The 144179-nt window shown below is 41.0% G+C and overlaps 2 protein-coding genes and 1 long non-coding RNA gene across 7 annotated transcripts; 2 read left to right on the top strand and 1 right to left on the bottom strand.

Annotated features, from left to right (window-relative positions):
• Positions 1 to 42704: 42704 nt before the first annotated feature.
• Positions 42705 to 77199, bottom strand: LOC105474210 (thymocyte expressed, positive selection associated 1). Of its 4 annotated transcripts, XM_011728692.3 has the most exons (12): positions 77021 to 77194; positions 74136 to 74307; positions 67057 to 67264; positions 66133 to 66175; positions 60545 to 60594; positions 59884 to 59937; positions 59092 to 59128; positions 58750 to 58848; positions 56440 to 56648; positions 55122 to 55933; positions 53858 to 53957; positions 42705 to 43024 (listed from the first exon to the last, which is right to left on the bottom strand). In XM_011728692.3, the coding sequence occupies exons 3-11, from the start codon at positions 67217 to 67219 to the stop codon at positions 53859 to 53861; spliced, it is 1566 nt and encodes a 521-aa protein (XP_011726994.1). In that variant the 5' UTR covers positions 67220 to 67264; positions 74136 to 74307; positions 77021 to 77194; the 3' UTR covers positions 42705 to 43024; position 53858. The 4 variants fall into 4 exon arrangements, with proteins under 4 accessions (XP_011726994.1, XP_011726996.1, XP_024646280.1 ...); XM_011728694.2 differs by lacking the exon at positions 74136 to 74307 and having other exon boundaries at positions 77021 to 77199; XM_024790512.2 differs by lacking the exons at positions 74136 to 74307; positions 77021 to 77194 and adding an exon at positions 69469 to 69840.
• Positions 77200 to 82945: 5746 nt separating this feature from the next.
• Positions 82946 to 91204, top strand: LOC105474209 (uncharacterized). Its single transcript, XR_982705.3, has 3 exons — positions 82946 to 83341; positions 83541 to 83692; positions 91117 to 91204. It is a non-coding gene; the product is annotated as an uncharacterized lncRNA (long non-coding RNA).
• A 20666-nt stretch (positions 91205 to 111870) lies between these two features.
• On the top strand, positions 111871 to 123802 carry LOC105474208 (neuronal differentiation 4). 2 transcript variants are annotated; one of them, XM_011728691.3, is made up of 2 exons: positions 111871 to 112116; positions 118393 to 123802. In XM_011728691.3, exon 2 carries the CDS (start codon positions 118402 to 118404, stop codon positions 119395 to 119397), a length of 996 nt encoding a protein of 331 aa, XP_011726993.1. In that variant the 5' UTR covers positions 111871 to 112116; positions 118393 to 118401; the 3' UTR covers positions 119398 to 123802. The 2 variants fall into 2 exon arrangements, with proteins under 2 accessions (XP_011726993.1, XP_011726992.1); XM_011728690.3 differs by having other exon boundaries at positions 111872 to 112255; positions 118393 to 123801.
• The last annotated feature ends 20377 nt before the right edge of the window (positions 123803 to 144179 follow it).

The raw sequence follows: 144179 nt of genomic DNA, 5'->3' as shown, positions 1-144179 counted from the left end.
TTACTATCAAAAAGACAAAAAAAAAAAAAAATAACAAGTTTTAGCAAGGAGTGGAGAAAAGGAAAACATTACACACTACTGTTGGGAGTGTTAATTAGTGCCACCATTATGGAAAACAGTAGAAGAGTCTTAAAAAAATTAAAAATAGGAATACCATCTGATCTAGTAATCCCACTACTGGGTGTACAGTCAAAGGAAATGAAATAATATCTCAAAGGGATACATGCACTCACCTGTTTATTACTAGTCACAACAGCCAAAATATGAAATCAACCTGTGTCCACCAATGGGTGAATGAATAAAGAAAGTGTGATGTATATGATATATACTGTACATAAATATATACACACATATATTCACACATACAATGGAATACTATTCATCCATAGAAAATGTAAAATCCTGTCATTTGCAACGACATGGGTGAACCTGGAGAACATTATGTTAAGTGAATTAAACCAGGCACAGAAACACAAATATTGCATAATCTCACTCATATGTGAATTTAAAACTGTTGATCTCATAGAAGTATACAGTATAAGGATGGTTATCAGAGGCTGAAGTGGTTGGGCAGAGCGGGCATGGTGAGATAGTCATCAAATAATACAGAATTATAGTTAGGAGGATACATTTCAAGAGATCAATTGTAGAGCAAGGTGACAATAGTTAATGATGATACATGGTATTCTTGAAAAATGTAGAGAATGGAGGTTGTTTGCTCTCACCACAAAAATGATAGCTATGTAAGATAACGCATCTGTTAATTAGCTAGATTTAACCATTGCACAATGAATATGTACATCAAAACATCATGTACATGATAAACTACATGTTATTTATCAACTGGAATACAAATAAATAAAAAAATTCAGTTCTACAAAGAAAAAAATAGTTTGATAGAATTCATCAGTAGAAAAAAGAAAGCTAGTTGCCCCAAACCACAAATAATTTGCACTCTGCCTCTAACACAATTTTTTGGATATATTCTAGTTTCACATCTGCCCCATAAACCCTTCTTTTTGGAGAGCAAAACTCTGGAGGCTCAGCATATGTTTTAAATTGGTGCTTAGTATTCAAAGCCACAGTCAAAATGAAAGAAGCTGCCTCTGCTCAGATCACTTGTCCATCTATCTTTCTGTTCTCTTCCCATTAACATTTCTACAATCTCTCCTAAACCTGCCATATCATTAACATGAAACATTCAAGTGGAAAGAAGCCAAGCAGTAACTTCCTACAATCAAAGGGAGTCTGGGCAGCTTAGGTGACTCAAATAGACATAAATCTTCAATGCTACTCACTTTCAGTGACAATGTGAGGGGCTCTGGCTGAAGTGACAGCAGTGGGTTGCTGTCCTGGCTAAAAGGAAAGATAAAGGTGTTGAGATGAGACAGCTGCCATCTTAAATCTATTGAGAACTGAAATGCCAAGCTTTATCTATTAGGTTAGTGCAAAAGTTGGCATTAGTTTTAATGGCAAAACCACATTAACTTTTGCACTAACCTAGTATATCCCTGTGATCCCCAAACTGGAAGCATCCTAGTAAAAAGAGAGGTCCAGAAAAGTTCCAAAACTAAGTCCTGGTTATTCTGGCTATTTATTTTGGGTATTTCTTTGAGTAGTTAGTACATTCTTTCTATGTGACAGTACTGTGTTGGTACTGAATAAGATGATAGGTTCTTTCTCTTCCAAATGCTGAACAGTATTCTTTTGGAATCATACACATTGAATAAATAACTACATATATGAATGTAACAAAATAAAATGAAAGGCCATAAGAAGGATTAAAAATGAGCATAAACTCTTTCCTAGCAACCCCCATTGTGGAGAAATGGATTCAAACAAGAGAAATTATGGGAGTGAACAGGTTGGCTTGGTTTCTTATTCTTACCTCACCTATCTGCACAATATGGTAAACAAGCTCAATTCTCTTTTCTCCTGTGCAATGAAGGGAAATTTTTTTTCTTTTATGAGACATAGAATAAAAGCAAGAATGAAGAGAAATTGGTTATCACTGTTATTTTGACACTGGCAAACATGATAACTAATTAATGGTTTATATTTTCTCAGTTCCAAATGAAGCATGACTTCTTCCATATTCTCAAACCAGATAGCAGTCCCCAATATCTGTGGATCAATCTCCTATACACCAGAAATGATTTTTGTCATTCTTCTCTTAAACTTAATCTATCCTTTTCTTCTCATTTATAACTAAGACCCTCAAAGAAGCGAATGGTTATGACGTCTTCTGGCATTCCCCAATGAATATTTTCTTCACTAAGAATTAGGGAGGAGATCATTAAGTTCATTGAAAGCAATACACAATTTACTTTTTAGTACAAATGCAGCAGTCCTCTGGGCCTGGGCATGATATGTGGTACTTCAGTTTGTTGGTTTATTTGTGTCAAAACCATGATACAGACATTTTCAACTTTATCTACTGATACTTTCCTTAATCTGATACCTGAGCTAAAAATAACAACTTTGTTCTTTATAGCCAAATAACCAAGGAATCATTAATCTTGCAATGCTACAAAATGTCCTTCCAGATTTCTAAATAAAATGCCTCACTTAAGTAACCTATATTTTTGTCTGTATTTTAATACTCTACCATTGAACAGTATTGAAATAGAATGAATTTGTGGTCATTTAAAAGTTTTTTTTTTTTTAGACGGAGTCTTGTTCTGTCGCCCAGGCTGGAGTGCAGTGGCCGGATCTCGGCTCACTGCAAGCTCTGCCTCCGGGGTTCACGCCATTCTCCTGCCTCAGCCTCCCGAGTAGCTGGGACTACAGGCGCCCGCCACCTCGCCCGGCTAGTTTTTTGTATTTTTTAGTAGAGACGTGGTTTCACCGTGTTAGCCAGGATGGTCTCGATCTCCTGACCTTGTGATCCGCCCGTCTCGGCCTCCCAAAGTACTGGGATTACAGGCGTGAGCTACCGCGCCTGGCAAAAGTATTCTTATCATATATCCCTGTCAGTCTCTTTAAACTCCCCTGTGTCTCCATGACAACTCATAGGCCTCAGGAATATACTGACACTATGAAAAGAATATTACTACAATGATACCTCCTCTGAAAGTGTGATTACAAAGCATAAGCTCAGAAACTTACTAATTGTAGTTGTGTCTTCAGAAGAAATGATGGTCGTGTCCTCTGGAAAATAAATAAGATAAATTAGGAAATTACTGATACTCCTACTAAATAGTTGACCAGCTAATTTCCTACCAACTCGGTTAGATTCAAATTACATAAACTAATGATAGATAAAAGGAACAGGAGTAATATGAGTATTCCTAAAAAACATAATTAATAATAATAATTTCTAATTGTTTTTAAGATAAAACTTTAATTCTACTAAAAAATAATTTTTTACTGATGTGGCAGTCTTCTTTCCATGGACATATAGTGATTAAGAAAGAATAAAATTTCTCAGTATCAAAACTTGAAGTATCTTTAGATCCAGGGTGAAGCTGCTTTTAACTAGCTTCTAAAGAGTTCCTCAATCTTTATTCCCATAGACTTACAACTGGAACTATGAGGCTGGACACACCTGCCATCACAAGAAGAACAAGGAAGGTAAATGGAACAAATCTGTGAAATACAGAAGGCTCAAGTAGGTAATACACTAAGTGCTTGGATATTAGTCGATGGTCCTTTTACATCAGGCATGATCTAATAGGACCTGCTTTTCATATTAAGGTGTAGTGATTTGATACAAGGATGATAAAACTAAAACACACAACACAGCTTGAGGCTCAATGACAAGGACATTGACTTCAAAGCACCTTAGGCATTTAAATGGAATTGAGGCCAAGATGTCTAAACCAAAGAATTATCTTAAGAAGTCTCATTTCTTAGCTAATCTTCAGATATATTTCTAAGATTTTCTATCAAAAATTATTTGAATTCAAACTTTTAGCTTCTTATAACCTGTTCCATATAAGTTAGAATATTCCCCTTTTACAAGATGAAGTTATCTTATCCTCCAGATTCCCTTCTCTTCAATATCTTCTAAATTATCCCCTTCCATTTCTCTTTCTTAAAGTCTATATTTCTTGTTATTCCTGACTTTTAACACATTATGTAATTCATTGTAAATCTTCTTTTATTAATCATTAAAATAAACAAAATAAAAGAAAAATGGGATCTAGAAGTTAAATCTTTGAAAAGAAATTATCCAGTCTTTTACCCATCACTGTTCTTTTTCTTTTTCAACCTTTCTTTATTCCAGAACACTCTACATTTGCTATCTTCTCTTCTTCCATTTTCCATTCGTTTCTTACCTTGTGCTAATGTAGTTTTCAACCCTGTGACACTATCTTACTTGACTTATCTGCTTTATGTAATACTATTGACTATTTCTTGAAAGTCCTTGATCAATTATTTTCTTCCGACTTCTTTGACTACACCTTTGCAGTTTTCTATTTTAGATTATTTTTATAACCCAGTCCTCTGATTTTGTTCTGTTCTTCCTCTTCTCTTATTAATTTACTTTTTTTCCCTGTGTCAAATAATTCATACCAATATATCATTCCTGTATTCATTTTTAATTTTTTAACATTTATGTTTAACCAAGACTACCCTCCATAGTTCCATAGACAGATAAGTAGCAAGGTAGGTGATAGAAAGTTAAAAAGATAGATAGAAATGGTTAGAAAAACTTCAGCCAAAATGTCAAGGAGTTTAATGAAGTCATGAATGATTCACGAATCAGGCAGCCCCCAGAATCACAGCAGATTCAGAGAGACTCCAGGGGTGCCTCATGGTCAGAACAAATTTATACACAAAAAAAGTAAAGTGACATACAGAAATCGGAAGTGAGGCACAAAAACAGCTGGATTAGTTACAGCTTGGCATTTGCCTTATTTGAACACAGTTTGAAAACTCAGCAGTGTATATAACTAGTTGAGGTATGGCTGCTGAGATTGGCCAAGATGCAGTGATTGTTACAGGTGCATGCTCCTGAGTTAGGTTTTCAATCTTGTCTACCTGTTAAATTAAGTTGCAGTTTATGCATAAGGACTCAAATATAGAAGTATGGAGTCTTTCTCCGGCCATATTTAGTTTGTTTTAACAATATTCACCTACTAAGCTGTCTTCTGTTGTCATGAAGACTAGTTTAAGATTTACACACACACACAGACGGGTGTGCATGCGCACACACACACATACACACACACACATACACACACACACGCACACACACCTCTTTTGCTTATGAGTGATTAGGCCCCTTAACCAGAGAAATGTAGCTATGTAAGAGAGCAATAGCTGCATTTTGTAGTTCGTTTTCTCAGGGCACACTTTTCATATCTGAAGTAAAGTAAATCATCCAAGATTGGCTGGTAATTATGTCTTATATTTTCTATTTAATAATTTTTCAATTTTTGACTATTATAGTTGTCCCTCAGTATCCATCAAGGATTGGTTCCAGGACCCCCACAGATACTGAAATCCATGGATGCTCAAGTCCCACAGTAGCCCTGCAGCACCCGTGAATAGAAAAAGACAGCCCTATGTATTTATGGGTTTCACATCTCATAAATGGTGTGTTTTCCATCCATGTTTGGTTGAATCTATGAATATGGTACCTGTAGATCAGGATGGCTGACTGTATTTGCATATAACCTATGCACAACCTCCCATATACTTTAACTCATTTCTAGATTGTTTATGTACCTAATACAATGTAAATTCTATGTAAATTGTTGTTATACCTCATTGTCTTAAAAAGTCTGTACATGTTCAGTATGAATCATCCATTTTTTATCGATCAAATACTCTCAATCCACGTTAGTTGAATATGCAGATGCAGAACTCATGAATATGGGGGGCTGACTGTATTATAAATAATTCTGTGCCATAACAATAAGGCTTCAACTTCAATGTGGGGATTTCTGGTTAACATTAGTAGGAATATCTAAACAAATGGGCTTGGAATCATGGACATAAACAATGTAGGCAACTTTGTAGCAGAATTTGAAAAAGTGACACACACACATGCACACACTTGTTATACATATATTAGTGGTGTTTCTTTCAATGACTGGTAGTGATGCTGTGGGAGTTGGATGGGCATGAGATCGCAGAATCTCCAGTTCAGTGACTTAGAGAAGTGTCAAATTCAGCTTTCCCCAAATCATACTTTTTATATTATGAACCCAAAATATCTGAGACATGTCTCAGTCAATTTAGAAAGTTTATTTTGACAAGGTTACGGCATGCCCGTGACACAGCCTCAGGAGGTCTTGATGACATGTGCCCAAGGTGGTTGCGAAACAGCTTGATTTTATACATTTAGGGAGGCATGAGACATCTATCAATATGTATAAGATGTACATTGGTTCAGTCTGGAAGGGTGAGACAACTTGAAGTGGTGGGGGGGTGGTTCTAGTTCAGAAGTAGATAAGAGACAAAAGGTTGCATTCATTTGAGTCCTTGATCAGCCTTCCACTGAATACGCAATTTAGTCTGACTCAGTGAATCTGCATTTTTACATAAACTGTAGGGCAGAGGAAGCAATCAGATGTGCATTTGTATCAGGCAAGCCTCAGAAGGATGACTTTGAGTTTTTCCTGTCCTTTGTCCACAAGGAATTATCTTGCCGGCAAATTGTGAGGGAGGTATGTAGCATTTTATCTTTGTAGCTATGTTATTTAGAAATAAAATGGGAGGCAAGTTTGCCTGATGTAGTTACCAACTTGACTTTTCCCTCGGCTTAGTGATTTGGGGGTCCTGAGATTTATTTCCCTTTCAAAATATATTGTTCTTTCTCTATTCTGTAAGCTTAATTTAGGTACTTATATGGTTTGGCTGTGTCCCCACACAAGTCTCATCTTGAATTGTAGCTCCCACAATTCCCATATGTTGTGGGAGGGACCTGGTGGGAGGTAATTGAATCCTGGGGGCAGGTCTTTCCCATCCTATTCTTGTGACAGTGAATAAGCCTCATGAGATCTCATGGTTTTATAAAGGGGAGTTTCCCTGTACAAGTTCTCTTCTCTTGTCTGCCACCACATGAGACATGCCTTTCACCTTCTGCCATGAATGCGAGGCCTCCCTAGCCATGTGGACCTGCGAGTTTATTAAACCTCTTTATTTTGTAAATTGCCCAGTCTCATTATGTCTTTATCAGCAGCATGAAAATGGACTAATACAATAAATTGGTACCAGTAGAGTGGGGCACTGCTGAAAAGATACCCAAACATGTGGAAGTGATGATGGAACTGGGTAACAGGCAGAGGTTGAAACAGTTTGGAGGGCTCAGAAGACTACAGGAAAATGTGAGAGGTTGGAACTCCTTAGAGACTTGTTGAATGACTTTGACCAAAATGCTGATAATGATATGAACAATGAAATCCATGCTGAGGTGGTCTCGGATGGAAATGAGGAACTTGTTGGGAATTGGAGCAAAAGTGACTCTTGTTATGTTTTAGCAAAGAGACTGGCAGCCTTTTGCCCCTCTCCTAGAGATTTGTGGAACTTTGAACTTGAGAGAGATGATTTAGGGTATCTGGCAGAAGAAATTTCTAAGCAGCAAAGCATTCAAGATGTGACTTGGGTGCTGTTAAAGGCAAGCAGTTTTAAAAGACAAGCAGAGCATGAAGGTTTGGAAAATTTGCAGCCTGACAATGCAATAGAAAAGAAAATCTCATTTTCAGAGGAGAAATTCAAGCCAACTGCAGAAATTTGCATAAGTAACAAGGAGCTGAATGTTAATCACTAAGACAATGGGGAAAATGTCTCCAAAGCATGTTAGAGACCTTTGCATCAGTCTCTCCCAGCACAGGCTGGAGGCCTAGGAAGTAAAATTGGTTTTGTGAGCCAGGTCCAGGGTCCCTCTGCTGTGTGCAGCCTAGGGGCTTGGTGCCCTGGGTCCCAGCCACTCCAGCCATGACTAAAAGGGGCCAACGTACAGCTTGGGCCATGGCTTCAGAAGGTGCAAGCCCCAAGCCTTGTCAGCTTCCATGTGGTATTGAGCCTGTGGGCGCACAGAAGTTAAGAATGGAAGTCTGGGAACCTCCACCTGGATTTCAGAGGAAGTATGGGAATCCCTGGATGTCCAGGCAGAAGTTTGCTGCAGGGGCAGGGTGCTCATGGAGAACCTCTGCTAAGGCAGTGCAAAATGAAAATGTGGGGTTGGCACCCCCACATAGAGGTCCCACTGGGGTGCTACCTAGTGGAGCTGTAAGAAGATGGCCACCATCCTCCAGACCCCAGAATAGTAGATCCACTGACAGCTTGCACTGTGTGCCTGGAAAGGCTGCAGATCCTCAATGCCAGTCCATGAAAGCAGCTGGAAGGGAGATTGTGTGCTGCAAAGCCACAGGGGTGGAGTTTCCCAAGACCATGGGAACTCACCCATTGCATCAGCGTGACCTGGATGTAAGACATGGAGTCAAAGGAGTTCATTTTGGAGCTTTAAGATTTGACTGCCCTGCTGGATTTTGGACTTGCATGGGGCCTTTAGCCCTTTCATTTTGGCCAATTTATCCCCATTTGGAATAGGTGTATTTATCCAATGCCTGTACCCCCATTTTATCTAGGAGGTAACTAACTTGCTTTTGATTTTACTGGCTCATAGGTGGAAGGGACTTGCCTTGACTCAGGTGAGACTTTGGACTCTGGACTTTTGAGTTAATGTTGAAATGAGTTAAGACTTTGGGGGACTGTTGGGAAGGCATAATTGGTTTTGAAATGTGAGGACGTGAGATTTGTGAGAGGCCAAAGGTGAAATGATATGGTTTGACTTTGTCCCCACACAAATCTCATCTTGAAGTATAGCTCCAATAATTTCCACGTGTTGTGGGAGGGACCTTATTACTTATTAATACTTCCAAGTGGGAGGTACTTGAATCATGGGGGCGGGTCTTTCCTGTGCTATTCTTGTGATAGTGTATAAGTCTCATGAGATCCGATGATTTTATAAAGGGGAGATTCCCTGCATAAACTCTCTTATTTTGTCTGCTGCCATGTGAGATGTGCCTTTCACCTTCCACTATGATTGTGAGGCGTCCCAAGCCAAGCGCAGCTGTGGGACCATTAAAACTCTTTCTTTTGTAAATTGCCCAGTCTGGGTATGTCTTTATCAGCAACATGAAAATGGACTAATACAGGTACCATAACACCAAGTATGACTCTTGCATGCTATCTGTATCATTGCAACATGTAAAATGCTTAAATGTCCTTGGGCATGTTAGCAAGGTCATACAGAAACATGGACTAGGAATTTTTATTCATAAAAATAAAGAATATATTAGGTGTGTTAATGTTAGTCTATGACTTTGTAAAAAATACATAAATGTTAGTCAACTTCATTTATATCCTTTGCCTAGTTTGTCCATGTAGGTTGTTGCCCTTTTTTCTCACCAATTTGTAGGCATAGTTTTACCTTACTATGTGTTTGATATAATGAAAGCTTTACCCGACACATAAATAAAAATATGCAATTTGAGCAAAAGCTTCCTTATGGGAAATGAAGCTCCTTTCTAAGGTTGAGGATCTGGCCTCCATCAATATCCTTTCAAATGTGCAAAGTGGGAAGGGGCAGGGATGTGATTCATACCAATTTTACATCACTAACCTGTTCTTACTTGTTATTCTCAGTGTATTAGCATTGGCCTAAGAAGGCATAAAATCTAACCAAATTTGCAGCTCCAATATAATTCAGAGACATAATTATTGTCATGCGCATCCATGTGAAGAGCCCACCAAACAGATTTTGTGTGAGCAATAAGGCTTTTTAATCACTTGGGTACAGGTGGGCTGAGTCCAAAAAGAGTCAGTGAAGGGAGATAAGGGTGGGGCTGTTTTACAGGATTTGGGTAGGTAAAGGAAAACTACAGTCAGAGGGGGGTTGGGGGGTTGTTCTCTGGTAGGCAGGAGTGGGCATCACAAGGTGCTCAGTGGGGGAGCTTTTTGAGTCAGGATGAGCCAGGAAAGGGAATTTCACAAGGTAATGTCATCACTTAAATTAAGGACCAGCCATTTTCACTTCTTTTGTGGCGGAATGTCATCAGTTAAGGCAGGGGCAGGGCATTTTCACTTCTTTTGTGATTCTTCAGTTACTTCAGGCTATCTGGGTGTATATGTACAAGTCACAGGGGATGTGATGGCTTGGCTTGGGCTCAGAGGCCTGACATTCCTGCCTTCTTATATTAATAAGAAAAATAAAACAAAATAGTGTTGAAGTGTTGGGGCAGCAAACATTTTTGCAAGGTGGTATGGAGAGAGAATGGGCGATGTTTCTTGGGGCTGCTTCAAGTGGGATTAGGGGCAGTGTGAGAACCTAGAGTGGGAGAGATCAAGCTGAAGAAAGATTTTGTGGTAAGGGGTGATATGGTGGGGTCGTTAGAAGAAACATTTGTCATATAGAATGATTGGTGATGGCCTGGATGCAGTTTTGTATGAATCAAAAAGCTAAACGGAAGACACAAGGTCTGAATAAGAGAAGGAGAAAAAGCAGGTATTGAAGGACTAAGAATTGGGAAGACCTAGGACATCTAATTAGAGAAAGCCTAAGGGGTTCAGCGTAATTACTTGCTTGGTTGGTGAGTTTTTAGGCTTTATCTAAGTTTTTGGGGTGCAGTTCAAGTTGGTCTGGTGTCTGGAATGAGACTGGGACCTAATAAAAAGGGATGTCCACACAGGAGCTCAAATGAGCTGTAACCTGTACCTTTCCAAGGACAGGCCTGAATTCTGAGAAGGGAAAGTGGTAAAAGTATTGTCTAGTCCTTTTTAAGTTGGTGACTGAACTTGGTGTGTTTTTAAAAGACCAATAGTCCCTTCTACCTTTCCTGAAGATTGAGGACAGTAAAGGATATAAAGATTTCACTGAATACCAATAGCCTAAAAAACTGCTTGGATGATTTGACTAATAAAGGCTGGTCCGATATCAGACTGTATAGAGGCAGGAAGGACAAACTGAGCAATCATGTCTGACAGAAGGGAAGGAATGACTGCAGTGGCCTTCTCAGACCCTGTGGGAAAGACGTCTACCCATCCAGTGAAAGTGTCTACCCAGACCAAGAGGTATTTATTTTTCTGACTCGGGGCATATGAGTAAAGTCAATGTGCCCATCCTGGGAGGGGAAATCCCCAAGCTTGATGTGCAGGGAAGGGAGGGGGCCTGAGAAATTCCTGAGGAGTAGTAGATTAGCAGACAGAACACTGAGAAGTGATTTCTCTGAGGATAGATTTCTAGGATGGAAAGAAAATGAGAGGTTCTAAGAGATAGGCTAGTGGCTTATAACCTAGATGGAAGAGGTTATGAAATGACAAAGGAATAGAATGGGCTTGTGAGGTTGGAAGGAGATATTTTCCTTGGTCTAAGAACCATTTGCCTTGTGTGGGAAGAGATTGATAGGTGGAAATTTCAGTGGGGGAGAAGGTGGGAGTGACCGATGTGAAGGAGGAAAACTGCCATGAGGGATAGAAGTTGGAACACTAGCTGCTTTTTTAGCTAACTTATCAGCATAAGCATTGTCTTGAGTGATGGGATCTGATGCCTTTTGATGGCTGCTTTTTTAGCTAACTTATCACCATAAGCATTGTCTTGAGTGATGATGGGGGAAGCAAATAGATTTTGGAAGTTATAAGAGCTGTAGAGAGTGAGTTGAGCATACTTTGTGATTTTTAGGGCCTCTAACAGTATTAAAGCAGTGGCAGCTGCTGCACGCAGACATGAGGGCTAGGCTAAAACAGTAAGGTCGAGTTGTTTGGACAGAAAGTCTACAGGACGTGGTCCTGGCTCTTGTGTAAGAATTCTGACTGCACTAACCATGCCTAGGAAGGAAAGGAGTTGTTGTTTTGTAGAAGGAATTGGGATTTGGGAGATTAGCCAGACATGATCAGCAGGGAGAGCATGTGTGTTTTTATGAAAATTATGCTGAGACAGGTAACAGATGAGGAAGAAATTTGGGCTTGACTGAAGTAATGGGGGCTGTCTGTGAAGCCTTGTGGCAGTACAGCCTAGGTAATTTCCTGAGCCTAATGGGTATCAGGGTCAGTCCAAGTGAAAGCAAAGAGGCTAGGATGAAGAGTGTAAAAGAATAGTAAAGAAAGTATGTTTGAGATCCAGAACAGAATAATGGGTTGTAGAGGGAGGTATTGAGGATAGGAGAGTATATGGGTTTGGCACTACGGGATGGACAGGCAAAACAATTTGGATGATAAGGTGCAGATCTTGAACTAACCTGTAAGCCTTGTCTGGTTTTAGGATAGGTAAAATTGGGGAATTGTAAGGGGAGAAAAGGAAAAATAGAAAGACTTAGTGACGCTTGGGGTTGGGACTGAAGGTGAAAGGAGCTGGGCACATTCCTCAGCCCCGGGCTAAAAAAACTCCCTGAGCCCAGTACAAACACATCCCATCCTCCCATCCCACCACATATCGCCATATATCTCTCAAACTCCCTGAGCCCAGTACAAACACATCCCATCCTCCCATCCCACCACCTGGAAAGTCTCCGATAAGGAGACAGCCGTTCAAAGTTTTACTGAAAGCGCGGGAATCAAAAGAATTCCTTTGTTCCCCTGTAACTCTCGGGCTATAAAAAGCAAAAGCTCGCATTGTTTGGGGCCCTCTTGTATACTGTGGAATGGAGAGACCAGGTTCGAACTTGTAGTAAAGATCCTTGCCGCTTGGCTTTGACACTGGACTCTCGTGGTTTTCTTTGGGGAACGAACAGTCTGAGCATAACATCTGGGGGCTCGTCCGGGATTCCCCAAGCCCACCAGACCCCTGGTCAACGGATCTGCTAGGATCGATCTACTGATAGGTGAGCTGGCTGGTCTCCATTTGTCTGTCTGTGTCTGTGTGTCTGTTCTGAATCTGAATCTGTGACTCGCGAGGTCCGAAACTGGAGCTGGCACAGTCCTGGCGGACGCGCTATAGGATGGCCAGTGGAGACCGGTGGGAGACGTCCCCTGGCTCTCCTCTGATCTAAATTGCGATCTGAGCTGCCAGAGCGCGTTTGCGATCCAGGCAGCAGCTGTCTCTGACCTGGACTACCGGTGCGCGCTCATGATCAGAGCTGCCGGAGCACGTTTTCGATGGAGCAGCAGCTGTCTCTGACCCGGACTACTGGTGTGCGCTCGCGATCTGAGCTGCTGGAGCGCGTTCGCGATAGGGTAGCAGCTGTCTCTGACCCAGACTACCTGTGCGCCTCGCGATCTGAGCTGCTGGAGCGCATTTGCGATCGGGCAGCAGCTGTCTCTGACCCGGACTACCGGTGCGCGCTCGCGATCTGAGCTGCCGGAGCGCGTTTGCGATTGGGCAGCAGCTGTCTCTGACCCAGACTGCCAGTGTGCGCTCGCGATCTGAGCTGCCCGAGCGCGTTTGGGATCGGGCAGCAGCTAACTCTGACCTGGTCTTCTGGTGCGCCCTTGCGGCCCTGGTTCCCGGGCTTCCGGCTTCCAGTGTGTGCTTGCGGCCCTGGTTCCTGGGCTTCCGGCTTCCAGTGTGCGCTTGCGGCCCGGTTCCCGGGCTTCCGGCTTCCGGTACGTGCTTGCGGCCCCGTTCCCGGGCTTCCGGCTTCCCATGCGTGCTTGCGCCCCGGTTCCCGGGCTGCCGAAGCGTGCCTGCGACTAGATATCATTAATAAGTCAGATCAGATTTCCTTTACAGGGATTCTAACTCACATTCCTTTACAAGAAGAGACTACAAATCATTACAGGATGGGTAATACCCAGAGCACTCCTCTATCTCTCCTTACAAGTAATTTCAAAGAAGTTAGAGCAAGGGGCCATGATCTTGGTATAGAAATCAGGAAAGGAAAGCTAATTACTCTGTGTCGCTCTGAATGGCCTGCCTTTGATGTGGGGTGGCCACCTGAAGGGACCTTCCAGCTTGCTGTCATTACTAGGGTAAAATCCAAGATTTTCCTACATGGGCGTGCGGGCCACTTAGATCAAATCCCATATATCCTTATATGGCAGGACCTTGTTGAAAACCTGCCTCCTTGGCTGTCCCCTTTCCAATTAGCCTCTGAACCCTGTAAGGCACTGGTTGCCCAACCACTAAAATCCAAGCAACCAACTGCCCCCCCCAGTCCTGTTCTACCTGACAGCGGGGACCCACTGTTCGCAGAACCCCCTCTGTACCCCTCCGGGCCCCAGGCCCCAACCCCCCGGGCTGAGCCACGGGAGGGAGCAGGTGGATGGGAGGTGGCCGACACACACGGGCCTGCTGAAAGGGAAAGTAACTTTGAAGGGCCGGCGGGGCGGATGCGAGGGCGCACTTTGTGGACTAGCCCCCCCAGCCGCCTGACTCCACGGTGGCTTTACCCCTTCGGGAAATAGGACGCCCAGATGACACAGGAATCCCCAGGCTCCAGTACTGGCCATTCTCCACCAGTGATCTGTATAACTGGAAGACTCAGAGTGCTCGGTTTTCAGACAACCCCAAAGATTTACTGGCTTTACTGGATAGTGTCATGTTCACCCACCAGCCCACTTGGGATGATTGTCAGCAGCTCCTCCGAATCTTGTTCACCAAGGAAGAGCGAGAGAGAGTACAGGTAGAAGCTAGAAAGCTGGTCCCAGGGGACGACGGTCAACCAACTGCCAACCCCGACCTCATAAACGCGACCTTTCCTCTGACCAGGCTGGCGTGGGACTACAACACGGCAGAAGTTAGGGGACGGCTACACCTTTATCGCCAGACTCTAATGGCAGGTCTCCGGGCAGCTGCTCGCAAGCCCACTAATTTGGCTAAAGTATATTCTATTCTACAGGGAAAGACAGAGAGCCCAGCTACCTACTTAGAAAGATTAATGGAAGCTTTTAGACAATACACCCCCATAGATCCAGAGGCTCCAGGAAGTCAGGCAGCTGTTGTAATGTCTTTCGTAAATCAGGCAGCCCCAGATATTAAAAGAAAACTCCAGAAATTAGAAGACTTGGAAGGAAAGCGGATTCAGGACCTCCTTCAGATAGCCCAGCGGGTTTATAATAACAGAGATACTCCAGAAGAAAGGCAATTTAAGGCCACTGAAAAAATGACCAAGGTCCTGGCAGCAGTAGTACAGAAAGAACATCTACAGCCAGAGTACACCCAACCTAGGCGGCCCCCCAGGCATGATAAACTGAGAAAAGACCAATGTGCCTACTGCAAGGAGGCTGGCCACTGGGTAAGAGACTGCCCCAAAAAGAAGCAACGAGGACAGGGACCCCCTAGGTCTACACCCGTACTAGTCACTCAAGATGAAGACTAGGGAAGACAGGGTTCGGATCCCCTCCCCGAACCTAGGGTAACTTTGCAAGTGGAGGGGTCCCTGGTCCAGTTCTTGGTCGATACGGGAGCACAGCACTCAGTCTTAGTTGAAAATAATGGGAAATTATCCTCCAAGTCCTCGTGGGTACAAGGGGCCACAGGAGTTAAGAAATACCCATGGACAACACAAAGAACAGTAAACCTCGGAGCCAAGAATGTAACCCATTCTTTCCTGTTCATCCCTGAGAGCCCCTGTCCCCTACTGGGGAGAGACCTGCTAACTAAAATGGGAGCACAGATCCATTTCCTCCCTGAGGGGCCCGTCGTGACCAACTCCCACAATCGACCCGTGTCCGTCCTGACTATAACCCTAGAAGATGAGTACCAGCTCCACCAGGAGCAAACGGCCCCTGACCAGGACATAGCAACCTGGCTCCAGCAATATCCAGAAGCTTGGGCGGAAACGGGAGGCTTAGGTCTAGCAAAACACCGTCCTGCCTTATTTGTTGAACTTAAGCCTGGGGCAGACCCCGTGTGGGTACGCCAATACCCGATGCCCCTAGAGGCCAAGAAAGGAATTGCCCCGCATATCCGCCGGCTCCTTGAGCAAGGGGTCCTTCGCTCATGTCACTCACCCTGGAATACTCCATTGTTGCCGGTACGAAAACCTAATAGTGGAGAATACAGACCTGTACAAGACTTAAGAAAAATCAATAAGAGGGTTGTGGACATACATCCAACTGTGCCTAACCCGTATACCCTCCTGAGTACCCCAAACCCTAAACATCAATGGTACACTGTTTTAGATTTGAAAGATGCTTTCTTCAGTTTGCCTTTAGCCCCTCAGAGCCAAAAGCTCTTCGCCTTCGAGTGGATAACCTTACTACAGTATGTTGATGACCTTCTGATTGCTGCTGAGACCCAAGAAGCTTGCATCCAAGGGACCAAGGGTCTCTTACAAGCTCTGGGAAATCTAGGCTACCGAGCCTCGGCAAAGAAAGCTCAAATCTGCAAGCCAGAGGTAACATATCTAGGGTACCTGCTTAAAGAAGGGCAGCGCTGGTTAACAGACGCCCGGAAACAAACTGTTCTGCAGATCCCCAGGCCGCAATCCACCCGACAAGTGAGGGAATTCCTGGGGTCGGCGGGGTTTTGCAGACTATGGATACTTGGGTTCGCAGAACTGGCTAAACCCTTATATCAGGCAACACGGGGGCAGCAGCCATTTAAGTGGACAGACGAAGCCGAGTCGGCTTTCCAACAGATTAAAACCGCCCTACTCTCTGCGCCTGCACTGGGACTACCTGATGTTACCAAGCCCTTCCACTTATACGTAGATGAGAATAAAGGTGTCGCCAAGGCAGTAATAACTCAGAACTTAGGCCCCTGGCGGAGGCCAGTTGCCTACCGGTCAAAGAAGTTAGACCCAGTGGCTGCTGGGTGGCCCCCTTGTCTCCGAATGATTGCAGCCATGGCTCTGATGGTGCAGGATGCTGACAAACTGGTCATGGGGCAAGAATTGCGGGTCGTTACTCCACATGCCATTGAAGGTGTACTCAAACAGCCACCTAATCGATGGATGAGTAACGCCCGGCTTACCCACTACCAAGGGCTACTACTAAATCCTCTCAGGATAACTTTCCTGCCCCCAACGACCTTAAACCCTGCCTTGCTGCTGCCCAACCCGGACCTAGACGCCCCACTCCACGACTGCACCGAGATACTAGCTCAGGTGCACGGAGTTCGAGAAGACCTGCAGGACCATCCACTTCCTGACGCCGACCTCATCTGGTTCACTGATGGGAGCAGCTTCATGCATCAGGGCCAGAGGTATGCTGGAGCGGCAGTGACTTCAGAGACTGAGGTAATCTGGGTGGAACCCCTGCCCCCGGGGACATCGGCCCAGAAGGCTGAACTGATAGCACTCACCCAAGCTCTTACCTTAGGGTCAGGGAAAAAGCTGACGGTATATTCAGACAGCCGATATGCTTTTGCAACGGCACATATACATGGGGCCATTTACAGGGAGCGGGGGTTACTGACGGCTGAAGGAAAAGAGATAAAAAACAAGCAAGAAATCCTAGCCCTGCTAACAGCCCTATGGAGGCCAGAAAAGTTAGCCATTGTGCATTGCCCAGGGCATCAGAAACTAACTACTCCAACTGCTCAAGGCAACTTTCTGGCAGACCAAACTGCAAGAAAGGTGGCGAAGGCTCCCAGCCAACTCCTTGCACTCCAGCTCCCTGACCTGGGCCCCCGGGACTTGCCATATTTCCCTGATTATTCAGAACAAGACCTCCAGTGGATTGACAAGCTTCCCCTGAAACAGATCCAGAATGGGTGGTGGACTGATACCAATGACCAAACCATCCTACCAGAAAAATTAGGACAACAAGTGTTAGAACACATCCACCGAACCACCCACCTGGGTGCTCGGTGGATGATAGACCTGATCAGATGCTCTAAGCTCAAATTCAGACATACAGCCGAGATGGCCAGCAGCATCGTGGCAAGTTGCAAAGTCTGCCAGCTTAACAACGCCTACCCCCAATCCCAGGCTGCAGCGGGAACAAGACTTAGAGGAACCAGGCCCGGTATCTACTGGGAAGTAGATTTTACTGAAATAAAGCCAGGAAAGTACGGGTATCAGTACTTACTTGTCTTTGTAGATACTTTTTCAGGGTGGACTGAAGCATTCCCAACCAAAAGAGAAACTGCTCAGGTTGTAGTAAAGAAAATCCTGGAAGATATCCTCCCCAGGTATGGCTTCCCCATCCAGATAGGGTCAGATAATGGGCCAGCCTTCGTCGCTAAGGTAAGTCAGGATTTGGCTTCCATCCTTGGGGCAAATTGGAAACTACATTGCGCTTACAGGCCCCAGAGTTCAGGACAGGTAGAGAGGATGAATCGGACCTTAAAGGAGACCTTAACCAAATTAACTATAGAGACTGGCGCTAATTGGGTGGTCCTTCTCCCCTACGCTCTGTTCCGGGCCCGTAATACCCCTTACAGACTAGGCCTTACCCCTTATGAAATTATGTATGGCAGACCCCCACCCTTAGTTCCCAGCCTAAAAGATGATCTGCTCAAGTATGAAACAGAAAATGTCTCTGAACTCTTATTTTCCCTACAAGCCTTGCAGAAAATTCATCAAGAAATCTGGCCCAAGCTGAAAGAACTATATGAGACCGGTCCCCCGCCGACACCCCATCCATACCAGCCGGGAGACTGGGTCCTGGTCAAGCGACACCGACCAAGAGACCCTAGAACCCAGGTGGAAAGGACCACTCCAGGTACTCCTAACCACACCCACTGCCCTAAAGGTAGAAGGCATTGCGTTGTGGATCCACTACACCCACGTCAAGCTGGTGGACCCAACCTCCGACCTCCTGGGACCAATCATGGTGGCAACTGAAGCACCGGACACGTGGACTGTGGACAGAGCTAGGAACAACCCCTTAAAACTCACCCTGTGCCGGCAGCATAGCTCACTACAAACATGCAGTTAGGTAGTCTAACCCTAACGTTAGTCTCCCTAGTGGCCGCTGGAGAAATCACAAAACCAGCTCTTAATCCCTTTGTCTGGAGATTCTGGCTTTATGAAAATCGAACCCACCCTGGGCAACCTCATAAGCCCGGGAAATTATTGGCCAGTGCTGATTGCCCCTCCTCAGGGTGCAACAGCCCAATTCTACTAAATTTTACTGGTTTTCAAATAGCCAAACCTATGACACCAATAATATGCTTTGAGTTTGATCAGACTAAATACAATTGTAAACACTATTGGTGGCACCAAAATGCCAGCTGTCCTTATAACTATTGTAACATCCATAGACCCCGTTATTGGGGAGAAAAAAAACAGTTAGACCCTAAGGGGCCCTTCCATCATAGACGGGATAGAGACTTTTCATATACATGGATAGTTAGAGACCCCTGGAACTCCCGCTGGACCATGCCTCAACATGGGGCTGTATACTACTCCCCCTCCTCCACATGGCCTAGCAGTCACCTGTATCTGTGGCGAGGCCTAGTGCAAGTACTGCCCCTGGTCCACGGGAATATTCAACGACAGGAAAACAGACTAACACAAGACTTATGTCCTATCTCCTGGTTAAAATTATTACAAGAAGGACTAGAACTTGCTAACCTTACAGGACTTCACAGCCTGTGTGGCTGCTTTCTGTGTGCCACTCTAGGGCATCCACCGCTAACCGCTGTCCCTCTGCCATGGGGATCCTCTATCTCTGCCCAAGCTAACAACCTCCGAAACCTCTCATATGCTCCTATCCTAAACGTGCCCTTATACCTAAACCCCATTCAGGAGAAGTTTCCCTACTGTTTCTCAGGAACCAATTCCAGCCTCTGCAGCATCACTGCAATGCCCCCTAATATCACCCTAAAGGCTCCGCCGGGCATATTCTTCTGGTGTAATGGAACATTATCTAAGGACCTACCTAGTCCCTCTGTTACCAACCTACTGTGTCTTCCTGTCCCATTAGTTCCCCGGTTGACTCTACTAACTGCTGGCGAGTTCCTAGGGTACACCAGTAACTGGACTAGTACTGCTATTCACCCAGTCCCTAAACCGAGACCTGCACGAGCCATATTTCTCCCCCTCATTGAAGGAATCTCCCTCACCGCATCCCTCATGGCAGCCGGACTGGCGGGGGGAGCCCTAGGTCACACCCTCATAGAAAGCAACAAGTTGTACCAACAATTTGCTGTTGCTATGGAGGAGTCGGCTGAGTCCCTTGCCTCCCTTCAGCGGCAGCTCACGTCCCTAGCTCAGGTAACCTTGCAGAACCGGAGGGCCCTAGACCTACTCACTGCAGAAAAAGGTGGTACATGTATATTTCTGAAAGAAGACTGTTGTCTCTACATAAATAAATCAGGGCTTGTAGAGGACCGGGTCCAACAGTTACGCAAGTTAAGCACTGAAGTAAAAACACGGCAGTTTGCTTCAGCTGCAGACCAATGGTGGAATTCCTCTATGTTTTTCTCTGTTAGCCCCCTTCCTTGGACCCCTGCTAAGTCTACTATTTCTGCTTACCGTAGGACCTTGTGTTGTTAACATAATTTTACAATTTGTTAGGGAGAGATTTGACACCGTACAACTCATGGTCCTCAGAGCCCAATACCAACCTGTAAATGCTGAAATAGAATTGGACTTATAAGACCCAAGATTGGCTCTAGAGATGCCTGAAAAGAAGGGGGGAATGAAAGGAGCTGGGCACATTCCTCAGCCCCGGGCTAAAAAAACTCCCTGAGCCCAGTACAAACACATCCCATCCTCCCATCCCACCACATATCGCCATATATCTCTCAAACTCCCTGAGCCCAGTACAAACACATCCCATCCTCCCATCCCACCACCTGGAAAGTCTCCGATAAGGAGACAGCCGTTCAAAGTTTTACTGAAAGCGCGGGAATCAAAAGAATTCCTTTGTTCCCCTGTAACTCTCGGGCTATAAAAAGCAAAAGCTCGCATTGTTTGGGGCCCTCTTGTATACTGTGGAATGGAGAGACCAGGTTCGAACTTGTAGTAAAGATCCTTGCCGCTTGGCTTTGACACTGGACTCTGGTGGTCTTCTTTGGGGAACGAATGGTTTGGGCATAACAAAGGGACAGGTGGGAGGGAAAGAAGGAAGATTTGGGACGAGTTGCATTGGGAACAGAGACTAAGGAGGGACCGATGTGTAAAAGAATGCCTCGACATCAGGCACCTCAGACCGTTTGCCCATTTTACAACAAGAATTATTTAGATCTTGTAGGATGAAAACATCGAAAGTGCTATTTTCTGGTCATTTAGAGCCATTGTGAAGTTTGTACTGGGGCCAAGTGGTGTTGCAGAAGAAGATAAAGCATTTAGGTTTTAGGTCAAGTGTGAGTTGAAGAGTTTTAAGTTCTCGAGAACACAGGCTAAGGGAGAAGAAGGAGGAATGGAGGATGGAAGGTTGCCCATAGTGAAGGAGGCAAGCCTAGGGAAAAGAGAGTGGAGACACGGAGAGAAGGGGTTCGGGGTTCTTACCCTCCAGAAAAGCTGGAAAGGGGTTGGGGCATGGAAATAAGGGATTGGGGTGCAGAGATAAGAGGTCAGGGTGCGGAAATAAGGGGTCAGGGCGCAGAGATAAGAGGTTAGGGCACAGAAATAAGGGGTTGGGATGCAGAGATAAGAGGTTGGGGTGTGGAAATAAGGGGTTGGGAGGTTCTTGCCCCCAAGAAAAGCAGAGAAGGGGTAGAGACAGGGAGAGAAGGAGTCGGGGTTCTTGCTCCTCCCCCAGAAAAGCTCAGAAGGGGTAGAGACAGGGAGAGAAGAGGTCGGGGTTCTTGACCCTCCCACAGAAAAGTGTGACTTGCTGCTAAGGGTGTAGGACCAAGGCAGGCATCCCTGCGTGGTCAGACACCTCTGAAATGTGGGTGAGTAATCAGAGAGGCATTCCTGCAATGATTAAACACCAAGGGAAGGCTGCTTACCTGAGTCTGTGACCGGCGCCCGAGTTTTGGGTCCACGGATAAAAGGCGCCTTCTTTGTCTCTATCAGAAAAGGAAAGGAACTGAAATTAAGATAAGGGAAAGATTGAAGTGTGGCATCAAGATTGAAAGGAGAAAGAGGTTGAGGGATAGTGAGAGAGGTTGGAGAAGAAAGTAAAAAGAGGGGCCACTTACTCAATTTAAAATTGGTGAGATGTTTCTTGGGCTGGTTGGTCTGAGGACCAGGGGTCATAGGTGGATCTTTCTCACCAAGCAAAGAGCAGGAGGACAGGGGATTGATCTCCCAAGGGAGGTACCCTGATTCGAGCCACAGCACCAAAATGTCATGCACATCCGTGTGAAGAGACAACCAAACAGACTTTGTGTGAGCAATAAAGCTTTTTAATCACCTGGGTGCAGGCGGGCTGAGTCCGAAAAGAGAGTCAGTGAAGGGAGATAAGGGTGGGGCTGTTTTACAGGATTTGGGTAAGTAAAGGAAAATTATAGCCAAAGGGGGGGTTGTTCTCTGGTGGGCAGTAGTAGGGGTCACAAGGCACTCAGGGGGAGCTTTTTGAGCCAGGATGAGCCAGGAAAGGGAACTTCACAAGGTAATGTCATCACTTAAGGCAAGGACCATCCATTTTCACGTCTTTTGTGGTAGAATGTCATCACTTAAGGCAAGGACTAGCCATTTTCACTTCTTTTGTGGTGAAGTGTCGTCATTTAAGGCAGGGGCAGGGCATTTTCACTTCTTTTGTGATTCTTCAGTTACTTCAGGCCATCTGGGTGTTTATGTGCAAGTCACAGGGGATGTGATGGCTTGGTTTGGGCGCAGAGGCCTGACAATTATGAGCTATAGTTGTAGTTTCTATGAAGAAATTTTTGGACATAGCAAACAAGTTGGCCATATGAGAGATAATGAATGGCTTTAACTATTTCAAAATTTGTGTACCGTAGCGTGCCATTTTGGGGCTTAGAAGATAATGCTCCAAAATATGGTGTTTTGGCATGCTGAGTGCTTGAATTAAAGGAAATAAAAACCCCTCAGAACCAAGGTATCTCTCTGAATTTCCCCTGCCTTTCTGATCTTTCTTTTCCAAGTACTGAGAAACTTCCTATTCTGACTAGGGGAGCTTCTTTACAAAAGAAATAAAATTGTTTTAAGATTTTGCCCCTGGTAATCTCATCAAATAACCAGGAAATACTGACTGTTAGAGAAGAGAAAAGACTGGGAGTCATCACATCCAGGCAGGATTTTCATTTATTCTTCTGAAGGTAGCTCAGAGGGGTTCCTTGGGAAAGTTTATCTACATAATGAAACAACTTTTGCTTACTGTGAAATTCTACCCTTCCCCTTCCTGCCACCTCCCCTAGAGTGTATTTTCCTGAAAATCAAGTACTCCTATACCCACTCCCCATCTCACCTTCTTCTATGAAGAAGGGTATGTAAGCGTCTGGACCTCATTGGGTTTTTGGATAATCACTCCCTTGAAATTCCCTGGTGTGTATGCACATTAAATAGATCTGTAAGCAAATTTTTATATCTTAAAACATTTAGCAGAGATAGTATCTGATCTGCTAAATTAATTTGAAGATGTTTCTATCTTATTTTACCAAAGATTTAAAAAATTATCTTTACCAAAGATGACTAAAGTCATGTAAACTGAAATGTATTTGAGTTAAAGTTTTAATTTTTCTGATAAAATAGTTGATTTAAGTACTCTTTTCTTTAAGCCAATTAGAGCTGTTTTATATATTTCAGTAGTAAAACATTATATACACTTGACATGTATAAATACATAGACATACAGTGGCAGACTGAAGTGGATCTTATAGATTTATAACATTATTATTTTGACAGTTTTCAAAATTTCTCTGCCCCATTGTAGACTTGCAATTTTTGTGAGAGCCGGTCTCATTGCTCTAGGCAATTGTCAGCTAGGCAGCTGTAAATTTGCATTCTAAAGCAAATTTAGGTGAAATCAGATAGAGAATTTACATCTCAAAGTACAGAGCTAAGAAGTTGGGCCTGAAAGATCATTATATGCTCAAACCAAGGAAATAGAAAAAGAAATGGTGTAAGTAAATTTTAGTTAAGAAAGCCAGGAAAAGCACTTTAAATGGAGGTATGACTTATGACAATAAAGAGAAGTTTTAGATTTAAGAATCTCTCTGCTTACAACTCTGAGGGTTCCATGAGGAAACCAGAGGTTCCTCCTAAAAAGGAGTTTGTAGTGACTTTTCTGTTTCTCCCAAAGGAATCCCAGGCTGTTGGAAATTATTTTGGGTCCTCTCATGTAGGCATCCAAAATGGCAAGAGGAGAGGGAGGTCGAAAGCCTGAGTGGTAAAAACTTTACCCTTATGTGGGCATGTCAGGCTTTTGGGTTCCCTTCCACTGAGCCCAATCCTAAGCCAACCAGTTTAGGGTTTGGGAAATCAACTCTTTCTAGTTTGGAGGATGCATCTGAGGGGAGTGTCCCACAGTACGGAGACACAATTATCACTGAAGACAGAACAACGAAGGAGCAAGGAGAAAAGGTGCTTTTTAAGGGAGTCCCAGGAGTTCAGGATGCATTCGAGAAGGGTACAGACTGAAAATGAATGACTACTCATCTAAGAAGGAAGGCCTTCTTCTTTCCCTTTTCCATCTTTGCATCCTCAACTCCTGGTGACCTTGGCAGGCACTGCCATGGGTGTTAAGGTGGCTTGCACCCATGAAGAAGAAATGGCCTAGAGAATAAGAAAATGTGCTGTCACCTATGTCTCTTTCCTACTTACTGTCAATAGCTTTGGGTTTCCTAGACTTCATTTATGCCATAGACACTAATGTGACCTTTATTCACTAAACGGGAAGCTTGGCTTAATCATCAGGAATCCACAATGCTCACCTGCACTGTGCCTTTTAACTTCCATTATCATCTGCCTTTGGATCCCTCAGATTCAGTTTTCCTTCCTAGGGCTTTGACTCAAAACTTGGAATTGAGTTTGGGAAAAAAAATATTTTTCAGGGGGGCTTGCATGGACTCCTTATCATAAGCCAAATGCTAAAGTGAAACAGTGGGACTGAGTCCTCCTCCAACAAGAAAGAGGAAAGGATGTCTTGTAACACACCCAGATAACTGGTAGCTATAGATATGCTTGCTAGGGTTTGGGTGTGTGGTGCTCAGCTTTGGTTAGCTCCCTTGGTCTTACTTTTCCAAAAGGAAACCTCTGAGTGATGGGCATTCTATTTATTCCTATCACCTAGCAGGATTTGCAGGATAATTGCTCAGAAGTAGAATATTGATCCAGATTTAGGCTCGCAGACAATTTGAAGGGTGTGTAAAGGTTTTATTGGGTGAAAAGGGGGGGAAAAAAAGGAAAAACAGAGACTCTTGGTGAAGTGAGAGAGTGTGCTTTCTGTCTTGCAGATTGAATCCCAGGTTCCACCCAGGAAGAGGAGAGGCCAGGCTCCTCCCCACTGCAAATGGCATGAACTTCTGTGGCTCTACCCCAGAGTGCACTCCTCCCAGTGTGCAGGCCAGCTGGAGTTTTGCCAGGGAGCCCTTCCCACCTGGCTGTCTCATTATTGCCAGATTTTAGCTGAGGCAAATAGCTGATATTCCTGGCTTTTGAGCATCTTTACAAAGGGTAACTTCCCCAATGAAGCCAATAAGCGTTAATAAGGTTATGACTTAACTATAGAAGGGCTCACACAATTTATATGATTACTGAGTACTCTAATTGCAAAGAGAAGTTAAGAATAGCTGGTTGTCAATCTTTATGTTAGTGGAAAGAGGTCCTGATCTAGACCCCAAGAGAGGGTTCTCAGATCTCATGCAAGAAAAATTAGGGGTGAGTCCACAGAGTAGAGTGAAAGCAAGTTTATTAAGAAAGTAAAAAAATAAAAGGGTGGTTACTCCATAGACAAAGCTGTTTGGTTATTTTTATTGTTGTTTCTTGATTATGTGCTAAGCAAGGGGTGGATTATTTATAAGTTTTCCAGTAAAGGGGTAGGCAATTCCTGGAACTGATGGTTCCTCCCCATTTTAGGCCACATAGGGCAACTTCCTGACATTGCCATGGCATTTGTAAACTGTCATGGTGCTGTTAGGAGTGTCTTTTTAGCATGCTAATGCATTATAATTAGTGTATGAGCAATGAGAATGACTAGAGGTCACTTTCATTGCTATCCTGGATTTATTGGGTTTTGACTGGCTTCTTTACTGCATCCTGTTTTATCAGTGGGGTCTTTGTGACCTTTATCTTGTGCCAACCTCCTTTCTCATTCTGTGACTAAGTATATAGCCCAGCAGGTCTCAGCCTAATTTTACCCATCCCTTATTCAAGATGGAGTCACTCTGGTTTGAATACTTCTGGCACTAACTTAGTCATTAAAGAGAATTTTTTAAGACAAAATCTCAACTTAGCTGTTATCCAGGAATGAGGCTCAGGCTAAAGACTGCTCTCTACCATTGTAAAAGCAGGAAAAGTCACCTTCTTTTCCAGAAGCAAGCAGAACTCCAGAATGGAATTGTAACAGCAAAATAAATCTTAGATCTCACCCCAATTTTGGGAGATCAGGGCTTCGCTGGAGAGGATGAAGTTTCTAGACCTCAGCAAGTTGTCCTATCGGTTTGAGCAATAAAAATAGCCCAAGTTTGTACCAGGCACTGATAGGAGATTTGCCACATGTCCAGGGCCACCTCCACTCAGAATTTCATCATGGTTGCCAATTTGTAAACCAAAAACAGTGTCTGTATTAATTTAAATGTTCATTTTGTCAAGGTTGAGGTTGTCCCTAGGAAGAAGAGACACAAGCCATAGTAGGATCTGTGGCCCACAATTTTTTCCAAAGAGGATTTTGAGGGCTTCAATATTTAAAGTGGAAAAAGTGGGCAGGTGGGGAAAGGAAGAAGGAAAAAAAAGGGAGAGTATGTCACATTTTTGTGAGGCTTGGGTTAGCCATCACTGAATCTACCCGTTACATGAAAAGGAAAAGGTAGAGGAATAGCCAATTATATATTTGTCTTGCACTTCATAAATCTGTGCTTTGCTTAAGGTAAAGTAAACATAGAGCAGAAGTCAAATATACATTCATCTCAGGGAGGACAGGGGGACAATTTTTAGTTTCCTTTTGTTCCATACCTGTGAAGATAAGCTGTTAATTTACATAGTCAGGGTGAGGGAGGCCCCTTGAGTAGATATATGTCCTCCTGTCTCATTATCTGTTTAGGAACAAAAGGAAAGTCAGCATTTTACATGACTCAGTTTCAAAGCTTTATTTTTTCCCTTTGGTATAGTGAGTTGGAGTCCTGAGATTTTATTTTCCTTTCACAGGGGTACAGACACACTGAGGATGAAAAGGTTTCAACCATTTTTCTTCTAAGAAGAAAGTATAATAGACTCTCGGGTAGGACCTCAAAAATTGATCAGCAGGAATTAATCATCCCTTTCCACTGCCAATACTTTTACCTTTCTACATGCATATTTGATTTTTAATCACATTTCTCTCTCTTTTTTTTTTTTTTTTATTTTTAACAGAGTTTTGCTCCTGTTGTCCAGGCTGGAGTGCAGTGGCATGATCTCGGCTCATTGAAATCTCCACCTCCCGGGTTCAAGTGATTCTCCTGCCTCAGCCTCCTGAGTAGCTGGGATTACAGGCACCCGCCACCACGCCCGGCTAATTTTTTGTATTTTTAGTAGAGATGGGGTTTCACCATGTTGGCCAGGCTGGTCTCGATCTCCTGACTTCAGGTGATCCACCCGTCTCGGCCTCCCAAAATGCTGGGATTACAGGCTTAAGCCACCACTCCCGGCCCACATTTTTTCATTGCCATGAATTCTTAAAGGTTTTTCTGAACTCACAGCCCTTTGAATTCTATGGAGAATTTTCATTTGCAAGGATTTCCAAAGCAGAAGTTTTTAGCATCTTGCTCAGTAATCATGTGCTTCCCCATTATTTCTGAGTTAGTTCCCTCTGGGTTCAGTCTTAACTTTGTTATGCTGAAATCTTAGCTCTTTCTCTCCTCCCATTCTTTGGCAGGGAAGAACATCCGTTCTCCATTCTTTGCAGGTAACAACGTGGCTTAGATATGTAAGCAATGACTCAGTCCCTACTCAGTCTGCTCTTTCTTCAGCTGAGTCATCCTGACACCCACTAGAAAAACTGAAATAGTCTCTTAGTCTTTTTGTGTTGCTATAATAGAATACCCAAGTCTGAGTAATTTATAAAGAACAGAGGTTTATTTACCTCACAATTCTGATGGCTAGAAAGTTTGAAATTGGGCAGTTGCATCTGGTGAGGGCCTCATGCTGCTTCCAATCTTGTTGGAAAGTAGAAAGGCAGGTCATGCAACAACATATCACATGGTGAGACAGGAAGCAAGAGAGAGAAACTGAGGAAACCAGGCTCTTTTTAAGAAACCACTCTCCCACAACCTTATCTATTCCTATGAGAAAAGAGAGAATAAGAACTCACCTCCACAAGAGAACATTAATCTTTTCAGGACGGATCTTCCCTTATAACCTAAAACCATCCAACTAGGCCCCACCTCCCAACACTACCACACTGGGGATACAATTCCAACCTGAGTTTCAGAGGGAACAAATTCAAATCTACAGCACAGCCCAATGCCTTTTTAAGGCATTTTTAGTAACAGATAAACTTAGACCAGAAAAAATCTCACCCATCTCTTTGCAACTGGGCAGGATCACTTCTTTCTGATGAACTAGACTCCTCAAGGAAATGGGCCCAGGCTTCCCTCATACTGTTCCGTTGGGTAGCTACTAAGGCCCTACTTTCAAATGGCTTACCTTGTTTCTTTGGGCATACATATGAACAGAAGGGCCAAGTGCCTCCATTCTAGTAGTAATATACATTGAGAAACACATTTTATTCAAATGGAAAAATTGAGATCTATTTCTGTTGTAGGAACTAACATAGAATTCATTTCTGTGTATAAGAAAGCCTTTAGATCTAACGTGAATCATTCCGGCTGTTTTTAAGCTCATTGAATGTGGAAACATTTCTTATAATTCTTTTGGGGGAGGATAATGCAAGGTAGAAAGAAACCACATGGAAAAATACCTCATGACTAAATCAAAGATTCAAACAATTAATATTGGTAAATCTGAAGTCATCTAGTTGAATATCTTTAGTCTTCATTAATTCATGTATTTAGTCACAGAGAGACTCAGGCATAAAGCACTAATCTTGCCCTTGAGGATATAGTGGTGGACAAAAAAGACAAAAATACCTTCCCTCATGAGCTTACGTTCTACTAAGGAGAAAGAGACAATAAACACATTAAATAAGTAAATATAAAATGTGAAATAGGGTAAGTTCTATGGAGGAAAATTATGACAGGAAAGGGGTAGATAGAAGATGTGGGCTGCTGCAGGTGGAATTGGAATTGGATGAGAACACTGAGGCTGAAAGATAGAGAGAGGATTGTCCAGGGTCAGGCAGCAGGTAGGAGCCATGATGAGACAAGAATCAAGGTTTCTTTAGTCTCAGTCCTGTGTACATTTCTCTACTCCTCCTGCATGTGCCAAGATCAGAAGGCACCGTTACACAGATCACTACATCCTGACTCACCCTGTTGAAAGTAAGTAGGTAAAAATGCAGAACAATGCATTTTTTTCTTAGAATATTGATACAATAACTGGTAAGTTTAGGGAGTGGTGGAATATGAAAAGCGAGTAGCTGTGCCTTAAACTGCAACTTGTGAAAAAATATAATTCCCTGGTATATATTTGACTTATGGTTTAGAAAGCACTCTCTTATTCTTTTGTCTGATCTTCACAGCAATAACTTGAGAGGAAAGCAACTTTTATATTATTATCCCCATTTTAACAAATGAGGAAACTCTCAGGGTGCTCTTGAGCTGTCTCTGAATCTAACCAGAGCCAAATACCTGGGAAGAGTTAACTTGAAATAAACACCCAATCCCTAGATTTTAGCAACTCTGGAGACCTTGTTAAAAATTTAGACAAATTATATTTAAAAGAGTTTATTTGAGCAAAGAATGATGCATGCATCAGTCAGCACTAACACAATTGTTAATATTAGGTGTCAACTTGGTTGGATTGAAGGATGCCTAGATAGCTGGTAAATTATTGTTTCTGGGTGTGTCTGTGAGGATGTTTCCAGAGGAGACTGACATTTGAGTTAGACTGGGAGAGGAAAGCCCACCCTCAATGTGGATTGGCACCATTCAGTTGGTTGCTAGCTCAGTTAGAACAAAGCAGGTGGGAAAAGGTGGGGTAAGCTGGCTTGCTGAGTCTTCTGGCTTTCATTCTCCTCCCATGCCAGATGTTTCCTCCCTTTTCTCCTGCCTTTGGACATCAGACTTCAGGTTCTTTGGTCTCTGAACCCTTGGACTTACACCAGTGGTTTGCTGGGGGCTCTCGGGCCTTTGGCCACAGACCGAAGGCTGCACTGTCGGCTTCTCTGCTTTTGAGCCTTTTGGACTATTGGCTCCTTTCTTCCTGAGTTTACAGGTGGTCTATTGTAGGACTTTGCCTTGAGATAGTGTGACCCAGTTCTCCCTATGAAACTCCCTTTCATATATGCATATATCCTATTAGTAATGTCCCTCTGGAGAACCTTGACTAATACAACACAGAACCAGACAAAGTTCAGAAAGCTCAGCCAAGCATTGTGAGCAGTGAACTTTTACAGGCTACACACAGAAGCTGAATAGAGATATCATCTGACAGCTAGGAATCTGCCTTATTTGGATGTGGTGTGATAAAGTATTTGCCCTTTTTGGACATGATTTGATGAGTTGGCTGCCTGTGATTGGTTGAAGTTCAATTACTGGTAATTGGCTTTTGTTACCAAAAATGTTCCAGGCATACTCATTTTCTTGTGTTTTATTTTATTGTACTTTGCAGATATTGAACTTAGTACAAATAGAAGGTTTGTGGCAACCTTGCGTGGAGCAAGTCTATTAGCACCGTTTTCCCATGGCATGTGCTCCTTCACGTCTCTGTGTCACATTGTGGATGTTCTTCTAATAGTTCAAACTTTTTCACGCTATGGTGATCTGTGATCAGTGATCTTTAATGTTACTATTGTACTTGTCTGGGACACCACAAACTGCCCAAATATGATGTCAAAGTTAATTGATACAGGTTGTGTGTGTTTTCTGACTGCTCCATCAATTGGCTGTCCCCCCGCCTCATCTTTCTCCCTTTCCTCAGGCCTCCCTATTTCCTGAAACACAACAATATTGAAATTAGGCCAATTAACAATCCTGCAATGGCTTCTAAGTGTTTAAGCTAAAGGAAGAGTCACATATCTCTCACTTTAACTCAAAAGTTAAAAATGATTAGGCTTAGTGAAGAGCCATATCAAAAGCTGGGATAGTCCAACTGCTAGGCCTCTTGCACCAAACAGCCAGGTGGTGAATGCAAAGGAAAGGTTCTTAAAAGAAATTAAAATTGCTACTCTAGTGAACACACAAATGATAAGAAACTGAAACAGCTTTATTGCTGATATGAAGAAAGTTTTAGTGATCTGGATAGATCACATAAGACACAATATTCCCTTAAGCCAAAGCCTAATCCAGACAAAGAGTCTAACTCTCTTTTATGAACTTCATAAAACTCTTAGTTCTATGAAGGCTGAGAGAGGTGAGGAAGCTGCAGTAAAAAAGTTTGAAACCAGTAGAGGTTGGTTCATGAGGTTTAAGGAAATACATTATCTTGATAACACAGAAGTGCAAGGTGAAGCAGCAAAGTGCTGATGTAAATGTTCCAGCAAATTATCCAGAAAATCTAGCTAGGGTAATTGATGGAGGTGGCTACACTAAATATCAAATTTTCAGTGTAAGTAAAACAACCTTCTATTGGAAGAAGATCCCATCTAAGACTTTCATAACTAGAGAGGAGACATCAATATCCGGCTTCAAAGCTTCAAAGGACAGCCTGACTCTTGTTAGGGTCTAATGCAGTTGGAGGCTTTAAGTTGAAGCCAATTCTCATTGACCATTTCAAAAACCTTAGCGCCCTTGAGAATTATACTGAAACTATTCTGCTAGTGCTGTGTAGATGGAAAAAAGCCTGACGATGACAGCACATCTTTTTATAGCATGGTTTACTGAATATGTTAAGCCCTCTGTTGAAATCTACTGCTCAGAAAAAAAATATTATTTTTCAAAATATTACTGCTCATTGACAATGTACCTGGCCACTCAAGAGCTCTGATAGAGATGTACAAGATGATTATTTTTTTTCATGTCTGCTAACAAAACATTTATTCTGCAGCTCATCAAGGAATAACTTCAACTTTTAAGTTTTATTGTTTAAGAAATACATTTCGTAAGGCTTTACAAAATGGATGGACCTGAGCAAAGTAAATAAAAAACCTTCTGGAAAGAATTCACCATTCTAGATGCCATTGAGAACATTTGTGATTCATGGGTGAAGTAAAAATATCAACATTAACAGGAATTTGGAAGGTGTTGATTCCAACCCTCATGGATGACTTTGAAGAGTTCAAGACTTCAGTAGAGGAAATAACTGCAGATGTGGTAGAAATTGCAAGAGAACTAGAATTAGAAGTGGAGCCTGAAGATGTCATGGAATAGCTGCTTGTAATAAAACTAACAAATGAGGCCGGGCGCGGTGGCTCACGCCTATAATACCAGCACTTTGGGAGACTGAGGTGGGTATGTCACCTGAGGTCAGGAGTTGGAGACCAGCCTGACCAACATGGTGAAATCCTGTCTCTGCTAGAAATACAAAAATTAGCCAGGCATGGTGGAGTGTGCCTGTAATCCCAGCCACTTGGGAGGCTGAGGCAGAAGAATCGCTTGAACCCAGGAGGTGGAGGCTGCAGTGAGCCCAGATCACGCCATTGCACTCCAACCTGGGCAGCAAGAGCACAACTCTGTCTCAAAAAAAAAAAAAAAAAAAAAAAGGAGTTATTTCTTATGGATGAGCAAAGAAATTGGTTTCCTGAGATGCAATGTACTCCTGGCGAAGACGTATTCGTTCTTGAAATGACGACAAAAGATTTAGACTATTACATAAACTTAGTAGATAAAGTCGCAGTGGGGGTTGAGAGGATTAACTCAAATTTTGAAAGAAGTTCTGCTGTGGGTAAAATGCTATCAAACAGCATTGAAAGCTACAGAGAAATATTTCATGAAAGAGTCAATCAATGCACAAACTTTATTGTTTTATTTTAAGAAATTGCTATAGCCACACCAACCATTAGCACCCACCACTCTGATCAGTCATCAGTCATCAACATGGAGGCAAGACACTCTACCAGCAACAAGGTTATGACTTGCTGAAGGTTCAGATGATCCTTGGCATCTTTTAGTAATTAATAGAATATTTTAATATTAAGATGTATACTTTTTTAGACATAAGGCTATCACACACTTAATAGATGGCCATATAGTGTAAACATAATTTTTATATGCACTGGGAAACTAAAAATTCATATGATTCACTTTACTGTGATATTTGCTTTATTGCAGTGGTCTGGAACTGAATGTGCAATATCTGAGAATTCGGATGAGGTAGTCCTGTGCTCTTAAATTAGGTTGCAGTTTGTTAGAAAGCAACTCAAATTACAATCACAGCCTCAGGCTAATAGTCTTCTACTTTTAAAATTTAACAGTCTATATCCTCTTCAAGCCAGATGAATGCCTCCTCTCCCTCACTTCCCATCCCAGCAGCCTCCACTGCCCTATTCCACCCAGTAGCCTCAGAGGCCTTTCTGTAACTCAGGAAAGTGATCTCCTAAATGCTTCTCCACCAATGTCACTTTCCTTGGAATTAGCTCCCTGTAATGACCTTGGCTTTCCTTGGCCTCCCCTTAGAATTCACTTAGGAACTCTAATTTGCATACATACACTTGTCACTTTTTGTTTTTTTGGGCAGCACTTATGAGGTCCGGCCTGTTTCCTGAGGGCAGCCTATCTCCCAGATTGGCCTCTCTTCCTTCTACAGGGCTTTCAGATAATGCAGGATAGAAATAGAGGGTGGGAGAAAGTCATGGCTGAGATAAGTCAGCACTGAAAGGGGATAGTGAAGAATTGGGGGAAAGGCTTGGACAACATGGAAAATGCATATAATAGAAAAAAAAAAAGCACTTCTGCTCATGGCCATAGGAACAGAGCTCTAGCCCTGGATGCCAGTCTGCGATCTTGATCACATTCCTTTGCTCTCTCTGGCCCTTTTTTGTTTCTTTTCAACGAGACAACTGGGTTAGTCCTTTTGAATTGTGATAGTCTGTAATTTCCAGCCTCAGTTTACCCATTGGGAATGGAAATATTAGCCCCTGTTTTGCTAAGTTCACAGTGTAACAATTTGGTTTACAGCTTGTAAACAAGCCTACAACTTTATCAAGACTGCAGCGCTGCACTCCACTTAAGAAGCCACTGAATTGCCATGTGTCTAATCCACTTTTCCTAAATGATGCAGCAGCTCTGCCATCCACCCAGCTTCTGTCACTCACATGGGAGAGAGGAGGGAACTGCAGAGGGGGCTAGAAACAATGAGCAGTTGTCCAGCAGCAATCAGCCAGTTCCCTTGGAGTGCAGACTCCGTCGTTCCATCGCCTCATCGTCCTTTCACTTAAGGACAGTTTGTGGCTGGGGAGGCTGGCAGAGGAGTCTGGCACTCCCTGGTAGTCAATTGGAGGAGATGGAACCAGGCAGATTCTGTAGAGAGCTAAGGCAGCAGGGGAGCAAGGGAAGTCGTTGTTCTCAGGGTTAATAATAGAACTTGCTGCAAAAGATTCACTCTCACCAATTCAGTTCTTTCAGAAACTTTGAGGTGGGTGGAGAGGGTAGGGCAGCAGGGAAGCATGCATTGTTTCTCTCCCCCTCCCTAGTGTTCCCTGTGCAGATCCATCAGTCACTCCTCATGGACTGTGTGGCCTGAGACTAGAGACTAGGAAGCCCCTAGGGAACAGAGGAGATTATCTTGACCATACCCCACTACCTCCAAAATGAGATCTCTGATAGACATGCTCCCTAGATGCCTTTCAGTTGTCCACTTTCAGTTGTTGAGGAGTAGTGTTTGGCAGAATTGATTGTGGGGATTGCCTCATTCTGCAGCCCCAACCCATTTCCTCATGGAGATGGGATCAAGGATGCTGTTAGTCTCAGGTTCTTAACATGGTTTGCGTCATGCATGTCCTTGTGAAGAGACCACCAAACAGGCTTTGTGTGAGCAATAAAGCTTTTTAATCACCTAGGTGCAGGTGGGCTGAGTCTGAAGAGAGTCAGCAAAGGGATATAGGGGCGGGGCCATTTTATAGGATTTGGGTAGATAGTGGAAAATTACAGTCAAAGGGGGTTGTTCTCTGGCGGGCAGGGATGGAGGTCACAAGGTGCTCAGTGGGGGAGCTTCTGAGCCAGGAGAAGGAATTTCACAAGGTAATGTCATCAGTTAAGGCAGGAACCAGCCATTTTCCCTTCTTTTGTGATTCTTCACTTGCTTCAGGCCATCTGGATATATACGTGCAGGTCACAGGGGACATGATGGCTTAGCTTGGGCTCAGAGGCCTGACATTCCTATCTTCTTATATTAAGAAAAATAACATAACATAAAATAGTGTTGAAGTGTTGGGGCAGCAAAAATTTTGGGGAGGTGGTATGGAGAGATAATGGGTGATGTTTCTCAGGGCTGCTTTGAGCGGGATTAGGGGTGGTGTGGGAACCTAGAGTGGGAGAAATTAAGCTGAAGGAAGATTTTGTGTTAAGGGGTGATATTGTGGGGTTGTTAGAAGGAGCATTTGTCATATAGAATGATTGGTGATGGCCTGGATATAGTTTTGAATGAATTGAGAAGCTAAACGGAAGACACAAGGCCTGAATAAGAGAAGGAGAAAAACAGGTATTAAAGGACTAAGAATTGGAAGAACCCAGGACATCCAATTAGAGAGTGCCCAAGGGGGTTCAGCATAATTACTTGCTTGGTTGGCAAGTTTTTAGGCTCTATCCTTGAATTTTTTTTATGTTGTCATATACTAGGCCAGATTGATTTAGGTAAAAACAATACCTTTCATTTAAAAATATACAAAGTCACCTTTTTATAGCAGTAATCGAGGCCTCAGTGATTTTGGAGGAAAGAGAAATGCAAAGCTGGCAATTATTTGTTAAAGAAAGATTAGAAACAACTAGGAGAGAGTGAGTGAGATTGATAGTGTGGTGGAGATAGTTGGGGAGAGGTAGAGGGTGGCATAAAAATGGGAACAAGAATAAGAGTGAGTATGAAAGTAAAGACTAGGACGTCATCAGGGTGAAAGTATTGGAAGGTGCCCTGCCAGGAAAGATTATTTATTTACTTTAAGCGGGAGTTAAGAGTGGCAGTTTGGTGATAGAACCAGGAGATATCAGCTGTGATGGCTTGGAGAAACAGTGTAAACTGGCAGTGTAAACAAGAGCAGGGCATTTATGAGTAGTTGAGAACAGTGAATAGGAGTATGACTAGACAGAAGACAGTAGGGATGACAAGTTTTTGGGGTGCAGTCCAAGTTGGGCTGGTGTCTGGAATGAGACTGGGGCTTAATAAAAAGGAGTGTCCATACAGGAGCTCAAATGGGCTGTACCCTGTAGCATTCTGAAGACAGGCCCAAATTCTGAGAAGGGCAAGTGGTAAAAGTACTGTCCAGTCCTTTTTAAGTTGGACACTGAGCTTGGTGAGGTGTGTCTTTAAAAGACCATTGGTCTATTTTACTTTTCCTGAAGATTGAGAATGGTAAGGGGTATGAAGTTTCCACTGAATACCAAGAGCCTGAAAAACTGCTTGGGTGGTTTGACCAGTAAAGGCCTGTCCATTATTGGACTGTATAGAGATGGGAAGGTCAAACTGAGGAATTACATCTGACAGAAGGGAAGAAATGACTGTGATGGCCTTCTCAGATCCTGTGGGAAAGGCCTCTACCCATCCAGTGAAAGTGTCTACCCAGACCAAGAGGTATTTTAGTTTCCTGACTTGGGGCATGTGAGTAAAATTAATTTGCCTGTCCTGGACAGGGGCAAATCCCCAAGCTTGATGTGTAGGGAAGGGAGGGGGCCTGAACAATCCCTGAGGAGTAGTAGTAGATTAGCAGATGGAACACTGAGAAGTGATTTCCTTGAGGACAGATTTCTAGTATGGAAAGAAAATGAGAGGCTTTAAGAGATGGGCTAGCGGCTTGTAACCTATATGGAAGAGGCTATGAAATGATGAAAGAATAGAATGGGCCTGTGAGACTGGAAGGAGATATTTTCCTTGGTCTAAGAACCATTTGCCTTGTGTGGGAAGAGATTGATAGGTGAAAGTTTCAGTGGGGGAGTAGGTGGGAGTAACTGATGAGAAGGAGAAAAACTGGCAGTGAGGGACAGAAATTGGAACGCTAGCTGCTTCTTTAGCTACCTTATCAGTAGAGGCATTGCCCTGAGCAATGGGATCTGATGCCTTTTGATGGTCCTTGCAGTGAATGACTCCAGCTTCCTTTGGAAGTAAAGCAGCCTTGAGAAGAGTATTTATTAAAGAGGCATTAATGATGAAGGACCATTGTGTAGTGAAAAAACCTCTTTTTGCCCATATAACAGCATGGTGGTGCACGATATGGAAGTCATATTTAGAGTCAGTATAAATATTGACATGTAGTCCTTTTGCAAGAGTGAGGGCTCGAGTTAAGGCAATGAGTTTGGCTTGCTGAGAGGTAGTGGAGGGGGGCAGAAAGTATATGTGCCAGATGTGAGGAAGAAGATAGATTTTGGAAGTTGTGAGAACTGTAGAGAGTGAGTTGAGCATAGTTTGTGATTTTGAGAGCCTCTAAAAATATTAAAGAAGCAGTAGCCACCTCACACAGACATGAGGGCTAGGCTAAAACAGTAAGGTCAGGTTGTTTGGACAGAAAGGCTACAGGGCGCAGTCCTGGCTCTTGTGTAAGAACTCCGACCACACAGTGATGCACTTCAGCCGTGTGTAATGAAAAGGGGGTGATGAGTTAGGGAGAGCTAATGTGGGAGCTCTTTTTTAAGGACTGGAAAGGGGAATGGGAAAAGGATTTAGGATCTATGGGGTCAACTAGGTTTACCTAGAATAGAATGATGGGTTGTGGAGGGAGGTATTGAGGATAGGAAAGTATATGGGTTTGGCACCATAGTGTGGATAGGCAAAACAATTTGGTTGATAAGGCACAGATCCTGACCTAACCTGTAAGGCTTGTCCGGTTTTTGGACAGGTAAAAGGGGGAATTGTAAGGAGACTTTATAGGCTTTAAAAGGCCATGCTGTAACAGGCAAACAATAAAAGGATAAAAGGCTTTAATCCTTTTAAAGCATGCTGTGGGATGGGATATTGGCATTGAGTGGGGTAAGGGTGATTAAGTTTTAATGGGATAGTAAAGGGCATGTGATCAATTGCCAAGGAGGGAGTAGAGGTGTCCCATATCTGTGGATTAAGGTAGGGAGATACAAGGGGAGGATGACAAGGAGGCTTTGAACTGGGGAAAAGTGTGGCAATGAGGTATGGCTGTAGCCTAGGAAGAGTCAAGGAAGCAGATAATCTAGTTAGAATGTCTCGGCCTTATAAGGTAACAGGGCAGGTGGGGATAACTAAAAAGGAGTGCATAAAAGAATATTGTCCAAGTTGGCACCAGAGTTGGGGAGTTTTAAGAGGTTTAGAAGCCTGGCTGTCAATAACCACAACAGTTATGGAGGCAAAGGAAATAGGCCCTTGAAAAGAAGGTAATGTGGAGTGGGTAGTCTCCATATTGATTAAGAAGGGAAGGACTTACCCTCCACTGTAAGAGTTACCGAAAGCATCTGTGATGGTCCAGGAGGCTTCCAAGGTGATTGGGCAGTCTCAGTCTTCAGCCACTAAGCCAAGAAGATCTGGGAAAGAGTCAGTCAGAGAGCCTTGGGCCAGAGTTCCAGGGGCTCTGGGAGTGGCTACTGGATGAGTTGGACAGTCTGATTTCTGGTGGGGTCCCGCACAGATGGGATAAGGCTTAGGAAGAATCCTGGGCTGCAGGCATTCCTTGGCCTAGTGGCCAGATTTCTGGCACTTGAAACAAGATCCTGGGGGAGGAGGTCCTGAAGGAATGCCTGACCACTATGACTTAGGTGTTTTGAAGTTTTTGTGTGCTGGAGATGTGGCTGGGGTTTCTCTCACAGTGGAGGCAAGTAATTACAACTCTTCTGTATTATTGTACAGCTTGAAGGCGAGGTTAATTAAGTCCTGTTGTGGGATTTGAGGGCCGGAATCTAATTTTTGGAGCTTTATTTAATGTTGGGTAATAAAATGCATATTGAGAATAAGACAGCCTTCTGACCTTGCAGGATCTAAGGCTGTAAAGCATCTCAGGGTTGCTGCCAAATGAGCCATGAACTGGGGTGGGTTTTTATATTCGATGAAAAATAGCCTAAACACTAATTGATTTGGGGGAGGTCAGATAAAGAAAAAGGAGATTAACCTTGACTATGCATTTAGCTCCAGCCACCTCTTTAAGAGGAAATTGCTGGGCAGGTGGGGGAGGGCTAGTCATGGAATGAAACTGTAAGTTGGACCAGGTGTGAGGAGGGGAGGTGATAGAAGGATTATGGGGGAGCAGAACCTGAGGAAGAATTGGAGCCTGATTCAACCTGGTGGGGAGTGACCTGAGGAGGAGCAGCCTGGGGATGAGGGGAAAGGTCAGATGGGTCTGTAGAAAAGGAAGATTGAAAAGACTCAGTGATGCTTGGGGTTGGGACTGAGGGGAAAGGTGGAAGGGAAAGAAGGAGGATTTGGGATGAGTTGCATTGGGAACAGAGACTAGGGAGGGACCGATGTGTAAAAGAATGCCTGGACATCAGGCACCTCAGACCATTTGCCCATTTTATGACAAGAATTATCTAGATCTTGTAGGATGGAAAAATCAAAAGTGCCGTTTTCTGGCTATTTGGAACCATTGTTGAGTTTGTATTGGGATTAAGCGGCATTGCAGAAGAAAATAAGGTATTTAGGTTTTAGGTCTGGTGTGAGTTGAAGAGGTTTCAAGTTCTTGAGAACACAGGCTAAGGGAGAAGAAGGAAGAATGGAGGGTGGAATGTTGCCTCTGAAAGGAATGAGGCACATCCCCCATATATCTCCCAACTTCCTGAGCCCAGCACAAACACATTCCTCCATATTTCTTTCAAACTTCAGAAAAACATCACCTGGGAGATCTCCGATAAGGAATGCTAAATGTAGAATGATAACCAATTGTAATGCTGTAACCAAGAGAATTACCTTGTTCCCTGTAACTTTACATATCCTGTTTACATCGGGCTATAAAAAGCAAGCACTCGCGTTGTTCGAGGCCCTCTTGTATGCTGTGGAATGGAGGGACCAAGTTCGAACTTGCAGTAAAGATCCTTGCCGCTTGGCTTTGACTCTGGACTCTGGTGGTCTTCTTTGGGGAACAAACGGTCTGGGCATAACAGCCTCTAGTGAAGGAGGCAAGCCCAGAGAATAGAGAGGGTAGAGACACAGAGAGAAGGGGTGGGGGTGCTTGTCACCCAGGAAAGTGGTGCTTGCCACTAAGGTTGAAGGATCAAGGCAGGCATCCCCACGATGATCAGACACCTCTAAAATGTGGGTGAATAATCAAGCAGACATCCCCCCAGTTATTAAACACCAAAGGAAGACTGTCTTCCCAAGTACGTGACCGGCACTGGAGTTTTGGGTTCATGGACAAAATGTGTCTCCTCTGTCTCTACCAGAAAAGGAAAGGAACTGAAATTAAGAGAAGGGAGAGATTGAAGGATGGCACCAAGATTGAACGGAGAAAGAGGTTGAGGGGTAGTGAGAGAGGTTGGAGAAGAGAGTAAAAAGAGGCTGCTTACCCGGTTTAAAATTGGTGAGATGTTCCTTGGGCTGGTTGGTCTGAGGACCAGAGGTTGTAGGTGGATCTTTCTCATGGAACAAAGAACAGGAGGACGGAGGATTGATCTTCCAAGGGAGGTCCCCCGATCTGAGTCACAGCACCAAATGTCACGCACGTCCGTGTGAAGAGATCACCAAACAGGCTTTGTGTGAGCAATAAAGCTTTTTAATCACCTAGGTGCAGGTGGGTTGAGTCCGAAAAGAGAGTCAGCAAAGGGAGATGGGGTGGGGCCGTTTTATAGGATTTGGGTAGATAGTGGAAAGTTACAGTCAAAGCAGGTTGTTCTCTGGTGGGCAGGGATGGGTGTCAAAAGATGCTCAGTGGGGGAGCTTCTGAGCCAGGGGAAGGAATTTCACAAGGTAATGTCATCAGTTAAGGCAGGAACCAGCCATTTTCCCTTCTTTTGTGATTCTTCACTTGCTTCAGGCCATCTGGATATATACGTGCAGGTCACAGGGGACATGATGGCTTAGCTTGGGCTCAGAGGCCTGACAGTTTGGATCTGCTTCCCTGCCCAAATCTCATGTCAAATTGTAATCCCCATTGTTGGAGGTGGGGCCTGGTGGGTGGTGATTAGATTGCCGGGTAGAGTTTTCATTAATGGTTTAGCACCATCTCCCCTTGGTACTGTATAGTGAGTGACTTCTCACAGGATCTGGTCATTTGAAAGTGTTAGCACCTCCCCTTTTCTCTGTTCCTCCTGCTCACACCATGTAAGATACCTGCTCCCACTTTGCCTTCCATGAGTTAAAGCTCCCTGAGGCCTCCCCAGAAGCTGATGTTGCTATGCTTCCTGTATAGCCTGCAGAACTATGAGCTAATCAAACCTCTTTTCTGTATAAATTACCCAGTCTCAGGTATTTATTTATAGCAGTGTGAGAATGGACTATATCATTCTTTAAATGAAATACTCTCAGCTCTTTCTGTTCTCTCGTGACCAAGATAGCCTTAACTTTCCCCTCAGCTTGCCCAGATAGGTTTCTTCCTGACTCCAGGCCTTTGACCTCCCTTAAGAATATTTGCTTTAGAAAAATTTATGGTAGTTCTTTCTATTTCTTGAGATGTAAATCTTCTCACAGCCTCTTTCCAGTTTTACAACTCAGGAATATCTTTCTCTAGGACCTGAGAACCACCTCTTTGAAATGCAAACATCAAGGAAGGTTGTGCCCCTGTCTCCTGGTTTCTGTGGGTGGGAAGGGTAGGAAACTTGGAATGGGGGCTTTTTCCAAATTGCAAAACTATCTTAATAGGAGAAAGTTCATTTTTTTCTTTTGGTATGGCGAATTAGTAAACACAGATGGTTTAAAATTTTTCCACCCTAGCCCTTTGTCTCTGCCTCACTAGGTATCAGATTTAGTTTGTGCCTTCTCCCCTAATGCTGGCAATAGCATCAGAACAATATCAACTTCTGTTTATCATGTCTGGTGTAACTTTTTCCTTTTCACTTTTAGTTATGATTTCCCTCAAATTCCCTCAAGTCCCTCTCTTCCTGTCATTTTTTTTGCTCATAATTTATTAGGCAGCCAAATAATACACTTCTGGAAATGCATGTATCTTACTTCTCCCATCCTATTAATACTAACACTTTCTCAGGGGAGAAATGTGTCCAAGATGCTCTGAAACCACATACTGCCTAAGAGAGCACTACATGTGCTCAAGCCCTGTTTATTGACAAAACATTTAACTTCCAAAGCAAACTACAGCTGTTAATTAGCTTTAAAAACATGCCATGATTTTAAAAAAATTATTTGTATTGTTTTCTGCCAGCAGAAATAGTGTTTTCTTCCCCCACAACGGCTAGAAGAGACTCTGAATCCTACTTATCTCTTTTTCTATAAAGATGCAAAATTTTGGGTAGAAAAAGAAACTGGATTTAAGGAGGAGCCTCCAAGTTGATTTCTTCAAAGGAGGTCTCAAGAAGAAAGATAGGACTCTGGTGTTGTGGAAGATTTTCTGGAATTTAGTTAGGAACACAGGGATGAACAGAGGTATAGAGGGAATCCTACTGTGAGATGAAGCATGCTTTTAGAGCCAGAAAGTGAGATGTCCTTCCTCTCTTAGCTTGGGCCCTTTGAAAGTACTAGAAACAAACTTGTCCCCTAAACTTGATCCTGAAGTCTCCTAACTGCCCTTGGCAATGTCAAAGCTTGGGAGAAAATTAAGGCTTTGTCCAGTTTACTGTGGTCCATATTATATATTTTAATACATACATAGTAGATACACCAGTGTACAGAGAAACAAAATGATGTGTCTAAGGTCTTTTTCTGTGCATGCAGCTTGTGGCAGCATTAGGATGTAGATTCCAAATCGCTCAGTCTGGTCTTCTTTCCCATGTACCATGCTGCCTTTCTCCTGCAGAATTTGGGGGTTTGGAGGACCAAGGTATAGGGGCTGGATGTTGAGGGCAGTGCAGTTTCCTGCAAGAGGTTGGAATTAGGTTCTTCTATGAAGCCACTTCTGTCAGACCACATGCTGTTGTGGTGGCGGAGAAAGCCTGCAATGGGAATAAAAAGGATACATATCATGCATTTTTGAAACAACTTTGGGTACTGAGGTTAGTAGGAATTTTCATACCTCAGCTGTGGAAATGTTTCTCAGTATTATAAGTGATATTTAAAGTCATTAGCAGCAGCAGCAGCAGAGTCATGTGACTTACGGTTTCTGTTCTTTTCATCATGAGGTGAGATTCCTGCAAGAATTTACCTCTTACTGTTTAATACTTATAAAAGCATATATTTATACCTTTATTCTTTTGTATAGATTGCTGAGCACTGTTGGAGAATATCACTAAACCACTATCAATTCATGTTCTGCACCTTGAAATGAGTCTAACATTATTCACCTATTCAACTAGCAATGCATTTTCTATTAATAATTATTTCTCTTGTTTTTTCCCCATAGTAGAATTCTCAAATTTTTACCATTCTTTTCCTGACTCACACTTTTTAGTAATGACCCTACAGGAAAAAGAGAGAAAGAAATAGGCAGAATTTTTCTTGACTTCCTCTCCAGATGACCAATATAACTGTATTGACACATATAATTTTTTTTTCATTTTGTCTTTGCTCTAATCTCAGAGAAATATCTGTCACACTACTTTATGGCTAGCTACACCCTCCAAAAGTGCCTTGGATCTCATCTCATCCCAGTTCTCAGTGACTTCACACCATCATCATCCCTGATATGGTTTGGCTCTGTGTCCCCACCAAAACATCCTGTTGAATTGTGATCCTGAGTGTTGGAGGTGGGACCTCATGGGAGGTGACTGGATCATAGGAGCAGATTTCCCCCTTGCTGTTCTCATGACAGTGAGTGAATTCTCATGAGATCTGGTTATTTAAAAGTGTGGAGCACTTCCCCCTTCTCTCTCTTCTGCTGACCATGTGAATATGTGCTTGTTTCCCCTTCCCCTTCTGCCATGAATGAAAGTTCCTGAGGTCTCCACAGCCATGCTTCCTGCACAGCCTATGGAACCATGAGCCATTTAAACCTCTTTTCTCTATAAATTACCCATTCTCAGGTAGGTCCTTGTAGCAATGTGAGAACAGACTCATACAATCCCTTCCCTCCTAAACCATGGCCTTTCCCATTCTATTGATTCTTTCTTTCCAGGGAAATATTTACTGTATGCTGAAACTTTCCCCATCCTAGAAAAAAATTATTTACCTACTTTCTTTTCATCATTTCTTCCTCACTTTTCATATTAATATTTTAAAGTCTTGTCACCCAAATAAAAATATTCTTATCAAGGTTAGTAATTGTTATCTAGTCACAAATACAATGGTATCTTTGCATTCTCTTTCCTATTGGATATTTTATGGTAAATGTTACTGAAGACTACACCCTCCTTCTTGAGAGAGACATCACTTGGTTTCTAATTGCAACTTTTTTTTTCTAATCAATATTACTCCTTTATATACATTGTTTCTTGATAAATCCTTAAATATTAATATTTCTAAGTTTCTTTTTTACTTCAGATTCTGATTCTGCATACTTTCTTGGGTAAGCTATCTTTCCTCACGCCTTCACCTATTATAAGTAAGCCTTGAACTCCAAAAACCTCAATTTCTAGATTCCTTTATCCAACTGCCTTATGGATTGCTGTTTGAGTTTGCCCTCCAAAATTCATGTTGGAATTTAATTGCCATCGTGATAGTATCAAGAGGTGAGGTTTTAGGGAAACAATTAGGATTAGATAAACTCATCAGGTTGAGGTCCCATGATGGGACTGTTGGCTTGATAAGAAGAGGAAGGGAGAGCTGAGAGGGCATGTGCTTGCTTTTTTACCATGTGATATTCTCTGCCATGTTATGAAGCAGTAAGAAGGCCCTCACCAGATGTGGTCCCTCAACCTTGGACTTCCCAGCTCCCAGAACTGTAGTAAATAAATTTCTTTTATAAAGTAAAATAACCAGCTTGTAATGTTCTATTATAGCAACAGAAAACCAATGAAGACATGGGCCTCTTTTTTATAGTATTTTAGAAGTACCTTACACTCACCATGTTCAGATACAAACTCATCAGCTTTTTCTAAATAGTCAAACAAGATAACTAGATATTCTTTCAGTACAGTGTTAATCTTGACTTTCTCTTTACACTGCTATTTTACAATTTTGCAAGGGCAGAGATTACTTTAGAGATTTATGTTGGGTAGAGATGCAAAGAATTTCCATCCAGTGGAACCAGTAATCCGAGAGATAAAGTTTATGCTGTTATTGAATATTAACCAGTTTTGTATCTAATATGGCAATCTATTAAGTTATCTCTCTGTATAAACTGACTTCTCAAATAGTCTTTGGACCAGGTCAAGCATATTGCTGGTACCTTTAGTAATTAATGAGTTCAGTAAAGTCTTTGAACATGTTTATCTACATTTGCATGAGAGTCATTATTTTACCTTTTTGAAAATTATACTTTAATATATTTGCCTTCCAAAGTGTTATTCCTATTTTACTTCATTCTTAATAAAATGATATTTACATCCATTTAATCGCCCAAGAGGAAACCTGTATGCCTTATCTTTCTTTCTGTTCCTTATTCCATTTTTCCTCCACCAAACACAAGTCTAATCGGTCCTAGCTTAGACATTTTACCTTCTAAATATCTCAGAATCTCACTCATCCTCCCCTCCATTCCCACTGCCTACAGCTTATTTCTGATCATCACATTTCTCCTTAGGTTTCTGCAGTCAATTCTTAAATTATTTTCCTTACTCCGCTGGCTTCCTACCCAGTCCATCTCCCATACTTCTGCCAGAATCATCTTTCTAAAAGACAAATTTAATCACATCACTTCCTTTGTAAGTTTTTCAGTGGGTTCCTGTCTTAGACTAAATCAAAACACTTAAAATAACACAGGAGACTTTGTTTTATAACTTCCTTTCTATTTATCTTTCTTATTTTCAGTTTTGATCTTTCTCCAGCACATCCCCTTTCTCCCACTAGGCATAAGGTGTAGTTTCAGAACACAATGTGGTATTCCATTCACCTGTTTTTGAACTTATCTTTCTCTCTGCCTAGAATATCAATATTCTGCTTTTCCTTTTTCTACTCTCCTCGGTCACCTTCTCCCTGTTCAATGTGGGACGCATCTGTCCAGACTTACCTTTGCTACATCTTTGCCAACACACATCGTTAAAAAAAGTAATGTCATCTTCTGAGAGGTTAATTTCTGGTCCTTATGGCATTTAATGAAAAGTATTAATAATTGCTGATTTTCTTGTCATGTTTTTCACTAAACTATGTGCTCAAAGCATCCTGTGAACATTTCTGTTTATTCCGTATAATGCTTCTCTTGCTGGTGAGTTTACAAGAAGGCAAGTACATTTCAGTGGTGACAAAGGTAGTGAGAGAATTGCTACTTAGCTTAAAGGGTCAAGGCACACAGTAAATGACGGTCAGATCCAAGTACAGGTAGTGAGGCTTGCCCTGATCCACAGTAACAGCCTAAACTCCTGCTCAATCAGGGCCATATGCTGTGATCAAAATGGCATTGACTTGAATTTCAGGAGACCTGGGCCTTAGTTCTGGCTCTGATACTAACTAGTTGCATGATCTTGTTAAGTCCTTTTCTTTTCCTGAGCCCATTCAAGTATAAAATGGATTTCAGGTAAATGAAATCACAAAATGCAAAACCACAGACAAAAGAAGACTGCTGTATCTTCTTGTCTCTTCCTCAGTCTTCCCTTTGTCTATACTGTCTCATTCTTTCCTTGGCTGTGGAAGGTGGAAAGATAATTTCTATTTGCCCGGCATAATCCCCATTTTCTAAGTTGTAGTTCAAATGGATCACCAAGGCTACTTCCAACGCTGCCAAGGCACGCAACTTCAGGTGTCAACATTCACATCAAAAGCAATGTAAGCATTGTTTTTGAGGATGTGCAGAGAAGAGGAGGTCCCGGCTTCATCCACACTACTTTACACAGTCCTTCTGGTAGAAAGAGCCTCTAGTAATTATACTGTATAGCATTTTCAGAAATATTGTCTTACGTAAGTCTTATATAGAGAGATGACGTCCACAAGATTCATCCATGCCATCACATATTGCAAGGCTTCCTTTCTTTTAAAGGCTGAATAATATTTCACTGTATATATATGTCACATTTTCTTTATCCATTCATCCACTGATGGACATTAAGTTTCTTTCCACATCTTAGTCACTGGGAATAGTGCTGCAGTGAAAATAGGAGTGCTAATGTCTCTTCAGGATCCTGATTTCAATTCTTTTGGATAAATACCCAGAAATAGGATTGCTACATCATATGGTAGTTCCACTTTTTATTTTTGTAGGAAACTTAGTAAGGTTTTCCATAGCCTTTGCACCATGTTACATTCCTACCAACAGTGTACAGAAGTTCCAGTTACTCTACATCCTTGCCAACACCTATCTTTTTTTCTCACTAATAGCCATCCTAACACGTTTAAGGTAATATTTCATTGTGATTTTGATTTGCATTTTCTTGACGATTAGTGATATTGAGAATCTTTTGATATACCTGTTGGGCACTTGTATGTCTTCTTTCAATAAATGATAATTCCAAAATATATAAGAAATGTCTTCAACTTAATAACAAAACAAACAAATAGATCATCCAATTAAAAAATGGGCAAAGGTTGACAACCATCCCTTTGAGATGTAATTATCAAGGAAGATAGAACCTTTCTCTTCCAGTCTCCATGGGCAGGTGGACGTCTAACTTAAGCACTTTGTTTTAACTTGCAAAACCACTTCCTGTCTTAAAAATATGAGAAGTCTATTTTTTTCTTTGCATAAAGCCACTTGACTGACACAGATGGCCACTCCAATTACCAGGCAAGTCTAGGGTGAACTGTGAGCCACAGATGATTCTGTTAAGTCTCCTTACTTGAGGACAAAGTATTGTTTATTTGACAACAGCCATGTAATGGGTTGTATCTGCTTGGCTACGTACAAGGGTAAGATTTCGTTCTGTCTTTGCAATCTGTTTAGTGGATGTTCTGTAATGCATATCATAGTCTGCTTCAATGCTTATTCAAAAATAAAACTGCTTTCTTTCTTTTGCACCTTTGTGGAGTGATTTCCTGGGGTGGGAGGAGATTTTGTTTTTAATTATATTTTCCCAACAGAGGCAAAACAATGTTGGTAAGAATTGTAAATGAGGTGGAAAAATATTCACATTTTCATGGTGTGCTCCCACTGTCCCTCCGCCTTGTCTAATCTCTTCCTACACTTCACATCTGACAGTCCCTCTTCAGAATTTATTTTGATATAAAAATAACTGTGTCCAGTATCATCATCTATAAAATGGGGAATAATGAAAGATCTTATATCATAGGATGAAACGATTTAATATCCATAAGTGCTAAGGATTCTGTCTGCTATGTAGTAATACCTACATATATTTGTTGTTATTGGTAATATTATCATACAGAACCATCTTACATCAAAGAGAAGACTGCAGCTACCCAACTTACATAGGTTCCACCAAGCGCAAAACAGATAGTGCTTTGAGTTACCCACCATTTGGGGGTATCTCAAACTAGTTTTCTTCTTTGTCTTGTGCTCTGAATGAACATTCCCCCCAGTCCCTCCTGTCTCTTCTGCTGCCACCAGCAGGGTTGACCAAAAAAATGAACTTCCACCTCTAGATATGGTCACTTCACAAAGAGAATAAATATTGGCCTGTGCTACCTCAGATCTGGTAAAAGAAACAAAAAGAACAACAAAATATAAAAACTTTCTCCTTGGCTCTGCCTCTTATAAGCATGATAAAGGTCAAGTGGTTTAAATGTCAACACAGGAAACAAATAGAAAGGGCTGTGAATTTGACATTTTTGAGCATGGTGGAAATCATGAGGAAAGGTGTGGGTCATCCTTCCTCGGAACTTGGAGGAAGATTAAAACCTCTTTCCAAGCAGACACTAAATGAGAAGGTGGCAAGTGAAGAAAGCTGTTGGCTGGGAGTCAAGGTCCTCTTTCAATAGAAAGGTGCCTGTTTGACTTCATTTCATGTTGCCATAACAATACCACAGATACGGCAATTTTTAAAGGAGAGAAATTTATTTCTTACAATTCTGGAAGCTGGCAAATCCAAGGTTAAAAGCCCGCATCTGGTGAGGGCCTCCTTGTAGCATCACCCTATGGTGGAAGATGGAGGGGGAAGAGCACGAGAGAGCAAGAAACAAGACACAGCCAAACTTGGTTTTATAAAAAGCTCACTTGAGATAATGAATCCTCTCCCACATGGATTAATAGTGACATTAATCCATTTACTAGGACAGAGCCCTCATGACCTAATCACCTCTCAAAGGTTTGACCTCTCAGCACTGCACTGGGGATTGAGGTTCCAATATATCAACTTTGCAGGATTCATTCAAACCACAGCAGTGCCCTTGTGCTAATTACAGAAAGGCACTCACCTTATGTGAATGAATTAGAAAAAATTGGAACACGCTCTTAGAAGATGAAAGCCCTAGAGTTTTTGGATGGCAAGCTCAGTAGGGCGGGATTCTAATTCCCATTTGCCTGCTCAGCTGGGTGTCTCTGGGCAATGCACGGGCTGCACAATGCTACACGGTGGCTGGCTGAGTGCTGCTACCACTTCCTATCCACTACTAACAAGTAGTAGTTAACACCTGGGACTTGAAACGACATTATAATGGAAGATCATTAATCTCCAGGAAATAATTACAGACTCTGAACAAGGGAGAAGTGGGACTATTTCCCAGCAGAACTGAAAAAAATATCCCACTTAGCCCTGACTTTGATTGTGGTGAGTGAACTTCCGCCTTCCATATTTATCACACAGGCTTTAATATTGGCAGTACTGAGCTGTTGCTATAGCTCTCCCCTCTTCTTGAGATTTCTTAAAGGGTAATAGAGGAGTGGATTGAGAGAAATAGGTTATAGCTTTGTGAAAAGATGGTTAAACAAATGCACAGGACATTGGAAAAATTTGGGAACTACTGTGACCCCTTCCTCAGCCAAAGACTGCGTCAGGAAAGAAGAGATCTCTCTTATTTTTCTAGGTAATTGTAGAAAAAAATTCTACAAAATATTTTCCTAATTTACTTGAGAGAAAAAGTGTATTTAATTTATAAATTTATTCTATTTCATTGATTATGATAAACTATCTTTTGTAAGACTCGTAATTATTTTACATTTTCACTTAAGGAGGCAAATAAAGACAACTAAATTGGCTGACACTATGAATTTTAAGGCACAACCTAATTTCAGAGATGTTAAAATGTGGAAAAATGTGTGCCTTAGAATCAATAAAATGCAGCATTTTAAAACATACAGGTAATGGTTTAAATGCTGTAATGAAGCCCCATCACAGGCAGAAAATGGAATCTAGTTAGGTACTGGAAATGTGTGACTCCTAGCAATACTTTCTCCCTAGCAAATCAATTCTGATATTTTAAAATACTAACCTTTAGACAAAGTTGGGACAGGTTTGTGAGAGGAACTTGTGTTCTGGGCGTTGCATAGATTGCCCAGAAGTGTATAACCATATAAATCCTGCACACAGCCTGCTTTGTGGAACATCTTGGCATTTTTCTTGTGCAAGCCTGACATCTGCTGGACAAATGACACTTAAGCAAAGTGCTGCATTTTAGAGTATATTCAGTTCTTGGCAAGAACCTACTTGTGGAGTGAGTATACACTACACATTGAGAAGAATTTGCATGTAATTTTTATCTTTCTTCTTTTATAGGTAAGGTGTTTTTTCCTTCTGTCTTCTTTTATGATTTTTCCCTTTATTTTTGATTTTCTGTAGTTTAAAAGTTACATGCTTAGGTGTAGATTTTTGGTTTTTTTTTTTTTTTTTTTTTTTTTTTTTTTTTTTTTTTTTTTTTTTTTTGCGTTTATTCTTTTCAGTGTTCTCTGAGTTTTCTGGATCTGTGGTTTGGTATCTGACATTCATTTGGGGGAAATTCTCAATTGTTATTGTTTCAAATATTTCTTTTATTCCTTTCTCTCTTTCTTCTCCTTCTGGAATTTCCATTATGCATATGTTACACCTTTTGTAACTGTCCCCTTTCTTGGATATTCTCTTCTATTTTTTTTCAGTCTTTTTCTCTTAGCTTTTAAGTTTTGTTGGTTTTTATAGCTATAGTCTCAAGCTCAGAGATTCTTTCCTCAGCCATGTCCAGTCCACCAATAAGCCCATCAAAGGCATTCTTCATTTCTGTGACACCATTTTTTATCTCTAGCATTTATTTTTTATTCTAAGGATTTCCATCTCTCTGCTCATCTGTTCTTACACACAGACTACTTTATCCATTAGAACCCTTATCATTTGAGTTGTTTTAAATTTCCAGTTTGCTAATCCTAACATCCCTGTCATATCTGAGACTGGTTTTAATGTTTTCTCTGTTTCTTCAACCTGTTTTTGCCTTTTACTATGTCTTTTTTTTTTTTTTAATAACTAGACACGATGTACTGAGTAAAAGAAATTGATGTAAATAGGCTTTTAGTAATGTGGTGGTAAGGTTTAGGGAGAAAGGAAGTGTTCCATGGTCTTATGGTTAGGTCTGAGTCTTCCAGTGAGCCTGTGCCTCTGGATTGTGACTCTCATCTGTGCTTCTCAGTCCTCTCTGTCCCCTTTGATGGGACGGGTTGGCTAGAGTAGGCTGGAGTTGCATGTTTCCCTTCCTTCAGGTCGGTTAGTCTCTGATAAAACCTCATCCGGTTAGGTTTTTGGTATCTAGTTTCTCCCGAGGGAAGACTTTGTTAAGAGGAATACAATGCTCTGGTGCATTTCAAAATGGTTCCTTTCTCCCGTCCCCTGTTGGAAACACTAGGGGATTTTTCTCCAGTATTTCCTGTGAGAACCTGGTTGAGCTCCTAGAAGTAAGACTCCCAGAAATAAGGGGCCTCCCAATGACTGGGTCTCCCTAGAGTTTTTATTTCTCAGACTGGTCCATGCTGAGCATCCAGTAATTCCTCGGTTATTGTCCGGGTTCTCTACTGTGGTTCTGATTGCTGGGGGAGTTTATGCTTTGAGGTTTTTGCTCCGATAAGTCATAAATCTTTGTATTTGCCCATTCTCTAATTTGAGGGGAAGTGGTTTGCCCTGTGACCCACTTCTCTGATGGGTCTAGAACGGTTACTAATTTTTCAGTCTGTTCAGCTTTTTACTTATTGTTTGGGCAGAGTGGCCACTTCCAACTCCTGACATGCCAAACCAGCAACTGAAACCATCTGAAACTTCCTGAAGTGCGCATGACATATTGATGCCTTCTGCTATTTACCTCTTTTGTGGGTGACTAAGTATATACATATGATTCATATACCCTGAGATGTTGGTAGTAGGTAAGAGAGAAAGAAGAGTTTTAGATTCCTAAAACCACAGAGAATTAGAATTAAAACAGTTAGAGTTGTAAATATATTTGTGTGTCTGAGCAAGTACCACTGATATTTTGGAGTATTAACCAAGAAAACAATTGGACTAGAAAATGCAGAAAATGGTACCCAGATATCCAAAACAAAGGAATCTCTAAGCAAGGTTTATTTACTTAATTCAATAAAGATTTTAATTTATACTATCTGGGGAAAACACCATTATCCCTTATGTCATTTTCTTTGTGGTTGTAGTAGATGGGTGGTTAAAACTACAGGAAGACTAATTTTCATTAGTTTAAATAATAAATTACTGGCCAAACTATTTAAAGGTATAAGAGATTCCTCTGAAAGAAAATTAATACTGAAAAACTCATATCTGGAGGAAAGAAATTTTAGCTGTAATAAATAACAGTGTGAAATTCATTTCCTGCTTTGACAAGGGGAGGGAGAGCTATGCTCATCAGACCGTAGTTGCAGAAAGGAGATCAGACCCTAAATGAGCATAACTGGGAGGTACACTGAGGAGTCTGCCGAGTCCAATGATGTGGGCTGATTAGAACATAGCTGAAAGCAGGTGTTGGGATATTGATTGCCATGGCTGGTCCTCACCTGTTACAAAACTTCTACTACAATGCGTTTCAAACTTCAATATGCAATGAATTATCTAACCTAAAGATCTTGGTAAAACTGTGATTCATTACGTCTGGGGTAGGGGCTGACAGTCCACATTTCTAACAGAATCCCAGGGGATGCTGATGCTGCTTGTATCTGTAGACTACATTTTGAATATTAAAGTTCTACACAATGTCTCAGGAACAGCATTTCTCAGACTGTGATTACCAGACCAGCAGCAATAGCATCACCTGAGAACTTCTTAGAAATGCAAATTCTTTGGTTCTATCCAGGCCAACTCAATCAGACACTCTGGGAGTTGGGATCCAGTCATTTGTATTTTTTTTTTTTTTTTTTTTTTTGAGACGGAGTCTCGCTCTGTCGCCCAGGCTGGAGTGCAGTGGCGCGATCTCGGCTCACTGCAAGCTCCGCCTCCCGGGTTCACGCCATTCTCCTGCCTCAGCCTCCCGAGTAGCTGGGACTACAGGCGCCCACAACCGCGCCCGGCTAATTTTTTGTATTTTTAGTAGAGCCGGGGTTTCACCGTGGTCTCCTTCTCCTGACCTTGTGATCCGCCCGCCTCGGCCTCCCAAAGTGCTGGGATTACAGGCGTGAGCCACCGCGCCCGGCCTCAGTCATTTGTATTTTAACAAGCCCTCCACGTGATTGTGGTGGCTGCCAAAGCCTGAGCATCATTGATCTAGAGAAGTATTTTCCAGCCATAATAGAATCACCTGGAAGCTTAAAATAATTAGTCATTGGTTTCCAATTAAATCAGAACCACAGGATGTGGGACCCTTTATTATGGGTATTTTTTTTTTTAAAACCTTCCTCATTTGATTACAATGTGCAGCCAGGTTTGAGAACTGCCTGAGAGAGGCCCACTTACTTCACGAGTCTTTGCCAGCAAAAGCCTGGTGGTGGGGCGGGTGCCTCTGTCTGCTGGGCCAGCGACTCTGACTCTCCTCCTCTTCACTGTTGCTTTGCACCTGTAACCAAGATCCCACAGACCTCAGCCAGAGCCAAGGGGGAAAGGGGGTAAGGAAAGGTGCAGGTGGCAGGTAGCTGTAGGGGAAGGAGGCTGAGTGTATTTGAGAGACACCCTCTTCTGTGGTGTCAGGGACACAGTAATGAGGAAGGCAGGAGCTGAGGTGTGGCTCTACATTCAAGGAGAGGTGACATACATGCAAGTGATATTTCAAATAATCACGGCTTCTTTTGTGGCAAGGATTAAAAAGCTTTTTAAAGAGATCCCAATACCTCATGGAAGTACCTTCCATAGACCCAGGCAAGAGGAGTTCTGAGTTTTAGAGGGTCAGAAGAGTTGGTGAACTTAGACAATGTAAAGAGTTGGTGGACTTAGAGAATGTGCCCATGTGTCCTGCACTATTCGTTTTAGAACGTTCTTTGGTTACCCAGAATCACAAGGTTTGCTGGTCAAATGGCCCCAAGCCGGTTGCAGGAATGTGCACTGGTTTTGACTGATGACTGCTCTCTCAAGGGCTGACCTCTCCAGTATTGTATGCAACCTAGGCCCGAATGATGACTGATGGCTGTTTGTGTAGGTGGGAGCTTGTGGCATTTGGATGTGCAGGCTCGGGTGACCAAACATGGGCATGCAAGGTCCCTGATGGTATAGGACAGGTCTGGGCATGGGAAGAGAAGGGGACAGGTCAGGAGCTGGGGAGTGGTTCTGCTCACACTGTCACGTTCTAGCACAGAAGTCCTAAGAGTCTGAGAATCCTAGATTGAAATCTGGACTTCTAGGTCTTTATGGTTAGATATTTGTCAAGGTAAGGGAGAATTTATTTTATTTAAGAGTGGTTAGCTTTGTGTAAAACTGCTCTCCATTTGTAATCTTATGAGGACCACAGCAAATGGTAATGACAGGTGTACTTAATGAGAACATTAAATGGCAATCAGATCAGGTAAGTATTACCAAAGGAGCTCTGAAAACTTGACTGCTCTTAGGAAACCAGGCCTCTTTCTCTTTCTCCCTGTATATTAAACCTGAATTCAAATCAGAAAGTATATATCTGGCTAGGACAGGAAGCCTGGATTTTTTTTCCCCCAAGGGTCCTAACCCTTCATCTTCTGGGAAAGAATCTACAGCCTTTCTCTGCCAGTCTCTCCCTCACCTCCAACCCACTTACCTCCTCCAAGTCAAAAGTGTCCTGTGGCTGCTGGCTTAAAGACCGACGCAGTTCTGGTCTGTCTACACTCTGCTTCCATTTCTGCTGGGTGATGGACAGGTCCAAGGACTTAACCTTCCTGCCCATGAGATTCTTCTGGAACAGGCTCTTTCTTGCTCTGCTCTTTCTTTTCCAGAAAGTCTCATCCTTGGCTGGATGGGTTTCCGTATTGGTGGCTGGTAGACTACACAGCTCTCTCCTTATCTGAGCTGGGTCTGTGCTCCACTGTGGATCTTCTATGGGCAGAGAATGTGTGCAACAGGGTACCTTGGGGTTCGAATCCAGAGTTTGCGATGGTGCTAGCACTGTGGACATCCCTTGCTGTGTTTCCTCTTTGCAGCAGAGGACACATGGATAGGGAGAAGTGGGCAGCTTTTCACCCTCAACAGGGGGCACAGGATCTTCCTGTGAGAATTGTCCCAAATCAGAGTCTTGCTGGAGGACCTGCTTCTCTTCTTTCACTTTGTCCATCACTTCCAACACAACTTGGTCCAAACTGTTCTTTCTGGGGGTGTTGTGGGGTGGTGGTGGCCGATCTCGGGGGCATGTGTACAGACACATCTTGGAGATGGCTTTCCGAAGGCGGTCTCTGGGTGAGTGGGGTTCAGGCTCTCGGGACAGAATCCTGATGGATGGCACATCAGTTGGATGGTTGCAATTCCAGAACATGTGGGATGGTGTGAACTTTTGGACGGGTGTCTTAGATACGTAGGAGTAGAGACAGAAGAAGGCATCAGCTGTGACAGCCAGTGTTTGCACCTGCTTAAACCTGCCTGGGTAAAAGAGTTAAAGATGGTGAGTCTGGGGTTCATCAGCAAATTTTCTTAAATCATTCCCTTCAGAAGGCTCCCCAAAGCTCAAAATTCAAGGAGAAGCTTCCAATTTTCCTACTAGTGTTTCTCCCTTTTAGATTTCTAACACCCAGGGTTCTTTTTCTTGAATTTCATGATTTCTTGGCACCCCATCCCGTGTAGATATTCCAACTGGGAAATAAAAAAGAGGGATAAGATTTATAGACATCATGCTGATACGATTCACCAAAAGGCAAGAAGGCCTAAAGGAAGCAGTAATGGCCTGAAGTCTCTTGAAGGCTATTTCTTTAAGAGAAAGAATCAGACAGAGTTCTCCATCTTTAACGAAGACGACATAAGAGGAAATAGACACAATAGGCAAAGGGTCAAAGCTAACCAAGAGAAAGCAGGATTTGAAGTCACTGAGTCCTGCTGTGAAAATCTAAAGGGTAAGGGAAATAGAGCAGGGGTCTGGGAGGGATACTCACTGGCCAGCATGAGGCAGGGGTCTTCCATTTCAATCCTCCGCACCTGGGACTTCAGGAAGAGCTGGAAATCAATGCCCTTGGCCTGAGAGGGGGTGGTGAAAAATCGGGCGGGTATCCGAGAAGTGTCTTTGTGATCCTCTTGGCAAAAGCCCAGACTGAAGAGGACATCTTCTGCATCTTCTTGCACTTTGTCGAGAATCTCTGAGATGCTGAAATGAGGGAGTTTGGGTAAATAAGGGACAATTTTGAGACATATGTTAATTCAGAACATCAGAATATCTAATAAAAGTGTCAGAAGACTGAAATTCTTTTCTGTTCATTTCTCTGCTTTTCACTGTGACTTTGAGAGAAGCTTTCACTTCCCTGAATCTAAATTACCTGTCTGAAACAGGGAAACTACAATCCAACCCTAGTTATAAAAACTGAATAAAACTTTAGAACAGTACTTTGAACAACTTATTGCAGATGGATAAAAATTTAAGTAAATATGAAAGGATTTTGAAAAATGAAGAGCAGTATAGATACAAATAAATTTCATGGCGGAATCATTAAGTGCTCAGTTCCCAAATTTGCCATCCGACTTGCCCCAGTGGTTTTTGTGTGGGACGCCTAAGCAATGAATGTGTAAGAAACATAGAACCCCTGAAGGTCAACATTTTTATTCCTGACCTCAGGGCAAAAAGTAATCAATAAGTACATCCAAAACCTGATTTTGAGAGGTATGCTCCTTTCTAGCCTGTTTTCGGTACAGAAGTCCTGTGTCACAGAAAATCGCGTGCATGCACTCTCCCTGTATCGTATCAACCTGGATTTACGTCTAAATCGGAGTTCCACCAACCCGGGTGACACTAGAGCTTAGTAATTGTGTTTCAAACAGTGAGGCTAAGGGAAGCTCTTGTTATTTGACGCTTTGAATAATCACTATCACTCTCTTCAGAAAGTATTCTGGGCTTTTTGATCAAATAGGGAACATCTTGTTTAGCTAATAGCTGGACAGTCAGAATCCCTGGATCTACTCTTGTGCTTGCCAGCTTTTATATTCATGGTCCTAAGTTTCCCTATCTGTGAATTGTGGGCATAAAACTGGATCAGTGCTTCTCAACCATGGCTACATGTAATGGCCACTTTTGCAGGCTTTAAAAATGCATATATTTGAATCCCATCTCCAGACATTCTGATTAAATTGAACTAGGGTATGAACTAGGACTAAGGCTCAGTGAGGATAAATTACTAAACCTGGTCATGTGACAAAATTTAAGTCTCAGAACCAGGTCTCAAATTCAAATTTTGACTTCAAATTTCAGATACATTTCATTATATCATACTAGTTTTCCAGACTTTTCATCTTTTTTAAAGAGTTATTTGTGTGTATATTTTGCCCACCCTATTAAATCATTCAGCTCCTGGGGTCAAGCTATTTGTCTGCTTCATCTTTTCTTTTTTTATTTTTATTTTTATTTAAGTTCTGGGGTACATGTGCAGGATGTGCAGGTTTGTTACATAGGTAAACGTGTGCCATGGTGGTTTGCCGCACCTATCAACCCATCACCTAGGTATTAAGCCCAGCATGCATTAGCTATTTTTCCTAATGATCTCCCTCTTCTCACCCGACCCCCTGATGGGTCCCAGTGTGTGTTGTTCCCCTCCCTGTGTCCATGTGTTCTCATTATTCAGCTCCTACTTAGACGTGAAAACATGTGGTGTTTGGTTTTCTGTTCCTGTGTTAGTTTGCTGAGGATAACCAGCTTCCACCTCCATCCATGTCCCTGCAAAGGACACGAACGTGTTCCTTTTTATGGCTGCCTAGTATTCGTGTATATGTACCACATTTTCTTTATCCAGTCTATCACTGATGGGCATTTGGGTTGGTTCCACGTCTTTGCTATTGTGAATAGTGCTGCTTCATCTTTTTCAAATTCCATACAGTCATTGCCTGGCCTGCATGTCTGAATGAATTAATATTTTATTGCTTCATTCAATCAGCAAATTAGTCAATTAACGAATGCATTGTTTACTGAGCATCTACTCTGAGTCTTGGAACTGTGATGGTACCAATACTGTACCTCCTGGGTACAAGTTTCAGTGGGAGGAGACACCTATATTTTACACATAGTTTTCAGCTATGAGAAGACTCCTCTGCATCTTTCACAATTCTTGAAACAAATATGGTCACATTTTTCAAGTATGCAGTAAAAGTACATAAAAGCTCCAGTAAGATATCCGAGAAAAAAGAGGCCATGGCTCTTGGTTCTATTCTCCTATGCTTCTCATCTTCTCCACCCTTCCACCCTGCCAAACTTTAGTACCTACCTTGAACTAGTCTTGTTGGTCCCTGCAGTCATGCTGCTGGAAGCCAAACTACAGCCAAGATCAAGTAGCTGGAAAGGCCTGGCTGTCTCGAGGAAACTCCTGCAGAGATCAAAGCTGATGTCATACAAATCTTATTTCCAGTTTGCACCCTGGCTTCAAGGAATCCCTGCTGGGCTTATTCACCCCCTGATGGGTACCTTTTAGTCTATGTAGTTGTTGTTCGTTGGAAAGTCTCACTTTCTAATGTGAATCTTTAGGTCTTTATTTTAATCTCTTTGACCTACCCCAATTCACTGATTTTTAAAGGAGACATCATTTGCCCTGGTTGAACCTAACACTTACCTGGAGAAGAGTTTGCCATTGGCGGCCAGTAGTGTGGCTGGACAAGAAACAGAGAAGCAAAGAACAAATTAGAAGGGAAAATGAAAATCACCTGCGTTGCCCCTCTGAACTTAAAACTCAGTCCCCTCCGTTTCCTTTTGTCACTGTGACAGACTAGCTGGACCCCATGAATTCTGTACTTCTTGGGGCCTCAAGATTACCTAACACAGTTCTGGAATAGGAACAGATATGCCAGAGAGTAACTGGCCTTAAGCCTCTGAACTTCTGACCCATGACTGATGTCTAGGCAAGAGCCCCTCTGTGCTAAAAAGGATAGAGTCATTTGGTCCTCCTGGCTAGTGTTCCTGTCCCCCTACACAAGTCTTTACAGGTCCCAGGAGACACTGGCAGGTTGCTGTGCTTTCATTCTTTACTGATGCCCTTCTCCTCCTGAAGTATCATCTCTATTTTACACCCAATGCACAAACTTGTTTGGAGTTTCTGTACAGGAAACAGTCTTAAAGATATCTGGGCAGCAAATGTTGTAGTAATTTTATATGTCATTGTCCCGGGGTCAAAGGAAAGTTCCAATGATGAACCAGTAGGAGTCATGATAGGCTGATGAGGAAGTGTTTCTGGGCATGTGATGCCTTCTGTATTTTACGTTAGATAATAATGAGACTGCTCTTTCCCTATAGATAAGACCCCAGGGATGGGCTGTTTCTTTTTGAAGTTTTGCACTTCCATCCTATCCAAAACTCATCCAATGTATATCCCGTTCTCATCCCAACCTCAGAGAACTGTGCCACTTACCCTCTGCTCCCAGGGTCAAGTCATCTTCAAAGCTGGTCCCATGGCTGCAGAAGCCTGTCCAATAATCAGGTGAGGGTCACAGAAAATAAGGATGGAACATAACGCATGCACACACACACACCCCTGCATACACGAACATCTTCATATGCCCTTAGACTAGACTTGCACAGCCACATAATCATACTAGATATCCACATGTTTGTCAAATTATTGTACATATACCACCTCAGAAGTCATATTCATTTTTGATTCAGAAAGAATCATACATACATTCACCTATAACCTTTCCCGTATATCACATAGTTATGTACACAATCCCCTGCCAAACAGCAAACACACGGGGGTGTGCACTCACACCCATATAAACACATATTATAAAATATATAAGAACTTTATAAAAGCAGTGGTTGTTATCTGAGCAACCCCTAGCAGAAGACAGCCTATGACTGTTAGTGAGCCTGTGGGCTCTGAGCCAGCATTTTCTTCTGGATTTCCTGAAGCCTTGTGACCACGAACAGTGTTTTGCAGCCAGTTTGAGAACACTCAGGTACTCTTTTGCATGCCTATACATGTACATGTACATAAACACTCACATACACACACGCACAGGTATGTCACTCTCCAGGTAGAAGAACAACAGAAGGACAGAACCTGTACTCACCACTGTAGATAAACTGTCCTGCTTCCTCAGAAAGTCCTTCTTCGGAGTATCTAAACCAAAAACAGTCTTATAGGTTGAAGTCACTTACTACATTTTCCCAGGAGCTTTTAAAAGCTCATACATGTTCATATTCTTTTCCAATAAGAGTCAGTAGTGTTTAATTTGCTTTTATATTGGAGAAAACAAAGACAGAGTGGTTACTTGACTGAAAAATTCACCGAAGTAGTTGGGGAAACCGAGGCTGGAATGCACTATGTTTTAGATTGTGCTTCTGTTGTCCTGGCCACAGGACTAAGAGACAAAAGTCAGCTTAGCAATGATTCTTTGATCTTTAGGTAAAATAGGAAAGAAAGAATATTGAAGCAAAACTGGAGAATTACATTCATAGAGGCAGGGGTTTGCGTGCCATAATTTCCAAATGGCAAACATAAATTTCTAGGTTTTCTTAGAACTTTTAGATCACCTTAACTACCCACATTTCCTTCCTTCTCTCTGAACCATGTTATTGCTGAATATCATGTCATTCAGGAAACAGAAGAAATCGTATCCTGGTTAGAGATATTTTAAAATTTTCAGACATGGTCTTATCAAACATTTACCATCTCCACCAGAAGAACAAACAGAAATCAGCATAAATGGTAGTGAGAGACAGCTCAGTTTTACAAACAAGGAAGAAATTCTGTCTGTCAAAAACAGGTGTGTGAAGTAATCTGTGACAGGGCTTTGAAATGGGACCAGCACATCTAGATGCTAGTCCCGGCTCATTGTGGCTCTTTTGTTCTCGAATATCATGTAAGGGAATTTGGATCCCTAGATATTATCATCATCTAAGTCTACTTCAAACACTGACATGTTGTGAATTTTGTAGAGTTTGCTTTCCTAAAGCTTTTCACATGGAAGTTGTTCATGGTGCTTTAAATATAATCTCAAGTGGAGGTTGGAGGGAAAAGGGTCAGTAACGTGAGTTAGCAGGGAAACTGAAGAGTGTCCACTGGTGCTGGTCCTAAAGGAGCTTTTCTCTTCATCAATCTCCAGCAATCCAGATTACTCTCAGGCTACTGGAGTATCACTTCATGGCGTGTGTAACAGTAGGAATGGGCTTACTAACCAAATATCTGTAGGTCAAGTTCTGCCTAAATTTTACAAAATAAGTCATTACATATACAGATATCTTTTGCTTGTAACTCCTTTCAATAGTAAAAAAGCCAACCATGCTTACCAAAATCTGAATTTTCATATGTCCTCATGAAATTTCATAGAAGCAGGTTCTACATCAAAAGTTCATTATAAAATGTGAAATAATAGGCAAGCTCGTTAAGAATAGGTAACTCTAATAATGCACCTAGAACTATAAATATATTTTTCTCTTCCTAATATATAATTACATAAAATATGCGATGGTATAATACTACAAACATGTGTAACTATATATAATATTTACTATTACTACTAAAAACAGCATGATAGCTAATATAGTCAGGTACTAGAATATTGCAATTTACTACTGCATTTAATGCTTGTGTTGTAACTGCACAGTAGTGCAACTACTAAGGCCTACTATTACTAGAGGTACAATTTAAGTAGACTACAATTCCATTCCTAGGTTGTACCCAGTGGACATGCCTGTATATGCTCCCCCAAGTAAATACTAGTAGTGATAACCAAGAAATAGAAGCCTCCAAATCCCTATGTATTATAAAATTAAACAATTTTATAATAACTATACAACTTAATATTGCACAATAATAAGAACGAGTTACTACTGCATGCAAATACATGGATAAGCATCATAAACATAATGCTAAGCAAAAGAAACACACATAAAACAGTACATGTTGTATGACTATTTCTATAAAGTTCAAAATAATCCCAAACATATCTATGATGTTACAAGTCAGGGTATTTGTTACCCTTGGAGGCAGGATAGTGAATGGAAGGGATGGAAAGGAGACGCTTGGAATGCTGGCAATGCTCTGCTTTAGGTTTCATGGGTGCATTCCCTTTGTGAAAATTCACTGGGCCATTTATGTATTTATTTATTTGCCTATGATTTATTTGTTGACAGGGTCTCACTCTGTCTCCCAGGTTGGAGTGCAGTGAGAATAGCTCACTGCAGCCTTGAACTCCTAAGCCCAAGCAAGCCTCCTGCTTCAATCGCCTGAGTAGCTAGGACTACAGGTGCTGCCATGCCTGGCTAATTTTTAAAAACTGTTTTGTTTTTTCTTGTAGAGATGGAGTAATGGTACATTGCCCAGAGTGGTCTTGAACTCTTGGGCTCAAGCATTCCTCCTGCCTTGAACTCCCAAAGTGCTGGGGTTACAGGCATTAGCCATGTGCCTGGCCTCAGTTATATATTTAATACTCCTTTATTTTTCAGTAGGTATATTATACTTCAATATAATTTATATTAAAAAGAAAAAAGTTACTGATATGTATGCTGAACTTCAGTACGATTTACATTTAAAATGTCACTGATAAAATTTCTGGTTTATCCAAAGCAAAACTCACTTGTATTCATTGGATACAAGTTTTTATTGGGTGCTCATCCTACATTTTTCTTCTTTAGTTATAATCTGCCAAGTATTTCTATTCTGTTTATGAGGAACAGCCCCTGATGGGTCTTGGGGAAGTCTGTGGAACCTTCAACAGAAGTGTGGACATGGGTCTGGAGCTATTGATGCTTTCTCACTGAGCACAATGATTTGAGACTTTATGGCCATCACTCAAGTCCCAGGCCTTCCATGGGTTATTGGATAGGCCATAAAATCAATGACCAGGGACTAGATCTATAGCTGCTCCCCTCTTCCCACCCTTGCACTGAAAAATTCCTTAGCATCATTTTAAGTCTCAAATGAAAGAGCCAAGATATTGCTCTTCCTGTATACCCAGTTCCTAAACAAATAGTAGGGAGGAGGGGTTGGATTGTGGGAAGAAGTATATGGCTATTTTTAGCTTCTTCTAGATGTTTCCATAGCTACCTGCCTGCAGAGATTTAAGCTGAAGCCCACACAGATGATTTTTGGGCTCCCAACCCCACCTCTGGTGATTCATGAGCAACACAGTCATGTCCCAGAAAATCTCGAGAGCTTAGGAGGAGAAATAAAAAAGGAGAGGCATAGTTTGCAAAGACATGCATGATCGGATCCGGTGGCAGAATAGCCGGCCGCTAGATTCAATTGCACTGAGAAACATTGACACTAAATTGCCTGAGATGTTGGTGTACTCTCCTGGAGAGCTTGTCAGAAAAGAAAATGCTCTTGCTACCAGAGGATGTTTGGCTTTGGAAAGAGAAATTGAAACTATGTGGTCTTGGAACAAAATTTGAAAAGTGCCCCTCAGGGCACCTGGCAACAGAGTGGACAGATAATCAGTAAATGTGGGCTCCTTGTTTATCCTCTTTTCTCTGTGGTCTTGGAGCGTGGAATATTGTGGTAATTCAGAATCTCATATTTAGAATGCATTTTCCCTCTATCTTCTTCATTATCTATTACCAAAATTCAAGTGTACTCTCACTATCAATCATCGTCATTATCATCCTTTAATTTTTCTAGCTTTTCCATGCAATTAAGAAGTATCACATACTTAGACAGAATTAGAAAACAGAGGAAATTGGAAAATTTTCTGACTCCAACAATTCCCCTTCCAAAGACAAATGCAAGTATGTTGATTAACTCTTTATGGCTGTTTTGAAGTTTAAATATTTGAAACCTTTTCAAAACACAGATACATAATGAAAATGTAACAGATACCCTTGTTCCAGTCACTCCATTTTCACACATGTAAACATTTTTCCATATTTGCTTCAGAAAAAATAAAATATTCAGTAATATATAATATAAAATAAAAAATTAAATACTAAAGATATAACTAAAGTCTTATTTTACTTCTAAAGTCAATTCTTTTCCTTCTTCCAGATAATCACCATCCAAGAGTTAATATGTATCATTTCTAGGCATATTTTTTCTGATAAATAAACAGATGTAGATAGATGGATAGATATAGACAGACATTTTGTGGAATGATAGGTAGGTATAAACTCCTCCTTTATAAAACTCACCAGTCACTATTAAAAGCACAAAACACATACACATATATTATCTCATTTAAACCTCAAGAGAGCCCTTAGACTGTATTATTCTGAGTGTCCCACTTTACAGCTCGGGTGTCTATAATGAACAGAATTTAAGTTATTTGCTTATGATTGGTTAAACACTTAGTAGCACAAGAATTAGGCTCAAATCTTGGAGACTTTTCACTAACCAGACCACCTTTCTGTCATAAATTTTGGTTCAGGGTTTATCTTTGTAGAGCATGAGTGAAGAAAGATGAGTTCTAGAGTTTATTATCTTGTATTTCTGTGAATTTATTATTTTCAGTTAGGATGAAAAATGTTCTAAGTCAAGGAGCATATTTTAAACTACTTGGCACCCCTCTAGGTTATTCAGATAATCAGACAGTTAGCAAAAGCGTAATTAATAATTGTTGACATGAATTGACGACTCAAGAGTAGTTAATGAGATAAGGACATTAACTGAGCTGACTGTTTCCCCTGTACATATCTGGTAAGCATTTTAAATCCTAGGACAGTTCTCATTCTAGGCTTCTCACCCAAACCTGCAACCATTCTGATTACCACCATTCTTTTCTTCCTGTATTTTGTGGGTCCTCTAATTGACTTTGAAGTCAATGAATTGTGAATAAGATGAGAGCAATGAGAACAATAGGTTTTTTTTTTTTTAAACAACAAAACAAACACAAAATAAATACTTCTTGGCATTGCCTTCTTGGGCACAGGTGAAATAAACAACCTTGGATTATTTGGTGCTATTTATTTCCTACCAAATAGGCAAGAATGGGTTTCTTTATGCCAATTAGTAGATGAGTTTAGATTAAAGGCTATATAAAACTTGAGACATTCCTGGAGGGAAAATAAGGAGCAGGCAGAAGTTGTCCATTCTGAGAATTCATTATTACACAGAAGACTAAATAGGTCACAGAATCCTTCCTTTTGTGTCTGGGAATACTGAGCCTAAGAACGGTCTAGGCTGATGGGGCTGTGGGGTCTCATATTTAAAGTATCTCTGAGGAAAGAGATAATGCACTGCCTCGAAGTGCCTGCTCCAATTCTTCCCTGCTTTGAATCACTGTCATAAACCCTAAACTTCTCCTATGTTCTGCAGTAGAAATAAATAACACAGATGAATTGCTCTTCAGCAAGAAAGATCAGGTTTCCAATTCCTTTTGTTACACAATGTAAGACTCCAATCTAAAGGGGAAGTCAGGGGGAGTAGGGGTCTGGAACTCACCCCAACTATTCCCCATCCACTCTTAGCTTTAGACCGAACACAACCTCTATTCCTAGACCTGGTGCCTAATTTAGTCTTAGCCCCGAGTTGCACTTGATTCACAGTTGTGATTACCGGTTCACCCTAAACCCGCAACACCCCTCCAACAACCACCTCAACCTTACTTCTAATCTTTAGGCCCAATTCAAATCCATCTTCCTGTCTCTGAGTTTCCAGGAGTTGTATCTGTTAGCAAATCCAACCATCAGTCACATATCACCCCGTTGCCTGTCCAGCACTTACCCACAATCCTGCAGCCAGTCTTCAATTTTATTGATTGGATTCCCTAGAAAAGTCAGATACTAGATCACTGTGAGAACTGAACGAAATCAGACCTCCTCCCTGCAACTAATTCCATTCCACAAGTTTATTCTTACATAAGCTGCGTCATGAATCTTTTTTTCTACATAAAGCTTTTCTTTAAGATATGAGAGGAATACACCGTATATAAAAATAGTGGATATTTCTTCTCTCTCTCTGCTTCTTTTCTCCCTTCCTCCCAAGAACCTGGAAAGTGCCCAAGATGTCAGGCCCACTGCTGTCTTTTGAGAGTTCCTTTCCCACAAGGGTGGATCCTTCTCATTTAAAAAGAAAAAGAAAAAGAAAGACAATCTTGTTTTTGTGCTTTTTTGCTTCCTACCATATAAGCATTTATTTCCATCAGAATTTTTGTTTTACTCTTATGACTGTGGTCTCATTTGAACCTCAAAGAAGCTCTGAGAAGTGTAGGAAAGGTACTACTATTTCAACTGGACAAATAAGTCTTAGAGAGGTGAGGGACTTCCCAAAGGCCACACAGCTTGTTAGTGACAGCATTGTGGCCAGAGTCTAGGCATCCAGCTTGTGTGTGGTCTTGTTACACAGACAAAATAGAAACACCGCAAAGCATTCATAGAGAACCCCCAGCCTCGGGTTCTTACAGAAGCTTCTCAGGATGATGCAAAAATGTGCTTTTCCCTTTTTCCTAATCTTATGCCTGTCTCTTTCTCACATAACTCATATTTTGTATTACTTTAGCTTTTCTCTTAAACATATTTAAACCAGTCAAAACAGCCCTCCACGAGGTCCTCGCTAAACAAGGGACCTGTTCACACTCTGCAGACCTGGGCCTGCTGTCACCTTTTACCACTAGACAACATAGACATCTGTCTGATGTTCATCTCTTACCTTCTTGGAAAACATCATCCAGGCTGGAAGGCTCAGGATCTGGGACATCCTGCAGGGCGGCGGCAGCCTCCTCTTCTAGGACCTGGGTCTGCCAGTTACGGCTCTGACGGAGCCAGGCCCGCCGTTTCTCCCAGGATGTGGGGCTCAGCACAGAGGCCTCCATGGCCCTGGCTCAGACTTCAGAGCCTCCCGTAACAGTAATGCTGTCCTAAGAGTTGAAAAACAGCGATGCTCCCTCATCCTGGGCTCAGAAACCACCACGATGCTCAGGGTTGCCCCCGAATTTTCCTGTCTCTGCCCAAAGGAGCTTGGTTTCTCTACACATTCAAGAGTAGGGAGGACATCCCTAGCTCATTTTCTGTCTCTCCTGCAAAAAAGGAATGCTCTGAAAACTCTAAATATCAGGGTAAGTCTTTCAAGTCAGTAAGTTTGAAAGCTTCAGACATCACGATTTAATGGATATTAAGAAAACTCTTCTGACTTAAAGAATCTCAATTTCTCAGGGTAGCCGAAATGCTGTATTAGAAAACATTTTTTCTTTAATCCTTAAGAATGTTGTCTACCAGAATCTTCCATTATGACTAAAACATCTATAAGTTTAAAATGTATAAAATTCATTTATTTTTTAATCCTCATCAAGACGTATGAAAAAGTTGAAGGTCTCAACGGTGAAACAGATTTTCTAAGGTCCCACAACCAGGATGTCACTCCAACTATAGGAATTCTAGGTTTGTTTGTTTAGTTTTTCTCTTGATTTTTTATGTTCCTGTTTTATATATTAGGAGTCCACATGTGACTTATCTCAGAAAAAAATACCCTGTGATTAAAAGCAAGGAGACACTGCCTTAACCAATTAGCAGCCAGCACCTTCAGGATAATCACTTTCTAATTTGTCATCCTGTGCTTCTACCTTACTATGAATTTATTCCTCAGCTCATCAATGCAATTACTAATCCTATAGATTCATATTTCATGTAACATTACCTAAACATGCCTGTATTCTTCCAAGAGACACAATGATGGCACTAGATACACATTCAAAGAGGAACAGAGGGGAAGAATCATTCAATTGTCCAAATAGAGCTTTAAAAAGCTTGAGGCTAATGTAATATTCATTGGCTCATACTCTGTTCTGCTGCCTCTCCCCCGCTGGCCATACTTGCATCCCACCTCACTGAGCAAGTAGGAGTGGGGCTGAAACTCTCCAGGTCTTATCCCCCTATTCCCTCAAGCTGCCATAAACAACTTCATCTTAAGAGCTACACTTTTAACTATTGGAATAAAATAAAATAAAATAAAATAAAATAAAATAAAAAATGAAGACTACCAGTTTACAGAGACTTCTGTTCCTCCAGCACTTAAAACCATTAGTGAGGCATCCAGTGATTTAGGCACTAAAATAGCTTTTTTGAAAAGAACATCCTGAACATAAAATGCATTCCTAGGGCAATAAAATTGTTTTTAATGCCTCTGCTTGTTACAGACAAAACATACCTAGGAAAAAATAGTACATAATTACTGTTGTCTGATCTAAATTCCTTCACTTCAGGTCCGTCCAAGACATATTTTTCTTCCAAGTGAGATAGTAGTTAGCACTATGAGACTTTGCTCGTTAACCCTGGGTACCTGGCTGTTTGTCTACTGCCTGTGCCTTTTAGAGAAAATTAAATCATTAAATTAAGTTTGTGTCATAAAGAAGCCTCAAAGAAGAGTAGCAGAGATGACTTGCTATTCTCTGGTCAGAGCTGTCGGGAGGAGATAAAGACAGGATGAAACTGCCACTAGAATGACCTTAGGACAAGAATCTAAAAAACCTTGATCAGTTTGTTTACCTAGTCCTGTGATCCGAAATATTTAATAGATTGGTTCCAGAACCCAGAGAAGAAAATCACAAAGGCTAACTTGCCTATTGTTTTTAATTTCCAAAGGAAATGGACCTCCCCTAAATCACTGGGAATCTTCAGCTCACAGAATATTTTTGGTAGTAGAACTCAAAAGGAAGGCAGGAAGCCAGGAGGGCAGGAAGGCAGAAGGGCAAGAGGGTAGGCAGAGAAGGAGGAAGAGAAGGAGGGACGGAGGGAGGGAGGAATATCTGGCTTCCATACTTTATTCTGCCACTTCAAATGGGATAACCTTGGAAAATTTCATCCCTTTATTTGGTCTCAGTTTGTCAATGAAAACATTACAGCCGTAACATTTGATGCGTCTGGTACTACAAACTTCTGGATGTGCCGTTTTACAGTCGAACCCCTATAATGCCTAGCACAATCCCAGAATCTCACTAATTGAAATGGAGGTTGGGGCTTTCAACATCCTCTGTGATGTGAATCTATTTTACATTCCTCCCACATCTTCAAAAATATATCGCAATAATATAGGGTAATTTCCTCTGCATCCCCTGAAAATACTTACCTCTTTTTTTAACCTCAGTTTTCTCATATTCTTCCCCCTTTCTCTTCATCTTCCTCAGTCTTTGCCACACTCACCCTGCAGTGTCCAGCTTTTAACCAACCTCCTCCATGGAGCCACGCCTGGCTTCCACAGCCTACCTTAATCACTTTCACTGAGCTCTTTCTCTGCTTGAGTTTTTTCTTCTTAGGTATTATCACTAACATACTTTACATTTTACTTATTTACCCAATTTATTGTTTACTCTTCTGATTAGAATACAAGCTCTAAGAAGACAGAATTTTGGGGTCATTTACTACTGTGTTTCTAATGCCTAAAACAGAATCTAACACATTGTGATAACTTAATGAATACCCATTGTCTAAATGAGTGAATGTCTAGAAGGTGACCGTTCCTCATAGGAGCCCAGTGCCTTTCAGAGTCATCAGAGACACATGCAGGGAGATCAACTTCAAAACAGTAACAATAAGCTGGTAACTACGTGCTTACTAAGCATGTAAAAATGTTGTGGGTTGAAAGCTGGAGAGAAGAGAGAGGGTTATTCTAAGACTTGTTTCTATCCTAGAAGTTCCTACAATTGAGAACAAAAGTTGTATTTTCTTGACTAGTCCCTGTTTACTGCCTGTCTCTATGTCCTATGTAGGGAAGTTTTACTTAATGTTAATTCCTAAAGGAAAGTGCCTATGGAAACAATCCTTAATGCTTAAGAGTTCCAAAGAAAGGCTTACAAATAAATGGCAATTGTAGGTATGACAATAAAAAGACCAGACAGGTTAAGTGTTCACTGAGAATGACAGACATTTTCCTGGCAATTTGGGTGAGAATGTAATAATTTTTCTACTTGAAAAAGTAACAGTGATCTCAAGTCTGAAGAAAAGACACAAGGTAGATCTAAGCTGATCTTCACAACTCTAGCACACATGATAGGGGACTGGGAAATCGCACAAATAATTTTTTTCCCAATCTCAGCAACACTTGAGTTGTAGAAACCTGTCGATGGAGTGTTATATAGGATTAGTATAAGTGCAGCAATATCAAGAGGTAAAAAGAAATGGTAGTGTCTGGTTAGTGGTAATAGGAGGAAGTTGTACTGCTGGGAGATAAGAAACTGGGTTTTTTTTTTTTTGTGGAAATCTGCAGGAAGCAGCAAATGATTATCAGACAAACACATCAGCCATGAGAGTGTTAGAGAGAATTAAAAAACGAGTGCACACAGATGTCAAGATAGCAGCTTTGTAGGTCTTGGGGCCCCTTGTAATAGAGACAAAGACATGAAGATGTTTTCTCCAAATAAGTCATTCAAACACGTACACTGATAATACAATGGAGTTTGGTGCAGTGAAAAGAAAACTGATTAGAAATCAGGAGACTTGGACATTTTTCTGACTTGTCCAATTAATTGACTTATGGCATATCAGTTAGGTTTTTTATTAAGGTTTCAGTTTAATCCTCCAGGAAACGGATTGGTTGGACTCAACGTTTGTGTAAATTTACTTCCACTACCAATGTTTATTAATTTATTTAGGTGAGTTTGAAATACGCATAGGAATAGTACCCATAAAAGAAAGTGCATTTATACAGTTTCCCCATTAAAAAATTGGAAATGGGTCAGTGGTCTCTGGAGTTACTTCCCATTTACCAAATTCCCTTTCAAATTAACACCAACATATGGAGCTCCTGCACATGTGGCCTTCACACTGGATCCAGGAAACTGGTGAGCCTGAACATGAAGGCCATACGGGAACTTATACAGGGAGTCAGTCAGGTGCTACTCATTGACTGTCAACACCGCTTGAACTTTTCTGCTTCTTTGCTTTAGCTTATAGTTTCATCCACTTTCCTCTCTAATCAAACAAATTCTTTCTACCCTTTAATGGCCTACTTAAGTCATCTCCTTTCTCTGACCTACCTGTAGCAACTAACATCCATGCCTGCACCATATGCAACAAAACAGTAAGTGGCTACCTCTCTTGTCATCATTTACCACTACTTGTAACTTCTCCCCTAAACCCATCATAGAACATAGCACAGTACTTTGCAAGAGAAGGGACTCCGTAAGTGCTGTACCTGCAGAGGAGCAAGAATCACCCTGGCACTGGGAAATTATCCCCAATTAGTATTCATCATAGGACAGGTGCTCCTGACTGTCCTCATGGCCTTGGATCCTAATGTACATTTTTGCACAGCTTGTAGTAAAGAGGAAAAAGGCTTAGAGCATAGTCTTTCCAGTCCTTTGCTGATATAACACAAGGTCACCCAAGTCTGACTTAATTTATGAAGCTTGAACTACCAAATTCTCCTATTTAAAAAAAAATATTTGCCAGTCTTTCAAGTTTTTATTCATTTCTTCATCAAAATTTCCTTCTGGAGTTCATCTGTCATCTCTCTTGATGCTGGCTTATAGTATATGATCATATTTGGTCTTCTCTGTGAGGATAGAAATATAAAGCCTGCAGATATCTGTTCTCCAATTTTCCCACGAAACTTAAGAAATTCCCACACTGGTACTATTGCTTCTTGCCTGAATCAGCCCAAACCTTATTTCTCCCTTCTGCTACCATTTCCAGCCTTTTGTTCTTTCCTCTTTTCTACATTTCTTTAGAGGTTCATTCCATAAATCCTTCTCCACAATCTGTCAAGAGTTCTGAAATCCTGTTACAGCCAAGTGGAGTAAGACAGAATTCTTGTTCTGAGGATGCTATAGTTAAAAGCAGAAATTGTAGCAGATAGGATTGAGGTTAGACAGGAGAAATATCCTCTACTGGTTAAGATTAGGGAGTTAAGAGCTGTGAAATGAGTATCTTCCAACAAAAATTATTATTAGAGGCAGTAACTGTAGCAGCAGCAGAAAGCCTGTAGAGGTATGTCATAATTATGACATGAAGAATATCACCTATTTCTAGTCTCTGTTTTCCAAGGGAAGCAGTCTGGGACTCACTACATATTGACATGGGCAAGTCAAAGGTAGGTACTAATAATAACTGATATGTAGAGAGGACTGTATATGTATCCATAAAACTTTCCTGTAAACTGCTTAACTGAATCCTGACAACCACTTTAGAGCTAATCACTGTTACCTGACACTCATGGAGATATGTTACTTGTCCAAGGTCACGTCCCTGTAGTGCTGAGATTGAAACTCAAGTTGGTCTGACTCCATGTTATATAGTTTTTCTGCTGACATTACAATAAGAAAATGGCCCAATGTCACCATCCAATGTAATTTGGGATTTAAAAAAAAGGAGAAGTAGTTTTAGTAAATTCTCCATTTCGCATGCTATGCAAGCTCTCCATCTTATAGTCTAGTAGAGAAAAGGCAGCATGAACACAAGGTAATTTATATTTGGTTCTGTGACAGTCTTAGTGCGGGAAGTGTTGCTTTGTTTGTGTTATTAGAATAGTTTCCTTTCTGACTCCAGCGAGGTGATTATGAAGCAGTTTAGCCTTCCTCAGGCTTACAGAGTGGTTTTTTTGGCAAGGGTCCCACTAACTTCCAGTTGGGAGGAGAGAATCTGCCTGGAATTCCACATTACTTTCAGATTGTTGTGGCATTCAGAATATTTCATAATGGTTTGGGGCACCACAGAGCAATGAGAGCTGATACCGTCACAGCCCTGTGGTGGGGCCCCACTCAGTACATGGGGCCTGTCTGGGGAGTCTTGAGGAAAGAGCTGGGATAGCTGGGCTGGTGACAGGTACTCAGAGGGCTTGGGAAAATGGATAATTACCATTATTTGCTATAGACATATTTTAATATTTTAGCAACTATTAGCCTACCAATTTGCACCTGACAAATACCAGCTCTGCTTACAGATACTTCACTATGGGGAAATTTTCAAGGGGCTCAGTAAGGAAAACCAAAGCTTCTTTTACTTTAAAGTTCAGAGTGTTATTTAGAAATTAAAGAAAAGGAAAACTGTAGAAAGAGTTTGGGCCTTGGAATCAGAGTTAGCCTAATTTGGAATCATAGTTCTGTCTACTTCCTGCGTATTTGTCCTTGGTAACACTATCTTTCCTTCTATACGTAAGTTTCTTTTTCTTTTTCTTTTGTCTTGCTGTGTTACCCACGCTGGTCTCGAACACCTGACCTCAAGCAATCTTCCCACCTTTGCCTCCCCAAATGCTGGAATTATAGGTGTGAGCCACCGCACCTAGCCTATACCTAATTTTCTTCATGTGCAAAATAGATACTGTGCCAAATTAGATGGGTGACTGGCAGCTGTAATCAGATAACATATATTAAGTCCCTGATGTATAAAGGTGGTGCTTAATAATTGATAGATATGATTATGAATCTGCCCTCAGTCTAAGATGTTCACTAAAGTTGAAACATCTTGAGGAATAAGGAAGGAAAGAAGGAAGGAAGAAGGTGTGAACAGCAGGGTACAGCTGACAGTATAAAATCAAGATGGTGAAAAAGATTTTTTAATATGTGGTAAGCAGAGATAAAAAGTAATCAATGAAAAGTCTTTCTTTCTTACCTAATTCTCCAAGGGACCAGAGAGATTATCTAATCCTGGTCACTCATTTTGTAGTTGAGGAAACAAGAGAGAGAGGAGGGAGAAGGAGAGAGAGAGAGAGGAGAGAGAGAAAGAGAAAGAGAGACAGAGAAGCAGGCTTGTCTGGAGTCACAAAGAATATTAGTGGTTTTAAATGGGGACCAAACTCACAAGTTCTGAGTTCCAGATGCATGCTTTCTTCCTTTATATCGTACAGCCTTCCTCCTGCCACACTTGGTTTCCAAGGCCCAGTCCTAGGTTTGTCTTTAGTGCTCTGGGGGACATGTATGAGACAGACTTCTCTTCTCTTCTGTCTGTTTTGTGCCTATGCCCCAAGCAGTGCCTGTAAGTTGAGACTGAGAGTGAGAACCAGTGTGGGAGGAGAGAAGAAGGAAATGGGGTTTCCATGATGTGGCCCATAAGATCTTCTGAATCCACAGCCAAGATATACATCATTACCATCGCAAAGAGCTGTGGGAAATCCCAGAGCAGCTAACATTTCTCTGTTTGTGAACTGGGCAAATTCCACCTCAACCCAGGGGAATTGTCCCCCATTTGACATACCCCAATCTGCAACAAATTCACACATTCCTTCATAGATAAGAACTGTCTTCTAGCTCCTAACCCTCTTTAATGTCACTCAGGTTGGAAGATCATCAGAACAAGAATTTCCCAGAGAATATTTGAACATTCTGAGACTTCTGTTGTCCAAGGAGCAGTTCAGTCTGCTCAGGGAAAAGGGGAGATGTTATTTGGTAAATAATAGAAACAAAAAATGCCCATTTATCAGTGGAACTCCTATTTCCCTCCCTTTTCATACTCTTTCTCCCACATGTAAGTGTAGCTGAATAAATACTGAAAGAAGATCATCTAAGACCTTTTTCCTCTCCTTCCCTTTCTTTCTTACTTCCACTTTCAGGATATGAATTTTAAGAAAGGCTTGTATAATGCTACAGGAAATACTAAAGTTGTGTATTTGGAAAAAAATCCCATATTCTCAATGTAGGGAGACATCAAATATCTTCATTTGAATGGGCAATAAAGACATCAAGAATAAGAAACAGCAGTTTATCTGAGCTGATTTGTAGATGGTTTCATCAAGAGAAAGTAGGAAGAATGAGCAGATTTCTCAACCATTGAGTTAGCTCTGTGAATTTGTATCTTTAATTCTTCAGTTTTATCTCCTTGGTAATAAGCTCTGTCCTGCATATACTCATTTTCTTCTTTCCTGCTTTTCCTTTTCAGTATCTGCACACAATCTTCTTGTCTTCGTCCCTCTGCTTATTTGACTGAACTCTTTTCTTAATCTAGAATCTGTGTTTAGGTCACTCTGCCTCAGGCCTGTGTGTGGTAGGGTACCTAGTACTGTGGGTACTGGAATATCCACTTTGGTCTTGTTCCTTAGGTGGAAAAGAGAACAGTTGTCAGTTTGCAGGTGGAAATAAATGTGTGATCTTTTCCCCTTACTGTAGCCCAGAAGGAACCTTGTAAGTCACAGTATTGGCTGAGACGAGACCTCCTTTTAATTCTCTACTAGAATCCAAATCATACACATTGAACTGAAAATGACAATTGGGCCTTCATGTTCACTACATAATGCTGAATCATAAACATTGAACTGAAAATGACGGTTGGACCTTCATGTTCGCTACATAATGCTGAATCGCAGGGTTCCATCTTAATTTTCAAAAACCCAAGAGTTATGAGGACATGTTGGTAGTATGGCTATGAATGGTTTCTAAACACCCTGGGGTGCATGTGAATAACTCATATGTTAGATTGCTCTCTATCCCTCCTGCTATATCTTCAGCTTGTTATTTCTGATAATAGTCTAAGTAGAGACAGATAACAAATCTGACTTCCCTTCCTCCTCCTAACACTTCATGCTGCAAGAGAATCATACAAGATCTTTATCTCTAATCACTCAGCTGAACAACTGTTGAGTCTGATACTTGGGCACACAAGTTGAAGGTTCCTACCTCCAACCTCCCATCCTAGGTACTGCCCTGCACCATCTAGAAAGTCTCCTTAGCTCTCTACTCAGGACCACTTGTGGTATACAGAGGAACTAGTACTTCCCTGGATATCTCCTGTAAATGCTCACAGTCTTGTCAAATCAATTCTGTGGAACTCTCCTCTCTTGGCCTTGCACTGCCCTGGGGACCCACCCTTTCTCTTCCACCCACTGGTGAGCTCAGTGGCACAGAAGGGGGATGGGAAAACCCCAGGGTGGAGGATCTTTCCACTCCTCCATCTACCCCAAAACTCATGTAGGTGGTAACATGCTCTGCCTGCTACCACTGGGGCAAGGGGTGTTGGAGGATCATGAAGCCCCCAATATTATGTAGGTCACCGAGAGGTCAACACATCCATCTATCCGTCTTTGAGATGTGAACCCTGAAATCCGGTCCTGACGGTGGCTCTCCATCTATCTTGAGCCTCCCAGTTAATTTGACCTTGCATCACTCAAGTGTGTACATCCTCCCTCATAGCTGACCTCAATATATCTTGCTGCAGTTTATCTCAACAAGTTTCTTCTACAGCTTCTGAAGAAAGAGGTCGTACCTATAGAAAGCAAAGTTGATTTCAGCCAGGTACTCTCAATGCTTGGAGCTATGGACACTAGAGTAGGGCCCGAAATGAAACCTGGAAACTTCTTCCTTGAGAACTTTTCAGTATTATAATCAGATGGAAATTGCAGCAACAATGAGTTCAGCAAGACACAGAGAGAAACTTTGCAGGTGAGAAAAGTAATAAAATTCCTAAAATAGTTATTTAAGTCATCAAAGAGACCCAAGTTTCGAGAATCTAGAAAGATTACCTCTCTGATAATAAAAAGAAAACAAACAAACGAAAGCAAAAGGCACCCGGTATCGTTCTCCTAGGCATAATGATGGATGCTTTTAAGGTTGAAGTAAGAGTGGTGGGAGATTTTCTCCTGATTTTCCCTTGTCTTGATCTTGATAGCCTGATTTTTCTCTGACACGTTTCCTTCTTTCTCTTAGCATCACCCTAAATCAGTACAGCCTTGAAACTGAGATAAAGGCTGTACTTACCTGTCCGCTGGTAGAAAACTGAGTTTGAGGCAAAGCAGTTGTCGAAGCTGGGCCGAGGCCTTCACAGGTGTGGGCACAGAGGTGAAGCGAGGGAGAAAGTATCATGTTGTAGATTATGCCTTTCTCCCCGAACTCATTCAACTGCTGTTGCCTGCTCAAAAGGGGAAGCGGAAATGAGAACACACCACACACACACACATCCACACATGTAGACGCAGTCCCCGCCTCCCAGCCCAGCCACATCCTTTGCTCCGGCTCAGGGGACTGAGGGCAGGACAAACCATCTGGAGACACGGTGCTCACAACTAGGAAGACCTTCCTGCCCCAGAGTTGTCTCTGTCTTTCCAGAAAAACAGATCTTTTCCTATTAAGGCAAAGGTACAGTCCATTTAAAGAGGTGTGTGCAGGAGTCTTCCTACCATATAACTAGAATTCCACTGCTGCAGACAAATCCTTCTGTCCTCCGGAGAGCTGTCTGAAAATGGGAAAGCTCTCTCTCATAAATGATCTGGCGTTTATCTCAGAGAAGATGTTTCCAGCCCTGTCACACACTTGAGAGGGATCCGAGCCAGTCGCTCTGTGTTTATAACTTTCAAACTCTGGTAAATTCCCCCGAAGCTTGTTTTTGAATACTGCTTACTTTTTTTTCTGTTAGTTTCTTAACTTTGTTTTTATGTTCAAACCACTTCAAAGTTTTCGTTTTTGTAATAAATGACTGCTTTCCCCCACGTTTTCAAAGCTGAACTTTTAAAATCAGTTATACCCTGAAGATGTCTTCAGTTTACTGGTTTTCAGTTTGGAGAAGGCTTAATGAACTCTAAAAGGTTTCTCCCAGTCCTCAATCACTCTCACCCACCAGGGGCATTCAGCACTGCTGACGATCCCTCTTTGCTTCTCCAGTATCTCCGAACACACTTTCCTCTCTGTATGATACTGCTGCATTTTGGGTATCTTCTTTCTCTCTCTCTCCTGATTCTACTGTTTCCTTCTTTAAATCATTTATTTATGAATATATATCACAATATTTATTCTACAAGGCACTCCTCTAATGTGTTAATTGTGACTGATTTTCACATGTTCATTACCTTCTTTCTGATTTTTTGGCTATTTTTTTTTTTACCATGTTTCTAAATTCCATTTCCAATCATCAATAGGACAACTCCACTGAGTATCCATAGTATAGCTGTAATATGATAGAAATAATCCTAAATAAAATTCTCGCTTGGCAAATTAAGTTCCCAAAACATTATTTTCTTCAAGTATAATGTGAGGAAAATGACAATTCTCTCTGTTTCTCACTCAACCCTTCCCCCACCCTATTCCTTTTACATAGGCATGAAAATATCTAACATGTTTTCTTAGGACATAGTAGATGCTAAATATGTGCTTTTCTGAGAATTAGCTTCACAGTCAACAAGTAAAACACTAAACCCAACATGCCTAATTCTCTTTATTTACTATTCTTTTCTGTACAAATTAACTGTAAAAACTCAACTAATGGAAACTTAACAACTCTTAAATCCTAAGTTTCTGGAATTCAATGTTTTCCTGAACAGTTGTTTTTCAATATGTTTGCGATATGGAGAATATCATTTCTGTAGGGAGTTTGGAAATATGTGAGGGAGATTTAATTTTCAAAGAAATGGGAAGCTGATACTGGTATTTACTTCTGAGGGTCAGTGATGATAAGTGCTTTGGAAGGGATAGGACTGTTCAGCACAAGGAATAATTGTCCTGGCCCAAATGTCAGCATTTTGTTAACATTGATAGTTTGATGGTTAGGAGATCAGGCTTTACAGTGAGGCTCTGGCATCAAGTAGCTCTGTAGTCTTGGATACATTAACATCTCTAGGTCTCAGTTCGTTGGCTGCTAAATGGGGATAACCTTACAGGAGTGATTGTAGAGCTATAAGAATAAAGGAATACAGAGTATTTAGTCCAGTGCCTACCTTACAGCAAATGCTCAAGAAATTGCAGCTATTTTTAAGACTCTTGAAATATAATAGTTTCTTTTCTTTTGACTTTTATTTTAAGTTCAGTGGTACCTGTGCAGATTTGTTACATAGGTGAACTCTTGTCATAGGGGTTTGTTGTACAGATTATTTCATCACCTGGGTATGAAGCCTAGTACCCAATAGGTATTTGTTTTGATCCTCTCCCTCCTTCCACCCTCTGCCCTCCCATAGGCCCCAGTGTGTGTTGTTTCCCTCTACGTGTCCATGTGTTCTCGTCATTTAGCTCCCACTTATAGGTGAGAACATGCGGTATTTGGTTTTCTGTTCCTGTGCTAGGTTTCTAAGGCTAATGGTCTCCAGCTCCATCCATGCTGCTGCAAAGGACATGATCTCGTTCTTTTTTATGGCTGAGTAGTATTCCATGGTGTATACGTTCCACATTTTCTTTATCCAGTCTATCATCAATGGGCATTTAGGTTGATTCCATGTCTTTGCTATTGTGGATAATGCTGCAGCGAACATACACGTGCTCGTATTTTTATAACAGAATGATTTATATTCCTTCAGGTATATACTCAGTAATGGGATTGCTGGGTCTAACGGTATTTCTGTTTTTAGGTCTTTGAGGAATCGCCACACTGCCTTCCACAAGGGTTGAACTAATTTACACTCCCACCAACAGTGTATAAACATTCCTTTTTCCCTGCAACCTCGCCCACATCTTTTATTTTTTGACTTTTTAATAATAGCCATTCTGAGTAGTGTGAGATGGTATCTCATTGTGGTTTTGATTTGCACGAAATATAATATTTTCAATTTATCCAAATGCTATGTCTATCTGTCAAAATTACCTCATTCATTAAAGATGCCATTTCACAAGCAATTGCTAGAGATTTTTTTATTAATAAAAAAGATTTATTTATTTTTTGATTTTTATTTATATTTATTCTTAATTTTTGTGGGTACATATGTAGGTTTATATGTTTATAGTATTTGTGGTTTATTTTTTGAAAGAAATATTTTTCTCTTCTACAAGCAGCTTCTGAAAGACGAAGATGAAGACTACATGATTCCTAGGAGGAGAAGGAGGCCCAGGGTATTTCTCTGTTTATCTTCTTTCTCTTTCTTTCTTTGTTTCTTTCCTTCTTTCCCTTCCTTCTTTCCATCCCCTTCCTTCCTTCCTTCCTTCCTTCCTTCCTTCCTTCCTTCCTTCCTTCCTTCCTTCCTTCCTTCCTTCCTTCCTTCTTTCTCTCCTTCCCTCCTTCCCCTTTCTCTTTTTTCCCTCTCACCTGCCCTTCCCACCCTTTGAAAACGTTAAGTGTCTCTATATCTTTGGCACCATGAACTTCTCTGAGCATATATTCCAGGTGCTTCATGAAAACGGCTTGTTCTTTTTATACTAGATGCAGTAGTTCAGGGTTTCCGAAGGGTTTTTTGTGAGCTTGTTCATTTTTTTCCCTTGGTTAAAAATAAAAACCCTTATGCTAACTGAGATAATGAATTTGTTCTCCACTGCCTGTGTGATTCAGCACTTTGGTGCCTCATGATAGGGCCTATTTGTCATTCCATGGCTCCCTCTCTTGTGTTTTATAGAGCTTAGTAAAAACACTGAACTAGGGGTAAAAGAACTATCTGAGTTTAAAACTATACTAGTTACTTAATTTCACTGGATATCAGTATCATCTCCTGACAAACAGAGAAATGTTTTCTAAGATCCTCTTGGCTTTAGATGTCTGTAACATCTGTACAGACTATTTTTCTCTACCCTTTTATAACTACGTGTAGCTTATTATGGAAAATGAAAATATTAAGTGACAGATATTTGGTAAGAAATTATTATAAAGGTAGTAGAAAAAGTACTTTGAAATACTCTTTTCCATGGAAAAGGCAAGTAAATATTGCTTTTGAATAATATTATCCTCCACACATGTAACCTGAAAACACTGATATATAAGAACAATTTCTGAACACTGATGTGCCCATCAAACAGATGGGCTGTAGTTGGGTATAAGTTCTGGAGCTGCAGAACTAAGGGCTGAGCTGGCAAGTTGCCCAGACCTGGGGCAGAGCCAAGACAGCTGTCCATAGAGGCTGTACCAAGACAGAGAAGCTGCTGCTCAGAGCCACTGCTCTGGGCCGAGCAGCTGGGCCCCTCTACCCAGGCCCAGATGCAAATCATCTGCCTCCATTTCAGCTCTCAACCTTCTTCTTTCTCAGATCCTGGGGTTTGCAAATGCCGTTTTTGTTTGGTTTGGTTTGGTTGTTTTGTTTTTTTTCTAGGAGTCTGTTCCTCCAAAATGCTGATGTGGGAGTTTGAGTGAATTTGTCTCCTTCCTATCCCAAAGGCTCAAAAGTAGAAAGAGAGAGTGGCTAGAATTGTAGGGGAGAGAGCAGTGGTTTAACTCACCACAGATTTTCTGAACTTTCTCCAGGCAGAAAAGTGTCCACCAAGGTCATCTTGTTCTTTTCTCTGCTTCTATGTTCTGGTTGTTAAGGATACAGAAAATGGGATTCTGTAACTTTTCTAGTCTAACCATTCTCCTAAATTACTCCACTCAATGCCAGAAAGTTCTTCCTTCTGTCTGGCAGTGCCTTCCCTGTGTAAAAGTCCAGGAGAACAGAAGAGCAATCCATCTCAGGCCTCTGCAGAGGGTGTTCTTTCGGTGATCCGGATTGCAGTTCTACCCAAAATGTATTTTACTGGATACCTTCTGAGTGCTGGAAATGAGATAGATCTGGGGAAGGGGCTGAGGGGAGTGTAGAAGGAGAGGAAGAGATACAAGGGGGAGAAACAGTGTCAAATATTATCCCTTAGAGGGCTTATTTTCTAGTATGATCAAGTAATTTGGGGAAATACAGGGTTAACAAAAGACAAACATGTTCCTTTAAGGCAGTGGTCCTCAATCTTTTTGGCCTCAGGGACTGGTTTCATGGAAGACAATGTTTCCATAGGAGCAGGCTGAGGGGGATGGTTTGGCGATGAAACTGCTCCACTTCAGATCATCATGCCTGCCACTCACCTTCCTGCTGTGCGGCCAGGTTCCCAACAGGCAACCAAACTGTGCTGGTCTGGGGCCCCCTGCTTTAAGGCATAACTTCTTGAGGTTTTTAATAGATTAACATGAATTATGACTCTCTTAGAAGGGAAGGTTTTGTATTTCCCAAATGTATTGGCCTATGGATTCCCCTCCCTTCCCCTCCCCTCCCCTCCCTTCCCCTCCCTTCCCCTCCCCTCCCTTCCCTTTCCCTCCCCTCCCCTCTCCTTCCCCACCCTTCCTTCCTTGGAACATCCCAAGGAAATTATTTTGGAAAAGTTTTCTTGCACTACAGCCACTTCTCTGGATTAAATCGTGACATTAACATCTTTGATTATATTCAGATGGCTATGAACACAGGATTGACTTTTCAGTGAGGCTATGTTTCATCTTTCTTTTGATCAAGCCCATTTAACTCAGAATCACAGGTCTTAATTGAGTTCTTCAGTGTGATTTGCGTGGCGAGTACTCTGTTTTGTAAGCCCATGGAGGAAGACAGAGCCTGGATGTGGGTGTAAGTGCAGTGGAGGAGGAGAGATCTGGGGGTTTCATAGGATGGGAGGCAGGAGACTTTTGGGGCTAGAGAGAGATCTATCAAGAAAAATCGCATGGACTTGACAAACAAGAAATGTGGAATAGTTTTAAAACTTGATCTCTCTACCTAGAAGAAAAGAGGGCTTCTAGCAGGGTTCCTCCCTACACCAGGGACCTGGTACAAAGTAAATACTCACAGCAATGGTATAATTATTGACGGGGAAAGAAAGAAGAGGAGGAGTGAAAAGCAGTCAAAATTTTTTAGATGAAAGAGGATTTAAGGTGGTTTGAACTATTACTTTAGTATGTTCAAGCTGCTATAACAGAGAAAAACCCATAAAATGGGTGATTTACAAACAACAGTAATTTATTTCTGACAGTTCTGGGGTGATGTCCAAAATCTAGGTGCTGGTGGATTTGGTATCTGGTGAGCGCCTACTTCCTAGGTCATAGACACCTGTCTTCTCACTGTGTCCTCATGTGATGGGAAGGGAGAGCTAGCTCTCCGGGGTCTCTCTTATAAGGCACTAATCCTGATCATGAGGGCTCTGCCCTCCTGACCTAATCACTTCCCAAAAATGCCACCTCATAATACCATCACCTTGGGGGTTACAGTTTCAACATATGAATCTGAGGGGCTGGTATGAACATTCAGACTATAGCAACCTCAGAGAAACCATGAAGGGAGCGTCAGGGGTCAGTGACTTCATGGATTTGGGGAACATTTAAAACTGGGTTCTTCAGGCCCAACACTCCAAAGCCTTGAAAAGGATAAGCATCAAAAGACAAAGTAGCAGGTAAAATTCGGGGGTTGTTGTAGATTTGGTATAAGGGAAAAATAGGTAGGGTGAGTGAATATGGGGTTAGAACTTAGAGGTAGAACATGAAAACTTGGGTTATTGTGAGAAAGGGGCAGGAGGTCACAGATTGGAGGAAGGGGCAGATTTTTTTTTTTTTTTTTTAAGCCTAGGTTCATCTCTCATCTCCACAAAGCAGGAGCCTGGAAGTCTGAGGCCACTCTACCGAAGTCAGACTGCATTCCCCGTCCACAGGAGTCTGGACTCCCTGGTGCGCAGAATGGACGCTGGTCAAAGCAGAAGAGGGTGCGGGGCAGAACCCAGCAATGAACTGCAGAACAACAGACCAAGGTTTCTGGAAAGATGTTAAGTGTTTCCTCAGTGTAGTGTCAGTTAATCAGAGGAAGTGGGACAACTGCGGCCTTCTCATCAGAGGGATATCTGCAGGTGGCGGGATGGTGCATGTGGCACCCCAGAGTGCGGTCCGTGCACGCAGGAGTGTCAGGTCCAAGGAGAGTTCTCTTTGTTAGGTTTGAGAAAGAGTAGGAGGAAGAGGTGGAGGAGGAAAAGAGAGAAGAGAGACTGAATCAGAGAGAAGCAGAGAGAGAATCTGAGGGAAATGATTTACATGCAAGAGAAAGTGAAACTGAAGTGTAACCACCCACCCAAATTGCAAAAGGCAACTTTTCTTGTCCACCCACTAGAGGAAACATCTCATCTTTTTCAGGCACCTGGCCTGGCAGCAATCATCCTCCTCCCATCGCCTGCCCTGCCTCCCTTAGAAGGTGGGAGCAAGAGAAAGTGGGAGTGAAGGAGATGTCAATGACTTGAAATGCTCCACAGCTACATATTGTAATTTTCGCTATACTTATATTGAACCTGTCTCTTTTGACCTACGTGTTAAGGAGTGAGAAGTAAAAAATCCTGTCCTTTAGGCCTTACTCTGCTTCTTTTCTTGATTGCAGATTCCTTAAATGTAAAATGAGGAAGTAAAAATAAATTGTCTTTAAGGTTCTTCCCACTGTAATGTTTTACATTTCTAATAATACTATCATTTAATGAGTGAATACTCTGTGAAAAATGACTAATATATCTTAACTTGAATCCTCAAAACAATCTCAAAAGTGGATATTGTGATCCACAGATGAATTACGTGAGATTGTGTCTCTTTCTGACTTTTCCCACCCTGCAAACCTCTGTCTTCACAGATGAACCCCCAACCTGGTACACAGTCATGCATCGCTTAGTGACGGGGACATCCTCTGAGAAATGCGTCCTTGTGCGAACATCACAGAGTGCACTTACACCAACCTAGATGGCACAGCCTACTGCACACCTTGGCTCCACAGTACAGCCTATTGCTCCTCGGCTGCAAATCTGGACAGCATGTTACTGTGCTGAATGCTGTAGGCAACTGGAACACAGTGGGAAGTGTTTGTAGATCTTAACACATCTTAACGTAGAAAAAGTACGGTAAAAATATAGTATAAAAGATAAAAAATGGTAAAGGACACTTACCATGAATGTGGCTTGTAGAACTGGAAGTCGCTCTGGGTGAGTCCGTGAGTGAGTGCTGGTGACCATGAAGGCCTAGGACATTACTGTACGTCACTGTAGACTCTGTAAACACTGGACACCTAAGCTACACGAAACTTACTTAAAAATATTTTTCTCTCTTCATTCATAAATTAATCTTAGTTTACTGTAAATTTTTTGTTTTATACAATTTAAAATTTTTGACTTTTTTGTTAGTAACAGCTGAAAACACACATTGTACAGCTGTACAAAAATATTTTATTTATATCCTTATTTGATAAGCTTTCTAAATGTTTAAATTACTTTATTTTACTTTTTAAACTTTTTTAAAAAATTAAGACACAAATACACACATTAGCTTTGGCCCACACAGGGTCAAGATAATCAGTATCACTGTCTTGCACCTCCACGTCTTATCCCGCTGGAAGGTCTTCAGGGGCATGGAGCTGTCATGTCCCTATGATGATGATGCCTTCTGGAAGAGGTCCTGAAGGATCTGCCTGAGGCTGTTTTACAGCTCACTTTTTAAATAAGTAGAAGTAGTGCACTGTAAGACAACAATAAAAATTATAGTGCAGTAAATACATAAACTACAAAAACTATACGTAATTATACATAAACTATACATAAAAGTTTGGTGCAGTTCAGTACATGTATAGGAGCAGAGCAGTATACATAAAAGTATAGTGCAGTAAATACACAAACTACATACATAAACTGTTACTCCAGTAACAGTGGTTTATTATCATTATTAAATATGTGTTATACATAGTTGTATGTGCTTTACTTTCATATGACTGGCACGCGGTATTTGTTTACACGAGCAATCAACACAAACGTGTGAGTAAACGTGAGTAATGCGTTGTGCTACCACATTACCATTGCTACGACGTCACTAGGTGATAGGAATTTTTCAGCTCCATTATAATCTTACCGGACGGTCCGTCCTTGACCAGAATATTACTATGCAGCTCCCGACTGTACTCCTAATAACCACCAGGGGGCAGCCTATACCCATTCTTTAATCTCACAGTTACGTAGGTGGAAATCTGAGATTAGCCCACTGCCCAGGAGGCTGTCTAATCCAGACTGATGAATTAACCCAGTTATGGAGTATCTGGGCAAGCCCTGTTTGTCTGATTTGTATCACAAGAGACTGAACGAATTTAGGAGCTGAATAAGCAATTGAAGATTTCTTCCTTTGATGTTTTGGATTTATTTTTCATCTTTGGAGACAGGGTGTCCCTATTGCCCAAGCTGGAGTGCAGTGGCATGGTGACGGCTCACTGTTGCCTCGACCTCCCGGGCTCCAAAGATCTTCCGACCTCAGCCTCTCAAGTAGCTGGAACTAGGCACCACCACCATGCCTGGCTAATTTTTTGTAGAGACAGGATCTTAGTTGCCCAGGCTGGTCTCCAACTCCTGGGCTCAAGCAATCCTCCCACCTCAGCCTCCCAAAGTGCTGGGATTACAGGTATGGGCTACCACCATGCCCGGCCAGATTGCTCATTTTAAATTAAAGAATGTTCAGGGTTGAACAGAATTTCAAAAGGTTAAGGAGTAAAAAGAAGTCTGTCCTTGCAGAGAGATCTGAGTGAGCATAAATTCCAAGATGGAAAAGTATAGAGTATGTCTGGGAAAAATCAAGTAGCTCAGCATGGCTATACTGTGAGTTGTGTTATGAGAAAGAATGAGTGGAACCTGAGATAACCTAAATTAAGTTTAGATCTAAGAAATCTTGAATACCGTATTTTGGGTTAGGAACTTTAACAGTTTTCCTTTGAAATGGAGAACTACTGTACACCTGTCACTCTGACTTAACATTGTTAATATTTTTCTTTATTATAATGTCTTTTTTCCCAACATTTTGAGAATCAGTTGTAGATATTACGCCCCTTTACCTCTTAAAATTAAAGACAATGATTTTCATAACTGTAGCATAATTATCAAAATTTTAAAAATTAACATTGATACAGTCATCTAGTTTACAGACTTTATTCAAACTTGATTATTTTCCAAATCATTTGTAGGATCACACACTGCATATAGTTTTCATGTCTCTTTTGTCTCCTTTAGTCTGAAATTCTTTCTCTACTTTTCTTTATCTTTCATGGAAGTTGACTTTTTTTCCTTCCCAAGTTTTGTTTTAGGTTCAGGGGGTACATGTTACATGGGTGAATTGGGAGTTGGGGGGTTTGGTGTACACATTCTTTCGTCACCCAGGTAATGAGCACAGTACCTGATGGGTAGTTTTCTGATCCTCACCCTCCTCCCACTCATCACCCTCAGGTAGACCCCGGTGTCTGTTGCTTCCTGCTTTGTGTCCATGGTGTACTCAATGTTGATAGTTTTAAAGAGTATAGTCCTTCTATTCTGTAGAGCGTCTCTCAATTTGACTTGTCTGCAGTTCATGTTATTCAGTCTGGGTTAGGCAGTTTTGTCAGGATTACTACATATGATGATGCCTCCCCAGTATATCACATCAGGAATCATGTGGTATCAGTTTTCCTATTATTGGTAATATAAGTTAGTATTCTTTTTTTCACTGTAAATTTATAATTTTCCTTTTTAAATTAAAAAGTACTTTTAAATATTTTTAAACTATGTCAATATCCTAGTCCTTATTAAACTTTCAACTCTCACCCACTAGTTTTGGTATTTTATCTTCTTAAGAGTTGGGAGTCATCAAAAATACATTGAGTTGGATAGGATAAAATCAGAACCATGTTTAGAAGTGTCACCCTAGAAGCTGTGTGTGTGTGTGATTTTACTATCTTCAACTCCGATGCATTGTAGGCCTTCCTTTCCTTTCCTTTTCTTTTTTTTTTTTTTTTTTGGTTTGTTTTATTTTTTGAGATGGAATCTTGCTCTGTCTCTTAGGCTAGAGTACAGTGGCGTGATCTCAGCTCACTGCAACCTGTGCCTTCTGGGTTCAAGCAAATCTCCTGCCTCAGCCTCCCGAGTAGCTGGGATTACGGGCGCCTGCCGCTACACCCAGCTAATTTTTGTATTTTTAGTAGAGACAGGGTTTCACCAGGTTGGTCAGGCTGGCCTCGAACTCCTGACCTCAAGTGATCTGTCCACCTCGACTTCCCAAAGTGCTGGGATTACAGGCGTGAGCCACCGTGCCTGGCCTAGGCCTTCCTTTTGTCTGGGACTCTGGTACTCAAGTTCTGACCTGCTCCAGGTAATCTTTTAACCTTGAGTCTAGCACATAAGAATCTTGGTAGATTGGGGATGCCCTCCCATCAGGCCAGTGCAGCCAGGCTCAGATCATACATTTTGGATGGATTTATTCCTTTGGGCAGATTCCCTTGTGCAAGGCACAACCAGCACAATCATAAGTGCAGAGACCTAACAGCTCTGGATTAGATTTGGGGAACATTCGAATCTGGGAGAAAACAAACATACATTAAGCTCTTCCAACTCACCCATCTCTCTTTTGGTTGTTTCACTGTATGTCCTCTCATGTAAATCTCACAACAACCCTTCAAGGCAGGCACTAGCATTCTAATTATACAGATGAAGAAACTGAGATTCAGGAGTCTCTGTAAAAGGCCACAATTTAAAGCTTGATGTCTGTGATTCTGAAACCTATATGCATTATATATGCTACTTTATAATCCATTGATTGCAATGACAATTCTAAGAGCAAACCCTGTCATTGATTGTCACTGACATACCAGCTTTTTAAATACACATTTTCCTCACATTCTCATAAGTTGTGGGAAATAGAGAGCAGATGACATTTGTCTCATTTGATAGATGAAAATCAATGTCCACACAGCTAGTGGGAAAATCAAGCCTTTTGACTTTTAGTTGAGAGATCTTTGTAATTTTATCATGTGCCCTTTTTGGGCACATGAGGATTTAGGGGAGTGAGGGAGAAGAGATAAGGAGAGAAATCGATAGGGGTGGAGGACATCAGCAGGAGGAAATCTGTACAATCAAGATGGCTTCCTGGTCGTGAGCTGTGGAGCTGCCCAGCGATGCCCGCAGGCTTCAGGATGCAGGACACATCCGTGCCCCCGGTTCCTCTTGCCAGAGCCCAGGAGATTGGCAGGGACCCTAGGGAAGACCCACTTCTGGGTGCAGGGCAGATGCTGAGCAGCTGAGCAAGCAGAACTCTGCAGGCCGGCGTGGGGGGTTCTCCTCTAGCTAACTTGGGTTTCCAGAGGCCTGAGAGCACAACCTCCATATCTTCCTCCTTTGGGAGGAGGAAGGCTGGCTTCTCTTCCCTCTGACTCCCAGTGGTTCTCAAGGCCCCAGTGGGAGGTATTTGCCTGGGAAAAACAGAGCTGAAAGAGCAGCAGAACCTCAAGGTATGAAGGAAAAGGAGAAACTGGCTTCTCCTCTGCTTTTTCTTATAAGACAAGAGGCAGTTAGGGTAGGGCCAAGAATGATTTTGTGAGTCCTTGGAGGGGAGAGGAAAGGTTAAAAGCCACGGGGAAAGTTAACTCTGAGGGTAAAGAAGAAGATCCCCAGTGTGTCCCTACATGCCTACCTACTGTCTGCAATAACAGACACATCTGAGTGGGACTGGCTTAGGTTTGTCATAAAGAAAGAGTTCCAAGGTTTTCTGACAACGGGAGGGATGTGATGATGCCTGGAGGGGCCGTGTGTTCCATAGGGAGGCAGTGACTAGAGAATGGGCTGTCTGGGTTTGACTCCCTGCTCTGTCATTAACCTGCTATTTGAATTTGGGCAAGTTACACAGCCTTGAAGCCTTCGCCTTCTCATGTAACATGAGACAATCATGGTGGCGACCTCAAAGTGATGTGCAAGTGAAATGAGGGAGTATGTAAAGCTTAGTATATCATCTAGTACATAAGAAGAGAGCAGAGACTTTAGCTGTTGTCACACTTGTCACTTCCAGAGAAAGGGCATTGGGTTGAGGGTGAGGAAACCCGGTTTCTATTTGTTTTTGTATATCCAGTTCTTTCCTTGGCAAACAATATCTTCTTCTTTTCCCCCATATGTCCTCTGGTAAAGAGGCAGTATTGCGTGAGCTCCAAATTCTACTTTAACTTCTGAGAGTAACTCACATTTTGAGCGAATGCAAATTACTTTACCGCTCTCAGCCTCAGTTTCCCCATATGTAAATGGAGAGGATGATAGCAATTTGGAGTTGTGGATTATTAGCATAATGTTTCAAGTCAGACAAGCCTGGATTTGAATCATACCTTTAAAACTTACTAGCTATGTGACTGTGGGCATTTTACTTAATATCTCTGAGCCTCAGTTTCCTCAATTGTTACATGAGGCTTATAACACCTAACACTTTTGTTGAGCTTGACAAAGACTACTTAAGACAGTAAGTGTAAGCAGCTTAACCTAGAACCCAGCTGAAAGTAAGTACCCTGGCAGCAAATTTGTAGCTGGTAGCTTTCCTGTATGAACAAATGAAATCACCTAAGGAGTACTCTTTTAATCACATTGCTTCTGCCTGAAACAAAAAGGAGATAATAGATATGCAAATTTCATGTCCTCATTCTGCTTCCCCCATTTAGATTGATCCACCGAAAATGTATCTAAGAATATTTGTCCCAAATTCAGCCATAACCTGCTCCAACATCCCTCATCTATTCCCTCCAGGGTAACTCACAAGGCCCATCCATCAATTCTCAAACTCACCTTTGTCATGCAGAGTGGACCAGCCTGGAGCTACAAATCCCCCTCCCCCAACACCCACACACCCCAACACACACGCACACACTCACACACACACACACACTGCACACGTAATTTCTCAAAAGCCAAATTAAAGTCACCGTCCATCTACTGCCAGAAGCCCCTTTCCTCTTCCTTACTCCCAAAGGAATCCTCGCCCTTCATTGACATCACCCTCCCCTCCTGACTCCATCCTGTATCACAGACGCGCACTGGTCACCATCCCACTTCTCCTCCCCTTCTCTATTGCTTGGTAATTATATTCTCCGCCTCCCAGTGTCATGCTAATATAAGCTCCTGGCACAGCTGCCCAGATTAAATTAGAGTCCAAACCAGCAGGCCGACTAATTATATTTTCTGGGATGGAATTGTCTTCCCCCACCTTTGGGGTACGGGGCCAATAAAAAGTAAATGAGCACTGCCAATATTTGCAGAGGATATTTGACTCTTCTTGCCTGGGTGGTTTTGTCCTCCCCAACCAATCTGGGCCCTTGAATTAGATTACACCAGAATGAGAGAAGAGAGTTTTACTCAAATGACCCTTCTAAGTCCTATCCATTTTCCTGCAGGTCAGCTCAGCTGGGCCTGACCACCATCGTCAGGCCAAGGAAGAGAAAATGGCATGGAATCCTTTCTCAGGAACGAGACTCGTCTGCTACCTTTGTGAGTCCCTCCCTCAGTCCCAGCACCGAAATCTTTCCTCCAGATACTCACTGTAACCTGTCCTGAAATGATTGTTGCTGAATTATTTTTACTTCTGTCTCATGTGAAAAAGAGTGTTGCTTCCCTTGCAGAACACTGTTCCAAGGCCGATCCTTCAACTTTTACCTTTCCTTATTTATGGCTGGAACAACATAAAAGTTTCAATTGTGAAAAAAAAAATATTTTAGACAAGTTAAATTTGACAGAGCTTAATAGTTTTTTTAAAATTAAAAAAAAATTTTTTTTTTTCAGAGACAAGGTCTTGCTATCTTGTCCAGGCTGGTCTCAAAATCCTGGGCTCAAGCAATGCTTCTCCTCTGACCTCCCAAAATGCTGGGATTATAGGTGTGTGGCATTGTGCTGGCCAACAGAGTTTAACGGAACAAGAAAAAAAAAAAAGATTCATGAATTGGGCAGCCCCCAGAATCACAGCAGATTCAGAGAGGCTCCAGGGATGCCTGGCGGTCAGAGCGAGTTTATGGACTGAAAAAGGAAAGTGATTTACAGAAAACGGAAGTGAGGTACGGAAATAGCTAGGCTGGTTACAGCTTGGCGTTTTGCCTTGCTTGAACCTGGTTTCAACAGCTGTCTGTGAATGGCTGGAGTATGGCTGCTGAGATTGGCTGAGACTCAGCTTTTGTTACAGAAGCATACTCCTCAGTTAGATTTCCAGCCTGCCTACCTACTAAGTTAGGTTATGGATAAGGACTTAAGTATGAAAGTACGGAGGCTTTCCAAGGCCAGGTCTTAGTTTGATATAAAACAATTTCCCTAGATACAAGGTTTACTTCATTTTTTGATTCCACAAACATTTATTGTGCACTTGCCATATGCCACATACTGAGATGGGTATTGAAACATGTAAAGGCAGAATTCTCGCCTTCAGAAAGATCAGGGCCTCACGATGGGTCTAAATGTGTGTAGATGTGCAGAGATTGAGAAATCTGTGCAAGGTGCAGTGGAGGCATAAGAGGCTTGCAATAAGAATCAGAAGAGGCATCACTGAAGTGGTGATTCTTGGTGAGGTTTTGAAAAATTGTTCAGAAGACCAATAAAACGAGGATAGGAATTCTGGGTAGAGAGAGAAAAGATATAGGGGCAAGAAAGTCATAGCAATTTCATGACCTGCACACATAAAGGATAAGATGAAAGGAGTAGCCAGAGACGGCCTTGAGCAGCTGAGGGATGTTTTACTTCTGGAATTTTCTGGACGCCAAATTCATGTCCTTCTAACTGAGGGAGAGCCGACCTGCCTCTTAAAGGTCTGGGCAACCCCAGTTAGGGCCTTTTCTTTTGCCACCAACTTTCCTCTCAAATTTGCCTACAATAATTCCTCCCACAAATAATTGTCCCATTTTTGTGTGACTACTTCCTTTGGAAGTGCATTTAAAGAAGAATCTGATATTTTCAAAGCATTGAAGGAAAAAATTCTGGTAGTAGAATTTCTAAAAACAAAAGAAAACATCTGACTGGATCTCTGATGTTCTTCCACATACTCCGCAACCTTCTCTGCCTCGTTATTTATTAATTTGTTCATTCAGCACCAGGTTTTCAGCACCATACCAAACACTGCTCCAGAGACGATCCAGGGTAGAAGAAAAGGAGAGTCTTTCCCCTACAGGAACTCAGTCTAGAGAAAGAGAGACAGATACATAGGTAATTAGAAAGAAGATGCAATGAGAGCTCAGAGGGGAGGCATTGTGTTTGTTTCCAATCACAGCCATTAACAAAGTACTGGAAATTGAGTGGTGTTTATTGTAGGCTAGCAGCTTGAAATCAAGGTATCAGCTGGCTGCATTCCTTGAAATTTATAGGGGAATTCTCCCTTGTCTTCTCCTAGATTCTGATGGTGTGCCAAAAATCTCTGGGATGGTGTGCCGGAAATCTTTGGCATTCCTACGCCTGTAGATGCAAATCTCTGTCTTCACATGGAGTTCTTTGTGCGTGTTTTTGTCTTCACATAGTCGCCTCCTTTTTTTTTTTAAGTCGGAGTCTCACTCTGTCGCCCAGACTGAAGTGCAATGGTGCCATCTCAGCTCACTGCAACCTCTGACTCAGCCTCCTGAGTAGCTGGAATTACAGGCGCGTGCTACCACGCCCCGCTAATTTTTGCATTTTTAGTAGAGATGAGGTTTCACCATGTTGATCAGGCTGGTCTCGAACTCCCAACCTTGTGATCTGCCCATCTCACCCTCCCAAAGTGCTGGGATTACAGGAGTGAGCCTCTGCGCCTGGCCCATAGTCGACTTCTTATAAGGACAACAGTCATATTGGATTAGGGTCCACCCCACTCCAGTATAACCTCACCATCATTTAACTAATTACACCTGCTATTGCCCAGTTTCCTAATAAGGTTACATTCTGAGGTTCTCATTAGAATTTCAAAGTATCTCTTTGGGGGAAACACAATTCCACTTGTAATAGGCACCTGTTTTTTCCTCGGTGTATCAAGAAGGTTCTTAGAAGCAGGAATGATTGAACTAAGTGTTTATTCCAGAGAGTCAAGTAAAAATGAACTAAAACAGTGATTTAGAGAGAAATAGTCCCATGGAAGAAATGACATGAGAAGAGCATGAATGTATGGAAAAGGCACAAATAGACCAGGGCAATGTAAAGAACTTCCTGTAGCTATAGCATACAGTATTCAAAAACAAAGTGGTGAATGATGGGATGTGAGAAAGGTACACAGATCAGATAGTTACGGGTTTGGTAGCTGTTTTATCCTGGTATCAGTTGAGACCATTTCTTACTTATGGACTTGGGATTTACTGCCCTGACACCACTGAAAAGCAGAAGGCTGAGCAGTTAGTAAGTGTGACGTGGGAAAGCGGAAGTGGGAGACAGTTCTGTCCTCAGCAGCTGCAATCGTCCCCCTGCTCCCCTCCTTTCCTTCTGGAGTAGGCACAGCCATCATCACTGGACTTTCCTGTGAAATGGAAATCCCAACAGAAAGAGACTCTGTCGTATTCATCCATATATTCTCAGCACAACAGCTGGCCCAGTGTACACACTGGATTTAGATTGGTCGAATGAATGGATAGATGGAAAGGTACATTCAGCTCAGCAAAACCCTGAGCCGGCCCTGCTGACCAAGTAATGCACCTAGGCGCATGCCATTTCCGCATCCTGGTGCCTACTTTACTCCTCTTTGTTTCTCTGTCTTTAAGGTTCCGTCAGGGAAGGTCTTTCAGGTGATAAAGAAAGACTCACAGAAGACTCTAGTAATCTGTGTGTTTACTACAAGGCTATGTGGGGAAGTGAAATAGCACGGGAGTATGCAACAACAGAAGCCTGATTATTCCGAGTCCCGGGGATGCCAGGACGGGTGCACAGAGAGGGAGAGTGAGATAATTAAGGCACCAACCTGGACTCGAGCTCACTTTCTGTGTAACCTTAATACTGTTATTTCCCAAGAGAGGATCTGCTAAATTCCTCTCACCAGCATCCAAAATGAAGCATTTCTACTGTGAGAGTTTTGCCTTCGGCCCCTTCAGAGGTGTTTGGTCTCCACGTCAGAGCTACACAAGGTCTTCTCTGGCCCTTAGCCCAATCAGCTACACTGTTGGGCTTTAATTTTTGCACAACACCTATATTATAATTTTAGAGAGAATGAACCACTGTTCTCAGAAAGGGACAGTAGACCAAACAACTTATTTTAAGATCTCTCTTCAGAATAAACCAGACTGTATCAGCATGATACAGGTCTGGAATTCCATAGCCCTTGACAATTTTTACACTTCCTAAACACATGCCTTATATGGACATACTTCTGTCTTTCATGCTGTCTTTCAAGCATTTCCTCGCTCAGTTATCTATCTCCCCAACCACTCTGAACAATAAGAAGGTTATGAACATTGCAGTCAGGCAGACAAGGGTTAGAGTCCAGCCATGGCATTTAATAAGTGTGCACGTTGGGTGATTAATGTTCCTCTTAGCTCTTCAGTGTCCTTATCTGTTGCAAAAGATGCAATAGGCTGGGCGCAATGGCTCATGCCTGTAATTCCAGCACTTCGGGAGGCCGAGGCAGGCGGATCACAAGGTCAGGAGATTGAGACCATCCTGGCTAACATGGTGAAACCCTGTCTCTACTAAAAATACAAAAAATTAGCTGGGTGGGGTGGTGCCTGTAATCCTAGCTACTTGGGAGGCTGAGGCAGGAGAATCTTGAATCCAGGAGGCGGAAGTTGCAGTGAGCTGAGATCGCGCTACTGCACTCCAGCCTGGGCGACAGAGCAAGACTCCATCTCAAAAAAAAAAAAAAAAAAAAAAAGCAATAATGTTTCTTCATAATTTATATTGAGTATTAAATTAGAAAATGGTGTGAAATTAGCTCAAGATATGCCAATTTTCTTTCTCATTTCCTTAAGGGCAAAGATAATTTGTCAGAGTTCTTTGTGACCATTTTCCTAGGACCAGTTTCAGAGCAGGCACACAGTTTGCTTATTGATGGACTAAAATCAGTTTGAACATATGTCTAAAAGAACATAGCTTACAAGGTGATAACAAACATTATAGCTACTTACAACAATGAATCTGGGTCTGAAGTTCAAAATTTTAAGTGTTCCTGTAACTGGTGCTGCTTTCAGAATATGGGAAAGGAACGTATAATTTATTTCTTGCCTAATTTTGAAAATGCTGCAGAGCCTGAGTGGTTTACTAGACCTGCTCCCTCACTAGCAGTTCCTCGTGTCCCTTTGCTGCTCTTTATGGCCATTTTTTTCTGTACACGTATCCACCCAGCCAAAGGACGTATGCATCCAAGACCAAGGTATGGAGAAGAGTAGAGAGGATTGGAGGGGAGGAAATCATCCAGGAGAAGGAAGAGAGATGATAGGAGAAGGAGGGGCAGATTCTAGATAAAGACAGAGAAGGCAGAGTTGTACATCTTTCTTCTCATTTTAGGCCATTCTCCTTTCTCCTTTTTGCAGACTGACTCTTCAGACCTCTTGCTATATCCTCTTGCCATGCATGTATATACTATAACACATTTAATTCAATTGTTTCCACAGTGTCTTAAGTATTTTAAAGTCATATGCTCCTTGAGGCATGGCACAAAGATGTTTGTTTTGAGTAAAGAATTCTCAACAATAACTTCTCCCTGGAAAAGAGAAACAGGATTTCTTTCATAATAGGAGGGATCTAGGACAAGCTGAAACCAAGGTAGAACATCTGACTGTAAGTGTCAGGAGATTTTTTCCTAAGAAAAGCTGTGAAATTTAATTTTCAAGTTTGGATTTAAACATAAACAATATCGTTCAATTAGAAAGAAACTCGTTAGTCCAATTCCTCCACTAGATCCCTAGTGCCTGGAGCAATGCCTGGGCATCATAAATACTTTGTAAACATTTCTGCAATGATGTCAGCTTGTCACATCAATAATGTGGGGATTGTCGAGATAACCAGAGTTCTGCTCAACATACGTAATAAGTGTACTGTGTTTTGTGTTGCAGAGACTACATTGAGGAGTATGACAAGTTTTCAGCTTGAGAAGGGCTCGCATTCTGTAGGAGAAATGAACAAACAGCATTAATGGTGATGATGCAGCATGGAACAAGTGCTATGACAGAGATTAAAAATCAAGTGCTTATTCATTTACTGGAAAGACAGAAGACCGATTCAGCCTGGAAAGAAAAATCCCTGAGAAGATGGTATGGACTAAACAAATAAATGGGATTTTAACAAATAAAGAATAAAAATTATTTCATTTTATAAAGGGAGGCAGAATAATCTAATCTGAATATGATTTGGATGTGAGTAAGGGTTGCAGGAGATGAGGGTGGGAGTGTGTAGATATCTGGGGTAAAAGCATTTCTCACTGAGAAGACAGCAAGTGCAAATGCCCTGAGACAGGATCAGGGCTTTTGAGGAATTGCAAAAAACCCAATGATCTTGGAGTAGAATGTGCAAGCCAAAGTGGGTCCAAGATCAGATCAGAGTGATAGGAAAGGGAGGGGGGCAGAATATGGAGAGTCTGGGATGTGATGGTAAGAATCTGGGCTTTTACTCTGAGTAAAATATGAAGTCATTAGAAGTTTTGGAGCTAAAAAGGGGCAGAACTGTCTCTCTCACTGCTGTGTTGAGAATAGAATGAAAGGATCAAGGACATAAGTTGGAAGACCCGTCAGGAGACTATGGCAGTATTCCAGGTAAAACATGATGGCATCTCAGACAAGGGTGGTGGCAAAACTAGTGGGATTCTTAAATTTTGGAGGTGGGATCAATAAAAATGTGTTGATGGATTGAAAGCATAAGAAAAAGGGCACCCAGGAATGTCCTCAAGTTCTTGGCCTGAGCAACTGGGGAAAGGGGGTTACCAATAGTAACTGAGAACCTGAAGCTTGGAGGAGGAGCGATATGGGCGACGAGCAGGAGCTCAGCTATAGACATGCTAAGTTTGAGATACGTTTTAGTCATCGTTTCGTGATATCAGGTTGGCAATTGGATGTACTTGTCTAGAGTCCAGGGTGGAGTCTGGGCTGAAAATGCATACTTGGACATCATCACTTTTTGACAAGATGACTTTAGAGCATAATAATACACATTTAGTTGACTGTAGAAGGAAGATAGAATTGTGATGCCAAAGTCTGTGGCTTGCTCCACCATGGTGAATTGCTTTCTAAATGATTTTAATGTTCTCTGTGTTATAATGATGTGGAATGTTCATTGGAATGGTACATTTGACTATTAACTTATTTTAAAGTGGTAAAACATTTTTATTCTAAAAATAAAAAATTAAAACAATCACACATAGCCTACTGCCCAAGTGATAATCATTGCTAAAAGTCTGTTATATTTCTTTCCCATCTTTTTTCTTTGAGTGTTTCGAAATGTGGAATTTCTAAAATGTCTCCTAAAATAAGTTGTTGATAAGACAAAGCTGAGGTTTTTTTTTTTTTCATCAACTTTTATTTTAAGTCGGGGGTACATGTGCAGGATGTGTAGGTTTCTTACATAAGTAAATTTGTGCCATGTTGATTTGCTGCACAGATCAACCCATCACCTAAGTATCAAACCCAGTAGGCATTACCTATTCTTCCTGATGCTCTCCCCCAACCCTGACAGGCCCCAGTGTATGTTGTTCCCTGCAATGTGTCCACATATTCTCATCATTCAGCTCCCACTTATAAGTGAGAATATGTGGTGTTTGGTTTTCTATTCCTGCATTGTTTGCTAAGGATAATGTCTTCCAGCTTCTCCCTTGCCCTTGCAAAGGACATGATCTCATTCCTTTTTATGGCTGCATAATATCCCACAGTGTATGTATCACATTTTCATGTATACATATATCACATTTACATGTATCACATTTTCTTTATCCAGTCTATCATTATTGGGCATTTGGGTTGATTTCATGTCTTTGCTATTGTGAGTAGTGCTGCAGTTAACATACCTGTGCATGTATCTTTATAATAGAATGATTTACATTCCTTTGGGTATTTACCCAGTAATGGGATTATTGGGTCAAATGATATTTCTGCTTCTAGATCTTTGAGGAATCACCAGACTGTCTTCCACAATGGTTGAACTAATTTACATTCCCACCAACAGTGTAAAAGCATTCTTATTTCACTGCAACCTCACCAGCATCTGTTATCTCTTGACATAATTGCCATTATGGCTGGCATGAGATGGTATCTCATTGTGGTTTTGATTTGCATTTCTCTAATGACCAGTGATGTTGAGCTTTTTTGATGTTTGTTGGCCACATGAATATATAAAGCTGAGTTTTTTGATGGCAAGAGAGATCACTATCTTGTTAAGAGTTTTAATATTATTTTTATGAAGACAAGGAGGAGTCAAGATATTTATAAGGTTTGCAGGCATAGTTTAAGAAAGAGTTTTCAATGTGAGGAATGAATAGAACTGAGTAAGAATAACAATATAATAGTTTAGAATGGGGAGAGAAAGCAAGATAAGAGTTATGAGGTGAGGATTTTGAAGAGTCTTGGATGGTAAACAGTCATTTGATGTTCATTTAATCTTTTTTCTTGTGAATTCTGAAAAAATTATTTAAGACATATTTTTGGTCAGGCATGCTGGCTCATGCCTGTAATCCTAACACTTCGGGAATCAGACGGATCACTTGAGCCCAGGAGTTCAAGACCAGCCTGGGCAATATGGTGAAACCCTGTGATATGGTTTGGCTGTGTCCCCACCCAAATCTCATCTTGAATTGTAGCTCCCATAATCCCCCCGTGTTGTGGGAGGGAGCCCAGGAGGAGATAATTGAATCACAGGGTCAGTTCCCCCTTACTGTTCTTGTGGTAGTGAATAAGTCTCACGAGAGCTGATGGTTTTATAATGGGATTCCCCTTCCACTTGCCTCTCATTCTCTCTTGCCTGCTGCCATGTAAGATGTGCCTTTGCCTTCCACCATGATTGTGAGGCCTCTCCAGCCACGTGGAACTGTGAGTCCATTACATTACAGGTGTAGAAATATTTAAATTCTTAGTATGCCTTGTAGGTAATTGTGATCATGTTGTATAATTTTGTATGTTATGTCATTTTTATTTACTTTATGGCCTTTTCTACGTTGTGTGTATCTACTGCAAACATTATAGGTAAAAGCTACGAAGTTTCATCTTTTGAGCTCACCTAAATTGAATTAATGATTCTACTGAGCCCATTTCAGTTATTCCCTATTTTGACTTATACAGATAACAGATGAATTTACTTGCACACAAGAATAATTCTGAATATGGGATTGTTTCCTGTATATAGAAACCCCTTAGGTAAAATATGAGATAAAAGGAATATAGTCACATCTTAACTCCAAAGAGGCTATAAGTGGTTTGATTTAGTTTGTTTCCAGATAAACTCCAGTCACGTAAGTCAAGCCATTTTAGTGGGTAACTTCGTTCAAGTCACTATGGGTATATTATTTTTTATTTTATTTTCGTCCACAAAATAATCCAAACTTTTTGCCCAATGGAGGAAAAATAAATGTAAGGCAGACATTTAGAGGTCTTGGCAAATAGGAGTTTGATATTCTCTATGACTCCAAATGATTAGAATCTTAAAAGCTAGCACTATTATGCAATACTTTTCCCAGAAAACAAATATTTGCATTATCAATTCCAGTAAAAAATGATATACCAAGGAAATCTGCTGATTTTCTCCAGCTCTCACAACTCTTCCACACCAAAACCAAAAACAAAACACCTAAGTTTTAAAAAATTCTTCTTAAGTTAAACGCCTGCAAGTTTACTTATACATGGTACCTAAAGTAGGTTACTGTGAAGCTTTAGAGAAAAATTCATGTAAATATCCAGACCATATTTGGTGCTGAGTTAATGGGAATACAGTACAAAGCTGCATCTGTCTCAAAGCACAGATCAAATTTCACCTCCTACTGGAACCATTCTCTGAGCCATGAGACAGCTTTTCTTAGAATCCTAGAGCATGTTTTATACTCATCATACCTTTTCCTCTATTAAAGTTATGCGTATGTGCAAATAGTCACCATTGGACTATGAAGCTCTGGAATTCCTGAATCATTTCCTATTTTATTCACATTTGCGTCCCCAGCACCTCACAGGATTTGAACAAATAGATATGTGTTGAATGGGATATAATTTTGGATTATCGGGTGATTGGCATTTTCTGCATCGCTACTCCCTACCATCAGTGTGCCTGATCCTGACTTTACTGATAACCCGATGTACTGTTGCATCAGTAAGTCTTAATTATGTAGCCTCAGGCATCCCAGTAGGAGAGCAACTTCACTGAACAGTACTGTTCTCACTGACTTCAGTGACTTCAAAGGTTTTCCTTGAGGGGATAGCAGGAATCAAGTTGAGTGAGCGTCGGGGGAGAGCAGGGAAAATAGAGGCCTCCGGCTAGGGCTGAAGTGGGCTAAAGTGGGGAAAGGGAAGTTTACCTAAATCTTCCACAGCTCTCTTAGAAATTGCCCACAGGGAAGAGGAAAGGGAGGGAGTGATGGCTGGGGGCCAGAGTGGGGTTGGTGAAAGGCTGACAGATGGAGTGCTCCCTTTGAGGGCTCTCTAAGGACCAACGGTTGCACAGCCACACAATGTACAGAAGTAAATCAAATCGAGGGACATGTGCACTAAAGAAGAAGAAAGAAGGGAGGGGGAAGAGGGCACACAGTAGGGAGGGGGCTGCGAGGGAGGTGGAGATACCCAAAAGCCTGAAGAAGAGAGAGTGAAGGGAGTTAGTTAGGGAGAGAGAAAAGAAGCTCATAGATCTGGAGGCCTGCATTTTTCTGGAGCCGCCTGGGAGTAAAAGGGAAGATGTGGACAGGGAGGGCAGATCTATCATATCTTAAGGCCTCAGGGAACTTGATTGGGCATTTCATTCATTCTTAAGTGCAAGATAAAATCCTTAATACCACAAATAAATAACTATACATGAGTGTGTACAGGCGAAGACTCCACCAGCACCCTTAATAATAGGTAGCAACATCTCCGGGCAAATTACCACAGGAGGTTCCTAGAGGATAGCGCAGTGGTTTATGCCTGGCCACAGCTGGTACCCACAGGAAATATTCAGAGCCTGAATTTAGCTATTTAAGACATTAAATCTCTTCTAGCCTGGGGGAAAACAACTCTCACCCTTAAAGCTGGATTTGAACTTCTAACTCCTGGATTCATCTGGGTGAAGGTAGAAGGAGTGGAGGCTGAATATAAAGAGAATATTTTTTCACTGAGTCACTGGATAGGGTAAAGAGAGTTTGATTTTGTTTTTGCCTTTTTACTTCCCCTCCCTCACCTTACTTTTCCAATTCTCATTTTAATCATCTTTTATTTGTTAAACCCTGAGCCCCCAATATCTCTATACTCCTCTAACTCCCTTCATTATGACCCTTTTCAGCCTGGCGAGGATGAGACAGAGATTTTTCCTTTAATGATGGAGTTAACTACAATGAACCAGGGAGCGTTATGGTCCTAAAGTCAAGGAATGGGCAAGTTTGGTACTTCAATGCACGGTGTGAGTGGGGTGACAATACAATATACATACAAGCTGTGGTATTTTAAAAAGTAAATGAAGCTCTAAAAATAATTAATAGGCATTAGTTGATCTATAACAGGTGGTAACTATGACTGTGCTAAGCAAACCAGAACTCATTGTCACCCTGGATGTGACTAAATTGGCATGTAACCATATAGTTGTGTGTTCTCTCTCTCTCTCTCTCTCTCTCTTTCTCTTCTTCTTCTTCTTCTTCTTCTTCTTCTTCTTCTTCTTCTTCTTCTTCTTCTTCTTCTTCTTCTTCTTCTTCTTCTCTCTCTCTCTCTCTCTGTGTGTGTGTGTGTGTGTGTGTGTGTGTGTGTATGTTTGTGGAGAGGGCAGGGGTGGGTTGTGGAAACTATTCAACTTACCATGGAGAATCTCCCTTTATGGTAACTCCCTGGGACCATTACTTCCCTTTATCTAACCAACGTTACTCTTTGGAGGAGACGGGATTCTGGAATGGGGTATTAACTTATTTCATTTTTATTAAAATCTATCCTATTCTTCCAATGCTCAAGAATAAAGGGATAGAATAATAATAAAAATAAATAAAAGAGGCATAGAAATAAGCAGGCTTTCAAAGTACAGCATTTATTTCCTGGTTGTGTGATCTTGAACAAGTTGCTTGTCCTTTCTGTTTTGTTCACTGATACATCCCCAGTGCCTATTGCACATAGAAAGCACTCAAATATTTATTGAATGGATGAATTAATGGACCTCAATCTCCTCACCTCCTAATAAAAGTGATAAAATAGCACCCATCCCAAAGAGTTGTTGCAGCAATTAAATGAGGTAATTCAGGTAATTAGATGAGGTAATGCTCTAACTCAATGTAAAAAGCTCAGAAAATGCTGGTTATATGTATTTCTAAAGGAGATGATAATATATGCAGACTACTGATACAACAATTATGTGGTACAGACCCTTAGAAAATGTCAGTTTCTTCATTTATCTTTATCCATTTTCCCACCCTAAAATTCTGGTATCTTAAAATACTCACTTTTGAACTCCAAAGGGCTAGTACAGCTTTGTGTGGCATGTGTTGCCTCTGTTTCCTGACTCCCTGCCATCTTAGTTCATACCAGCATTAAGGAGTCTAGAAGTTAAAGTAGTTGTAGCTGAGAGAATAGGAGGGCAGGAACAAGGGCAAAATGAGAATTTCAACTAGACCTTGTGGTAGAAGGATCATTTATAGTAGAAGCAAAATGTCAGAGTTGAAGAACTGGGCTATGTGAATGTTTCTTGTATTCTTTTGCTATTTTTGATTCTTAAAGTTAGTGAAACAATGAGAAAACTCCACCTGGAAGCTGAGTCTCAGGCTGGTGAACAGAATATGGCTTGCTTCTACAACCAGCTCCCACAAAGGTCTCCTTTCAACACTTTAATTGACTCAAATCCTAAAGGGTTTTGTATTCTATTTTCATGAGACAGGTTATTCTTTATGCTCTATATTCAGGATTTAGAGTCTTCAGATATGAGATTGAGGTAACGTAGGGCTCAGGGAAGGGCCCATGAGTGGGAGGGTATGTTTCTTATTGTAGAAGCTTTTAGGAACCAAGATACTACCATCCTCTCATGTTGCATTGTGAGCTGTGTGGTCAAAAATATTTCCTAAAATTGAATCTCCAGCAAGCATATCGTGGGCAAAATATGGCTCTTCTGAACCTATTCTGGACAATGGGGAACCAAATCAGGATGCCATCTCACCAGCTGCTTCAGGATGAGTCACCAGAAGAACTACTGATAATCATTTTACTTTCAGTGTCCCTCCTAGAGCATCCAGAGAATAGATTCTGGACTTAACTATCCATTACCTGCTTTTGGATGGCAATATAGTGTAGTGGAGGTAGACTGCTTATATCCAAATACCAGCCCTATGGGATTTGGATATGAGTGCTATGATGTTGAGCAAACAATTTTCTCTGTATCCCATTAATTAATTTATAAAACAGAGGTAATAATAATAATGCCTACTTGATATGGTTGACTGTGTCCCCACCCAAATCTCATCTTGAATTCCCCCACATGTTGTGGGAGGGACCTGGTAGGAGGTAATTGAATCATGGCGGCATGTCTTTCCCATGCTGTTCTTGTGATAGTGAATAAGTCTCAGGAGATCTTGTGGTTTAAAAAATGTCAGTTTCCCTGCAGAAGCCCTCTCTTTTTGTCTGCTGCTACCCATGTAAGATGTGACTTGCTCCTCCTTTCTTTCCATCATGATTGTGAGGCAACCCCAGCCAAATGGAGCTGTGAGCCAATTAAACCTCTTTCTTTTGTAAATTGCCCACTCTCAGATATGTCTTTATCAGCAGTGTGAAAATGGACTAAATACAGTAAATTGGTACCAGTAGAGTGGGGTGCCACTGAAAAGATACTTGAAAATGTGGAAGTGACATTGGAACTGGGTAACAGGCAGGGATTGGAACAGTTTGGAGGGCTCAGAAGAAGACAAGAAAATGTGGGAAAGTTTGAAATTCCCTAGAGACTTGTTGAACAGCTTTGACCCAAATGCTGATAATGATATGGACAATGAAATCCAGGCTGAGGTGGTCTCAGATGGAGATGAAGAACTTTTGGGAACTGGAGCAAAAGCGACTCTTGTTATATTTTGGCAAAGAGACTGGCAGCATTTTTCCCCTGCCCTAGAGATTTGTAGAACTTTGAACTTGAGAGAGATGATTTACGGTATCTAGCAGAAGAAATTTTTAAGTAGCAAAGCATTCAAGAGGTGACTTGGGTGCTGTTAAAGGCATTTAGTTTTAAAAGGGAAACACAGCATAAAAGTTTGGAAAATTTGCAGCCTGACAATGCAATAGAAAAGAAAATCCCATTTTCTGAGGAGAAATTCAAACTGGTTGCAGAAATTTGCATAAATAATGAAGAGTCAGATGTTAATCACCAAAACAATGGGGAAAAATGTCTCTAGGGCATGTCAGAGACCTTTGCAGCAGGCCCTCCCATCACACACCCAGAGGTTTAGAAGGAAAAAGTGGTTTTTTTTTGGGCTGGTCCCAGTGTCCCCATGCTGTTTGCAGCCTAGGGACTTGGTGCCCTGTGTCCCACCTGCTCCAGCTGGGGCTGAGAGGGGCCAATGTAGAGTTCAGGCCATGGATTCAGAGGATGCAAGCCCCAAACCATGGCAGCTTCCATGTGGTTTTTGAGCCTGTGGATGTGCAGAAGTCAAGAATTGGGGATTGGGAACTTCTGCCTAGATTTCAGAGGATTTATGAAAATGCCTGGATGCCCAGGCAGAAGTTTGCTGCAGGGGTGGGGCCCTCATGGAGAACCTCTGCTAGGGCAGTGTGAAGGGGAAATGTGGGGCAGAGCATCCACATTGGGTTCCTACTGTGGCACTGCCTAGTGGAACTGTGAGAAAAGAATCACTGTCCTCCAAACCCCAGAATGGTAGATTCACTGACAGCTTGCACCACGTGCCTGGGAGAGTTGCAGACACTTAATGCTAAGCTGGGAAAGCAGCCAGGAGGGGAGCTATACCCTGCAAAGTCACAGAGCTGCCCAAAGCCATGGGAGCCCACCACTTGCATCAGCATGACCTGGACGTGAGACTTGGAGTCAAAGGAGATCATTTTGGAGCTTTAATATTTGACTGCCCTCCTGGATTTTGGACTTGCATGGGACCTGTAGCCCCTTTGATTTGGCTAATTTCTCCCATTTGGAATGGCTATATTTACTCAATGCCTGTACCTCCATTGTATCTAGGAAGTAACTAACTTGCTTTTGATTTTGCAGGCTTACAGGTGGAAAGGACTTGCCTTGTCTCTGATGAGACTTTGGACTGTGGACTTTTGAGTTAATGCTGAAATGAGTTAAGACTTTAGGAGACTGTTGGAAAGACATGACTGTTTTTGAAACGTGAAGACATAAAATTTTGGAGGGGCCAGGGTAGAATGATACGGTTTGGTTGTCTCCCCATCCAAATCTCATCTTTAATTCCCATGTGTTGTGGGAGGGACCCAGTGGAAGGTAATTAATTGAATCATGGGGGCAGGTTTTTCCCATGCTGTTCTCATGATAATGAGTAAGTCTCAGGAGATCTGATGGTTTTAAAAATGGGAGTTTCCCTGCACAAGCTCTCTTCTCTTGTCTGCTTCCATAGGAGACATGCCTTTCACCTTCCTTCATGATTGTGAGGTCTTCCCACCCATGTGAAACTGTAAGTCCATTAAATCTCTTTCTTTTGTAAATTGCCCAGTCTCAGGTATGTATTTATCAGCAGTGTGAAAATGACTAATACACTACCTCATAAGGTGGTGCAATGATAAAATGATACATGAAAACACTTTTAATAGCATTTGACATATGGTAAGTGTTCTATAAGGATTAGCTATAATTTTTACTGTTAGTAATTAGTTTCTTCTCATTGGCTTCTACCTCCCTCCATTGACGAGTGCTTAGGAGAGATGGATGACTAGAGCACTGGCCTAATGGAGCAGACCACCCAAAGCTACCATGCATGCAAAGAAACTGCACTTAATAGAGCTTTGACTTTAATCTGAGAATGCTCAGTGTAGCGCTCTGTTTGGTCCTTCCAGAACACTGAATGCACCTTGAGGATAGTAGTTGGTTTTAATAATCTCTTTATCCCATTATTTTTGCAGTGGTATAAATTAAGTCTCCATTCTCAGGAAATTCTCACTGCCCTCCATCAGATATTTGTCAGGACTTAAGAACCTCATGATTGAAGCCTTTTAAATTCAACTTAAGGTTTGCTCCTAAGACTGGACAAATGTTCCTGGGGCTGAGTGTATAAGGGGAGAGTTGGTGGAAGTCAGTGTGGTAATCTTTTCGTGAAAGAGCCATATCAGCTTATATATATACATATATATATTCCAGTGTTTGGTGTTGTAGGGGGTAGCTATCAGATCCTTTCCTGAAAATAAGTTTGGCTATGAGTGTGGAAAGGGATTTTAAAGATAGCATATTTTAATTATGTTTTAAAATCAATTTCATGTTCACAAGTTACATATGTGTAGATTATACTTATATAAAAAGAAAACAATTTCCTTCAATAACGACCTGATCTCAATGTACTTCATGTCAGTTCTGAGATTTCCTGAGATAAAGACCCCCTGTTATCAGTTTGTGTGTGTGTATTTGTGTATCTATAAAATATATGTATTATTTGATGCATGTGTGTACATTAAAAAATAAGTATATCATATCAAACCTATAGTTCTATAATTGTTTTATATTTCCCCCAATCATGTTAGTACATGTAGTACATTTTTGTTAGTATAGATAAATGGCATATCATGCTTTGGCTAAACCATTTTTCACTTAATGTATTGAAAATAAACATTTTCATTATTAAAAACAATGCTGCAATTAATATCTCTGACACATAATGACTCCCTGGGCACACTATGTTAGAAAGTCAGACACAGAGAACAGGAGGTTTTAGATATATTTATATATTTAGGTTTACTGCCTCTGCCATTACACTGAAAGTTGGTTAGGAATGAGAAGTCTTATGGCGCTCTGTAGTCCCAGAATCTTGCACGGTGCCTGGGACTTTATATATGCATAAAATGCATTTGTTGGGTAAATTAATAGTGTGGTCATTATTATAATAAAGGAATACTTGGATTGAGATAGGAGCACAAAACAAGGCCTTTATAAGGAGATCCTGATAATAGTTTTTCTTTGATTTCTAAGACATACAAATTTGATTTAAATGCATAAGATAAAATACTACTAATAACTACCATTTATTGAGCACTTGCTAAGTGCCAGACTGTATACTAGGTACTTTGCATGTACTATTTCACACATATTTATCAGAGCAAGTTCATTGAATAAGCATTATTACCTCCAACTTACAGGTAGAAGAACTGAGGCCCAGTGAGATAAATAACTTGTCTGAAGTCACGTGGTTAGTAAATGTCAATGTTAAGATTCAAGGATTCAGTTGAATCCTAGAGGACTTTGCTCTTAGGAATTAGACATAGCAAGTGCAGAAAAGGATGCTGCAGGATGGTACAGAGCTTTTAAAGGTAGAGAAGTTTCCCAGCAGATCTGAACAAATTCAGGCAGGTTAGTGTAGCTAAAAACTAAATAATGAATGAGCCACTCTGTATACCCTGTGAATGCCCAAATGTATAGCTCTTGAATGAATGTGGTGTGAGAAGGTTGAAGCAAGTGTTCTTCTCAACAGGGACCAGCAATCTAGATGGAAAGAGGACATCCAAATTTATTACCTGGTTTCTAGACCCACTTTTGTCATTAACCTATTATATTGCTTTATTCAAACCTGGGGACTCTGTCTCCATACCTTTTAATAGGCCAGTATTATTCACCCTCAAAAAAGAATTGTGACACTTAACTATGTTATATCATTAAGTATCAGAGTTGGAAGGAACCTGAGAGATCATAACCCAAGCTGATCATTGCCTAATGAGGAATGTGAGGCCAGAGAGGTTAGATCACTCATCACAGCCACACAGAGGCAGACTAAGATTTAGAGCCCATGATTCCTTAGTCCTAAGCTTTTCCCCCACCCCACTTCACTACAGAGTTTTTGAAAAGCATGAAGCACTTCACTTTGTTCTTGTAAAGGAGGGTTATTGAATCTCCCTGATGCTATTCTCCAAACTATTCATAAACCCAAATGACACCTCTGTGTTTTTCTCTAGTTGTTATTCAGGAGAGGTTCATGTCACAAATTACTTTTTGTTTTAACCTGCTTCACAATTATTTTTCAACCTGTATTATTTCCCTACTGGAATGTTGAGGTCAAGGACTATGTTTTATTTACTTTCTCCCCCAGCCCTCACCCCACCCCAACCCCATCCCTGACCCCAGTGCCTAAAGCTTGGAGAGCAACTTTAGGGTCTGCTCAAGTCTAATCTGAATGTGGGCAGCCTGAATCATTTCCTCCTTCGAAGTTCACCTTCTTGCTCTCTACAGTTCCTGATATATGTCCCTGGACTCCATTTGTTGGTAGCATTTGACTTTAATTCAGCAGAAGCTAGTGATCTCCGATGGGAAGGTGAGAAGGAGAGACATCTGGGGACCGTCAGCAACAGGATCTGTGGCTTGAGGCTTAGCACCCTGGGGCCTAATGTCAGACATTGGTTTCAGGTCTTCAGTGTCTGACTGAAGAAGGCAGTTTCCACCCCCGTTAGGGGCCCACAGGCAGGTCTCCTTTGGGGGTCAGGATTACTGGGAATACTAATTAATTCATTAGTGGGGTTGATGGATTATCAGGCTGTCTCCTAGCAGAGGGTCCTTGGGGGAGGGGAACAGATTGCTGCTCATAAATCTGCCTGTTGCCTCCCCTCTCTCTGCTTCAATGGCTCCTGGGCATTAGGCCTGTGGGCCAGCAACTGAGTACTGGTCTCCTTTTCCCCGCTCAGCAGATGGTTCTTACAGGTTAGCTCAGAGCTTTACAAAAAGCAGCAGAGAAAGAAGGAAGGGCTGGGGATTGGCCCTCTGGCCCAGGAACCATGTGGGGGGAGAAGAATGCATGTAAATGCCTTGTATTCTCCTTTCCTAGAGCAATCACCACCCCTTTTCCTTTGCTGACAGCACACACCCCTCCTGCCCCTTCCTGCTCTCTCAAAGTTGAACAGCTAACTGTACAACTGTTAATGAGTTGTGATGAGGGTGACCCTAATGAAATAGATTCCACCCATCCCTCTGCAGAAAGTGGCTCTTAAAGAAAATTTGGCATTCACAACTCCATCCCCATTCTTCAGGGGTGTGCATGTTCATTCACGTGCATGTGTGTGCACACACACACAGACAGTTGAATGTATTTTGAAGGCTAATCCTATTGTGTCCAGTCCCTTACATCTGTCAGAGAAAGCAAGGAGTCCTGCAGAATGTTTTATCCCCACCCTCATCTTTGTCTCAATATGTTCACCTTTCCGCTAATCTGCTGTTACTCCCTGCCCCTGAAAATTTCAGGCACTAGTGCCATCAGCTTCTAAATGTCCATGGACAGGGCTTTGAAGACACAAAGCAGGAGATCAATTCATTCAATAAGTGCTCATTGAACAATGATTAAGCACCTCTATCCTAGACATAAATTACCTCATAGATAAATTTCCTGTGGTCGAGGAGTGAATTCTGATTTGTTTTTTAGAAATCTGCTATTCCTATCACGTGTTGTTTAATTATTCTGAAAATGAAGTTTATTTTTCTGAGCAGATATTTTTCTGGATAGGGATACAAATAAAGATAATGAAGAGATTAAAGAGCTGCTGAAAATAAATAACTTCCCATGAAAACTGAAAAAAGTGCTAATTTTTATTTTCTGTTTTTCTGTGAAAAACAAGAGTCACATGACACTTTTATCAGAATTAAAAATAACAATTTTCGCACTTAAGATACTCCTTTCAACTTTATGAGCAGTGAAACTATCTTTTGTTTCAGCTCTCTACAACTTTCCTTGCATACAGGCGTATTAATAGTTTTTCATCTCTATTTGATACACGTGTTAGTTTTGTTGTTAGATCATGTGATTCTCAAAAAGCCAGGGATACTCTGGTTTCTTTTCAGAAAGAAAGATTTTGCCTTTTGCCAAAAAGCCTGAGGAATTATCCTTCAAGTCAATTTCTAAAAGAAGTTGAACTTGGACTCAGAATTCTATGAGGCTACTGATGGAAAAACTTAAGTGATCAGCTCGTTTTACAGATATGAAAACTGATGAGTGAAGTTGACTTACTCAAAATCATTCAGCCAATTGCTTAATCTGAGCACCTTTCTTTTTTCTTCTTGGAAACACAAGATGATTACAAAATCTTTGGTATCTTAAGCTCACAGTCATTTATTTTTCCTTGGTGAGGTTTTAAAAAAAGTAGTATGAATATCTATATATTTAAATTATTCCAGACGTAATTTTCTTTCTGTCTTCTAGCAATTTAATTCAACCTTCTAATACCAAAGGAGTTTTAGGAATTATTATGGGCTTCTCTTCTTCTAAGCTCATTACTACTTAAGGGGACTTTTTCTACGTGAATGCTTAATGATGTATTTTTGAAAAACAATAGTAGATCTCAGCTTGTAACTTAAGGAACTAAATGTCCTTAAAATGTAGGATTTTGTTAATTTCCTTTTTGTTTTTATAAATTTCAAGTGATCAGAAAGTTGAAAGAACAGTACAATAAGCTTCATCTATATTAACAAATGAAAGTTTTAATGAAAGTAGCTTTGACGTGCTGAAAAGGTGGGAGAGATAAACTTCTTCCTTCTACTTTCAGAACTCTGAAGTTTAAAAGCCAAAGACCCCAGTCCACATGTGTAAGGAAGCAGCCACTCATGCTGTGTCCTTGACACGCACCTTTCTCACCTTTTGATTCTTTTCAGACGTGGATCAGCAGATTCATTTGCCCTTTTTAGCTCTCTCCAAGTCTATCCCCAATTTTCTTTCTCCATTCTGTCCGTACTACTCCGCTTCCATTTCTTACCGTTTTAATCACAAAGTTTTCCAGTCCTCTTTTTCTTTACTCCTCAACTTCATCAACTCTCCTCCCCCGCTCCGCTTCCACCAATCCCCAACTCTGTTTAAACAAACAAACAGGCGGCAAAAGTGGACCTGGCCAGAGGAGCCTTTCAAGTGGGCGTGTCTTTCGGCTGGGGAAAGGGAGGAGTTAGACTCTGGGCAACATCACTCCTCCCTGGTCAGCTGCGAGAGCAATCAAAACTGCAGCAAGTCAGAGGCTCCGGCCAGAGAGCAGGAGCTGCCCAGAGGCTGTGGTCCTGAAAGCTCCTCTCCGGGGAGCTAACCAGGGAGAAGAGGTACTGAAGAGCGACTAAACCGGCTGCAGCAGAGTCGTCAGCCCGAAGGCGTCCTTGAGGAGCATACCGAACTCCAGGGAAGGAGTAGAATAAGGCGCAGGCAGAGAAACCAGACCCGGTGGAATCTCTAAGAGGTAACAACCGGGTTTAACATGGATCGCTGAAAGCATCTCTTTATCCTACGATCTGGATGGTCAGGGAGACTTGGCTTCTCTGACTGTCCTCTAAGACGCAGATTCACAGAGTTCACTCCAGGAACTGCCAGTGACCGAGGTGAGCCAGTGGTTGGGGAAGTAAGGCGGCTAAAGTTTCTGTGGGAAGTTCCCACTCACCTAGAGGAGTAGTTGGGGTGAGGAAAGTCTCTTCTGGGTAAGGCAGGAGGAAGTGGGACTTAGGAAACTTGGAATGTGGAAGTTAGTGAATTGGAACACTTAGGGAAAAATATAAACATTTTAAATAATTTTATTAAATTGCATAGCACTTGCCACCCAAAGTAAAACACATAGACACTCACAGTCATTTTAATAAAGTGAAGATTACAGATGATCTACCCCAATTCCCGTAAAAGCCACTGTTTCATTTTGCTAGTGTTGAAAATGTCGAAAAGTTTAACTGCTTTTCCAAGGTGGCCCAGCAAATAGGTTGGAAGAATTGACCCAATCCACCACTCTGCTCATAGCATTTTAGGGCTATGCAAGGACAGAGGGGGAGGCAGGGAAAGGAAAACAGAATGAGGAATCAGAGAAGACTGTGGAAAGTCCTCGGGGTAGATTGTCACCATTAACTATTTGGTTTACTAAAAATACTTGAATAGTTGGCATGGGGTGGGGGAAATTTCCTTTGCCTCAGCTCTTTCAGGTGGGAAATTAGAAGAAAAAGATTGTCCAAGTTTATTTTTCCTTTCTCTGCTTCACACTCATCATTTGCTCACAAAAAAGTATACTCAGAAAATACTAATGAAATGTAAAATACCTTCCCCCACCCTCATTTTTTTGACAGAGGAAGCAGAGGTGAAATGCTGAAGCACGTGGAGGGAAAAGTAAGGGATTGAGTAACTTCTGTTTACTATTAAGATGTGAGGCAATGGCACCTGAAGTTTTACATGGCTTTGCTGGACAAAATGTGTGTGTATGTGCATGCATGTACATACATGTGCACATATATTAATAAAGGGGAAAATAGTAGAGTAGAAAAGAAGAGCATAGAACAATCTATGGGGTTTTTCAAAGCAGTACAACTTGTGAAGATCCTGGTCTGGATTCTGTCTTTTTAGTGCCAAGACTATGCAACTCTGGGAAAAGAATTTAGTCTGTTTAGTTCTTAGATTTCGTAGAAACTGGGCTGGACAGCCTCCCTTCTGTTGTATTTAGTCATCAGATCAGAAGGTAAAGAGATTATCACCAGCTTTTAAGAGGAGAGACACCATCTAACTATCACAAATCCACATGTGAGTTTCCCTTACCTATTAATTAGTTGAAACATCTCCACAGTAAATAAAAAATTTGTAAAAGTGTAGAAAGAATTCTAAGACAGCTTCACATAGTAGTAATGCTTAATGACTTTGGCTCTAGTAGTAAAAATATTGGGTAGTAACAATTATTGCTTAAGCAAACATTTTGCTATAACAGATTTAAAATTTTAGAAAATATGAGAAATATTTTGAATTAAAGAGAATTGGCTAAACTTGAAATTTCACTGCAGGATCCTGTAGAAAGAGGAAAATTCTGTTATATTATGTAGGTATAAGGGAAAATCCAAATACCAAATGGCTAAAAATGGACTTTATAAGATCAGAATGTGTTTATGCGTATGTGTAGGGAAGGGCTAGATTCTAGCCCTTGAGCCAGTATTCACTGATTTTTGTCGTATTCAAGTCTACTTCCTATATAATTTGTGAGCTAATTTCTTTCCTAGGAATTGAGGCAACCTTAAGATGGTATATCGTGATGCTTTGTGAGATAGTGCTACAGACTTTCTCAAACAGCTTCTGTAAAACAATTGCCAACCCTCACATTGGCATAACAATTTTACAAAGTAGCTGTGCTTGCATTATCTTCTTGTTTTTCACGAAAACTTCTAAATGATGTAGGAAAGACAATCTTATTTTCATTTTGCCCTAAGGGTACAATAATTGCAATAATTTTTCTATGCTCATTTAATGAGTGAGTGAAGAAAGAGTCTTCATTTCATGCTTCTTTCAGTACACCTCTGAGATGGTTCCTTAACAGGCTGAAAGCAACATTAGATTTAGGTACCTGTTCTGGAGAAAACCCTTGGTTTCTTTGATCACAACTCAGAACTACAGTACACACATTTTCAAAACTCAAATTTAAAACTAGATGTTTCTACTTTTTTCCTGTTAGCTTTCTTGGTGCATTGAAAATATTTAGGTGAAAAAAGTCAGAGAAACATTTTTATGTTTCAGAAGTCTTGGCTTTCACTGCTTTCACTTCTCTTTGATAGACACTGCATATTACCCTCAGAGCTCTGCCATTTGGTTTTGGTGGGAAAATTGTATTCCCAAAACAGAAGGTTCATGAACCTGAAAATGTATGTGATTGAATAAGAATGTCAAACCAACTGTTTTCTCCCAATTATAAAATATAATGAAAGTTTGGGAGCTAACTTCCATCTTGAATATGATGGACGAGTTCTAGTCAACTCAGTGGAGGCAGTTGATAGGGCTTGGTTTCCTCACCTCTTGCAGCAGAACAGAACCTTTGATTTCAGTTTCAATAGGAGATTGGAGGATTAGGTGTATTTTTTTTTTCAAATTTTTTCAAATAGATGTTGAAATGAAGCCATTGGCTTTTGCTGACATAAAATCAATATTAATAACAGATTCTAATTGTACTTATTCTTGTCCAAGTGGCCAGAAAAATTCATGGTGATGTTTAGGAGAACAATACCTAATACTTACATGAAATTCATGATGTATGACACTATTCAAAATGCTTCAAATATATCACCTCATTTTATGCTCCTAATAATCCTATGAGGTAGAATTGTTATTATTCTCATTTTAAGGAGGAGGAGACTGAGGCAGATAAGGGTTATGAAACTGGCCTAAGTTCATGTATCTAGTGAATAGTGGAGCTGAAGTTTGAGTCCAGGTAATCTGACACTGGAGTCTGTGCTGTCTATCCCACCATGGGAAAAATGACAGGCTACTGAGTAACTGTCAGATGATTTTCTAAATCAATCAGAGGTAATATTCAGATAATAAGAGACATACCAGTTGATACAGTCTGTTTTATTATTCATCTGTGAGAAATAATTTTTATTTTTGAATAAGCAAACGTGTGTGAATAGATTAGATAAGAAAACCCAAGAAAAAGCAGGAAATAAATATATAAATGTTTAATAGCATTTACAGCTATAAAATTCTTTATTATATTTTTATTTCTCTTACAAGAATCACATAACCTGTATGTTAGCCTTATTTTATTAGAGGAAATGGAAGAACAGAGAACTTTATATAATGTGTTTGGGATCAACAACCCAGGAATTAAAAGAATTGGGACTAGAGTTCACATTTGTGTTATTCTAGCTTCCATTCTTTTGAAACCATACTATATACTCATGGGATTCTCTTGGAAGTTAATGGACCAGCATCTATGAGAACAGAGGAAGTTAAACTGGAGCCATCTATGTCCTTCTCATGATTAGTAAGAGGACAAAGGTGAAAGAAAACTGGTTGACCTTTTCATTACTTTGGCCAAAGTCACTTGATTCTTTGCATTTATACCCACCAACAAGCTGATTTGAAAGCAGCTCCTTGACTCTTACAGAAACCACTAAATATGTTAGAGGTAAAAGGTGGCCTATTCTATCCTCCCAATCTCACTTATTTTGATGTGTGTGAGTATTGACAGATCTTAATAAGAGTCCAGAGGTACAGAGGTAGGGATGGTGAAAAAGGCTAAATCCCCCAGCTAGGATGGTATTCAGATCCAGAGGCAATTCGGGAGACTCTCCTCTCTTGCACCTTCCTTCTTTCCTTCCTTCTGTCCTTTTCATGCATCTCAGGATGAGCCAGTGATAATAATGATAATGAAGATAAGAGAATGAGGATAAGGAGACAAAGGGGGAGGATGAGGAAGAGAGGGAGGGGGAATATATGGGTGAGAATAACGAGAAAAATGTTTCAAAGATGAAGAAATCCTGAAATACGTGTGTTAAAAGGCACCTCAAAGAACACCCTTTGGATGATGGTCACTCCTGTTGACTTAGTTCTATTGCTGTACATCTCCTGAAGCCAAAGTGCCTTTCTTTATTCCTGTAGCTGTGATAGAAGAACAAGGAGAAGAAAAACATAAAACCTAAGATGTAAAGTAAGAAGAATTGATTTTATGTCCCACTCCACCAGCACTATATCTTTGCATTTCCATCACTTAAACTACCTGACCCACAGTGACCTTGAGTATAAAATGAGCATAACAATTTCTATCTCCCTCAAAGGTTTGCTATAAGAACCATATGAATTAATGGATGCAAAAGTGCTCTGTAAACTTTAAAATGCTATACAAATGTTATTATAATTACATGGGGAGCATTAGGTTTCCCAAGCCCACTCCATCCTTTTTGGCCTTAGAGTGCACCTGCCTCTGGAAGAGCTGTGTTACTTTAACAGAAAGTTAATTAGGCTTTTTACCCTCCCTCTGGATATCTGCCTGAGTTAGAAGTGCAGCTCAGCACACAAGCTCTATCATCCATATTAAAAGTGGGATTTTCTGAGTTGGCCTGGGCAGCCAGTTGACCAATAGGTTCCAATGTGTGTTTTCAATAAAGCTGCTTACCCAGGAAGCCTTATTAAGTGAGTAAGTCAAGCTGACATGATTTCCGTGCTGATTAACATGAAACCTAGGCTGTTTTTGCAATGCAGTTACATTAATTATTTATAGGAGGTAAATGAGGTTACAAGGAAAACAAGCTCCAATTACCAGAAACAAATCAAATAATATATCTTTATTTTTAAAAGCTACATACTAATCCCTGGGTTCATTGATTTGAGGCTCAAGCTTCATAGAACAGAAAACGTTTGTTACATTCTCCTCTTTCTCATAATAAAAGGTGATAGTGGGTTTAATATTTCAAAGAGTAGCTGGTAAACTGGGATGCCCCAATGGGGCTTATCAGATACTTTTATTTGGTAAGCCATATGCCTAAAAATTGCTTAGCAAGCTTTAAAACAATTCAAATTCTTCCAGAATTGAACGCAAAATGTTTACTAAATCACCAGTCTCTTCTGGTTTTCAAATAGTGAATTTTGCATGCAAAATTCTGATTAAACAGTGTGTTAGTGAGTTAAAGTAGTCAGGCTATTCCTGTGTTTGCCTGAAATAGTCCTCACTTGTGTTAGCAGTCACTATATTCTGTTCCACTAGTTCCACTAGTATTTGTTCCAGATTTTTCATTTTAAACAAAGTATTATTATAGTAGTTGCACTAAACCTTGGATAGGTTTGGTAGACCACTGGCTGCACTCCTAACTGTTGCCATGGTCTTGTCTGATGGTGTGAGATGCATTTGCAAAGAGTTCTCACTTTAACATAAGGGGAAATTTGAAAGACGATCAGTGATAACCCTCCTTTCTTTTCATGATCCTTTCAAAATGCCATGTCACTAACACTTCTAACATAACTCACACTAGACAGAACACAAAGTGCTTACTGAAAAACAGAATGCTCCTCTGGTGATAGTGAGAGTAACGTTTGATGGTCATGTGTTGGACCAGCCAGTTGTGTCATGGACAACTTGAAGGAGATGATTGAGGCTACCAGTTAGCAATACTGGGGAGAAACATGGGTGTTATAGGCTAGATGGATGTGAAATGCTTCTAAATACAGATTGAGTAGTTTTCTGTAGAACACATACAAAGTAGTCTGAATGATCTTGCGACAGTTTTTTATTTTGTATGGTGTAAATATACAACAGTGTGCTTATTTGACTATTTGATGGGTTTTTGTTTTGTAATAACGATAATTATTACACACATATACTTATTTTTAGCACACTCTTTCACTTTCAGAAATATCTCTATTTGGACAGTAATTTATATACTCACCTCATTTTTCCCCTTTTATGTTCTGGATTCTGGAAGGAAAGAAAAATACATCTTTGGACTCGTATCTCAGTCATTTTGTATAAAATGTTCAAGAGATTAAAAATCTAAGAATAAAAAGAGTTAGGCACTAACACTGCAATGAATAATCAAGTCAATTTTCCTTTACTATAGTATATTTTCTTATAATATGCCATAACTAAAGGAGTATTCTGGGAATTTCTTTCAGTTTTGGATTTGTCATTTAGAATGGAAGACTTGGACAAGATAATTACATATAAAAAAGTTTAGTTTCAAATAAAATCAGGTACTCACAGGAATTAACCTTTGATACTTCCCTTTTCCAGAGACTGGAAATGTCAAAAACTTATGTGAAATCCAAGGAGATGGGAGAGCTAGTCAACACACCATCCTGGATGGATAAAGGTCTGGGTTCCCAAAATGAGGTGAAGGAGGAAGAGAGCAGACCAGGTACTTATGGGATGCTCAGCAGCTTAACTGAAGAGCATGACAGTATTGAGGAAGAAGAAGAAGAGGAAGAAGATGGGGAGAAACCTAAGAGAAGGGGTCCCAAGAAAAAGAAGATGACCAAAGCTCGCCTTGAGAGATTCAGGGCTCGAAGAGTCAAGGCCAATGCCAGAGAACGGACTCGGATGCATGGCCTGAATGATGCCCTGGATAACCTGAGGCGAGTCATGCCATGCTACTCTAAAACCCAAAAACTTTCCAAGATAGAGACTCTTAGACTGGCCAGGAACTATATTTGGGCTTTATCTGAAGTTCTGGAGACTGGCCAGACACCTGAAGGAAAAGGTTTTGTGGAGATGCTCTGTAAAGGGCTCTCTCAGCCCACAAGCAACCTGGTGGCTGGATGTCTCCAACTGGGCTCTCAGTCTGTCCTCCTGGAGAAGCATGAGGATAAATCTCCTATTTGTGACTCTGCCATCTCTGTCCACAACTTAAACTATCAGTCTCCGGGGCTGCCTAGCCCTCCTTATGGCCATATGGAAACACATCTCCTTCATCTCAAGCCCCAAGTATTCAAGAGTTTGGGAGAATCGTCCTTTGGGAGTCATCTACCTGACTGCAGTACACCCCCTTACGAGGGCCCACTCACTCCACCCCTGAGCATCAGTGGGAACTTCTCCTTGAAGCAAGATGGGTCTCCTGACCTAGAAAAATCCTACAGCTTCATGCCACATTACCCTTCTTCAAGTCTAAGCTCAGGGCATGTGCATTCAACTCCTTTTCAGGCTGGTACCCCCCGTTATGATGTTCCTATAGACATGTCCTATGATTCCTACCCCCATCATGGTATTGGGACCCAACTCAATACAGTCTTCACTGAGTGAGGCAGTAAGTTCAATGTTTCAGAGAATGACGTGGAGACATTTTCCATAAGTTGAGTGGTTGAGCTGAAGATTCAATGACCTTAAAGGATCCCTATGGATATATATATAAAAATAGTTCAAGTCCATTTAGGCTTTCCTTCATCTATCACCTCTTTTCTCATCACCTCACATTGCATCGATTTCTTTATAGGGTCCTTAAGTGAAAATATTTGATGATTTAACAACCATTTGAAAATAGAAAAGAAGACCTGGGCCCTATTCCAGTGGTGCAAAAAACTCATTGCATAATCTATGCCAATTAATTTACCATTTCTGGCCTTTGTTTATTTACTAGCAATTGTAACTAAACAAATTGTATTTATATGAGGCAATTTTTCTAAGTCCAGATGATTTCTAAAGTCCTTTACAGTTCTAAAATTCTATAACTGTGGTGATCACTCCTGACAACTTCTTGAAACTGAAAGAATAGAGAAATAATAGGAAAGGGATGCTATGCATAGAATGATCAAATTGAGTTATCAGAGGGAACACAAGGTGCATGTCTCTTGGCTCACAGGATGCAAAGCTTGTTTGGGTTTAATGATAGGACTTCTTTGTATCTATTGAAAAATAGCTCCTGGAAGCTAAAAGTCTAACATGGCTGTCACTGTGAAGAAAAAAACATGTTCTTTAGAGATCAACTCTATTTGTTATTAGACTAAAAGTTGAACATATCTTCCTTATGATTTGAAGAACCATAATAGAGAACCATAATAGAGGCCTCATGACAACTTTATTCTTGATAATATTTCAAAACCATTTTTCTCAGTACTAGAGGTAGGGCAAACAAGTCACTGAAGCCTCAGACTCCTATGACTAATGGGACATAGATAAGTCTTTTAGATCATGACCTCCATAACCAGAGGGCTCCAGATCTTCTGATGCAGCTCAGGTGCTGCTGTCAGAATCAGAACACAACACAGGTTTATATTAAAGAGCAATAAAATAGCTATTGGCTATAATAACTACCATAGTTCAGGGACTCTCTCTAGCTCATGGTTGCCCATGGGAAAACCAATAGATTTTTTTTTTAAGCAAGATGAATTTCATTTGGTTAAAGATGATTAAAACCATCCACCTCTGTCCACACCAACATATTTTCCAGAAGGACAAGCACCAATCAATTTATTGACCAAGGTTAGATTTTTCCAACATATATGTAGTCCCTTATCTCTCCCCCTACACTAGCTGTTACCTCTTCCTCACTTCTGAGATAGAATATGTTATTACATATTGTAAATAACATTTCAGGTGACTAAACTTAAGGATGCAGAAATGAAATACAAGGTCGGTGAATATTTTTACCAACTATGTCTTCTTCACAGGTTTAACCCAATTTGCAGAGTGCTTACTTTTCTTTATGTAACTCCTCTTTCCTTTATATCAACACTAACTTCATAAATTTGTATTTTTTTCAGAAAATGAGACCTGAGAAATTTTCCTATCTTGTTCAATCTGCCAGGACAGTTATTTAAGTCAAACCGGAGCCTGAATGACTTATTTGATAGTAGATTAGTTCCTGCTCCTGCCAGAAAGGATACATTTAGCATGCAGGGTACATCAATAGGGCCAATTAACAAAACGATAACACATATTAGTATGTCATTTTCTATAGCTCAGCTATCCCCTAAAATCTGCCAACTATATGTGTATCTTGTCTGTTTACCTCTCTTATTTATTATCTCCTTACAGTATAAGTTATTTTTTTCCATTTTGCTCTCAGCACTTACCCTGCTGTACTTTGCACCCTTGGTTTGTAAATTCACTTGAAAGTAGTCTTGCAGAGAGATCTTACGCCCCATCAGCCACCAAAGTGGTTCCCCTCATCACAATCTGCCCTAGAGGAAATTGGCAAGTAAAATGACATATAAAGCCATAGTATGTGCTTTCTGAGTGTATACTGCACTTACCTTTGTGAAGGGCTGTAGGAGGATCCATCCTTGAAGCTAGCATTTTCTGGCATTTAAGTTTGTAGATAATCAATGTTGTCTGAGTTATTTATTAGATATTATTTATTTAATTTATTTTTCTCTTTCTTTCACGAAAATTATTTTAGCCCCATAGATGTGCTTGGAAACCCTTCCTAAAATTTTTTTTGGAAAGTAGCTCACAATGTTGCTAAGAACTGCTGAGTTTTGGAGAAAGGGGAAAGGAAAAAATAGAGAATTACCTCTGTGATAATTTTTATAAAAAGCAGCAATAATTTGAATGGCTATGCAAGTTAATGTTTTTAGATTATTTTCTTCAGCCTAAAGTGAGCCAGAGTTATTCTTTACTAATCTGCTGTTTATGCCTTTGGGGAGAATGGTAGCCATGAGCCAGGCCTCCCTGAAATTGTATAGAGGGATTTTATAATTGAATTAAAATTTAGGAATGCAATAGCTTGTAAAGAGCCTGCTCTCCAACCTAGGGTGGTCTCATTCTTCTGGAGACTTTTTTAGATAAAGTAAAATAATTGTTTAAATATTTTGTTTAAAATATGACAGTTTTTCCTTCCTTTTTCCTAGCAGAAATAAAGCTGTAAGTCTTATTAGATGTTGTGTTGTGTTTTGTTGTGTTGTGTTGTTAGTCTTCAAAACTTTCATTCACTCTCATTTATTCATTTTCTTGGGCTCTATGTCCTACAAGCAGCTAGCTAAGCAAAGACTGGTCTGTCAGGAGATTTACACATCCCCTAATTCAATTGATCTTGCTAGAATATTCAAAATATGCAGTTAGAAGTCTAGAAGCACTGGTCTCTATTACTCATATAATCAAGTATAAAATCTACAGTTAAGAAAAAATAATCTTACAGATTACAGGGCTATGGGCAGTCTAAGCAATCAAACCACAGATAAATGGGAAGATGTGCTATTATCCAAAGTAGGTGGGCTGACCAAGCTTTCAAAAAAATTATGAAATATGTTTTTTGACAACTTTTCCTCTTGATTTTTTTCTTTCAGTTTTCTCTAGTTAAAACTTTCCAGGATCCCTTCTTGCATGTGTAAAGTGATGATAATAAAGAAATAATAATAATGATATTATTAATAATAAGTATAAATAGAAAAGTTAGTTAATCAAGGTAGGGACTTGGCTTAAAATATTTAAGAAACAAAAATATAGCATAAAAGTTATCTTTCCACCCCTATCTTCCATCTCCCAGTTCCCACTCTCCAACTAGAAAACACTTAAACATTTTTTTAGCTTACTAGTTATCAGAGACCTTTTATGGGTGTATAAACAAATATTAGGTACAAATATTAAGGTGTATTATTCTCTTTTTTTCTACAAGTGGTAACAATATAACACATTTCTGCATTTTTTTTTACATTTAAGTACAAATCTTGGGGTATTTTTAATAACAGTTTCTTAATTCTTTGTTATAACTGACTAGTATTCCATACTAAACATAATTTATGAAATTGAGTCCCATAATTTAGAATTTTTTCAGTCTTTTGCAATATCAAATAAATGATTATGTACACATGTCATTTGACACATTAAAAGAATCTTTACTTTGCAAAGAATGGTCCAGAGGGGCAAATAGAAACTGAGAGATAACAACAACCCCATCTAGGAGATAGTGGATGCTTACTACATAGTGTCACATTTCTAAGTGTCTTACACGTATGAATTCATTCAATCCTAAAGCCACTCCTGTAAGGCAATCACTATTAGTATTCTCATTTCACAGATTAGGAAACTAATTTGTTTAGTTTAGTGAAACTAAACAAATCCTGGTGGAACCAGGATTGATTTGAGCTAGTTGATTTTTCCAGAAGATTTGAAATGATCCTCAGTAGCTGTTTGCCTGGTAGGTATATGAGGATGTCATATCTGTGCAATGCTGGAGCCAGCGAAAGTGGAATCACTATTTCACACCCCTCAAATTGTCCTTTACATATGATACCCTGTTATATCTATGACCCAGGCTGATCGATGTCCACACTCTGCAATAGAATCTGAAAGAAGGCCATCTTTCCCTTGATAGAAGCTCAACTTTCTATTCGACTTTGCCCAGGTAGACCACATAGTGTAGGCCAGATCACAGACCAATGCCCTGTTGCCTGAAAGTGCCCATCTTTGAGAAGGCTTAAATCCATCACAAGCTTTAATCTCACATATCTTAGAATTTAAGAAAAATGTTTTAATGGGGAATTATGGATATGAAAATAACAAAATATTCTATCAACATAGAAACATCCTGTCTTCAAGATTATTTTAGAAATCTATATAAATTTAGGGTATAGTTTGGTGCAGTAATTACAAGCACTGACTTTAGAATCAAATAAATAATACTTAAACTATGCCACGTATTGATTGAATGATCTTTATTAAATTGATTAACCCTGCAAAGGCTCAGTTTTCTTGATTTTTAAAAATTTTTATAAACAAAAAATAGTTTTATAGGTGCTAATGTTTTTTCTACTTTTCCTCCCTTTGGCGTTTATTATTATTAATAATTGACACAAAATAATTGTACATATGTATGCAGTATAATGTGATTTTTGGTACATGCACACAATGTGTAATTATCAATTTGAAAACAGCAATCACAATAATGCCTTCCCCTCAGGTTAATCATGGTGAATTAATTGAGATAATACATCTAAAGCACGTAGCAAGTATTTAGCAAATGGTAATTATTACCTTCTATGTTCTATTAATTATTCTTTGGTTACAACCATGTCACCTTTTCTATTTGCCTACAATATATGGCTATGGGAATGCTGATGGTGACAATGGCAGGCTTAGGGAGTCCATAGAATCATTTAGAGGGTTGAGTCAGGCAGACTTAGATTTGAAGTTAACTGGCTGAGAAGTCCTAGGCAATTTATTTAACGTCTCTGTCTCAGTTTTCTTCTTTATAAAAAGGGCATACAATACCACCAATCCATAGAGTTGTACAAGGATTAAAAATGATGATAACGGCAGTGAAGTGTTTATCTGAGGTTCTGGAAGCTGGGAAGCACTTTACTCTTATTGTTGTTATTATTATTGGGAGTAGAGTGAGAATAGGTGAGGTAATTGAGAACCAGAGAAAACTATAGATTCTTTTCATTTAAACAGAAAATAATTTACTGGAGCCAATGACAAAATCCAAGTCTATTGGCCAGTATTCCATACATTGGACATGCCATTTTCCAACTCTTCATGGGGACAGTTTAGACAGAAATCTTCCAAAACAAACTTTCTGAATTTGGAATATAGGAAATATTGAATTTTTCCTTCTTTTCTAAAAATTGGCATAGAGTTAAAAGGAGCCTTGTAGTAGCTCTTTGCTGTCATCTGGCTTAAGACTATGTAGAGAAAGAATACTATTACCTCACAAATATATAGTACTAGGTACTTGATTTCAATTTAATTTTTTCAAGTAGTAATCGTTATTGAGAATTTCCTCTAGGCCAGGAACTAAGCCACTCTGTCATAGCTAAGGAACTCTGTCATAGCTGTCAAAATACACACTACAATAAAGATGTTTTGTCAACGCCTTACATGTAAGTAAGTGAATTCAGTTTTTAATTTGAACAAGAAGATTTTAGAAACCAATAGCTAAAAATTCAGGGGAAGAGGAAATTTCTGTTTATTGAGCATCTTTACCAGGTACAAGTCATCAAGTGAAGTTCTCCATATTGAATTAGTCTTCAAAATAAACCACTGAAGTAGGTTCCAGATGTTGTAGAAACCTACGTAGAAATGTGCAAATAAATATGAGAACATGGAAAGTCATGTAAATCTTAAAAGTGCCTGAGCTTCTATTTTCTCATCTATAGAGCGAGATGATTGTGCCATTAGATATCTGCAATTTCTCTCATCTTAACATTTTAACAGTTCCATGAGCAGCTAATGTCCATTTTCTCTCTGGCACAGAAGCACATGCACACATTCTTGGAAAAAAAGAGTGAATAAGTGATAGAGTAAAAGCTAAAAGAGGAGGCAACAATCAACTACAAAACATTAAAATCAAGGTGGTATTTGGACTCCTTGTGTGGTTTGCTTGCTGGTCAGCTGTCTTCAGGAACTGGGGTGCTTTCAGTTTATCTATTTAGAAGACAGTTTTCTGGGCAATGATCTTATTCTCTAGAGACAACTACTCCAACATGTTTAGCAATTAAAAGGCTTAAATCTACATTGAGCTAAAATAACTTTACTATAAATCAAATTGAGGAATTGTACTATTCCTAGAATTTTAAAATTGCCTCTTTTCCTTCCTCAGTTGGAAATAATAGGAAGATGTTGACTATATTGTTTACTTCATTACAAATACAGTAAGTTCTCAGTTATCCATATGAATAATTTCTGTTGAGGATTATGGAAGGAAAATATTTTATACAAACCTTTTTTCTCCATGTCAGCTGACATGTTTCTAATTTTTGTTTTTCTTTGTGTGTGTAGACACACATATTAATATATGCATATTTGAAAAAATATATATGAAAGCATATAGATGTATGTTTGTTTATATAGATCCATAAATACATATATTTGAAGACATGTATATTTAAACACATACACTTCAGTACATGTTGAATACATACACATATGTGTGTGTATATATAATTTGACATGTATTTGCACTCTAAAGTCAAATTGAAACACTTTTTGTATCATTTAATTATTGGCAACTCTACAGGCTGAGTTCTTTCTTTCATTAACTCAGTGTTAATAACTGAGGTAGAAGGTTAGGCACTGAGAAAGGAGGTGGAGGCAGAGAAACAGGAAGTAAGTATGCTGGGGTTCCAGTTTTTTCCATTGAGATAGACCTGGAGGGGCAGCCTGGTAATGGAAAACATTCTTCCTTGATCTAAGCCTGTGCATTCTCTTCCTTTGAGAGCTGGCCTCTGAGCTGAGGCAGATCCAGGGCAGGCGGGCACGTGGCTGGCCCACTGAGGGCCAGGAACAGCCGCAAGCTGCTCAGGGACTTGGAGCACACTATCCCCTGGCTCCTGCTCAGCCCACTGCTGCCAGCCGGCAGCTTCCCTCCTGCCAGACCCCTGGGCATGCTGATGGGAATGGCACAATTACTTAATCCCTGCCCAGGGAGATCTGGGACACATGCAGACAGATGGAGGACCAGGGGGATTCAGAACTATTTAGTATTGGAGGAGCAAAGGAGACAGGCCTGGGAGCAATGGGCCAGGCTTGAAAGGCAGTCCTGAAGCCTCTTTTCTCCAAGCAGCTCCAAGGCAAGCTGTTTTCTCACCTGAACAGAAGCTCTGGAAGAAAGGACCTAGACCTTCCCTGAGCTGCTGGCAAAAACCTGAGAAAGAGCATTGACCCACAGTGTCTGGGTTTGCACAAACAATACAAGGTCACAGATAGGTACTGAGGAAAGCAGAATTGAGGAGAGTCAGAGCTCCAGAAAGGCCCATATAGAGGGGGCAATAAGGAATTAGAGATACAGAGATTAAAATAGCACATGCATGAACTTACCACACGCATGGATTTAAGAGTGAAATTGCTGTTTCCACATCCGTCTCCTCTACTAGTTTATATCCTTTCATGTTCCTTAATCCTCACTCATGCATTCTCACACTCACTGCCAACTGCCTTGGTTCAGGTATTCAGTATCTATCTGTCTAGATTCATGTAATAGTGTTCTTCCAAACCTCCAATCTTTTTGTACCCAGTATCTCCTTCCTTCTACAATCCATCCTAACTGTCTGTCTTAAAACAAAGCCATGACCATGTCATTTCTTTGGTCAAAATTCTGCATTGGTTTTCTCATCATTATAGAATGAAGTTCAAACTTCCCAAGCTAATATTTAACCTGCCTCATCGCAACTGGTCTTGGTCTACACTTCCAGGCATATGTATACCACACATTCTCTTCTCACTTTCCTCAGAAGCAACGCATCCTTCTTATCCACCCTGTTTCACCACCCTACATACACTTTTGTGTTGCCCACATGGATTACTGTTCCTCTAATCAATATGAAGTGAAATTTTCCCTTAGCCTTGTTCCTGGCAACACCTTTTCCTGGAGTGCTCTCTCCTCTATCTTCACGTACTGAAACTACGTCGATCCTTCAGGGCCTAGCAAAAATCTTTCTTGATAAGCCTTTACAGACTACCCCTGTAAGACTCATTGCCTTCTTCTTTTCCAGTTTAGGGAATTAGGACAATTGACTCTAAGAGTGAAGCTACTATTTCCACATATAGTGAAGCTGCTATTTTTCCTCTACTGGTTTATAAGCTTCTTGAGAGGAGGGGCTGTTTTATCCACTTGTTGTATTGACAACTGCCAGTGGAATCGTGTGCACACAGTAAGGAAGAGATAAAGGAAATTTGGGTGGATAATCAGGTGCTAGCATTGTGATGTTACAACATTCTAACAATCTTAAATAACTTTAAGAGAAAGTGTTTTCTTTTCTGCCTTAGAGAAAATCACAAGGAGGTTCAGATAATGTCCATCTCTACTCAACTCATAAAAAGGGAGTGATGGAAATTAGTATCTAGGGTTGTTTTTAAGTCAGAGTGAATTTTGCATCAATATATGTATGAATTAAAAAGAGTAAACATGGCCAGGCGCGGTGGCTCACGCCTGTAATCCCAGCACTTTGGGAGGCCGAGATGGGTGGATCACCTGAGGTCGGGAGTTCGAGACCAGCCTGACCAACATGGAGAAACCCTGTCTCTACTAAATATACAAAATTAGCCAGGCATTGCAGTGCGTGCTTGTAATCCTAGCTACTTGGGAGGCTGAGGCAGGAGAATCGCTTGAACTGGGTAGGCGGAGGCTGCAGTGAGCTGAATAGTGCCATTGCACTCCAGCCTGGGCAACAAGAGTGAAACTCCATCTCAAAAAAAAAAAAGAAAAAAAAAGAGTAAACATTTCATGAGTTTTGTCTACCCAATGTCCACTAAACTATTGACTATATTAATAAGAATAACTTGGGTTAAAAAGTTTTGCTTAGACAAAGTAAGAGTGGCCAGTTGAAATCATACAGAATAAAACAGAGACAAAAACTACTAAAGAATCAGAACTTTCAGAAATGAAACCAGAGAAACAAAAATAAGACAACATCAAAGCTGAGTTGGGGGAGGCAGAGAGCAGGAAACCACAAGAGGAAGTTTGAAAGAAAAATAGAATCAAGGCAAGAGAAAAGATTGTGGGTGTGAATTCTTTAGTAGGGACATCTCATGCATTTTTAGGTGTTGTCCCAGAGTGCCAACAGCTTCCATGAAAGTAGGCAGAAGGTGAGGAAATTCCTCTCAGGGAATAAGAAGCTGTTGCCTCTGTGTTTCTCTGGTGGGAGCCATGTGTCTTGATTCCTGTTGTACCACAAACCCTGGGCACCATGATTCTCACCACCAAGCTTCTTTGAGGACGGTCCCTTGTTATCTGTCTTCAGAGCAGCCGAAAATCACATTCACTTGTTTTGGAGAAGAACAAAGATTACCAGTTTCTCAAGTTTTCTTATTCACCAAAAGACTTATTTTGAAACATGAAAGTTTCTGTTTGGTTACTGGATATATCTTCTTTTACAAGAAGGCATAGCAAACACAACATTGTTTAGTAATGGTGTGGATGAACATATTTCACTATCTCCCACAGCCATTGATGGTCTCATGATTTGTTTTGAGCTGGTGAATCCAACAAATTCTGTGTGAAAGCCTGGTTTCCCATTGACTTTGGGCAACTAAACTAGAACTTCAAAATCTTTATCTGCAAAATGATGAGAATAATGTCTTGCAGGTTAACACTAAATATAATTGGCATAATACATGTGGCATGAGGCCTGGCACCTCATTGGTGTTTAACAATCGGTAGTCATCCCTTTCTTCTTCTTCATTATCGTCATCACCATCATTCCCTCCTATGTGGGTGAGATCGCCATCACACTGGTCTGGTGGAAACAGAGACTAATGCAGAGGTGGACTATTGAGAAAAGGTGACCCATGGGAGTAGAAGCAGTATTGAGTAATGATTAAACCATCAGAAGGAATTACTGGGTTGCAGTCTGGAGTGTGTGACTCAGCTGGAGTCTGAGTACAAAGGTCCCTAAGCAGAAGCATCAGGGACAGACAGGGGGCAGCTGATACTGTGCCCACAGTTGGCACAGTCCAACAAGATATTCAAGGATAAATGGAAAAAAAAATCAGTCCTGAGAGAGAGCCCTGCTGAACCATGTTGCCCTGTTTCTGAGCAGCAGCTGCAAGCAGAGCTAGCAGCTGCAGCTGTTCTTGGAAGCCTGGATTCCCAGGGAAAGTGGGCATCAGGCAAAGCAAAAGGGAGGGAGAGGCAAGCACAGGGTAATACCTTGCGTTCCCAGGATGGGAGATGCCACCGCACAAAAATAAGGGAACTGGGCAAAGAGGGAGGTGTGAGGGATGACAACGACTGGGCATTCTGGATGTGAAATGATGCCGATTATTGAAAGCAAGCTGATGGATCCACAGGAAGAGCTAGCCTGGGGATCAGGACCTTTCTTGCCATTTATATCTTCAGAGTGCTACCTAAACATGGACCAATAATTACTAACATGAAGTGAGTGCTAAGCACGTACAGGAAATGTTCTTAATCTTTTACAAATGTGAAATTGTGTAATTCTTACTATAATGTTATGACGTCTGAGGCACACAGGAGTAAAGCAACTCTACCAGGCTGTATAACCAGCAAGTGTCAGAGTCGAGATATAACCCCAGAAGTGTGACTTCTGAGCCTGCATTTTAATCCATCGCTCTCAACCAGATCTGTCCAATAGAGCTTTCTGCAATGACAGAAATGTTCTATGACATTGAGCACTTGAAACTTGGCTAATGCAATGAGGAACTAAACTTTAAATTTTATTTAATGATAATTACTTTAAATCTAAATAGCCTTATGTAACTCAGGACTATACAATGGGCAGCACAGCTTTATATTGTCTCTCTAAAGAGGCAGATCTCTTTATGAACCTCAGTTACTAATTTATTTTCTATCTGAAAATTGTGGGATTGTACTCAGGGATGAGAAATATATGAAATGATTCTAACTAATTTATCTTTACCTTCCCATATAGATACTATGATTCAAGCATGAATCGCTTTACTACTGAACCTAGACATTCCTCTGAATCTGTCATAACAGAGGACTCTAGGCAGTTGCTGTTAAGAACGTAGACTCTTTATTTGAGAATAAGGCAATATCCATCTCTGAGCACTAGATGGGAATTTCTGAGAAATGACTAGGCTTAGGCCTCAGAAGGAAGGGGCTACCCGGGAGAAGTGTCTCACCCAGCCCTCACATTCCAGCGGCACTGCCTTTCTTTCCTCTCAGACAGTTGTACCCCCACCAAGTCACTCTTCTCCCACATAGTTCCTCTCCCACTTCTTAAGTCTAAATCTGGGGGGACCCACCTATTGTCATTTTTCTTCAGCTATACTTGAGTTTTTCATTGGTTTTCTCAGAATCCCTAATCCAAATCATTTCTGCCACACTGATTGTCTATTTTCCTTTCAGTGGATGTGAATCGGCACAAAGGAACACTTTTTTTTCTTCTAAACATATCACTGAAGAAGTTCTCTACCAAGATCCATGCAGGAAAATGCTATGTCCTGCAGACACACAGGAAGCAACAGTTCTCCATATAATTCTCAAAATTGAATTTTTATTTTGAGCCTTGAGATCCCCTGAATACCTCATCATTGACATCAGCCTAAGCCTCTGGAAGCTCCAGGGCCTTATTGGACAAGTATTTTCCTACTTGGTTCCTAACTAACTTATTCTCTCTGTTTGGAACATCCTACCAGCTCTCCTGCCTTCCCTTGCCCTTTCTTGCCTTTTTGCCCTGTCAAACTTCTACTTAGATTTCAAAATGCAGCTCAAATGTCACTTGCCCTGGGAAGACTGTTTGATTCTGCTCCCAAAACACATGGCTCCTAGGCTGGGTGAGGTTCCTCTACTCTGTAATAACTCCTTTTCTCACCCCCACAAAGCATTTTGCTCACACCTCTAACAGAAGAGCATTTAACTAATTCTGCTGCAATACCGTTTCTGAATCTGTCTCCCTGAAAGCTCTTAGCTCATCAATGGTAGAAAGATAAATTACAGATTGCTGTCCCTACTACCTTGCAGAGCTTGATATATGGCAAGAGTTAAATAAATATTCATTGAATAGACAGAAGAATAAATGAGTGAGCTAGACAAGATCAGACTCACGTGGCAGAGCAGATCAGTGTTACTGACAGACCAAACCCAAGGTCGGAAACAAAAGAGCCTGTTCCCTGGCCAACCTGACCTTTTCTGCTCTGAACAGAATAATCAAGGATAGACTCTCTCCTCCTCATTCCCTGACACTCCCATAAAAATTCAGCCATTCTAATTTTATCCTCACATTTGCCTCCCCCCCTCACCAAATCCTGCACAGTTCCAAAGCACTTGGCTTCTCTCTCCCTCTGCCCCAATTGTTCCTCTTTCTATAGCATCGGAATCTCATTGTCCTCCCTGCCCTATTCCCTCCTGACCTCTCAACCGCCCATTGTAAGATGTCAGGAGGACCCGGGTGACAGCTGGGCCCCAGCAGGGCAGGCCTGGCATCCCCAGGGCATCCCTGGCAGGTGCTGGAACACTCAACAGCCGGGCTTGTTATCACCGCCCCCCTCTCTCTTTCCATAGGTTCCCTGTCCCCTCCTTTAAGCTCCAACTCCCCTTCTCAGGGGTTGTTAGGGACGGTATGAGCAGCATGTCTGGGTACAAGTATAAGCAGAGGAAACAGTCTGATCTTTTCTCTGGACTATTTGCACTCCTATGCATATCTCTTCTCAGATGGACATCTTGTATGCTGTTAGCCTGTGTGTCCCTGAGAGCAGTATACTCTGCCAAATTCCAACTCGGAAGCTCTGCTGTTACCTCCCTCTGCAAAACCTTACTACCACAGCATTTGAGTCCTTCAAATGTTGATCATATCAGTCAGATCTCTACTCCACAAGATAGCTTTTCTCAATTCCAGCATCTCCACCTTCTATGACCCTTTCTGGACTCTAAATATGCCTCTGCTAGGGCATGAATCCCACTGTTCCCTCATTATAGTTGGTGTGTGGGATAGTGACCAACAAACCTAGTTCAGTGCTTGACACGTAGGAACTAAATACTAATACTAAATACTATGTACAGTATTTATCAGGACGTTTACCCTTCCTTATACTTTCATTTAGTTTGATTCTTATAATAATCCATTGCAGGGATCTTATTCCCATTTTACAGATTAGGAAACTGAGACGCTGTGTTTATATTATGCCCAGAGTCACACAGCCAACAGGTGGCAGAGTCAAGACTTGATTTTTAAGGTTTTACATCACCTGATCTCTACTAAAGTTTACCAAACATTTAATTAAATTTTACTAATAGAATTGCTAAGTTTAAAGATAACACAGATATCAGGGACACAGACTGAATGGGAGAATACAGTTTAGATATTAAGAAGGACTTCTTAATTATAAGAGGGAAAACTGTTTATCTCCTCACTGAATTCTGAGAAAGGAATAGGAAATTCTTAATTTTATGGGGATGGATTAAGTAGTGATTTAAGATAAAGGGATGGATAAAATGATTTTTAAAAAATTCTTTCACTTCTCATTTGAACTCTTCATAACTATGCTTTCTCCTCACTTCCAATGGATTAATAGCAATACCAAGTATTTAGTGATCCTCATATTTAGGGAAGTAACTTCTCCACGAAATGGGAAGTTTATACACTTCCTTTTTTTCCACCTTTATCCAACCCTTTACATCCAGACACTGAAGCCCATGAACCTTCTTATTTGGCAAAGCGATACTTGCTAAAACACATTTAATCCCTGAAAGAGGTCTGGTTTATTTATAAGCTATTTACTCCAAGCCTCCTCAAGGCACTAATGTGTCTGAATGAAATCACCAGTCAGAATTCAACTCTAGACTTGACATCTGGAGACTTAGTCATCATCCTCCCTACTCCTTATTTGATACTACCAGGCCCTGGACACTTGACTGGGGTGTGAAGGATGTGGGAAAATGAAGTACAGTGAATGTTTTACTCTCTTCTACTGGAAATGAAGAAGACAGAAAATTGATCATGTTGATTCTTTTCCAGGGCCCAGTAGAGAGGATTGCGGGATCTTACTCCCTCCTGCATATTCATGTTGGCTTAGGGAGGCAGCCAAGCAACTAATTGGGTAACTCCTCAATAATTTGTCCTCTGAGGAAGGCTGCTGACTCACTTGGGACTCACTGAATCAAATGTTCAGCTTCCAGTCTCCAATTTGAATTGTACCCAGAGGTAAGAAATAGACAACTTGTTGATTCCCTGGGGTAAGAGAATAGATTTTTTTGTAAAGATGGATAATAGCCTGAAACTAGTGATTCTGGACAGGAGAATACATATTTCTATTCCCAGCTAAGGGCTGCTTCTTCTACGTTTGCCTCATCACTACCCTCAGACCATCCTCCCAGATACTTCCCATTTCTATACCAGTGTAGCACAGATAAATGTGGTTTTGTAAACCAAGTTATATCTTAATGAGTAACATTTAATTTACCATTTGAATGACTTCTGTGTTGGAAAATTTTAAGTGCCGCCTTTCCAAAGCAAATTCTCCTTATTTTCTCTCTCTGTCTTTTAAAAGAATGATTATAATTTTCTTTTAAAAAGAAAGATTCTTTACTTTTAAAGAATTATTGAGCCTTTCTTAAAATGGATCAGACCTGTATATCTATGATTTCCCTGATATAGCTTTCCCATTTTTTTTATTCCGTTAACGACAATTAATGATATTGGTTGTATACACATCATTTTCCTATGCCTCAATTAGCATATCTGGAAAAGAAGAGGGGAGAAATGAATCTCTGTTTTTCTATCCCTAAGAAAACCAATTCAATAATAATTGTTCATATTTCCAGAGAAATGCAAGGTGGCATTAAGAGTAATTCGGAGCACAAGTTACCTGTAAGAGTCCATCAATGTGATATAGATTAGATTAGATTTTATCTTTTTAACCTGTTTTCCTGAAGCAAAAATCCCACTGGCATCCTCTTGCCACGAGGATTAGAATACACACCACCAAGCTCCAGCTCTACTGTTTCAATAGCCTTCAGTAAGTCACCTTCTGCTCCGCTCTCCTCTAGAAAATCACTGCATTGACTTGAATGGCATCCACTGAAATAGAGTCTAATTAGTAATATTTAAACTTGTGCTATACAATTTTTTGTTAAAAGAAAGTTTAGGAGGAACAAAAACGGATATATTCTTGAAGAACAGCATAAAAATAAGCAGATTTAGCTAGTTTGTCATCCCTTCCATCAGCCTGTACTTTCTCCCATTCATCTCCCCAACTTTTCCAGAGGGAGCCCTGAAGAGCAGTTTGAAAATCATTGTTGTGAACTCTAAAGGACTTAGATCTGTGCTGCTGGTTTTAAGAAAGTGGATAAAAATGGGGAGTGGTGCATAGTGTAAAGTAAAAATTTACAAGTCTGTACTGATGTAAATAAATAATTGAATAAATAAATAGATAAATGGGGGCAAATAGACAAATATATTGTGCAGAATAATTTTAAGTAAGTTATGTAGATACTCTGTCCTCAAGGAGGTAGAGCATAACTTTCTACTCTTTAAGAGTAAAACTGTGCATAGTGACTTCCTTTGAAAGAGTACATGATGAAAGGGGTTAAAGTGTGACTTTACAGTAAGAAAACTTTACAAACACTACCTCAGCCAGGTGATCAAGGTTAACATTTGTAGTGATAAGTCATGATAAGTCATCATGTCAACATTTCCTTGATGTAATGAAAATGACACGTTGACTCTGCAATCTTCCTACAAAAAATAAAACTCCAATCTAATAATGAGATAACTATCAGGCAGATTGTTATTGAGGGACATCCTACAAAATACCTGACCGTCACTCTGCAAAACTGTCAAGGTCATCAAAAACAAGGGAAGTCTGAGAAGCCATATAGCCAAGGAGCTTAAGGAGACACGATGACTAGATATAAAGTGGTATCGTTTTTTATACTTAAAAAAAAGAATTGAAAACAGATATTAAAACAAAAACATGTATGTTCATAGCAGCACTATTCATAAGAACAATAAAAAAGGAAACAACCCAAATGTCCATCAAGAGATGAATCGACAAACAAAATATGGTCTATCTATACAATGGAAGAATATTCAGTCATAAAAGGGATTGAGGTGCTGACACGTGCTACAACCTGGAAGAAGCTGAACACAAAGAGTCACATACTATATGACCCTGCTCATATGAAATATCCAGAATAAGTAAATCCATAGAGAAAGCAGGTTAGTGGTTGCCAGGGGTCAGAGGGAGAGCAGATGAGGTCATAGCTGGTTAATTTTAGGTAGGTACTTCCTTTTGGGATGATGAAAATGTTTTGGAACTAAGAGGTGATGGTTGCACAATATTGTGCATGCACTAAATGTCACTGAATTGTACATATTAAGACAGTTAATTTTTTTAAAAAAGCGGTATCCTGGATGGGATCCTGAAATAGAAAAAGGAAAATAGGTTAAAAAGTAAGGAAATCAGTGTAGACTTTAGCTAATAATAATGTATTAATATTGGTTCATTATTTATAACAAATAAACCATACTAATAAAAGATGTTAATAAAAGGGGAAACTTAGTGAAAGGGTTATAGGAAATGTCTATACTGTTTTCACATTTTTTTCTGTAGATCTAAAGCTGCTGTAAAATTCAAAGCACTTTAAAAAAATTTAAAAGGAGGGTGGGGAATTAATTTTATAAGAATACAGAGAATTGTCTGCTGAGGAGACAACTGCAGTGGGCATCACATTTCCGAGGTTATTGGAGGAGGGTGACCTGCTGTGCTGCATCTCCAAAGGGGATGATGCAAGAAAAGATACCTTTCAATTATAGGAGAAGGATTCAAGTCAGGGGTGAGAAATCACTTTCCAGCTTCAGACATCTTGACTTTAAGACCCCTCTCCAGGGGAGGGATTGCTATCTACATATGGATGGGGTCGGGGGAAGGATGCGTTCACAACTGCTCAGGGCAGGCAAGGATGATCCTTATTTTGGGGATGGACAGCTAGGTAGGTCAGGAAAAATGTGTGAGGTTCAAAGAAAAAAATTGTGATACTGTTCCCAGCTGCCCCTCTGCTTCCATACAGCCTAGTCACTTATATCAATAATATCGACCTCTAGCAAGAGACAACATCTAACTATTCATGTTAATTAGTATGTAGTAACTAAAAGCATTCCCAGTCATCTGCGTGGTGTTTGGCATCTACTAGGTGTTCAATTAATATTTGTTGAATGAATAAATCTATTATAAGGTTAATTTTTATTTCCACTTACTTAAATACATTTCCCATTGATGCAATACTTTCTCTCTTTCTATTTATTTTAGCCTCATAACAACTCTGAAAGATAGGCTGTGGGTATAAACAGTGAGACCTCAAACTATCAGCCCTGAGCACTGCCTGGTGCACATCCAGTGTGACAGAGTTTGGTGTGTGAACTGATCAAACCAATATGCATTGCACCACTAAAGTGTCTGCATTTTTTGGCCCTTGCAAAGGCTTCCTTTTTCTAGGACATATGGGAAATGAGGGTAGAGGGGATTACCTCATAACCCTCTATAATCATCCTCCTGGCAATTGTTCCTCAGGATTATGTGCTCATCCCAGCTCATCCCAGTTTGCAGTCGAGCATTGTCTTTAGTCCATTTAGGCTGCTGTGACAAGATGCCTCAGACTGCATAATTTCTAAAATGCAGAAACTTATCGATCACGGTTCTGGAGGCTGGGAAGTTCAAGACCAAGGTGCCAGTAGATTCAGTGTCTGCTGAGGATTCCCTCTCTGCTTCAAATTTGGGCCTTCTAGCTGTGTCCTCACATGTTGGGAAGAGCAAAAAGCCTTCCTTAAGTCTCTTTTATAAAGGCACTAATCCCTTTCATGGGTGCAGAGCCCTCGTGACCCAATTACCTCCTACAGGCCCTATGTCTTAATACTACTGCTCTGAGAATTAAGTTACAACATAAGGATTTTGGGGGGACACAAGCATTTAGACCATGGCAGGAACATCTTTCATTTCATAGCTCCTTGCTTAGGACTCACGGACACTACCAGATGCTGCTTCTGTGGATCGACATTGGAGAGGCCACAAAGTGACGCAGACCACACCTTCCTCTACTGTTGCATACCTTCCTCCTAAGGTCTCCTCATAAAGAATTAAGGTAAATTAGGATAAATATAACATTAAAGGAAGAAAGATTAAAATTGTCCCCTAAAAATGAGTGCTGTCATAGGCCACATGAAAAGTATCCCAAAGTACTTACTTCACCAAAGGCCCCCTTCTCGGTGTTCCTACTTTCTAAACTTGTTTCCTATTCTGCTTGTGTCTATGAAGTGAATTGTTTTCTTTTTTCATAACTTTTAAAATTTTTTTTAATGTTTTTCCCATGGGTTTCGGGGGAAACAGGTGGTATTTGGTTACATGAGTAAGTTCTTTAGTGATGATTTGTGAGATTTTGGTGTACCCATCACCCGAGCAGTATACACTGAACCCAATTCATAGTCTTTTATCCCTCTCCCTCTTCCCATGCTTTCCCCTGGAGTCCCCAGAGTCCACTGTGTCATTCTTATTATGAGGTGAATTATTTTCTTACTGCAGCTTTATGCATGTCCTCTTCCTACCAACATGGGCTGGTCTCAATCTAGGATCCACCTTCTTCCCTGAAAGCATAACTTTCCAACTCTTATTTTATCAAATCTAGAATAATATCCTAAGGTCTTCAGTAAGTGAATTCCTGGAGGTTTTTTTTTTTTTAGTATTTGGGGTGGACACAAGCACTCCAAAGCAAGAATCCTTAAAAATCTTTCTAGGAGCCTGTGTTATGATACACATTTTAATTATTCCAATTGTCAGCAATTAACTGTTGGATAAGTACTGTACCAAATAAGTAACATATATGTACACACATATCACACTCACACATAAAATTCCTAAGACAAACGAGAATTCTCAAAAAGAATAGAGGCTAATATCATCAGAAGGATGATACATGTATTTTCTGTTTTGAACTACACGTTCCTCTCTCTTTACACAGAAACGCCCAGATTACTTGAAAATCAGAATTAAAAGGGATTACATGTTTGGATTAGCAGGTAACATGGACACAGTGAGTGTTCTCCCTTCTCGGCCTCTTGCTTCTGCCTCCTTTCTCTTCCACTGGTTAAGATCTTGTGAGAAAGAAGGATGACTTAGGTTAGGTAGAGTGTTGTGGACAAGTGGGACATGCATATCCTGCTAGAGTTTTTTAATTTCCCTGTTAGTTCTGAAGAATTTCAATAATCTTTCAGAATTAGGATTAACTCAAGAACTCTCATTTTTTAAAAATCCTGGTGTCATGGTATCATCTACTCTGTTCCTGATCATAATCATTAATTCAAATAATATTCTTTCTTCTATGGTTGGCCCATACTCCTAAGGCAGAAGAAACACCTAGGCTGGGCGCGGTGGCTCATGCCTGTAATCCCAGCACTTTGGGAGGCCGAGGCAGGTGGATCATGAGGTCAGGAGACCTAGACCATCTGGTCAACGTGGTGAAACCCCGTCTCTACTGAAAAAACCCACAAAAATTAGCTGGGCGTGATGGTGCATACCTGTAGTCCCAACTACTCAAGAGGTTGAAGCAGGAGAATCACTTGAACCTGGGAGGTGGAGGCTGCAGTGAACTGAGATCATGCCACTGCTCTCCAGCCTGGAGACAGAGCGAGACTCTGTATCAAAAAAAAAAAAAAGAAAAAGAAAAAGGAAAAAAAGAAACACCTAGAAGCTATTCTGTTACCTGTTAACTGTATCATCTCATGATGGTTTTCAATCTTGATGAGAGACGTTTTAAAAAAAAAACCCACTAAATGTCATGAATTATACTCTAATATAAATGACTTCCAGATTTTACACTAATGGGTCTAGTCCTCAAAAGTTTATACATAATAAGTTGTGTTTAAATTCAGCCAATTGGTCTCTGACTCCTAGATCCTGAATTGAATCACTCTAGGTAAGGAAATGGCACTGGGAGAGGAGAGAGGTGACTGCTTTTCTTGACCTGGGCAAATGGAGAGAGAAAGGTAATCCTCACTTAATATCATACCTTGACGCACTGCTCACTGGAAAATTTGCCGCTGAGTCACTTTGCAGAACTTTCACAGAGTTTATTAGACACGACACAAATTACTCCTTATCCACATTTGCCAGGGAGAAAAACACCCCAGAAACTTATGGGAATGAATTTCGGTAAAGAAGAGAAAAACAAGTTTCTTATGAAAGGCCTACGGGATGTATTTCCCTCCTGAAAGCCAACATAAATCCTTTTTTCCCCCCTCACTGCTTTAACAAGGATAGACTTCAGCCTTCAGATAGATCCCAAAACTCTTCATCCAATAGGTGTGTGTGCATATGAGAATGTTTTTGTGTGTGCATGTGTGTGTGTGTTTATTTCTTCAGCATATGCCAAAGCTTACTCTTTGTTTATATGTTTAGCCATGCCATTGACTGAATCTCATAGATTTTAGACATACAAAAATAATTACCAGTTTCCTGAAGCTAATGAACCATAATCCCCTCCCTGACCTAATTCTTTGTCTCTAATCCCCAATAATCAAAATGCTTGATACATGGCAAGTCTTCATCAAATCTTTGTTGCTAGGGTGATCAAAAAGATAACTGACCTAGGTCTAAACACCATGTGCTCCACAATTCTACACAATATCAGGACGGAAAGTGGGTGTAGGTGGTGAACCTGCTTTTCTCGGTGGTGTCATTCTTCCTCTTTATTTCTCTCTTTTAATTAGTGAAAAAAAAATCAGTGTGGGATTGACTGGAATTTGTGCATCCGCAGATGAAAGCAAGACTAGCAACATGAATACTTTGTAGTTTTCACTCCGTATCACCTGAGGCAGCCTCCCATGATTGGGAATAAGGGGGAAATAGGAATGACTACTGGTTAGGCAACCAATAATGTCTGCCAGAGTAACATTTAATCAAAGCTTGCAGCAACCTCAAAGTTTACAAAGTATTGTAAATTATTCATTTTTTTTCTAGAGAATATTTTTTCTTACTTGGGAGTTGTACTACACATAAATTTTAATGAACTGTGTTAATCTGATCCATCACTGCTTAAATTATGCAGACCTGTCTGTTATGAAAATAAGAAATCCTCAAAGTTCTAGTTGTGTTTATTTTCTTTGAAGTCTGGGCAAATAAAATAAAATGTGACTGTTGTGGACTTAAATCCCAACACATCTGATATTTTCAATAGCTGCACTGAAAAACATACTGAAAAGGATAGAAAAAGGAACCGTTAGCTGCGTCATCCATTTTTCAACATTGTTGCAGAATAAAGTCAAGCTCATTATGTATGGATTGCAGAATGTCTCTTCTATTGAAAAGCATGGTAACATTTTCTCATCTCAAAAGTTCCTTAAATATTATAAAGCAGCGGTTCCCAATCTTTTTGGCACCGGGGACCGGTGTTGTAGAATGTGAAAAGACAATTTTCCCATGCGAGATGGAGAGTGGCGGGTGAAGGTACTGGGGAAGGCATTAGATCCTCACAGGGAGCGTGCACTCTAGATCCCTCGCATGTGCAGTTCACGATAGGGTTCGTGGTACTTTGAGAAGCTAATGCGGCTGCTGATCTGACGGGAGGTGGAGCTGAGGCCAGAAAGCTCAAGCGCCCACCGCTCACCTCCTTTTGCGCCGCCCAATTCCTAACAGGCCAAGGATGGGGACTGGTCACCGCCCAGGGGTTGGGGACACATGTTATGAAGAGCAAGCACATCGCCAATCAGATTTTCATCTTTATTTGGCACTACTGTTTCGAGAGGCTTAAGTTTCGTTAACACAACTCAGTGCTCTCTGATAATCTTTTCTCCTTATGAGCTCAAGTTCACCTTCAAAATATTTATTTTCCTGTATTTTCCAGACTGCTTTCCGTAGTGGGTCAGTCAGAAGTGGAATTCTGTCTCCTCTCTGTTACTTGTTAGAATAACTACATCTTCATCAACCAGCACCTAACTCTTCCTTTTTATCTTCTTTCATAAAACTTGGTTCATAATCAGCCCCGTTTTTACTGGACAGTATTTATGGCCATATTTTTATTTTGTGTACAAGCTTGAATATAGGATCCTTATTCCAAACATCATATATGTCTTTTTAACTTGAGATTTTTCAAAGGATCCTTATTGTCATATTGGTTCTTTGTAAACCTGGAGAAGTGGAATTGAGATTTGTACCCTTGTAGTGAAACCCTGGTTCTGATACACGGTAGGTTTATAATCCTTATTGAATCATCAATCTTATTTGACTATCAGTCCCAGTTTATTATTTGCTTTTTCATTGGCACTATAATGATTTCAAGTTTTAAGGTTTTCTGTGCAACTGGTGGCCATCTGAGGACTATAATATAATGTTATTTTAAATAATTCAAAAGAGAAATGTGTAATGTAAAAAAGTTCTTTATAACCCACGCCCACTGCAGATAACTAGTACGTAGGGGTGTGTGTGTGTGTGTGTGTGTAACTGAAAGAGAGGCAGACTATATATGATGGTCTGATATTTAACAGCACTTGAAATTTCTTCTCTATTTGTAGTGATGGTTTCAATGTTCCTTTTTCTGAGGGAAGCGGGATCATTTTGTCCTATGTGTACAAATAGCCAGTTTCTTCTCTTCCTCACTGTCAGTAATTATTTTCCTTAACGTTTACTTGTTTACCTAGTTTAGGATTGCTGACTCAATCCTGGCTAGAGTATCTGGGCACTCTGACCGCATGGTCAGCTTGGCTTGGTCTCTAGCATGCTTGGCCATGCCTAAGGTTCCATTCTGCATTTCTATCCTTCTGTGGACAAGCCACTGCCTCATAGTTTTGGTATGATGATATCCCTAAAGAGATAATACTCTATTTCCCAACCCTAACTGAAATTTTCCCATGAGGGAACATATGTAATATCTTCTTAAGTTGTTTAGGATCAGGGAACACTTTAAGGGTGAAGAAACAGCGAGTTTAGATAATGCATTAAAGGTCATAGATTATGAGCGGGAGAACTGGGTCTACACTGAATGTTCTAGGACTCTTCTGTGGGTGGCGCTGCTGAGCTTGCATACCTGTGGGCAGCCAGGTAAAAAGGCAGAGGTAGCAGGGGATGCACCACAGTTACTGATGGGAGCCTATACGCCAGGCATCCTCTCCCACATTTGCCGTTGTCTCTTTTGTTCTTATACTTTGACCAGGATATTTAACTCAGTAATCTCAGTATGGGCTTGGGTAAAAAAAACAAAAGTGGGTAAGCTAAGTCCTCTGACAAGCAGAAAGTACTACACAGAATAGAAAAGTGACTGGACATAAGAGGAGGTGTCAGGTGTGGCTGCTGTTACTGTGAAGCCATGACTCACTCTGTGCTACATATGTCAAAGTAGGCAGTCCCAGACTTGTTTGTGTGAATGTTTTCTGCTAATTAATTGCATTCAGGCAGACGACCTAGTAACATCAGCAAACTGGGGCGGGGAGGTGGTGCACAGAGGGTGGTCATTTCTATGAGATCAACTTTGGAGCAGTGCCATGGGATCTCAGGCCTGAGAACTCCTGGGTTGGAATCCCAACTCTTTACTGGGTGTGTGACCTTCAGCAACTTATTTAACATTTCAGGAACTCATTTTTCTCATTTATGGAAAAGGCATAATAATAATACCTTCCTCAAAAACTACTATGATGATTGAGTAAACTACTGTGTAACAGATAGTTGGCTGCATCATTGCTATGACTTACAGTGGGGGTGAGCAAGTTAAAGGAGAACTTCTCCTGATTCTGTCGGAGTGTTAGAAATGAATTATAATCACCTTTATGCTACATGCGATGGAGCTAAGGCCCAGAAAGGGGATGTAATTATTCCAAGTTTATTCTGAGAATTAATAATGACATTAGCTCAATGCATTTTTGTTTCTTAGCTCCTTCTTTTATGTAAATTACAATCAGTCTACTCTGATTCTCTGGGGAGTATTTTCGTTACTTTCCAAAGAAGGCCGGTCAATCCTTTGAAGTGGGACTTAAAATCAGGAACTTCTGTTCTAGCCACAAGCAGCCATCTCTGAGTTCTACTGGCTAGTAAAACTTTCCCACCCTGCCCCTAAGTGTCTCATCTTTTCTTTCTCTCTTTCTTTCTTTCTTTCTTTCTTTCTTTCTTTCTTTCTTTCTTTCTTTCTTTCTTTCTTTCTTTCTTTCTTTCTTTCTTTCTTTCTTTCTTTCTTTCTTCTCTTTCTTTCTTTTCTTTTCTTTCTTTCTTTCTTTCTTTCTTTCTTTCTTTCTTTCTTTCTTTCTTTCTTTCTTTCTTTCTTCCTTCCTTCCTTCCTTCCTTCCTTCCTTCCTTCCTTCCTTCCTTCCTTCCTTCCTTCCTTCCTTTCTTTCTGAGACTCCATCGCCCAGACTGGAGTGCCCTGATGCGATCTCGGCTCACTGCAAACTCCGCCTTTAGGGTTCATGCCATTCTCCTGCCCCATCCTCCAGAGTAGCTGGGACTACAGGCATCAGCCACCATGCCTGGCTAATTTTTTGTATTTTTTTTTAGCAGAGACGGGGTTTCACCGTGTTAGCCAGGATGATCTGGATCTCCTGACCTCATGATCCGCCCGCCTTGGCCTAACAAATTGTTGGGATTACAGGTGTGAGCCACCGTGCCTGGCCTCATCTTTTCTTGAGTTTAGAAAAAATATTACTTATTTTTTCATAAAGCTGTTTGTTTAAGGATAAGAGAGATTTGAACAAGAC

This window comes from Macaca nemestrina, chromosome 10, assembly GCF_043159975.1.
Source record: "Macaca nemestrina isolate mMacNem1 chromosome 10, mMacNem.hap1, whole genome shotgun sequence".
NCBI classification, from domain to species: domain Eukaryota; kingdom Metazoa; phylum Chordata; class Mammalia; order Primates; family Cercopithecidae; genus Macaca; species Macaca nemestrina.
Note: the sequence above shows the minus strand (reverse complement) of the source record. Positions and strands in the feature narration are given on the sequence as shown.

Excerpts from the sequence above, each read along its gene's own strand:
- LOC105474208 (XM_011728691.3), top strand. The coding sequence starts at position 118,402 with ATGTCAAAAACTTATGTGAAATCCAAGGAGATGGGAGAGCTAGTCAAC.
- LOC105474210 (XM_011728694.2), bottom strand. The coding sequence starts at position 67,219 with ATGGAGGCCTCTGTGCTGAGCCCCACATCCTGGGAGAAACGGCGGGCC. Across the intron at positions 59,938-60,544 it reads AGGACAGTTTATCTACAGTG|GCTTCTGCAGCCATGGGACC; the intron begins GTGAGTACAGGT and ends ATTATTGGACAG. Across the intron at positions 56,649-58,749 it reads ACCAACAAGACTAGTTCAAG|CATCTCAGAGATTCTCGACA; the intron begins GTAGGTACTAAA and ends CCCTCATTTCAG.